The sequence below is a fragment of the Mustelus asterias genome, chromosome 21, assembly GCF_964213995.1.
Source record: "Mustelus asterias chromosome 21, sMusAst1.hap1.1, whole genome shotgun sequence".
Classification (NCBI taxonomy): Eukaryota; Metazoa; Chordata; class Chondrichthyes; order Carcharhiniformes; family Triakidae; genus Mustelus; species Mustelus asterias.
In genome coordinates this window covers 67,777,878-67,922,056 of record NC_135821.1, presented here as the reverse complement: position 1 = coordinate 67,922,056, position 144,179 = coordinate 67,777,878, and the positions used below count along the sequence as shown (strand labels likewise).

The window sequence follows — 144,179 nt, the reverse complement described above, 5'->3', positions numbered from 1 at the left end:
ATAAAAGCAAAATACTGCAGCTGCTGGAATCTAAAATGAAAACAGAAAATGCTGCAAAAATCCCAACAGGTCTGACAGCATCTGTGGAGAAAGAATAGAGACAACGTTTGGAGTCTAACTATTCAGCCCTGACAAAGGGTCATCTAGACTCGAAATGTTGGCTCTATTCTCTCCCTGCGGATGCTGTCAAACCTGATTTTCCAGCATTTTCTGTTTTAGTTACTTTCCCTCAGTATTTACAGTCGGAAAGGAGGAAAGCTTGCCCGAATTCCCGAGGGAATTAATAATGGATCGAAGACAGGGTCTAAATAAAATTAACGTAAGTAAAACATCGATAATGAGGAAATTAATGGAACTAAAGAGTGACAAATTCCCAGGACCTGATGGTTTCCATCCAAAGGTTTAAAGGACATAGGGGAGCACATTGTAGATTCCCTAACAGAGCTCCCTAGATTCAGGAGTCATCCCTCTGGATTGGAAAATTGCTCATAACACTCCGATTTTTAAGAAGTGTGGAAGAGAAAAACCAACAGACCAGTTAGCCAAACATCTGTGGTGGGGGAGTTATCATGGAATAGAAATCATAGAATCCCTACAGTGCAGAAAGAGGCCATTCGGCCCATCGAGTCTGCACCAACCACAATCCCACCCAGGCCCTACCCCCATATCCCCACATATTTACCCACTAATCCCTCTAACCTCCGTATCCCGGGACACGAAGGGCAATTTAGAATGGCCAGTCAACCTAGCCCGCACATCTTTGGACTGTGGGAGGGAACCGGAGCACCCGGAGGAAACCCACGCAGACACAGGGAGAATGTGCAGACTCCACACAGACAGTGACCCGAGCCGGGATTCGAACCCAGGTCCCTGGAGCTGTGAAGCATTTCTACACACAAAGGCTGGTAGAGGTTTGGAACTCTCTTCCACAAACAGCAATTGATGCTGGATTAGTTGCTATCTTTAAATCCGAGACAGAGGGCGGGATTTACCAGCCACGCAAAATTCCCAGACGGTAAACCACTGTGGTTGCACAGACAGTAAAATTCCCCCCAGATAATCTTTTGTTCAGCAAAGGTATTGAGGGATATGGGCCAAAGGCAGGTATACAGAGTTAGGCCACAGATCAGCCTTGATCTCATTAAATGGCGGAGGGGCTGAATGGCCTATTCCTGTACCTATGTTCCTATGTGTCCCTCCTCCCACAGTTCACCAGTTCAGCCTGACGGTAGAGTTCAGAAGCATGCAGGGAAAATCCTGGCCCATGTGGAAAGGGGGGCGGGGATAGGAGGGGAAGATGCGGGGTGGGGGCGGGGGGGGGTGGGTGGGGGGCACTTGTCGAAGTTATGGATCTGCTAAAGCTCTGGAGAAATATCTCTCCCAGTCCGTGCACTCAGCCTCATTCCTCCAATGCAGGGAGAGACATTTGCAGAGTAATTAAAGCTTTATAAATGTATTTAATTAATGAAGTCTTTTCCCTCTGCTTTCCCAAACTGTGCAGCAATCCAGCAGTGCAAAGTGAATAACTGCGTTCGGCATTGTCTCTCCCTCTGCCTATCACTGACAAGACATAAACACACATTTACATGTACCTGAACATACAGGATGGCAAGCATCCAAGATGTGTTCCTGATTAAATGTCAAGACTGTCAAACTCGCATCCCTGTGTGTCAGCTCAGTAATCAGTCGAAGCTCCGCTGGATGCGAACACCACAATGCACTCCTCGTGTTTTCTGTGCGGTCATATTTATTCAGGGATCAGCAATGCTTTGTACGGATCTGGAACAAGCATATGGAGCTTTGCTCAGTCGATGTTCCAACATTAGAAAAGATTAGAATAAACCTGTCCATTCTGTGCCGCTACTGAGAGAAGGAAATCATAGAATTCCTACAAGGCAGGAGAAGCCATTCGGCCCATCGAGTCTGCACCGACTCATCAACAGAGCATCTTACCCTGGCCCTCTCCCCCACCTGTAACCCTACACATTTCTCATGGCTACCGCTCCGCCCCACTTACATCACTTTGGACACCAAGGGCACGTCCGCCCGAGGCCAACGGAGAATGCCGTACCGTCCTCCGAACCTCACCCGCCCCCAGAATTGGGGCAGGCGTGCCAGTAAAATTCCGGCCTGAGGGGCAATTTAGCATGGCCAACCCGCCTCACCTGCACATCTTTGGAACATGGGAGCAAACCCACGCAGACACGGGGAGAACGTGCAGACTCCACACGGACAGTGACCCGAGGCCGGGAATCGAACCCGGGTCCCTGGCGCTGTGAGGTAGCAGTGCTAACCCACTGTGCCACCCTGAGATGTGGGATCTCTTTTCTCTCCCACATGTGCGCTGGCTGTCTGTTCACCTGTGAATCGTCATCATTCTTTTTATATTTGTAAAACTACCGAAAATAGCAAGCGAGGTTGTGTGTTAAATACGACGTCTCTCCAGTCATCAGATGCCTCCTGATGGGAGAAATTCTCGGAGAGCAGCTCATCGGAGCAAACTGGATCATCTCTGGCATAGCCGGTGTCTGAGACAGACAACTAAATATAAACATCTGACCAGCTGCGGCTGTTTCTGAGGAAAAGCTAAATAGCTGCACAATTATAATTCTTCCGCCATTGCTACACAGAAGGTGACCTGATACCTTCAGGATTGTCAGAGAAGCTAAACCAAGCAGTATTGTTCTTATTGTGCGCTCAATCTTGGTTACAGTTGAACCCAGCACCCCCTGCTCACTAACCCAACATTGGCTCCTGGACTGGCAATGTCTAGAGTTAAAGATTCTCGTCTTCGTTTCAGATACTTCCATGATCTCGCCCCTCCCTACCTCTGTAAACCTTCTCCAGTCCGAGGATCTCCCAAGACCTCTGTGTCCTTCCAATAAAGTTAAAAGTTATTTATTAGTCACGAGGAGGCTTACATTAACACTGCAATGAAGTTACTGTGAAAATCCCCATGTCGCCTGTTCGGGTACACTGAGGGAGAATTTAGCACGGCCAATGCACCCTAACCAGCACGTCTTTCAGGCTGTTGGGAGGAAATCGGAGCACCCGGAGGAAACCCACGCAGACGTGGGGAGAATGTGCAGACTCCGCACAGACAGTGACCCAAGCCGGGAATCGAAGCCGGGTCCCTGGCGCTGTGAAGCAACAATGCTAACCACTGTGCCATCATGCCGCCCTACTTGTCCTCCACCAATTTTCTTTGCTGAAACATTGGCGTCCATTCCTTCAGCTGCCAGGGCCCTAAGGCCTGGCCATTCCCTCCCTAAACCTCTCCTTCTCGCTACCTCTTTTGCATCCTTTAGGACACCCTTTAAAACTTATCTCTTTGACCAAGCTTGTCACCTGTCCTAGCATCACCATATGCTTCTGTGAAGCACCTCAACATGTGTTATTCTGTTAAAGGCGCTATATCAATGCAAAAGTTTTTACAAAGGATACAAATGAGGTAAGATGCTATATTTTGAATTCATTTACATACCTTGAAACTTTATAACTTAAGACAGTGTATATTAATTGAGTATTAATCACATTTAATTTTATGCCAGTGGTGGACATTAACTTTCATTGGGATTCAATTAAGCTCCTACAAGGTGGCACGGTGGCACAGTGGTTAGCACTGCTGCCTCACAACACTAGGGACCCGGGTTCGATTCCCAACTTGGGTGACTGTCTGTGCGGAGTCTGCATGTTCTCCCTGTGTCTACCACACCCCGGCGCCTGTTCGGGTACACTGAGGGAGAATGTAGCATGGCAAATGCACCTAACCAGCATGTCTTTCGGACTGTGGGAGGAAACCCACACAGACACGGGGAGAACGTGCAGATGCTGCACAGACAGTGACCCAAGCTGGGAATCGAACCCGGGTCCATGGCGCTGTGAGGCAGCAGTGCTAACCCACTGTGCCGCCGTGCTGCCCCAAAAGCCAAAAATTAGCATTTTAAAATTGACTGCAAGAAACAGTATTTAGAAGTGGAAAAGCGATTAGCCCAGCGCCAAGAAAACTTAGAGATGCAAGAATGTCAAAGGTTGCAATGAGGAATTAGGATCTTCCAAAGAAAGACTGCTCACTGCAGAGAACAAAAGATGAGTTAGATAATGAAAAATGAAAAATGGTGAGGATACTTCAGTGTCGGTTAAGAGAATTGGAACACTTGAATGAGGGTTTGAAATGTCTAAATGGTCAACTTAAAGGAGCAAATTCAACGAAGATAGATCTTTAGCTAAAATCCATTTTGGGATACCATGTCTTTGTCTTGTCAGCCTGGACCGGGATTGTCCCTCATGTGGGAACCATGACTGGACTTAATTTGAAATGGCTTTTTTGATGAGAAATAAAGTACCGAAAGGTACCAATAAATAAAAAGGCAGGTTGCATTGCGAAAATAAAGAACCATCGTGTGCTGCAGCTGGCAAGGGGCAACGTACTCTAACCACAGAGCATAACTAACTAGAATTCGATTGTGGTAAGAAAATGCCCCTCTTGCGACATTTCAGAGTAAGTAGTCTCACAACACCAGGTTAAAGTCCAACAGGTTTATTTGGTAGCACGAGCTTTTGGAGCATTGCCCCGGTGATGAGGTTCACTCACCTGATGAAGGGGCAACGCTCCGAAAGCTCGCGCTACCAAATAAACCTGTTGGACTTTAACCTGGTGTTCTGAGGCGACTTACTGTGCCCACCCCAATCCTACACCGGCAACTCCACATCATGGCAACATTTGAGAACAGAGTGATCCCTCATCAGATACTGACTACTAAGCTCACTTGGGGGAACAAAATGTTGGTTTTTGCAACCGTAATTCTGACAAACTGAATACCAACAAATTTGATTTAATGACCTCTTTTGGCTGATATGGGGATGGCCGGCATGTTACTGGAAAAGCCTTTGGACTAACCTTGCGGAGCCTCTGGCATCCTGTACAATGCCGTTTGGAGATTAGACTCGGCAAGTATCTCTGAGGTTCTTAGCAACTTTTTCAAAATAAGATTATTTGAAATCACATAAGCTTGTGGGAAATGTTGTTGTACCATCTCAGCGAGCAGATTTCGCTTCCCCAGACGATTACGGGGCCGGATTACAAAAGTATTATCTTCCAAATGCCCATTAAGGAATATAATAAAACAGCCGATACTCTCCTGAAGAGGTCCGTGATCCAGTTTGACGGCAGACGTGAGGAATGAGGGGACAGCCCAGAGCTGAGAAGTTTTCTCGTCCCCTTTGTGGCCTCTGAGAACCAAAATGTTCGCGTGCCTTCTGTGAAATAAATGGACAGTGGCTTCAAGAAGATTGTAGGAAAAAATAACTTTCAGTAACACACAAAAAAAGATCCATGAAGAAAAATGAGGAACAATGTAGGGAATTTTGTCTTTAAATAAGAAACAAAGGTAGGAATTTTCCCATCCCACCCACCATGAGAATCCTAGTGGACGGGGGCGCAGGGAGGGAGGTTGGGGGGCGGGGGGGGGGGGGGGGGTGTGGGGGGACCATGCAAAGGTCTATCAACCTCAGGCAGGATTTTCCGGTTTTGGGGTGAGCGCTGCTGGAAAACCCAGTCCATAGAGCAGGATTTCCGTTCCTCCCCTCCCCCCGCCCCCTTATTCCCGCCCCCCCCCTCCCCCCCCCCCCCCGGACACACGGCGTGTTTTGCCGCGCTAGAGCTCGCCTGCCATTGGCCAACAGTGGGGTCAACTGGGTTTCCTGTCGTTCGCACCCTCCGTCGCCGGGGAACCCACGGCGGGGGCTCGCCGTCAGCGGGAATGGCCGGAAAATCCCGCCCAAAGAATATTGATGGAAAGGGAGACATGTTGCCGAAGCTTTTCAACTGATCAGGACAAGTGGAAGAATACCAAATTTCAAACCGTCACAACAATATATCCTCGAAGAGAGAAAAGGGACTGATTGGCAAGTCGACTCTGAATGGATGGAATGTTGCCATGGAGATAGCAACGGTGCACGCTAGGCCCAAGCTCTAGGGTAATTCAAGAAGCTTTTTGCCTTGCACTTACTTAAAACAAAGATCTTATATTATGCCTTTCATGGCCTGGAAATATTCTGAAGTCACTGAGGTACTTTTGAAGCATTGACTCTGTTATGTAAGGAATGCAAAATCCCATTTGTAAAAATCAAACACCACTAATATCCCCCCACCTCCCACCCACCTCGTCCCCCCCAAAGGAAACCACGAGATAAATAATAAAGACAATAAAGTTATCTGTTTCAGCGATGATGGTTGAGGGGTAAATATTGGGCAGGACACTGGGGAAAACATCAATTACTATTCACCTAACAGATAGAACTTTTTAACATTTTAAAGTGATTTTATCTTTTTTCGTTTTGGGAAAAAAATTCCAGTTTAAGATAATTCAACCTGTATTCGACTGAATTCAAAGGGGAAGATCAGAGCTGGTAGCCTAGAGTTATCTGTGGCTTGAACTCATTGATCTTGATGCTGTATCTCTTACCAGTCAATCACAGAACATCATTCATCGCAATTGAGAATGTGAGAAAAATAGAAATGAGGAAAGGCTTGTCAGTCTCTCCAGTTTCCAACGGTTTGAAGGCTGATTTTCTTTGGACCAAGATATATATAAATGTGATACCCAGCTTCAACGCCAAGCTTAAGTCTGTGTCTCCCAGACAATTCCAGTCTGCTGTTTGAAGGAAACTGCTTGGCAAATAGTCTGAAAAAATTAAACATTGTCAAATAGCTCATGTTTCTAACGATGCTGAACTCAATTTACAGAAGCATTTCTTCCACATATTAGGAAGCCAGTCAGGGAAAGAGTACATCAATGTTGGATAGTTCCTTTGGACATTTTTTCTATGTTTAAATGTACTGTACAAATACATATTTTTGGGGAGGAGGTGGAAAGTTTGGAGATTGGGAGGGCAGCGAGAGGACTTAATTTACCCTCTTTCAGACTATTTGCAGAGCGGCTTCCTTCAAACAGCAGACTGGAACTGTCTGGGAGACACAGACCTAAGCTTGGTGTTGAAGCTATATATATTATATATATATATGTATGTAAAAGCTTGGCATTGTCAAATCTGGAGTGAGAAAGGTATGGAGGTGAGTTTCAGCAGTGGGTGGCTGTATCGGGGCAAAGGTGGGTCATATCATGGAGGTGGGTGTTGGATGTCTTAGTGATGGAGGGGATAGGTCAGTTCAGGGGTTGAATAGGTGCTGAAGCTATGAACAGTCTGGTCCAATGATAACTGGGAGGGAGAATGCAACGGGGACAATGATGCAGGGTTTGTGATGAGAGCTGAGGAGATGGCTGCCGTCTTCCCAGTGCTTACTTGACCAGAAGTTTGATGTGGATTATTCAAGACTCAAAAGCAGGACGAACAGTCTGACAGCACAGAGACAGTTCATGGGTCAGGATGGTTGATGAAAGGGAAGAGTTGTGTATCATCCACGTGGAATGGATGCCATGATTTGGGATAATGTCACCAAGAGGTAAAATGTCAATGGGGAAGATGACAGGACCAAGATTTTGGGGATCTCCAGTGGTAAAATTAGAGGGCAGAAAGACAAACAAAAACTGGAGATGCTTTAGTTACAACTTGATGGGTAAGAATGGAACCAAGCGAGAGCAGTGAGGGGGATATGGTAAAGTAGTGATAATGTCACTGGACTAATAAACTGGAGACCCAGTCTCTGGAGACAGAGGTTCAAAACCCACTAGGGCAGCTGATGGAATTCAAATTCACTAAATAAAATCTGGAATTTAAAACTAGTCCCAGTAATGCTATCATGAAGCTATCATTGATTGTTGTAAAAACCCGCCTGGTTCACTAGGAAATCTGCCGTCCTTACCCGGTCTGACCTACATGTGACTCCAGACCCACAGCAATGTTGTTGACTCTTAACTATCCTCTAAAATGGCCCCAGCAAACGACTCAAGGGTAGTTAGGGATGGGCAACAAATGGCGGCCTTGCCAGCAATGTCCACATCCCATAAAAGAATAAATAGAAGTTCCACTGAATGGTACCAGTCAAACCCAAACTACTCCTTGTCCCCATCAAGGTGGCAAAATGATCAATAGATCCTATTGTGAATAATGCAAGCATTCAGGGTGAATAATACAAGTGTTTACAGGGACAGAAATTTGATCTTTTTTATTGGTATGTAGTCAAGCAACTTATCCATCAAATATTTGTAACGCATCTTAAAAAAGGAGACCATTCTCTCCTTATCCTCACCCAGGGTACCCCCGCAATAGATTGTCATCTTGATAGTTTCCTCATAACCATGCTGTATTGATCATTGTAACATCAGACTTGCCACATTTGTAAGTAGCTCGGGATTGCCAGTTTGTGGTGAATCTTAGCACCTGGGCACCAAAAGTTGCTCTGGAAGGCGATTTCATATTCCAGTAGGGCAGTCAATGGAGACAAATGGGAGACAATTGGTCACAGTATAAATAGCCCAAGGCTCAGGGAATCAGCGCAGATTCACGGAAGTATGGGCTTATCAATGTTCCACTCGAATGAGGAAACCAGTTGCATGAAAGCGAGTCAGTCTTCTGCATTTCCACTGACTCAGTAGTAAAGTGTCACGTCCCACTGCATCCAGCTGCAAGTGTTACACTGCGAGATTGTTCTGCAAGCATTGACGATTGGTCACGTAAAATTCTTTGCATTCTTCAACGGGATGTTTAGCTTTCGTTAATCTGGGCGCGGTGTCTTCAGTTTGTTAAATTTTCACTTTGAGACAGAATAGGAATTACATCACTGCAGCCAGACTGTCCACAGCACATTGTTGTCCTGCTCAGGACAGTGACTCAGTGTACATTTAATGTACCGAGAAACTTCTCAAAAGTTCAAAGTGGGCGGGGAGTAATTAATCTCGGACAATGGCTAAAGTCAGGCGCCGCACTGGAATTCCACACAGCGCATACTGTATAAAGTATTTCTAATTCCATTTGGGAAGATGTCATGATCTTTCCTGCCCCCACACCGTCCCCCCCCCCCCCCCCTCCTCTCTTTCCCTCCCCCATGCCACAGGCTGTATGGTTTTGCAGGCCTTTGTGACCTGCTGCTTCCTCAGTTCTGCTCCATCAGTGGGCGAACAGCAGCCCCATTCCTGCATGAGCTCACACGGCAGCCCATGCTGTGCGAACAATGGAGACTTGTGCACTGACAGATCTTCATTATCAGCCTGCAAACAAACCGCTACTGTTTCCCGTGGATGTTTCTACCACCATTCTGCAGCAAATATTTCCATTTCCCAAAAGTTTAATCTTCGGTGCGGAATGCCCATTGTAAATTTCACATTTCTGCATTGCCGTTGATATTTCTGTCGAAGAGGGATTTGTTGCTGGAATTTCCTGTTATCAGAGTCAGACACTTCTTGTAACATTTCTTGTTTTTTTTTCTGACATGGGAAGAATTGTCTTGCTGATTTGTGCAGACTAACCAATGCAGACACACTGTGATTTGCCACCCAGCGATGTATTGTTTTGTCTAGTTATTCGACAGAACACATTGTTTGTCACGAACCCAACTATTAGTTATCTCATTTTCATCTTTCTGAGGGTTTATAAGAATCTGTGTGTGTGTGTGTTAAGCATCAGGTGTTGGGGAAAGGCAATTTTTTTAACACAAAGGAATTGATGCTATTGCTTTATTTTGGCCTTAACTGTGGAGTCAGCACAGAAAGAAGCCCTTCGGCCCATCATGTCTGCACTGGCCATCAAGTACCTACCTATTCTAACCCCATTTTCCAGCACTTGGTCCATAGATTTGTACGTTTCAAGTGCTCATCTAAATGCTTTAATGTTGTGAGGGTTCCCGCCTCTACCACCCTTTCAGACAGTGAGCTCCAGATTCCCACCACCCTCTGGGTGAAAAGGTTTTTCCTCACATCTCCTATAAATCTCCTGCCCTTTAGCTTAAATTTATGCCCCTGGTTATTGAGCATTCTGCTAAGGAGAAAGGTTCCTTCCTATCCACCCTATCTCTGCCCCTCAGTCTCTCTGCTCCAAGGAAAACAACCCCAGCCTATCCAATCTCTCTTGATAGTTAAAACTCTCCAGTCCAAGCAATATTCAGGTGAATCTCCTCTGCACCTTCTCGATTGCAATCACACCTCCGTTTCACCCCAATGCCTCACCGAAAGGTTCTATACCCCAGAATATTGAGCTGTCAGTGCTGCCTCTTCCTCAACCATCTCTGTGATAGCAATAATATCATATTACCATGTATTAATCAACAGCCTCAATTCATCTGCCTTACTCATAAGCCTCCTTGCATTCAATTAAATGCCACCCAGCCTTGCCATACTACTCCCCTTGTGCCTGAACTTGTCTATAATCACTCTGTCTTTCAGACTGATGAGTTTTATCTTCTATATTTGGCTGAGCATCACTCCCTACTCTACCTCCACGCCATTTCCCATCCCCCTGCCAAATTAGTTTAAATCTCCTCCCTCAGTTGCAGTAGCAAAGGATGTTTGTCCCATTCCGATTAGGTGCAATCCGTCCAACTTGTGCAGGTCCCACTTTCCCCGAAGATGGACCCAGTGATCCAGGAATCTAAAACCCTCCTTCCTGCACCATCTCTTCAGCAATGCATTGGTCTGATCTATCCTCCTATTCCTATACTCTCTGGTACGTGGCACTGGGAGTAATCCAGAGATTTCAGTCTGCCTCCTTGCTCCCTAAACACCTGTTGCGGGACCTCATCCCTCTTTCTACCTGTGTCGTTGGTATCAAAGTGAACCACGACCTCTGTCTGTTCGTGGTCCCCCAGAATGCCCTGCAGCCGTTTGGTGACATCCCTGTCCCTGGCATCAGGGAGGCAACGCACCATCCTGGAGTCACGTCTGCGGCTGCAGAAATGCCTGAATGCACCCCTCACTAATGCTATTGCTCTTCCACTCTTATTCCTCCCCCCTTGTGCAGCTGAGCCACCCACAATGCCTTGAATCTGGATCTGCTGCACTCCCCAGAGGAATCACCATCGCTCTCACTGTTTTCCAACACAGAAAAATGGTTCTTGAGTGAGAAGCACTCCGGGGCCTTCCTAACTACCTGCCTGCTTCCTTTCTTCTGACTGGTGGTCACCCATTCCCTCTCTGACTACTCTTCCTTAAGCTGCGGGGTGACCATGTCTAAGAACCTGCTGTCCACGTTATTCTCAGCCTCGCGGACGCACCTCAGTGCCTCGAGCCGATGCTTAAGCTCCAAACCCGGGGCTCAAGTTGGTCAAACCTGCGGCATTTCCCGCACAGGCGGACATCCAGACTGCAAGGAGCATCAATGAATTCCCACATGCTGCAGGCTGTAAAACACAGGACTGACCTCCCCTGCCATAACCTGGAGGTTACAAGCGGAGTGGAACTTGAGTTGAAATCCACGTGGGGTAAGTCAGAGATGAAGACAATCGCTGAGGAAGGAAATGTGGCTGTGGGAGCGATATGCTGCTTTCCATTTCTCTTAGTGTTAAAGAACAAAGAACAATACAGCACAGGAACAGGCCCTTCGGCCCTCCAAGCCCGCGCCGCTCCCTGGTCCAAACTAGACCATTCTTTTCTATCCCTCCATTCCCACTCCATTCATGTGGCTATCTGGATAAGTCTTAAACGTTCCCAGTGTGTCCGCCTCCACCACCTTGCCCGGCAGCGCATTCCAGGTCCCCACCACCCTCTGTGTAAAATACGTCCTTCTGATATCTGTGTTAAACCTCCCCCCCCCCCCTCACCTTGAACCTATGAGCCCTCGTGAACGTCACCACCGACCTGGGAAAAAGCTTCCCACCGTTCACTCTATCTATGCCTTTCATAATTTTATACACCTCTATTAGGTCACCCCTCATCCTCCGTCTTTCCAGTGAGAACAACCCCAGTTTACCCAATCTCTCCTCATAACTAAGCCCTTCCATACCAGGCAACATCCTGGTAAACCTCCTCTGCACTCTCTCTAAAGCCTGTTGAACAAGATGTTTACCAACACCCTCTTCCACAGCCACGTTTCCTTCCTCAGTGACTGTCTTCATCTCCAACTTACCCCACATGGATTTCAACCCAAATTCCACGCCGCATGTGACCTCCGGTTTAACTCCCCTGCCATAGCTTTAGCTTAAAGATCCTTGCATTAAGTTTATGCCCAACAGAAATTTATTTAAGCTTCTTTTTTGTAATGGAAAGCTGGAACTCTTACCTAAATGTAGCTTTAATGTGGAGTTGTGATGAACCATGATGAAACTTTCTGGGAGAATTTACTGACCTTGGGCACAATCTTTCCTGCTCCTGTTAGTCATTGCCGACTCTCTCGGATTGCTGGGGTATCTCCCGGATTGGCTTTTAAGCGCTGCTGTTGTCAACTTGGGAGAAGTTACAGCGTTTGACGTGACTGAATGTCGTGTGGCCAAATGTCATGTGATCGAGTGTCACATGATCAGGTGTCATGTGATTGGACCTCGCTGCAGGCCCAATGGGATGAACGGTCTCCTTCTGCACTGTAGGGATTCCATGATTCTATGAATGCAACAAGTCAGAGCTGACAATTCTACTCTGGCTGGTCCCACTCTACTGCCTTTGGAGTTAGTGAACCAGGAAGTGATTGTAATAAGTGTGTGGAGGCAGAAGTCCCTCCCCCAAAATCCCTTTATTTACAAACTCTAACAGCAGTACACAGAGTGCTAATAGTCAGCAGTCTACCTCCGGGAGCGCCAGAGGAACTGACACTCACGGTTAAGTACAAGGAAAAGACTCCCTGATTGGTCCATCAATTGACTCCTGAATCAGGGAGCTCATATTCCAATAGGCCGACCTCACTGGCCTGATTGAAGTCATTGCAGTGACGTCAGGGATAGGGTCAACGTGGTGGCCAGAAAGCAAGGATGAGAGGGAAAAAAAATGAATGTATTTATCATTAAAAGAAGACGTTAGCCTCCTCCATGCAATGTCTTCCTTAATGGCTGTCCTAACTTGGCAAGGTTAACACCTTGTAACAGTGATGGAATAATCCGTCACAAGCTCTTATTAAGTATCCAGTCTGTCTCCTTAATTGATGCTCTCACTATCCATTGTTGCCCTTCAGCAATTTGGTTGCTGTTGGGACATGTGCAGTACTCTGCACTGTGCTATATTCCCCACATTTCCACCCCCTGTCAATCAACCACCTGCGGGTAATGTCTCACACTAAAATCTCTGGGCAGATGTTTTAAATCACTTCTCGGCCTTTTGGCTAAGATCAAGGGTCAGACCAAGCTCAAGGTCAGGTTCAATCCCTTTTCATGTCTGCCTGGATCTTGTATGTGTCTTTTGTGGGACCGTGAATTGGATTTAATCTGAATTTGAATTGGTTTTTGACGCATGCAAGGAGCAGGATTACTGCCCACTCTGTACATTGGCTTTGTAACACTAAGAAAGGATTTTTTTTTTAAAATCACTTCTTGGCCTTTTGGCTAAAATCAAATACAGGATCAAGCATGAGATCAGGTATAATGCCTGTTCTTGTTAGTTTGGATCTAGTGGGTGGAGTTTTACCGGCATGTCCGTCCCAGGTTCGTACAATCCCGCCTGAGGCTAATGGAGAATGCCGTTTTCCGAGCCTCACCTGCCCCCGGAATCGGGGCGAATGTGCCGGTAAAATTCCAGCCTGTATGTCTCTCTTGTGGGGTCCATGAATTGGATTGAAGTAGAATTGGTTTTTGGAGCAAACCAGAGGATGGATTAAGGGCGTGTCCTGTCCATTCTGCACATTGTAACTCTGAGAAGGGAACTACATTTTTTAAACCTGAAATTAGTGCCACCAGCACGCAACCTCTTTGTGGAATATTGTGCAGAAGATTCACCATCTTAAGATGAGCAGAATACTGCTTCCCATTCTCTGTTGTCCTCCTGGGTAGAGCCTGATCTAGCATTTGGACTATACCAACCAAGGTGTCTTGCATTTGATTCTAGATATGTTTTGAGATAGATTATCTCATGTGGGACAACATTTCAGACACTATTGACCACCATATACAAGGACTATCAAGTGTTTCCTTGCGTGATTGCTATCCAGTGACTATATTTGGAAGACCCTTTTTGCTGGGTGAGTTTAGGATTGGGTTTTGCTGTGTGATGTTCTCCATACTAAGTAACCTACCAATATCTGGCGCTCGATTCCCACATGAAGACTGGCCATGTGGACAAGGAATGGAAGGCTCAGGAGGCACTCGTGGAACTGTATTCCAGCAAGGGGAGGTGATAGCCTAGCGGTATTATTGCTAGATTATCAGTAACTCAGCTAGTGTGCTGGGGACCTGGGTTCGAATCCCGCCATGGCAGGTGATGGAATTTGAATTCAATAAAAAATATCTGGAATTAAGAATCTACTGATGACTATGAAACCATTGTCGATTGTCAGAAAAACCCATCTGGTCCTTTAGGGAAGGAAGTCTGCCTCCGGTCTGGCCTACATGTGACTCCAGAACCACAGCAATCTGGTTGTCTCTCAACTGCCCTCGGGCAACTAGGGATGGGCAATAAATGCTGGCCAGCCAGAGACACCTATGTCCCACGAATAATGAATTTTAAAAAGGTATCAGTATCTCCAGGAGAAGATGGGGAAATATTGAAAGAAAACTACCCAATAATGCACATTTTCAATGAATGAGAAGAAGATATTGTGGCAAACACCCAACATCTGTTTCTTGGTTTTAACCTCATGTTCATATCCTGCACATGGTAATTAAAATAAGATGAGTTTACATACATTGTTACAGCTGATGCCAAACTGAATGAATGTGGCTGGATTCTGCACAGACGTACATCAGTGTGAAACATGCAAAGAAATTGATAGAGAAACCAAACTACAAAATGTTTCACTGTCTTTAATCACTGATTTTAACAGAGAAGTTTACTTATTCCATGATAAGGCGGGCCAGCCTCTGGTAATTATTTTGGTCTCAGGGAACTTAAAAGTTAACGCACTGGTTTTGCCTCTTAAAAAATGGAATGAAGTTCGATTTGTTTTCCGAGATTAAGGACTCTTATTATGTTTTGGGGGTATTGCCGTTCTACAGATGAAATCAGACATAAGCCAGTGCTTAAATGGTACAACTGAGAGCATTTGTTTTACAGTATGGAGCTCGGCAATGTTGCATGTTTGTACACAGAAACGGACAAGGTAAAAATTGACTCCACTCAAGTCAATATTAAGACAAAATATGATGGCAATGTTGTTTTTGGTTTCGAGCATTGCCCTTTACTAAACTACTTTAAATTGAATTAATAATGCTTTTATTACTGTTAATTTCTGAGGTCTGGAACCTTGCCTCTGCTGTAATTGAAATATAGATTTTGTCGTAACCACAATATGAATTTATTTGAAGGAAATAGGTTTACAGCTGCAGTACCTACACTAAATTCCACATATTATAATGTCCAATTTGACAGTCAAACTTACGATGCCAAAAGGACATAATAAAACTCAACAGTGTAGAAAAACAGTGAATAAAATGACAACTAAATCCACAAATGCTGTAATTAAGAGGAAGATTGGACACAAGTGGCATCAGGCTTGCACAAGTGAAAAGCAATTAAAATATTTCTGACAAACAAAGTACGTAACTTTCCTCACTTGCTGCATGGGCAATTAATATTCTGTCTTTTGTGCAATGGTGCAGATGGATGTTAGACAACTAACGTTCTAAAATAAAGACACATGGAACATGATGCTGCGGCTAACAATAGCGCAATGATCCTTGAGTACATTCCTTAGCCCAATTCAACTTGTTCCAAACCCAACAACTGGCAAGAATTTTTTTTTTCCATTGGGATATGGGCATCACTGACATGGGCAGCGTTTGTTACCTGCCCCTGAACTGAGTGGCTTGCTGGGCCATTTCCAGAGGGCACTTAAGAGTCAGCCTCATAGCAGTGGGTCAGCGTCTGGACTCACAGGGTGGCACGGTGGCACAGTGGTTAGCACTGCAGCCTCACAGCGCCAGGGACCTGGGTTCGTTCCCGGTTTGGGTCACTGTTTGTGTGGAGTTAGCACATTCTCCTTATGTCTGCGTGGGTTTCCTCTGGGTGCTCTGGTTTTCTCCCACAGTCCAAAGATGTGCGTGTTAGATGGTTTGACCATACTAAATTGCCCCTTAGTATTAGGGGGACTAGCTAGAATAAATGCATGAGGTTATGGGGATAGGGCCTGGGTGGGATTGTGGTTGGTGCAGGCTCAATGGGCCAAATGGCCTCCTTCTGCACTGTAGGATCCTATGATTCTATGTGAACCAAGGCAGCATTAGTGAACCAGATGGGCGTTTGATGGTCACCATTACTCAGACTAGCTTTAAATTCCATTTAACTTCAATTCCACCTGCTGCAGTGGGGGAATTTAAATCCAAGATCATTAGGTCGATTGGCCATGCTAAATTGCCCCTTCGTGTCAGGGGGATTAACTGGATAAATAACGGGTCACATGACCTCCTTCTGCACTGTAGGAATTCTATAATTCTATGATTCCATGTCCCCAGAATATTAGCCTGAGCCTTAGCAACTTACAAGTCCTGTAAGATTACCACCAAACCACCAGCTCCTAACCATAAGTTCATAAGATATAGGAGCAGAATTAGGCCATTCGGCCCATCGAGTCTGCTCTGCCATTCAATCGTAACCAGAATTAGAGATTTAGTTAACAGCACCAATGACAAGCTCTGAGGCATGGGGAAGCTTTATACATAAAACAATCTTCACTTTGATGAAAGAGACGCCACTGTCCCGGCAGGAAGGGTAGGGAGAGTTGTTAGTGAGATTTAAAAATAGTGGGATGGATAAAGTGTTCAGAATAAGCATAATGATTTTTTAAAATTTGATTAAGATGGTAAACCCAAGGCATTGTGGAGTCATGTACCCTAGGGTTGCTGGGTGATACATTAATTTGTAAATTCCTTCTTAGGATGTAGTCATCCTTACTTACCCTGAAATGTTAATGGTGGATGCTCTCACTAAGCCACTGAAAGACCTCCAGTACTCTTGAATGTCTTACTGGACCACTGCAGAGAATGGTTAAAAGTCAGCCATATTGATGTGGGACGGGTAATACCTATAGTTCAGACCAGACTGTACATTTCCTTCCCTAAAGTACACTCAGGGTTTTATGACAAATGACAGTTTCACTTTTACTGGAACCCGCTTTTAACATTTTTAAACTGCAATCAAATTCTCAAAATACCACAGTGGGATACATAGAACATAGAACAGTACAGCACAGAACAGGCCCTTCGGCCCACGATGTTGTGCCGAGCTTTATCTGAAACCAAGATCAAGCTATCCCACTCCCTATCATCCTGGTGTGCTCCATGTGCCTATCCAATAACCGCTTAAATGTTCCTAAAGTGTCTGACTCCACTATCACTGCAGGCAGTCCATTCCACACCCCAACCACTCTCTGCGTAAAGAACCTACCTCTGATATCCTTCCTGTATCTCCCACCACGAACCCTATAGTTATGCCCCCTTGTAATAGTCTTTGAATTTCTCTGAATTTTTAGTCCAGGTCTCCAGATTACTAGTTCAGTAACATAATCAATACACAACTGCACCCGCTTTTATACAATATAAGCAGCGATTTACCAATGCAAGCCGGGGGTACATGGTCACAAAAAGTACTCCAATGACAGAAGTGCGATAGAGAGGAGCTTAGGTTAGGTAAAGTAAAAAAGTAAAGTTTATTTATTAGTCACAAGTAAGGCTTACACTAACACTGCAATGAAGTTACCATGAAATCCCCTAGTCACCACACTCCGGTGCCTGTTCAGGTCAATGCACCTAACCAGCACGTCTTTCGGACTGTGGGGGGAAACCGGAGCACCCGGAGGAAACCCACGTAGACACAGGGAGAACGTGCAAACTCCACACAGACAGTGACCCAAGCCGAGAATCAAACCCAAGTTCCTGGCACTGTGAGGCAACGGTGCTAACCACTGTGCCACCGTGCCGCCCTTTCCTCCTCAAAGCCTCAAACGTCATCCCAAATTGTGATGATAGAGTAATTTGCATTGTTAGGATGGCCACAACAGTGCCCATTTATTTTACTGGTCCTGAGCCTCTGGTACAACTGTGATTGGTCAATAGCAGTGATTCTCAAACTTGTTTGGCTGAAGGACACATTTTCAAATGGATTAGTAACAGCAGATCACCCTATTATAGAAATGATATTATTAAACTGGAAAGAGTGCAGAAGAGATTTACTAGGATGCTACTGGGACTTGATGGTTTGAGAGGTTGGATAGACTGGGACTTTTTTCCCTGAAGCGTAGGAGGTTTAGGGGTGATCTTATAGAGGTCTATAAAATAATGAGGGGCATAGATCAGTGAGATAGTCAATATCTTTTCCCAATTGTAGGGGAGTCTAAAACTAGAGGGCATAGGTGAGAGGGGAGAGATCCAAAAGGGTCCAGAGGGGGCAATTTTTTCACACAGAGGGTGGTGAGTGTCTGGAACAAGCTGCCAGACGTAGTAGTAGAGGCGGGTACAATTTTGTATTATAAAAAGCGCTTAGACAGTTACATGAGTAAAATGGCTGTAGAGGGATATGGGCCAAACGCAGGCAATTGGGACCAGCTTAGTCCAAAGATGTGCGGGTTAGGTTGATTGGCCAGGTTAAAAAAATTGCCCCTTAGAGTCCTGGGATGTGTAGGTTAGAGGGATTAGCAGGTAAAATATGTGGGGGTAGGGCCTGGGTGGGATTGTGGTCGGTGCAGACTCGATGGGCCGAATGGCCTCCTCCTGCACTGTAGGGTTTCTATGATTCTATGATTCTATGATTGCTTTTAACTTTTCCAAGTGCGCTATAAAATCTTTAATTATGACTTTTAACATTTTCCCAATGACAGATATTAGACTAACTGGCCAGTAGTTTCCTGCTTTCTGTCTCCCTCACTTTTTGCATAAAGGAGTTACATTTGCTATCCTGGAAATTTTGGAAAATTATAAACTAGATTTCTCTCGTACTCAAGTTTTTTCTCTCCTTATCAATGTGTTAGTCATTCTTTGATGTTCTTAATAATTCTTCCCAATTTTCTGACCTGCCACTTAACTTTGTGAAAATATATACTTTTTCTTTAAATTTAATACTTTATTTAACTTTTTTAGTAAACCAAAAATGATGGGCCCTCCCCTTGGAATTTTTCTTCCCCATTGGAATGTGTCTATTTTGTGTATTCTGAAATATCCCCTTAAATGACTGCCTCTGAACTTCTACTGATCTATCCCTTAAACATATTTAGCAGTTCACGTTAGCTGGCTCCGCTTTCATGCCCTCATAATTGCCCTTATTTAAGTTTAAAATACTAGTCTTGGATGCGCTCTTCTCTCCCTCAAACCAAATATAAAATTCAATCATATTATTTCCTGTCTCCAACTTGGTTTTGCTGCAAGCAATTATTCCTGTAGGTTTTTCCACAAAACTTTATGCAGAGTATTCTTCTAGCAGGGAATTTAATTAAATGCAGTACATTCTGTTAATCTCTGGACTGATTTTCCTTTTTTTTTTAACTCCCCAGTAAATTCTGGCGATGGAATCGACTACAGTCAGCAGAAACGAGAAAATATTGGGGACCTTGTAAATGAAACCCTGGAGGTGTTTGAGCGCTTTGGAGGGGAAGATTCGTTCATTAACATAAAATACATGGTCCCCACATATGAGTCCTGCATACTAAACTAGAGAACAACAACAGCATGGATGGAAAAGAGTACACGGTGAAGAATTGAAATGATTCATGGGCGAATACATTCTTCTGCTTCCAAATCATCCTCTTCTTGAGAATTAGAATTTTGTTTGAAACAGAACATCAGCAGCAGCAAAGGACGAGTTAGAAAAATATCAGATTTGGTTTCACACTGCATTTCTGCTTTCAATGTCAAATTGATTTTATGCGTTACCTTTATGACTATATCCAACCTTCATATTTCCTTGATAATAAATGGCTTTTATTAAATAACTTTTGTAACTTAGGTGAGAGTGAAGTTTATTTATTAGGGTCACAAGTAGGCTTACATTAACACTGCAATGAAGTTACTGTGAAAATCCCCTAGTCGCCACACTCCGGTGCCTGTTTGGGTACACTGAGGGAGAATTTAGCATGGCCAATGCACCTTATAGAGTTTTAAAGTTTATTTAGTAGGGAGTGGGATAGCTTGATCTTGGTTTCAGATGAAGGTCGGCACAACATCGTGGGCCGAAGGGCCTGTTCTGTGCTGTAATGTTCTATGTTCTATGTTCTATTTATTAGTAAGTAAGCTAACATCAACATTGCAATGAAGTTACTGTGAAAATCCCCTAGTCGCCACACTCCGGCACCTGCCCGGGTACACTGAGGGAGAATTTAGCGTGGACAATGCACCTAACCAGCACGTCTTTTGGACTGTGGGAGGAAAACGGAGCACCCGGAGGAAACCCACGCAGACACGGGGAGAATGTGCAGACTCCACGCAGACAGTGACCCAAGTCGGGAATTGAACCCAAGTCCTTGGCATGTGAGGCAGCAATGCTAGCCACTGTGCCACCCCTAACTAGACATCTTTCGGACTGTGGGAGGAACCCGGAGCACCCAGAGGAAACCCACGCAGACAGCATTGCCAACCATTGTATCATGTACACAAGGAGCAACTTTGCCTACTAACATTAAATTGTTTGTATAATAAAAACATTCAATATTCATCTGAGACTTGGTATTCCCCAGCTTCCCCGTGCAAAGTTTGAGAGGCTGATTTTCCAGATGCTGCCTGTCTAATGGTCTAATGTAACACAGTGATCCAATGCTCGAATGATGAACACATCAAGTTCAGTTTTTCCTTGCGTGGGAAGTTGACATAAACATGACAATGGGTTTAACACCCATCCATAAAAATGATTAAACCCTGTAACCTGAAGGCAGATATCCAACTAAAACATTCCACATTCTGGTTTCCAATCGCTTAAATTGGCTGCGTACATGTGGCCTCCAAACTGCTATTGTATTCACTACCAAAACCCAACTATCGCGACTGCTGAAATCCTTAAAGATAAGAGATCAAACACGGTAGTCCAGACACAAAGATTTGGGACTCTGAAGAGAATGCAATATAAAGGAGGCATAATCTATAGATCAACACATTGCTGATGGCACTAATGGAATAACAGTGTCCATAGATTGAAGCTCACCAGAGACGCAATTACTGAACATATCAGATAGCAGTAGATTAATGATTAGAATTAATCTGCCTGTTGCACTGAAGGTTTTATTTTGGTCACAGTTTGATCCAATCACCCAGTGGTGCTTTTAATATGCAACATCCAGAGAACAGTGTCCATTCATATTCAGAAGGTGGCTATTACTTCGGGGTGGCCCAGAGCTATGGAACAACAGAAAAGGAGACAGGAACAGTATTATATATTGACTGGCTCCTTCAGCCAGTTGCTTCTGGCTGCATTACTTAACAAGATTTGGGCGGCACAGTAGTTAGCACTGCTGCCTCACAGCGCCAAGGACCCGGGTTCAATTCCGACCCGGGTCACTATCTGTGTGGAGTTTGCACATTCTCCCCGTGTCTGCATGGGTTTCTTCTGGGTGCTCCCGTTTCCTCTCACAGTCCAGAGATGTGCGGGTTAGGTGGATTGGCCATGCTAAATTGCCCCTAGGGTCAGGAGGATTAGCAGGGTAAATATGTGGGGTTACAAGAATAAGGCCTGAGTGGGATTGTGGTCGGCGCAGACTCAATGGGCCAAATGGCCTCCTTCTGCACTGTGGGGATTCTATGATACTAAGATGAGCAACCACGAGGCTGAGTTGTGGGAGTTCGGAGATGTGGCTTGAGTTTGTCCAGGCTCCACTGCATAACCCATAGCGGAGTGAAGCACACACATTCACAATCAAGTGGGGAAAGCACTATTTTTGATGAAACATTTGGTGCCCTTAAGGGAAAATTGCGCTGCTTGGACTGCTGGCAAAGGTTTAAACAGTACAATCCAGCCAGACTATTCATAATGGATGCTGCCCACTCTCACCATCAAAGAGGCTTCACTTGGGATTTTATAGGAAATGAGGCCAGAGTGGAGGAGCTCCAACAGACCGTATCAAAGAATATTCTGAAGGGGGAGTAGAGACGACAACAATTTAGGAAGGGCGCGTCAGTAGGGTGGTGAAAAAGGCATATGGGACACTTGCCTTTATCAACCGAGGCATAGATTACAAAAGCAGGGAAGTCATGTTGGAGTTTAGAACTTTGGTGAGGCCACAGCTGGAGTACTGTGTGCAGTTCTGGTCGCCATATTGTAGGAAGGATGTGATTGCAATGGAGGGGGTGCAGAGGAGATTCACCAGGGTGCTGCCTGGGATGGAACATTTAAATTATGAAGAGAGGTTGGATAGGCTTGGGTTGTTTTCATTGGAGCAGAGAAGACTGAGGGGTGGCCTGATCGAGATGTACAAGATTATGAGAGACATGGACAGAGTGGATAAGGAGCAGCTGTTCCCCTTAGTTGAAGAGTCAGTCATGAGGGGACATAGGTTCAAGGTGAGGGGCAGGAGGTTCAGGAGGAATGTGAGGAAGAACTTTTTTTACCCAGAGGGTGGTGACGGTCTGGAATGCGCTGCCTGGGAGGGTGGTGTAGGCGGGATGCCTCACATCCTTTAAAGAGTATCTGGATGAACACTTGGCACATCATGACTGTCAGGGCTATAGGCCAAGCGCTAGCAGATGGGGTTAGGTGGGAGTTCAGGTGTTTCTAATGTGTCAGTGCGAACCCGATGGGCCGAAGGACCTCTTTGGTGCTGTATGATTCTATGAACAATTTATACATCTGTGTTGGCATCCAAATATATTTCTCTACCACAGCACGGAACTGCCAATGAATCTCTAACTGAGAACGCACCTTTTGAGATCTCCCCTGCCAGCAGCATGGGGTTAATTGAGCGAAAGGCAGCCTTTCGGGAATGCTAATTAACAACAATACAGCAACCTGTGTTTACCCTGTGGATTCGGGAAATCTGAAATAAAAACAGGAAATGCTGGAAACACTCAGCAGGTGTGGCAGCACCTGTGGAGAGAGAAACAGAGTTAGCATTTCATTCTGTTACAAATTCTGTCGAAAGGTCATCAAGGTGAAGCATTAACCCTGCTTGTCTCTCCACCAATACTGTCAGCCCTGCTGAACATTTCCAGCATTCTCTGCTTCTAGTTCAGATTTCTAGCGTCCTCGGGATTTTTCCTTCGTATCAGATGAGCTGATGGTTTAAAGTCATCCACACGAGAAAAGGCAGGCCCAAAGCCGCTGCCATCTGCAACCAGATGTGAGAAATGCCAATTCCTTTGCAAATCAGATAGGCAAAAAATTCCACATCTGGAGATATCCAAAATGTACTGACTCTAATTTTAACTCAAGGCAGGAATTGGGCCTGGCAGGTCTGTGTCGGCTGACAAATCCAAGACAAAGAAGAGCACAGGGACCGGCCCTTTGGCCAATCTAAACTTTCTGAACTTTCTAAACTCTAATACCCTTTGCCTCTACATGGTCCATAAAAGTAAAGTAAAAGTAAAGTTTATTTATTAGTCACAAGTCGGCTTACATTAACACTGCAATGAGGTTACTGTGAAAATCCCCTAGTCGCCACACTCCGGCGCCTGTTCGGGTACACTGAGGGTCAATTTAGCATGGCCAATGCACCTAACCTGCACATCTTTGGACTGTGGAAGGAAATCGGGGCACCCGGAGAAAACCCACACAGACACGGGGAGAACGTGCAAACTCCACACAGACAGTGACCCAAGCTGGGAATCGAATCCGGGTCCCTGGCGCTGTGAGGCAGCAGTGCTAACCACTGTGCCAACGTGTCGCTCCCTCTGTTCCCTGCATATTCATGTATCCGTCAAGATGCCTCTTAAACGTTGCTGTTGTATCTGCTTCTATCACCTCCTCTGGCAGCGCATTCCATGCACTTACCACCCTCTGTGCAAAAAACTTGCCCCTCACATCTCCTTTAAACTTTCTGCGTTTTACCTTAAATCTATGTCCCCTAGTAATTGACATTTCTACCCTGGGAAAAGACTCCGACTATCCATTCATAGAATCACAGAATCATAGAATCCCTAAAGTGCAGAAGGAGGCCATTCGCTCATCGAGTCTGCACCGATCCCACCCAGGCCTTCTATCCATGCTTCTCATAATTTTGTAAACTTCTTTCAGGTCGCCCCCTCAGCCTCTGATGGTTAAGATCCTGACCTTCAGAGCGTGAATCCCAGCAAATCCCAACTCTTGGTCCTCCTCTGCAGGCTCCCTCTGCATTTCCCATTAAAAATAATAGGAAGCAACAGGCAGCTGGAGGGTACCAACGAGGGCAGAAGGAACTGGCCCTGGCATTCTAGAACGACGATGCTGCAGGTGGAAGACACGGAGAAATAATCCTGTCCTTCCTGGCTCCATAAGGAAATGATGTGGAGATGCCGGCGTTGGACTGGGGTAAACACAGTAAGAAGTTTAACAACACCAGGTTAAAGTCCAACAGGTTTATTTGGTAGCAAAAGCCACACAAGCTTTCGGACAAGTTGGGCCTGTTTGTGAACAGAATTCCCACTCACCTGAAGAAGGGGCTTGGAGCTCCGAAAGCTTGTGTGGCTTTTGCTACCAAATAAACCTGTTGGACTTTAACCTGGTGTTGTTAAACTTCTTACCATCCATAAGGAAAGTCAGAAAACTAAAAAGGCCTTCTTTGGATGTGGCCTGGCCCCTCCCCTCTTTTCACTTGGTGGACTTGGAGGGAAAACCATAACACACCCTTGGTGAGAGTCACATCCTGGCTCTATAGGATAGAGCCAGGATGTGACTCTTTCTAGTTAATAATATCCTCTATAGGATATTATTAAACTAGAAAGAGCGCAGAAAAGATTTACTAGGATGCTACCTGGACTTGATGATTTGAGTTATAAGGAGAGGCTGGATAGACTGGGACTTTTTTCTCTGGAGCGTAGAAGACTGAGGGGTGATCTTATAGAGGTCTATAAAATAATCAGGGGCATAGATCAGCTAGATAGTCAATATCTTTTCCCAAAGGTAGGGGAGTCTAAAACTAGAGGGCATAGGTTTAAGGTGAGGGGGGAGAGATACAAAAGTGTCCAGAGAGGCAATTTTTTCACACAAAGGGTGGTGAGTGTCTGGAACAAGCTGCCAGAGGTAGTAGTAGAGGCGGGTACAATTTTGTCTTTTAAAAAGCATTTAGACAGTTACATGGGTAAGATGGGTATAGAGGGATATGGGCCAAATGCGGGCAATTGGGATTAGCTTAGGGGTTAAAAAAAAAGGCGGCATGGACAAGTTGGGCCAAAGGGCCTGTTTCCATGCTGTAAACCTCTATGACTCTATGACTATCCCTATCATTGTGGTGGTGCCAGAAAGGTCTTCTGCAGTGTCTTATTCTCCCTGTCCCTCACAGTCATTTACAAAAGGGAGGTAGAGGTAGACCAGGAAGTTATAGGCCAATCAACCTAACCTCAGTGGTGAGAAAGTTACTAGAAAGAGTTCTGAAGGATAGAATATATCTGCACTTGGATAGACATGGGTTAATCAGGGATAGTCAGCATGGAGTTGTTAAGGGAAGGTCGGGTTTGAAAAATGTAATCAAATTTTTTGAGGAGATAAGCGTTGATGAAGATAATGCATTTGATGTGATCTATATGGACTTTAGCAAGTCCTTTGATAAGGTCCCTCATGGCAGACTGATCAAGAAAGTAAGGGCCCATGGGATCCAAGGCAAAGTGGCACCTTGGATTCCAAAACTGGCTGGGAGACAAGAAGCAGAGTGTTAGTGGAGGGATGTTTCTGTGACTGGAACTCTGTTTCCAATGAGATTCCGCAGGACCCAGTGCTGAAGTCTTTGCTATTTGTGGTGTACATTAATGATTTGTACTTAAAGGTAGGAGTTGTGATCAAGAAGTTCGTGGATGACACAAAAATTGATAGGGTGGTAAATATTGAGGAGGATAGCTGTTGGCTGCAGGAGAATATCAAAGGACTGGTCAGGTGGGCAGAGCAGTGGCAAATGGAGTTCAACCCGGAAAGGTATGAGGTAATGCACTTGGGGAGGGCTAACAAGGCAAAAGATTTCATAATGAATGGTAGGAGCCTGGATAGTACTGAATATCAGAGGGGCCTTGGAGTGCATATCCACAAATTCCAGAAGATGTCAGGGCAGGTAGGTGAGGTGGTTAAGAAGGCGTATGGAATAATTGCCTTTATTAGCCAAGGCATAGAATACAAAGTAAGAAGTCTCACAACACCAGGTTAAAGTCCAACAGGTTTATTTGGTCGCAAATACCATAAATACCACAATGGTATTTGCTACCAAATAAACCTGTTGGACTTTAACCTGGTGCTGTGAGACTTCTTACTGTGCTTACCCCAGTCCAACGCCGGCATCTCCACATCATAGAATACAAAAGCAGGGAGATCATGCTGGAACTGTATCAAATGCTTGTTAGGCCACAACTAGAGTACTGTGTGCAGTTCTGGTCACCACATTATAAGAAAGATGTGATTGCACTGAAGGCGGTGCAGAGGAAATTCACCAGGATGCTGCAGGGGCTGGAGGGTCTGAACTATGAGGAAAGGTTGGATAGGCTGGGGCAGTTTTCATTAGAGCAGTGAAGGGAACCTGTTAAGAGGTGTATAAGATTATGAGGGGCTGAGATAGGGTGGATAGGAAGGCATTTTTTCCACTAGTAAAGGGGTCAATAAGGGGTCAGTAGATTTAAGGTCAGAGATAGAAGATTAAGAGGGGAGTTGAGGAGAACATTTTTCACCCAAAGGGTGGTGGGAGTCTGGAATTCACTGTCTGAAAAGATAGTTGAATCAGAATTTCTCATAACATTTGAGAAGTATTTAGATATTCACTTGTGCTGCCATAACCTCCAGGGCTATGGGCCAAGCACTGGGCAAATGGATTACTGTAATCAGATTTTTGTTAACTGGCTTGACCTCGATGGGCTGAATGGCCTCATTCTAAAATCTACTGACTGTGGGGTTCCCGTGATGCTCTTATTTTCCTTTTCAACATGCCCTCGTTAGGGGAAATCATGTTTTAGGCACGTCATCAGGTTTTACATTGAGAACGCCCACACATATTTATCTGCCAACATCTAACTCTATAACCACACCTGCTTCAGTAGTGGCCAGGTCTTTTGTTTAAAGCACGGGTCACAGTCAGAGGACATAATGTCTGTGCACACTTTTGAATTCCACCAGAGTGAGCGGTCAGGGACAGACATTTCTGACTGCTTGGCTGACGCCACACATCCTGGCAAGAATGGCAAGACTAAAGTAGGTAGGTGAGTTGGTTAAGAAGGCATATGGGATACTTGCTTTTATTAGCCAAGGCGCAGAATACAAGAGCAGGAAGGTCATGCTGGAACTGTATTAAGTGCTTGTTAGGCCACAACTAGAGTACTGCGTGCAGTTCTGGTCACCACATTATAAGAAAGATGTGATTGCAGAGTGCAGAGGAAATTCACCAGGATGCTGCCTGGGCTGGAAGGTCTGAACGATGAGGAAAGATTGGATAGGCTGGGGCTGTTTTCATTAGAGCAGTGAAGGGAACCTGTTAAGAAGTGTATAAGATTATGAGGGGCTGAGATAGGGTGGACAGGAAGACACCTTTTCCATTAATAGAGAGGTCAATAACTAGAGGGTATAGATTATGAAGAAAGGAGTAAGGAGGGCTAAAAGGGGTCATGAAAAAGCATTGGCCAGCAGGATTAAGGAAAATCCCAAGGCTTATTATACATATATAAAGAGCAAGAAGGTAGCCAAGGAAAGAGTTGATCCACTCAAGGACAGGGAATGGAATCTATGCGTGGAGCCAGAGGAAATGGGTAAAGTACTAAATGAGTACCTTGCGTCAGTATTCACCAAAGAGAAGGACTTGGTGGACGATGAGTCTGGGAAAGGGTGTATAGATAGTTTGAGTCATGTTGAGATGAAAAAGGAGGAGGTATTGGGGTTCTTGAGAAACATTAAGGTAGACAAGTCCCCAGGGCCTGATGCCAGAATACTGAGAGAGGCAAGGGAAGAAATTGCTAGGCCCTTGAGAGAAATCTTTGTATCCTCACTGGCTACAGGGGAGGTACACACAGTAAGAAGTCTCACAACACCAGGTTAAAGTCCAACAGGTTTATTTGTAGCAAACGCCACTAGCTTTTGGAACTGGCTGTTCCTTTGTCAGGTGGGTGGGAGTACCCACCTGACGAAGGAACAGCCAGTCCTGATAGCTAGTGGCGTTTGCCACAAATAAACCTGTTGGACTTTAACCTGGTGTTGTGAGACTTCTTACTGTGTTTACCCCAGTCCAACGCCGGCATCTCCACATCATGACTACAGGGGAGGTCCCAGAGGATTGGAGAATAGCCTTTGTTGTTCCTTTGTTTAAGAAGTGTAGCAAGAATAACCCAGGTAATTACAGGGCGGTGAGCCTTACATCAGTGGTAGGGAAATTATTGGAGAGGATTCTTCGAGACAGGATGTATTCCCACTTGGAAATAAGTGGGCGTATTAGCGAGAGGCAGCATGGTTTTGTGAAGGGGAGGTCATGTCTCACTAACTTGATCGAGTTTTTCAAGGAAGTGACAAAGATGAATGATGAGGGTAGGGCAGTGGATGTTGTCTACAGTAAGGCCTTTGACAAGGTCTCTCATGGCAGATTGGTGCAGAAGGTGAAGTCGCATGGGATCAGAGGTGAGCTGGCAAGGTGGATACAAAACTGGCTCGGTCAAAGAAGACAGGTTAGCAGTGGAAGGGTACGTTTCTAAATGGAGGGCTGTGACAAGTGGCATTCCTCAGGGATCAGTTCTGGGACCTTTGCTGTTTGTAATATATATAAATGATTTGGAGGAAAATATAATTGGTTTGATTAGTAAGTTTGCGGACGACACAAAGGTTGGTGGAATTGCGGATAGTGATGAGGACCATCAGAGGATACAGCAGGATATAGATCGGTTGGAGACTTGGGCGGAGAGATGGCAGATGGAGTTTAATCTGGACAAATGGGAGGTAATGCATTTTGGAAGGTCTAATACAGATAGGAAATATACAGTAAATGGCAGAACCCTTAAGAGTATTGATAGGCAGAGGGATCTGGGTGTACAGGTACACAGGTCACTGAAAGTGGCAACTTAGATGGAGAAGGTAGTCAAGAAGGCATACGGCATGCTTGCCTTCATTGGCCGGGGTATTGAGTTTAAAAATTGGCAAGTCATGTTGCAGATTTATAGAACCTTAGTTAGGCCGCACTTGGAATATAGTGTTCAATTCTGGTCACCACACTACCAGAAGGATGTGGAGGCTTTGGAGAGGGTACAGAAAAGATTTACCAGGATGTTTTGCCTGGTATGGAGAGCATTTGCTATGAGGAGAGGTTGGAGAAACTTGGTTTGTTCTCACTGGAATGACGGAGGTTCAGGGGCGACCTGATAGAAGTCTACAAGATAATGAGAGGCATGGACAGAATGGATAGTCAGAAGCTTTTTCCCAGGTTGGAAGAGTCAATTACCAAGGGACATAGGTTTAAGGTGCGAGGGGCAAGGTTTAAGATGTACGAGGCAGGTTTCTTTCACAGAGGGTGGTGGGTGCCTGGAACTCGCTGCCAGTGGAGGTAGTGGAAGCGGATACGATAGTGACTTTAAGGGGCGTCTTGACGAATACATGAAGAGGATGGGAATGGAGGGATATGGTCCCCGCAAGGGTAGAGGTTTTTTAGTTAAGTCGGGCAGCATGGTCAGTGCAGGTTTGGAGGGCCGAAGGGCCTGTTCCTGTGCTGTAATTTTCTTTGTTCTTTGTTCTTTGTAAAGTTGATATTCCAAAGAAACAAATCATTCCTGACTCTATCCCCTCAACAGCTCACTCAGGCTGAGTCTAATAATATCCATTTGATCCTGCATGAACTTCAGACTTGATGTCCTAACCGCCATGCATACTGGGAAGGTGATGGCCTAATGGTATTATTGCTTGACTATTAATCCAGAAACTCAGCTAATGTTCTGCGGACCCAGGTTCGAATCCCACCATGGCTGATGGTGGAATTTGAATTCAATAAAAAATAATTAAGAATCTACTGATGACCATGAAACCATTGTCAATTGTCGGAAAAACACATCTGGTTCACTAGAATCATAGAGGTTTACAGCATGGAAACAGGCCCTTCAGCCCAACTTGTCCATGCCGCCAAGTTTTTACCACTAAGCTAGTCCCAGTTGCCCGCATTTGGCCTATATCCCGCTATACCTATCTTACCCACGCCACTGTCCAAAAGACAAAATTGCACCTGCTTCTACTACCGCCTCTGGCAACTCGTTCCAGACACTCATCACCCTCTGAGTGAAACATACAACAGATGCTGGAGATGTGAAGTTAAGAAATGTCGGTAACAAGTCAGTAGATCTGGCTGCAGACGCCGGGAGAGAAATATAGAGTTAACACTTCAGGCTGATGACCTGGAACACTAATGTTCTTTAGGGAAAGAATTCTACTGTCCTTACCTGGTCTGGTCTACATGTGAGTCCAGATCCACAGCAATGCGATTGACTTTTAAATGCCCTCTGAAAAAGGGCAACTCGAGTTGGGCAATAAATGCTGGCCAGCCAGTGACGCCCAGGTCCCATGAATGAATAAAGAAAAAATATACTCCATCTCCGTAATATCACACAGCCTAACGCATTTCAACTACCACTGAAATCCTTATCCATGCTTTGGTCATCTTCAGACTCAATCTCCAATTCTGCATTCACTAAGCTCCCAATTTCCATCTTTCACAAATTGCAATATGATTAAAACCTGCTGTTTGCATCTTATCTCACACCATCTCTCACTCCCCATGACTGCAAAAACTCTTGAGGCTCCCCAGTTCCAAAACATAAACTTCAAAACACCTTTTCTCAATGAAAGTGCTTTCATGATCCAGCCGCCCACTACCTTGGATCCTCCTTCATATTCTCTCACCTCCCAATTTTGCATTCTCCCTCTCCTTGCTCTCCATTTTCAACAGCAGAGCCTTGGCCTGACCCTCTGGAATACGCTCCCAAAATCCTCCATCTTCAGGATGGAAAATGCACCTTCACAGCTCTTTGGTTTTCATAGAATTCAGGTGGGAGCTATAAAATAAATGGCAAAACCATCAGAGTAGATGCACAGAGAGATCTGGGCGTGCAGGTCCACAAACCCTTACAAGTGGCAGCACAGGTGGAAAAGGTTGTGAAGAAAGCATACGGCATGCTTGCCTTCATCGGATGGGGCATCGAGTGGAAAAGTTGGCAAATTATGTTACAGTTATATAAAATGTTGGTTAGGCCACATTTGGAAAACTGTGTCCAATTCTGGTCACCACCCTACCAGAAGGACGTGGAGGATTTACAGAGAGTACAGAAGAGGTTTACCAGGATGTTGCCTGGTATGGAGGGTATTAGCTATGAGGAGAGATTGAATAAACTGGGATTGTTCTCCCTGGAGGCTGAGGGGCGACCTGATAGAAGTTAATAAAATTATGAGGGGTATAGATAGGGTGAACAGTTGGAAGCTTTTTCCCAGAAAAATGACAATTACAAGGGGGCACAAATTCAAGAAAAGGGGGGGGAAAGGTTCAGTGGAGATGTGCGGGGGAAGTTTTGTTACACAGAGGGTGGTGGTGGCCTGAAATGCACTGCCAAGTGAGGTGGTTGAGGCAGTTACATTCGCGACATTTAAGACTTATCTGGATAGACACATGAACAGAGGGGGAATAGAGGGATATAAATGATTGGTTGAGATAGGACAACATGATTGGCACAAGCTTGGAGGGCCGTAGGGCCTGTCCCTGTGCTGTACTGTTCTTTGTTCTTTGAATCTCTACAGTGCAGAAGGAGGTCATTCGGCCCATCGAGCCTGCGCCAACAACAATCCCAACCATGCCCTATCCCTGCAACTCCACGTATTTACCCTACTAATCTACCTGATACTAAAGGGCAATTTATCATTGCCAATCAACCTAAGCTGCACATCTTTGGACTGTGGGAGAAAACTGGAACAGAGGAAACCCACGCAGATATGGGGAGAATGAACAAACTCCACACCGACTGTCACCCAAGGCCAGAATTGGACCCGGGTCCATGGCGTTGTGAGGCAGCAGTGCTAACCCACTGTGCCACTCTGCCACCCTAAATTCAAGTGGGCTGAAAATGAGGGGATGCAGACCACAATTTCCTCATCAAAATTTCCTCTGGACACCTCACCTCACTATATTTGGATGATGTTGAACTTACTTGAATGTACAATTAATCAGAGCTGGTTTGACCTTGGCTGTAGCTCTGAGCTAGAGAGCTGGATTTTCTCTTGTTCTGATTTGGGAGTCTGAAATTTTTCAAGTACTGGACATTTAAAGACTTTCTTCCATGGGTCACAGTGGCCTCATGCCTTGAATATGCATTGGAGATTCTTAATCTAAAAGAACACTAGGATCATAAATTGGTTGCAGTACAGAAGGGGGCCATTCAGCCCATTGAGTTCATGCCTGCTCTTTGCAAGGATAATTTAGCTAATCCCACTGCGCTGCAGCCCTGCAGAACAGAACTGTCAACTATGTTCACCCCAATTTGGACTTGAACCCACAATCGCTTGTTCCAAAAACCAATGCATTACTCTTGAGGTCACTGGTGCTCTATATAATATTATCAATTATAACCATACAATTTGTGTGCAGTTTTTGGTCTCCTTTTCTGAGGAAGGATGTTCTTGCTCTCGAGGGAGTGCAACGAAGATTTACCAGGCTGATTCCAGGGATGGCGGGACTGGTGTATGAGGAGAGATTGACTAGGTTAGTATTGCTTTCGCTGGAGTTCATACGAATGAGGGGGGAATCTCATAGAGACTTATAAAATTCTAACAGGACTAGACAGGATAGATGCAGGGAGGATATTCCCGATGGTGGGGGAGTCCAGAACCAGGGGTCACACTCTGAGGATTCAGGGTAGACCATTTAGGACGGAGGTGAGGAGACATTTCTTCACCCAGAGTGGTGAGCCTGTGGAATTCATTGCCACAGGAAGTAATTGATGCCAAAACAGTGAATGTATTCAAGAGGCGGCTGGATATAGCACTTGGGGCAAATAGGATCAAAGATTATGAGGAAAAAGCAGGATTAGGCTATTGAGTTGGATGATCAGCCATGATTGTAATGAATGATGGAGCAGACTCGAAGGGCCAAATGGCCTCCTCCTGCTCCTAACCTCTATGTTTCTATGATTTACAGTATTTCCAAACTCAAGGTTGACACCAACAAAACTGTACTTCCTGTTTTTCTGTTAATTCCACATGATTTATGACACTGATTGTTAGAGGCAGGCAGGCGATTTGCATTGGTGCGTGACAAGATGTGATGGTGATACCAGGTACAGAAGAGGGACTGAACAGAATCTTTGAAAGGGTTAAGATGCATCTTTGAATTGCAAGATACACATGGAAGACTTGTCTTCCCATCTTCCTGCAATCTTCAGGTTCTTAAGCTTCACGATTTGCCCTGGTCTTTACTTTCCAGCTTGTCTTTTTATGTTTTTCAACCTTGACGATGTCTTGCACTATGACCTTTGACTGTTCACCCAGGCTTCGCTCTATCAAAGCGCATAGCCTTTTTTACAGGAAAGAAAAATCTTAGCATCCATCATTTTGTTTTTTGTCAACAAAATGCTGCGATCAAGCCTTCAACTGAAGAAAATAACTAAGGAACAGATGGTATGGGAGCACTGCATAAGGGGCGCAGGAAAGAAAAATCATGCAATGAATCACACGTCCAAAAGATTTCTTCTGTTATACTGGTTTCAGTGAATATCAATGATATGTGAAGGAGAACTTAATTCAAAGAGTAAGGAGTACATTATCTCTGCTGGCTAATCTCAGTTCTAGTTACCAGAGCTCTTACAGTTGAATGACACATTCAAATGTGATTAAATTTGTCACATAAGGAAATTTGAATTTGTTGAAACTAGTCTCAGCATCATTTTCATTATCACCATTCAACCAGGCAAATGAGGTTCAAGTGGTCAGCCTGCTATTTATGTGCGTGTGTAATATGTGTGGTATGCTCATACCAACATATTGTGCATGTAGATTCATGCAGTAAGACATATGGCGGCATGTAGGTGGCACGGTGACACAGTGGTTAGCACTGCTGCCTCACAGCGCCAGGGACCCGGGTTCGATTCCCGGCTCGGGTCACCATCTGTGTGGAGTCTGCACGTCCTCCCCGTGTCTGCGTGGGTTTCCTCCGGGTGCTCCGGTTTCCTCCCACAGTCTGAAAGACGTGCTGGTTAGGGTGCATTGGCCATGCTAAATTCTGTCTCCGTGTACCCGAACAGGCGCCGGAGTGTGGCGACTAGGGGACTTTCACAGTAACTTCATTGCAGTGTTAATGTAAGCCTACTTTTATTTATTAGTGACACTAATAAATAAAATATTTTAAAAATTAAATCTAACTGTGCAGAATTTGAATCCCAATAATTACGTAGCCACTTTATTAACAGGTCTGTGGGAGGGATTGCAAGTTACTCTTTTATTGTACCATTATATGGTGTACGAGTTTACATTATAGCTGCAATTTTATGAATCCAGTAAAAATGGATTGAACTGGCCCAGTGATGCAAATGTGCCTGTGTTGGCAGATCCCGGGGCAGGCTGAGTCAAATTTCATGACAGAAGAGCTTGCATTGTACAGGCAACTGTCAGATTGAAAAGTTGCCCAGAAATCATTGCCTTCAGCACATTCAATTGGCGAGCAAAAAAATAAAATCCAGCAAGGCAGCAATCTCTAAAGAACTGGAGCTGACCAGGAAAGAGGAAGTGATGGCAAGAGGAAAGTGGGCTGATTGCAATGGTGTGGCAAAGAGATGCGGGCAGCTTGATGCAGAAAGGTTGAAAGTCGTGCCGTAGGTGGCACATCAAAGGGAGCTAGTTATGCTTCAGGCTGATGGCCCACTCCTGTAGCAAAGCTTCAAGAGGGCTGATGGGATGTTGGCCTATATCACAAGGGGGATAGAATATAAAAGCAGAGATGTCTTGCTGCATCTGTACAGGGCATTGGTGAGGCCGCAGCTGGAATACTGTGTGCAGTATTGGTCCCCTTATTTGCGGAAGGATATATTGGCCTTGGAGGGAGTGCAGAGAAGGTTCACCAGGTTGATACCGGAGATGAGGGGTGTTGATTATGAGGAGAGACTGAGCAGATTGGGTTTGTACTCGTTGGAGTTTAGAAGGCTGAGGGGGGATCTTATAGAGACCTATAAGATAATGAAGGGGCTGGATAGGGTAGAGGTGGAGAGATTCTTTCCACTTAGAAAGGAAACCAGAACTAGAGGGCACAGCCTCAAAATAAAGGGGGGTCAGTTTAGGACAGAGTTGAGGAGGAACTTCTTCTCTCAGAGGGTGGTGAATCTCTGGAATTCTCTGCCCACTGAAGTGGTGGAGGCTACCTCGTTGAATATGTTTAAATCATGGATAGATGGATTCCTGATCGGTAAGAGAATTAGGGGTTATAGGGATCAGGCGGGTATGTGGAACTGATCCACTTCAGATCAGCCATGATCTTATTGAATGGCGGAGCAGGCTCGAGGGGCTAGATGGCCTACTCCTGCTCCTATTTCTTATGTTCTTATTTCTCTTGCATCTGCCCAGATTTTTCTTTACTCTGTCATGGGATGTGGGCATCATTGGCAAGGCCAGCTGTTGCCCATCTCTAATTGCCCTTGAACCGAATGGCTTCCTGGGTCATTTCAGAGGGCACTTAAGAGCCACCCACAGCGCTGTGTGTCTGGAGTCACATCATAGCATCCCTACAGTGCAGAAGGAGGCCATTCAGCCCATCGTGTCTGCACCGACCACAATCCCACCCAGGCCCTTTCCCCATAACCCTACTTATTTACATTACTGACTCCCTGACACTGAGGGGCAATTTAGCATGGCCAATCAAACTAACCCGCACACCTTTGAAGTGTGGGAGTGTGGGGCACCCAGAGGAGACCCATGCAGACACAGGGAGAATGTGTAAACTCCACACAGCGACCCAAGCTGGGAATCGAACCTGAGTTCCTGGCAGTGTGAGGCAGCAGTGCCAACCACTGTGCCACCATGCCGCCCATGTAGACCAGACCGATAAGGAACACCTCCTCCCTAAAATACACTCGTGAACCAGATGAGTCTTTGTACAACAATCGGTGATATTCATGGTCACCATTACTGAAATTAGCTTTCAATTCGGATTTACTAGTTGAATTTGAATTCCACCAGCTGCTGTGGCAGTATTTGAAGCTGTGTCCCCCAGAGCATTAGCCTGGACCTCTGGATTACTAGTCCAGTGACAATGCCACTATGCCACCATCTTCCCAATTGTGTGTTTTGTTGATGGAGGCCACATGCTTGATTTTACGAATCACACAGGCACAGCGCGAAGCTCCGTCAGTTGTGTTAAAACCTTGTCGGATTGGTCTCTGTTATTCCGCACACTGTGGTACAATGGATAGCACTGCTGCCTCACAGCGCAAGGGACCCGGGTTCCTCTCATAAATCTTCTCATTTTTTGATCATTTTACGAGTGGGAACAGTTTCTCCCTATCTACTCTGTCCAGCCCCCTCATGATTTTGAACATCTCTATTAAATCTCCTCTTAGCCTTCTACCTTCCAAGGAAAACCGTCCTAACTTCCCCAATCCATCCACATAACTGAAGTTTCTCGTCCCTAGAACTACTCTTGTAAACCTCTTCTGCACTCTCTCCAATGCATTCACACCCTTCCTCCTTCTTGTTGTGTGGTGATCAGAATTTACTTACTTAGTGAATGCAAAGGCTCTGAACCAAGCAGTTTCTTTTGGTCCTGCTGTGTTGAGTGTGGATAGACCTCCACTGAGTCTATAAATTGGATACTCTTCTATGATGTGGTGTGTAGTTTTCTCTCTCCCACAGGCACCAAAGGCAGTCTATAAGGTTAATGGAATGAACTCAGGGGTATGGTACCAACGTGGTTATGTTACTGGATTAGTAATCCAGAGGCTCGGATTAATGATCTGGAGACATGAGATAACATCACCATATCAATTGAATTAAATAAATCAAGGATTAAAAATTCTGTATCAGTAATTGTGACCATCAAAGAACCGGATTGTTGTAAAACACATCTGGTTCACTAATGTTCGTGGAAGGACATTTGCCATCATCACCCTGGTGTAGCCTATATGTCAGATCAGACCCACGATAAACGTTATTGAGCATTAAATGCGCTCGAAATGTCCCAGAAAGTCACTCAAGTTGCATTCAAGAAGGCAGCTTAGCAACACTGGGTGGCACAGTGGTTAGCACTGCTGCCTCGCAGTGCCAGGGTCACGGGTTTGATTCCCAGCTTAGGTCACTGTCTGTGTGGCATTTGCACGTTCTCCCCTTGTCTGTGTGGGTTTCCTGTGGGTGCTCTAGTTTTCTCCCACTGTCTGAAGGATGTGCTGGTTAGGTGCATTGGCTATGCTAAATTCTCCCTCAGTGTACCTGAACAGGCGCCGGAGTGTGGCGACTAGGGGATTTTCACAGCAACTTCATTGCAGTGTTAATGTAAGCCTGCTTGTGACAAATAAATAAACTTTAACACCCCTTCAAGCACACCGGAAGATGAATAATATAAATGCTGGTCTTACAAGCAATTTCTACATTGTTTGATTGAATAAAGAAAATGTTGACCTTTATACCAAGAGGGTTTTGAAAACTAAAGTGAGAAAATTATGCTTGACTTTTACAGAAACTTGCTCAAACTCCATCTGGAGTACAGCATTTATATTTTCATAGAATCCCTAAAGTGCAGAAGGAGACCATTCAGCCCATTGAGCCTGCATCAACAACAATCCCTGGCCTGGCCCTATCCCCGCTTACTTACCCTGCTCATCCCCCTGACACTAAGGGGCATTTAGCATGGCCAATCCACCTAATCTGCATATCTTTCAATTGTGGGAGGAAACCGGAGCACCCGGAGGAAACTCACGCAGGTGGGGAGAACATGCAGACTCCACACAGTCACCCGAGGTCGGAATTGAACCCGGGTCCCTGGCGCTGTCAGGCAGCTGTGCTGACCACTGCGCCACCATGCCACCCAACTGAATCACAGGAAATGTCATAGTTTTTAGTCATAAAGCTCATTTGGAGAGCCAGTGAAGACATGATGGGTTGAATGGCCCCCTTTTGTACCCTAACAATTCTGTGGTTCTGGGTAATATTGACTTTGAAGAGTGTATGACACAGATTCCCCAGAATGATATTTGAGCTTTAAAAGCAAATAATCCTTTTCATCATACTTACTGGAGTCATTAGTACTAGTCACAATCACTCTTGAATATCTTCTGCATCCAATCATTGAGTATCTTCTATATATTCACAGCCCAAAATATAACACGATTCAGCAGCGAACAGCGTTGCTACTATCCAGTGACTTGGTACAACTATCAAACATTAAAATATAAATTTAAAATTACCCAACTTAACCCTATAAAATAAAGCACACATTTGTGAATTAAATTCTCTGCAACAGGTTCATCGTAGTGGCCCATTTAAAGTGATAAAATAATATGGTTATGTGCAGCCAGGAAAATAAACATGCACTTTTGAATTGTGTTTAGAAGTAAAATTGTAAACTCAGATAACACCAGTCAAAATTAGATTCAGGCCAGTATGTTATTCACACTAGGATTCATAATGTATGGCATGCACTGATGGCGAGAAACAGAAGTGACATGTTATAGCATGCACTGCACAAAAGCACCAATCAATTTTGTCAAAAATCCAACACAGTCACTTAATTTCTGACTGGACTGCAATGATAAATGCTATCTTGTTCAACAGCTGTAAACATTTAGACACAAGTGCACGTCCCTCCAAATGTTGCTGCAGGAAAGATACATGCACAGAACAAATGTTTGCCAGTTGTACATGCATGTGAACAGCTCCAGATTATGAAAATGGAGAGAGAGAGAATGAAAACAAAACAATCCACAGGGAACAATTTGTCTCTGCTTGTGTGTCAGGTTGGAAAAGTAGCAGTGTAAGGGAGGCGCATGCGCAGTGGAGTGGTGGTAGCAGGAGGCGCAAGGGAGGCGAAGGCGCATGCGCACTGGAAGGAAGGCGTCGGGGGGAGAAAGCGCATGCGTCGTGGAGCCGGGGACTAGAGGGGGGGGGGGAAGGAGGAGGAGGAGGTGGGCGGAGCCTCCCGCCTCAACCAAACTTGTCGAGAGCGAGGTACGTCCCGCCCCTAGAGCCGGCGCTGATTGGAGAGAGGGGAGCCAGGCCTCAGGCGGCGGCGGGGTCCGATTGGCGGAGAGGGCGCGTCAATCAGCCAGACGCGGGCAGCAGGTTGGGTGGAACGGGCTAGTTAAGGGCGGCGAAGGTGTCGCCGCCGCGCTGAGGGGGGAGACAACTCGATAAGAAGCACTGGAGCCGGAGTGGCGGCAAAGAGCGGTACGGGGCGGCTTCAACTCCAGGACAACAAGAGCCCCCAAACTCCTAGTCTCTCCACAGAAAAAAAAATAATACTGGCCGATAAATATATAACAAATACACACACTCTCTTATATATATAAAAAAAATATATAATAATTAGAGCTGGAACAAAGACAGTCGAGAACTATGGTGGGGGAAATGGAAACGAAGGAGAAGCCCAGACCCACTCCCGACTATTTAATGCAGCTGATGAACGACAAGAAATTGATGTCGAGTCTGCCCAACTTTTGTGGGATATTCACGCATTTGGAGCGGCTGCTGGATGAAGGTATGTGAGTGTGAGGGGAATATCCCTCAGAGAGAAGGGCCATCGATTAACTAACCATCCCTCCCCCATATTAAATAGTTACCCTTCCCCCATCGTTTTTGACAAAAAAAAAAGTTGGCCTCGGATTTAAAGTTGTTTTTCTTCACGCCTCTCTTTCCCCCCCCCCCGCCCGTGTGTATGTAATTATTTTTTTTTAGCCCGACCGCTTCTTGTCGGCGCTGCCCGCACTCTTTCTATCCCACCCCGCCCCCCCCCCCCCTTTGCTCAGCCTGCACTCATGTCCCTCACTCTTCAAGAGGGGAGGAGGGCAAGGCAAACCTTCCTCTCTTTCTGCCCCCACACACACAAACAAAAACTTCTTTCTCTCCTTTCTTGCAACTTTAAAGAAATCTACCATGATTCTTTTTTAAAAAAAGTTTAAATTTGATTTTTTACGTTTTGTTTTTTTTCATAAGTCTAAATTTGAATTTTTTCGGTCTAAATGTGTTTTTTTTTAAAAAAAAGTCTTAAGTTTGATATTTTTAAATCTAAATGGTTTTTTTTAAAGGTCTAATTTTTAATTGCTTTTTCCCAAAAGTCTTTTAAGTCAAAATGTTGTTCATTTAATTGTTGTTCTCTCTCCCCCCCCCCCCAAGTCTTTAAATGTGATGCTAAAAACAATCTGGAATAATAGAGGATTTCCCTGTAGTTGTGTATATTTTATAAGTTTGCTACTCGTTTTAATGTTTCCTTCCTTCCCCAGTTTGCAATTTCGTGCCTACATTTTTTTGAAACTTCTTAAAAACTTTTTAAAAAAAGTTTAAGGAGCTTGTGTTTTTTTTTCCCCCTGCTCTTTTTTTCTTGAGTTACTGGAGCCGGGGAGCCAGTCATCTTCGTCACCAACCCTCTTTCCCCCGTTCTTTTCTCTTTCTCCCCCCTCTCAAATTGGAGAGGTTCTCTTTTGGTTGGGGTCGTTGTGCTGCAGAGTTTGCGTGAAACTTTTTAACAAAAAAACGTGCGCAGTTGCCTGGAATTTTTCCAGAGGAAGTCTGGTCTTTTTCCTCCTGGGGCGGGGAACAAATCTATTCTTTGTGTTAGTTCTTGCTGAATTCTGGTCCTTTTTATTTATTTTCATGTTGTTGGAGGCTACCAAGTTTTGTTTCAGCTTACTGCATTATTTCTGGTAAAAGACAAAAGGTCACACGTTAGTTTGCTCTCACTATTCCTCTCCCCCCCCCCCCTCCCCCCCTTAAAGCCCCACAAGACACATCGGAAAGTGTGATCCCTCAATGCAACTTGAACGCTAGGCTGCGCTAAACCATGTAAAAAAAAAACAAGTTTCAGATTAGTCTTTGACCGATGCTTCCAGGGCGATGCTGAATGGATTTCCTAAATCACTGTTCTTACAGTGAAAAAGAGCGAATTAAATTAATCAGCAAAAGGCTGCTTTCTATTATAACAATTGCATCAACTGATCTGCTAACATTGAGTCGCTTGAATCTTCCATACTGCGTCCTCCAATATTGCCTGTGGTGCATTGGGAGTGCAACTCCAATGTTAAATGGTAATCTTTTCTTTGTTTGCAGTAGCTACTGAATTGTTGCTTTTCTTAACGTGCTCTTAACACGTGCTTCGAATTACAGGATCACAGTAGCCAAATTCAGAGTATTAATCCAGCGAAACTTCCTGCTAGTCAGGTTCTGATGGTTTCGCTAACCTTTTGTCTAAGTATTATCACTTCCCTTTTTGCTAAAAAAAAATTAGAAAATAACAAAACCCCCCTCCCATCTAGTTCCTGTTTACGTGCAAGTGAGCCTAGTCAGGACTGGCATTTCACTGATTTTAAACTGCAGTGCGTTGGGGGAAACATACATTTTGTACACTCAGCTGCTATTTTGGACTCTCTTGGTTTTTTTTGTATTTGCTCCTTTATTTTGCCAGCTCTTTATAAAGAGGCACAGCTTAGAAAAAGCATTTTCGCCCATTTAATGTTTGTGTCTCGTATCAGTGCCCTGATTTCCCCCCCAAGTGTTTGCCTTGACTACCGGACAGATTTGTCCAAGAATATATTGAGGTGTTTTTTTCCGGATGTAAATATTGTTGGCCTTCTAGCCATTCCAATATCCTTGTTTTAGTTCTGGTCGTCGGTGCAAAACATATGTAATCTGACTAGAGCACTGTAAAGCTTTAAAACAGAACTGTTCATGATTTGTACATGTTAGTTGTGCATCCTGATTTTTTTTGTGTTTTATAGTCTGCCGTGTGTTAATTTGGTCTGATGATTCCATCCTTGCAATGCACATTTCCTAAAAAACACAGCCTATTACATGGCGTTTGTCTTATTTGCTCTCTTTCCCATTACTCAAATCTTTTTTTTTTGTTGAAGTCTCTGATTTTGCTGCTTTCCATATGAATCCAAGGCCTATGTTTCATTTAAATGCAGGGAAAACCTGTTTTCCAAGCAGCAACACCTCCTGTCCACCCCTTAATACTGCAGCTCTTGAGATGTTAACCAGTTTATCTCTAGGTTCTAGCTGCATTTAGTTCATTTGGATATCTTAAACTTTGGAACTTTCAGACAGCTTTTAACAAACTGATGTCAGCAGTGCCAAGGTTTGTTGTAAATACTGCTCCATGCAAATCCATGTGGCTGTCTTAAGTTGCAGTTATCCGTTCGAACGTAACTTGGAATAGTTTCAATAATATAATGCCTTTATTGACATGCTAATGGATCTGCAGTTATCTGGATACAGTTTTTCCTCCAGGTATAGCTACTGTATTACAAAGACTTCCTTTGAGTAAACTTCAGTGAACAAATGTTTTTGTTGCGTAGTCTGATGTTGCCGATTTCCGATCCATTCTCAATCTTTTGTTCTACTTGCTCTTGCGCCATATATTGCCTGTAGCATATTTGGTCATCCTGCTTAATAGATTAAAGGTGGTTTACCCCCACTCCTATTTTGCTTAGTGTTGCATTGTGTCCATTTCCCATTCTTGAAAAGCTGACAGTGGATATCAACTAGTGTTGTAGGTCATTGGACAATGAAAAATCTTTTGGGGGTAAAGAACAAAAATTGCCAAATCATGCACAAAAAAAATTGACATGTCTGCACCCTGAAAAGACACAATACAAATGCTCAGCAGAACTTTGTGTACACCCAAAATGGCAAAGGATTTATCATCCTCCTCCAACTCCTGTGCCTCCCCATCGTAACCAGGACAGTTACCACCTTGCAACCTGCATAATTACTGAACAGGTTCAATTTGAGGATAGCAGTAAAAGATCCTGATTTTTATTAATCTTTAGCGACTTCACACTTTTGATTATTACCCCTTGCAGGCACGCCTTTTCAGAATTGTTTAAATAGGTAGTATTCCCCTCATTGTTGAGGATCCAAGCTAAAGCTTGGCGTGCCAAACCAGCAAATGGTACCCTTGCTTCCTCCCTCTGACGGGGCATTTGTTTCCAGTTTGCTAAAGTCCCGTCAGTCCAGAAGGGCTGCAAAATGCTAGACCGAAAGATGAGATTATTCATGACATAGATACAATTTTTGCAGTTTGTTTTGACTAACACGTGATCTGTTCCCTATCTGCTTGCCTTTCTAGTTGTCAGGGGTGAGGTACAGTGGCAATGTTTGGCCTGTAACTTATAATTTATTGTTGGTTGAAGGACAAGTCCTTGACCTGATAGCTCCTACAGTTCTGCTTTTTTTAAAAAGCTGGATAATGCATCACATGTTTGACATGGCACTGTAGCTGAGGAAGGTCATTCAACCCATCTTAACTTGTCCATCCAGAATAGCTTTACTGCCCCCCCCCCCCCCCAAATGTAGCACACAGCTGTTTCGGAATTCCAGGATTTCACTTCAACCTATCTGGAAGTTAATATTACTTCATCCGTGAAATAGTCAGGCCTTCAGACTAAGTCCACTTCAGCTGCAGCTTTCCTAGCATTGTCTCTGCCTGTTTATATGCTCATCTGAAGACCTCAGTGTCTGGAATCTTAATCTGTCATTTGAGTTTTCATGGTGTTGGACAACCTAGATGGATGTGAATCACGTTTTCTGACGACAACTGCGAGTGATTCAGCTGTTGCACATTACAGTACAATCTTAACTAAAGCTTTCTAGATGCAACTCTGGACAGTACAGGGCATCTTGTCCCATAACTGCATACAAGCCTTCCAAAGTCTGGCTTCTGACAATTGAGTTCACTATATCTTGGAGTTCAACTAAATTACTGAAGATTTTCTGTAATATTTTAATTCTTTCATGGAATGAGTGTGCTGCTGGCAGGGGCAATATTTGCCCTTGAGATAATGGATGTCAGAATCCTGCATAAGCTGACCAGCTGCTTGTGTATTCTGGCCAATTATGCTATTATAGATGTTGGTAATAGGGCAAAGATCATAGTGAAATTGAGATATGAAATCTTCAAGGGAAGATAGCTTGGCATTGAACACAGCAAGTAATAGCTGGAGTCTCCCCTGCAGTGATAAATTTCGGTAAGAAGTCTCACAACACCAGGTTAAAGTCCAACCTGGTGTTGTGAGACTTCTTACTGTGCTTACCCCAGTCCAACGCCGGCATCTCCACATCGTGATAAATTTCAGCATACTTTTCAGACAGTAGAAATGTTCATTGACCGTCTGGTTTAGATAAACCTGCAAGTATGTGATTTTATTTTTTGATGGTGGTGTTAAATTGTTTTTTTGGTACATCACATGTTACTAATTGTTCAGTTGCGAAAGTTCTGATTACCACTTGCTTGCTTCATTTCTCATTGACATTCTAATTAATGTGAAAGTGACAAAGTGCTGTAACTTCAAGCTCAGATTCTTGGCTTGCGCATTTTTCAAGAAGTACGTGTTTGTTGAATTTGGATGACGATTAACCAAAATGCTGCCAGCAATTCTATCTAAGTCAATGTGTTTGTTGCTTCTGGAAAAATGTAGCATGCTATTAAACATCAATTCTGAACTTTGTTAGCGATATTTTATTTTAACTGCAAAAGCACCGTGGAATCAATTTAAAGCCTTTTCTCATTTATTCTAATGTGGTTTTGAGCCTTTGCTTTTATACACTTGGAGGAGGATGTTAGATCACAAAGGTAATATAGAGTAGGATGGTATGTTTCCTCCTTTTTGAATGTTGCTAGTGAAGTCGGTTAGGTTTCCACGATAGTCCAGCAGCACGATTTATTGTATTCAGCTTCACAACTCCCTATGACTGGAGCACACATACATGAGCCTGGACTGCTAACCAACATTACCATCACTACTATACTGTTTTTCTCACTGAAGTTTGACATTTTTATCTCCTACCTGATAGTAGCTAGAATATTGTTTTTGCCAAGACAAAATGTTTATTAATCTTAATTTACCCAATGGTCTTTTTCCTCGATTTTTGGATTACAATTGTGCTGATGCAATAATAAAAAGACAACTAACAGCAACTTTTAAAGCCGTGCTAAATTTTAGAAGTTCGGCTGACGGGAATGCTGCAAAGATTATGGTTCCTGACCACATTCCTCCAGTAGTATGGAAGTCCTGTACTCCAGATTCAGCCATCAATTGCCAAGCTACAACACAAGTATCTATCTACCTGACAATATGGAAAATGTCCTGGTATGTCACATCCACAGAAGCAGGAAAAACCCAATTACTATGCCAACAGTCAACTCTCAATCATCAGGAAAGTAATGGATGGTGTCATTGACAGTGCTATCAAACAGCATGTGCACAGCACCTCGGTTTGACTTTGGCAGCGCATATAGCATAAAGGAAGATATCTGGTTATTGGAGGTCAGTCATCTCTGTCCTGGGACATTGCTGCAGGAGTTCCTCAGTGCAGTGGCTCGTGTCCTAGACCCAGCAGCTTCATCAATGACCTTCCCTCCAGATATCAAAAGTGGAGATGTTAATGTTCACCATTCGTGGTGACTCATCCTGAAGCAGTCCATGTACATATGCAGTAGGACTTGAGCAATATTTGGGCTTGGGCTGTTAAGTGGCAAGTAACATTTGCACTGAAGTGCCAGGCAATGAGCAACCCCAACAAGAGAATCTAATTATTTATGGCATTGCAATTGTTGAATCCCCCACTATTGGCTTTCTGGTGGGGGTTTGCATTGACCAGAAACTGAACTAAATACTGTGGCTACAGGACCAGGTCAGAGACTGGGAATTTTGTGGTGGGTAACACACCACCTTGCTTTCCAAAGCCTATCAACCATCTACAGGATCAGGAGCGTAATGGAATATTCTCCACTGGCCTTGAGTGCAGCTCCCAACATCACTCGCAGCTCGATATCATCCAGGAAAAAACAAACTGTTTGGCACACCTTCTGTTGCTTCCACCAGCAACAGTGGCAGCTGTGTATACCATCTACAAGATGCACTGCAGCAACTCACCAAGGCTCCTTTAACAGCATCTTCCTAAACCATGACCGCTACCATGAAGAAGGGCCAGGGCAGCAGACACACATGGGGGGAACACCACCTGCAAGTTCCCCAAGGAATATTTCCCTTGGAATTATATTGCTATTTCTTCATTGCTGCTGGGTTAAAATCCTGGAGCTCCCTTCCTAACAGCACTGTGGGTGTACCTGCACTACTTGGACTGCAATGTTTCAAGAAGGCAGCAGCACCACCTCCACCTTTTGGGGGGAAATTATTGATGGGCAATAAATGCTTGAGTAGCCAGTGACATCCACGTCCTGTGAAAGAATTAAAGCTTGCAAATAACTTTTTTCTTTTATTTTAACTTCAGTCATGCTGCTCTGCTCGCCTGAATTAGTTCTGACTCGTGCAATCTAAAAGACTGTTCTCTTTTTGATAACATGTTGCTGTCTTTCAACTTTTTTCCTTTTCATTTGTCAGTTGCGGCAGTGGATTCGGATTTTCTTTTCTCTGCTCGTGCCCCCACCACACGTGCACCCAAAGCAGCAATGTGATTAGCACCTTTGCCTATATCATGTTTAAAAATGCATTTCAATTTGGTACAAAATGATTTAAGAATAATGCCTCCCATTGTTCCGTTGTCCTATATTCAGAAGCAGCAACTAGGAAATGGGGGGGGGGGGGAAGAAATGACTGCCATTTCAAAGCAAGAGATGAGTAAATGACGCTGGTTTTTTAAAGTTCTGTTTTGACATTCCAAACAATCTTATTAAATGGACTATTAGAATTAACATTATCATAAAGGTTGCTGCTTAAATCTCCTGCCAAATAACTGGTAAATTTGCATAGTCCAGATGGAAGCTCTGAATATCTGCTGATTTAGACACCATTCCTTTGCAACCAGTGTTTTAAATCTGTTGCTTTACAGTAGGTAGCTTATTTTCAACATTATTGCAGTACCTGACATCAGTTAATCATAATATTAGTTCTCATTGTGCAGCTAGCCTTTATGTGGACTTGCATAAGTCTACATTTAATTACACTCGGAAATTCGAACAAATGTTGACCAATTGCTTCTGCCACCTTTTTGTGCTCTGATTCCTTTTATCTGCAGTCCACTTCAAGTGCCTTTGTCGCCGTTCCACCACCCTGCCAATAGTTTCTCTTGGCCCATATTCTGGTTCGCCCCTTCTCCAACCTTGTTCCCTCCTTTCTCTTATTTTGCATGTTCTTGTCTTGGTGACTTCCAAGGCATTGAGACAGTATCCTCTTATTGGTTGATATCTTTTTGCACCCGCTTTTGTTATAGTTTGACAATGAGCCCTGGTAGGTTGTAAATCTGTGTCCTGATGTTGTTAAAACTTGTTTTAAGGTTGTAGCTCACTGCTACAACCTTTAACCACTTTCTTTTGGCCGTCATCTGAGTATTAGCCAGCAGCTGAAAAGCCTGTCATCTTGGCCCTGAACTGTGTCTATCTGATAACCTGATCAATCCTGACAAAATTCCCACTTAAATGCTTTTTACATGGGTGCTGTTGGTTATGCCAGCATATATTATCCACCCTTAACTCCTCTTGAGAAGGTGTTGCTGAGCCGCTGCATGGTGTAGTAGGTACTCCAGTGCTGTTGGAGTGTTCCAAGATTTTGATTTACTGATTAATGGTGATGTGGCTCCAAGTCTGATCCGGTGAATGAATGGTGTTGTAGTTCCAAGTCAGAATGTTGTGGGGATTGGAGGGGAATTTGCAGGTGGTTGTGTTTTTGTGCATCTGCTGCCCTTGTCCTTCTAGGTGGAGAGGTTGTGGGTTTGGAAGGTGCTGTTGAAGGAGCCTTGGTGAGTTATTACAGTGCATCTGGTAAGTGTGCTGATACAATTTGCCAACACATTGGTACAGAGAATGAATGAAGGTGGTGCTTGGGGTGCCAGTCAATTGGGCTGCTGTGTCCTGGATGGCGTTGTGCTGCTTGTGTTGCTGGAACTGCACTCTTTCCATCACACTTTTGACTTGTGCCTTGTAGATGCTGAACAGGAATTGAGGAGTCAGGAGGCGAGTTACTCGCCACAGGATTCCCAGCCTTTGGATCGGATACGGACAGACTGAGGGCGGAAGGTTTTATCTTTCGAGTATCATGATTGGTGCAGGGTTGGAGGGCTGAAGGGCCTGTTCCTGTGCTGTACTATTTTGATTTGCACCTATGCCTCTAGCACATTAGCTTCAGCCTCTGGATGGCTAGTGACATTGTCGCAATGTTGATTTACATTGCATAAGTTAATGGGCACTAGTTAATCTGGTCTTTGTTTCCATGCTGTATTTTCTATGTATTTCTGTTCGTTGGAAAATTTGAATAAAACACGAAATGACTGAATTGTGAAGATTGGACCGTAAGAGATCCTTGTTCTCTTGTTCTAGTCCGAACACTATCAACTTCATTCACATCTCACCAGTGTTTGTCTTCCTATCTATTTTTAAAATAAATGCTGCAATTTTCACTCTGCTTCTTTTGCTTGGCTGTTCCCAATTAATTTGTCAGCTGTTTTTCAGCTGTTATGCTCTCAGCAACTGGAATCTTCTAACTTAAAAGGCTTTAAAAGCCACCTTTAACACTTTTCTGTGTTTCCCCTTCCTAACTGGCCTTTTGCCTTTTCGCTAGTTTTCTGAAAACTAGTAAATGTTTTCTTTGTTTGAGTGCTATACCAGCATATGTTGTATCATCTTGTAGTTGAGCAACAGACCAAAAGTATATTTTATTTAACCAAGATACCTGCAAATCTACCATGTTTTCAGCCGCCTTTCAGGTGAGTGGCAAGTAAATGGAGCAGTGTCGATGGAGAGGTTAATTCCTGGCTTTCTCACAGCTCTGCTTTCCCAGCACAAGTGATAGATAGTGATTGAGTATTGTCCTTTTTACCCCAATTCCTAATTCCTCAAAATGCATGCCTGGGAGACACAAACGGATATCCTTGCCCTCTGACAGATAAACAGAAACCAGCAGTGGATCCACGTCATGGATTGGATGCATCGGTATCAGTCAATGCCGTGCATTTGCTTATTGAACCATAGGGACAGAGAGCTTTTTTGTGACCGTCACTAAAATAGCTTGTAACGCACAGATAAACACTTTGATTATTGAGCAACAATATAGCTACATGACTGCAGTAATTTGCCATTGTTTTCTACTGCATATCATTCCAAAATGAGCTACAAAAGTAGATTAATTTTGCTATCAAATTGTTTTTGTCAAATAAGCATTAATTAACAAGATTCAGCATATGAACCTTTCCCTGCGCACTAAGTGTCGCTGTATTTGTACAGTTCAGAGGAGCTGGTTAATGTTTCCTGAACATGTTCCTTATTGTATTGCTTAAATATACACCTGTGAATTTAAAGCTACATATGTGATCATTTTTATTGCCCACCAAACAGCAGGACAGCCGAGAGTGATTGGGTCTATAATATAGATCAGAGCATTGCAAGCAGAGTAATATTTGGAGTGACTTTGGGAAATATGTCAAGTGACTGTGGAAACTAGATTTAGTACAAGGACACCTTTTTTCAATAGTTTAAACTATTTTTCTGAATCACAAACAAAATTTCAGCTTCTGCTCCAATAAGTGTCTGTAATGTAGCTCAGGATTATTTATGGCTTAACTTGCACCTCCACCCATGATCCTTGGCAGATTTGCTACTTGGTGCACTCCTGTTCTATCTTCCTGGGATGTTGACAACTATCATCTCTGGAAAAGTTTTTTTTTTGTTCTCTCCACTTTAGGAATTAGGAGAAATATGCAGCCTTCTTTTGGACGCTACCCAAAGTAGCCTGATTGAAATTGCTTGAACAGATCAGAGGCATACCAGTATCCACGATGGCACAGTGGTTGGCACCGTTGCCTCAGCGCCAGGGACCCGAGTTCAGTTCCTGGCTTGAGTCACTGTGGAGTTTGCACATTCTCCCTGTGTCTGTGTGGGTTTCCTCCCACTGTCTGAAAGATGTGCTGGTTTGGTGTATTAGCCATGCTAAATTCTCCCTCTGTGTACCTGAACAGGTGCCGGAGTGTGGCAATTAGGGGATTTTCACAGTAACTTCATTGTAGTGTTAATTAAGCCTACTTGTGACACAAACTTCAAAGAAAAAGTCTCCCACAATGTCCTCAGGCTGGCATGGATAAGATGGGCTGAATGGCCTCCTTCTGTGCTGTAACTTCTCACACACTGGTTCTAATGTAGAGTCATTTCTGAAAGATGCCGGTTGTTGTTGTGATCCCCGTTGATCCTTGAAGTGGAATAATAGTATTCCTCTACCTGATGGTAATAGTAACTGAAGAATTACAAATAGCAATTAGCTAGTTAACCAGCTTTTAATGGTGGTGTGAAAGAACAACTTCACTCCTATGCAGATTAGTCTTCGATGTACCTCGTTATAAATTGTAGGTCGCTGGAGTATAGATATTAGTTCTGATTTATTATGCATGTGGTTATGGCCATTTGTCAGGTTTTTGCGCCGGTTACCGAGTCCTAGTGATCGAAAGGATGAGCTTTCATTTGGTGTTCATGGATTCAATAGAAATTTGGGTTGTTTCTGTAATTTATTGCCAAACTGTGACATAAATGAGTCTTTCCCTACCGTAAACATTTCAACGATGGAGTATCCGCAACACTTTGGGGTAGAGGATTTGCAACTCTTAGATTGAAAAATATCTCCTTGATCTCAGTCCTAAATGATTGGCCCCTTATCCAGAGATCATGTATCTGTGTTTTTGACTCCCTGACCGATGGAAGCAATTTCTCAGTGTCACCCTTAGAACATAGAACATTACAGCGCAGTACAGGCCCTTCGGCCCTCTATGTTGCGCCGACCAGTGAAACCATTCTAAAGCCCCTCTAATCTACACTATTCCAATATCATTGTTCATCCATAGCGAGGCAAAGAGGATTTGTTGCAGGAGTCTGGGGTAAGAGATCGACTTTTTAACATTATTTTATTTGTGGGCTTTATTTTTTAAAAACTTTAAATTACAAACGGGAACTAGCCGCAGGGTATTGTGGGAAGGGTATAGGTTTTTTTTCAGCGCGTGAGGTTTAAAAAGCAGGCAGCACTGCCCAGCGGGCAGCGGAGTGAGCAGGTAGTAGAGAGGGCTGAAGGGCTTTGGCTCAACGGGCTGAGGAGGAAATGGGCGAGGCATGTTGGGTTCATCTCGTAGTTTTACCAGTGTACTTGAAGAAACTGGAATTGAGTGAAAGTCCAGTTTGTTGTTCTCTGTGTCGGATGTGGGAGTTCCTGGAGTCAGCTAGCCTCCTGGATGTCCATACCTGCGCCGGTTGCATCAAACTGCAGCTCCTAAGGGACCGCGTTATGGTACTGGAGCTGTGGCTCGATGACCTTCGTCTGGTCAGGGAAAATGAGCAGCTGATAGGAGTTACAGGCAGGTGGTCAAACCAGGGCCACGGGAGGAAGACACATGGGTCACAGTTAGGAAGGGGAAAGGTCAGGTACTAGAGTACCCCGGTGGCTGTGCCCCTTAAAAATAAGTACTCCTGTTTCAGTGCTGTTGGGGGCGCAGCCTACCTGAGGGAAGCAACAGTGGCCGTGCCTCTGGCACAGAGTCCAGCCCTGTAGCTCAGAAGGGTAGGGAAAGGGAGGATGAGGGAAAGGGAGGATGAGCAAACTGGCCACAGCATCAGGGTACAGGGAGCCATTCAAGTGGGGGGGGGGGGGAAAAAAGAAATGTAGTCGAAATTGGGGATAGTACACTTTTGGATGCTGTTGGGGGGGATGACTTGACAGGGGTAAGCCATGGGGTACAGGTCACTGACCCAGAGTCTGTCCTTGTTGCTCAGAAGGGAAGGGGGGGAGAGGAGTATAGGCTTAGTCATTGGGGACTCCATTGTTAAAGGAACGGATAGGAGATTCTGCACGAGCGAGAGGGACTCGTGGTTGGTGTGTTGCCTCCCAGGAGCCAGAGTCCATGATGTCTCGGATCGTGCTTTCGAAATCCTTAAGGGAGGGGGGGGGGGGGGACCAGCCCCAAGTTGTGGTTCACATAGGCACTCAAGACATAGGTAGGAAAAGGGATGGGGATGAAAGGCAGAAATTCGGAGTTGGGGTGGCAGCTTAGGGCTAGAACAAACAGAGTTGTTATCTCTGGTTTGTTACCCATGCCACGTGATAGTGAGGAGAGGAATAGGGAGAGAGAGCAGATGAACATGTGATTACAGGGATGTTGCAGGAGGGAGGGTTTCAGATACCTGGACAATTGGGGCTCTTTCTGGGGTAGGTGGGACCTCTACAAACAGAATGGTCTGTCCCTGAACCAGAGGGGTACCAATATCTTTTTGGGGGGGTGGGGGGGTGGAATTTGCTAATGCTCTTCGGGAGGGTTTAAACTAATTCAGCAGGGGGGGTGGGTACCTGAATTGTAGCTCCGGTGTACAGGAGGTTGAGAGTAGTGAGGTCATGGATGAGATTTCAGGGTCGCCAGGAGTGTACTGGCAGGCAGGAAGGTGGTTTGAAGTGTGTATACTTCAACGCCAGGAGCATCCAGAATAAGGTGGGTGAGCTTGCAGCATGGGTTGGTACCTGGGATTTCGATGTTGTGGCCATCTCGGAGACATGGATAGGCAGGGACAGGAATGGTTGTTGCAGGTTCCAGGGTTTAGATGTTTCAGTTAGTGCAGGGGAGGTGTGGCATTGTTAGTCAAGGACAGTTCCGTGGCAGAAAGGAATTTAATGAGGACTCGTCTACTGAGGTAGTTAGGGCTGAGGTTAGAAACAGGAAAGGAGAGGTCACCCTGTTGGGAGTTTTTTACAGACCTCCGAAAAGTTCCAGAGATGTAGAGGAAAGGATTGCAAAGATGATTCTGGATAGGAGCGAAAGTAACAGGGTAGTTGTTATGGGGGACTTTAACCGTACAAATATTGACTGGAAAAGCTATAGTTTGAGTACTTTAGAGGGGTCAGTTTTTGTCCAATGTGTGCTGGAAGGCTTCCTGACACAGAATGTAGATAGACCAACAAGAGGCGAGGCCACATTGGATTTGGTACTGAGTAATGAACCAGGCCAGGTGTTAGATTTGGAGGTAGGTGAGCACTTTGGTGACAGTGACCACAATTCGATTGCGTTTACCTTTTAGCAGTGGAAAGGGATAGGTATATACCGAAGGGCAAGAGTTATAGCTGGGGGAAAGGAAATTATGATGCGATTAGGCGAGATTTAGGTGGCATAGGTTGGGAAGGAATCTGCAGGGGATTGCATGGTACTTATCAAGCCCCTTGAGCATTTTGTAGGTTACAATGAGATTTTCATTTATTTAAATATCCAGAGAAATGTTTACAGAACAAAGAGAATTACAGCACAGGAACAGGCCCTTCTGCCCTCGATGGCCCTGCACTGACCATGCTGCCCGACTGAACTAAAACCTCCTACCCTTCCAGGGACCATATCCCTCTCTCCCCATCCGATTCATGTAAAAGTCAAGACTCCCCTTAAAACTCACTACCGTATCCGCTTCCACCACCTCCCCTGGAAACGAGTTCCAGGCACCCACTACTGTTTTTTTAAAAAAAAATCTGCCTCGTACATCTCCTTTAAACCTTGCCCCTTGCACCTTAAACCTGTGCCCCCTGGTAATTGACTCTTCCACCCTGGGGGAGAAAGCTTCTGACTATCCACTCTGTCCATGCCCCTCATAATCTTGTAGACTTCTATCAGGTCCCCCCCCCCCCCCTCAACCTCTGTCGCTCCAGTGAGAACAAACCAAGTTTCTCCAACTTTTCCTCATAGCTAATGCCCTCCATACCAGGCAATATCCTGGTAAATCTTTTCTGTACCCTCTCCAAAGCCTCCACATCCTTCTGGTAGTGTGGCGACCAGAATTGAACACTATATCCCAAGTGCGGCCTAACTAAGGTTCTATAAAGCTGCAACATGACTTGCCAATTTTTGAACTCAATACCCTGGCCGATGAAGGCAAGCATGCCATATGCCGCCTTGACTACCTCCTCCACCTGCATTGCCACTTTCAGTGACCTGTGTACCTGTACACCCAGATCCCTTTGCCTATCAATACTCTTAAGGGTTCTGCCATTTACTGTATATTTCCTATGTGTATTAGACCTTCCAAAATGCATCACCTCACATTTGTCCGGATTAAACTCCATCTGCTATTTCTCCACCCAAGTCTCCAACTGATCTATATCCTGCCGTATCCTCTGATGGCCCTCATTGCTATCCGCAAATCCACCAACCTTTGTGTCGTTCGCAAACTTACTAATCAATCCAGTTATATTTTCCTCCAAATCATTTACATATATTAGAAACAGCGAAGGTCCCAGCACTGATCCCTGAGGAACGCCACTTGTCACAGCCCTCCATTCAGAAATGCACCCTTCCACTGCTACCCTCTGTCTTCTTTGACCAAGATGTGGAGATGCCGGCGTTGGACTGGGGTAAACACAGTAAGAAGTTTAACAACACCAGGTTAAAGTCCAACAGGTTTATTTGGTAGCAAAAGCCACACAAGCTTTCGAGGCTCTGAGCCCCTTCTTCAGGTGAGTGGGAATTCTGTTCACAAACAGAACTTATAAGACACAGACTCAATTTACATGAATAATGGTTGGAATGCGAATACTTACAACTAATCCAGTCTTTAAGAAACAAAACAATGGGAGTGGAGAGAGCATCAAGACAGGCTAAAAAGATGTGTATTGTCTCCAGACAAGACAGCCAGTGAAACTCTGCAGGTCCACGCAACTGTGGGAGTTACAAATAGTGTGACATAAATTCTGATTCTAGGATCGCATGATAAAGACTCAGGAGGAAAAAAGCAGAAATATTTATGTGAAATAGTGTGACATAAACCCAATATCCCGGTTGAGGCCGTCCTTGTGTGTGCGGAACCTGGCTATCAGTTTCTGCTCCGCGACTCTGCGCTGTCGTGTGTCGCGAAGGCCGCCTTGGAGAACGCTTACCCGAATATCAGAGGCCGAATGCCCGTGACCGCTGAAGTGCTCCCCAACAGGAAGAGAACAGTCTTGCCTGGTGATTGTCGAGCGGTGTTCATTCATCCGTTGTCGCAGCGTCTGCATAGTTTCCCCAATGTACCATGCCTCGGGACATCCTTTCTTGCAGCGTATCAGGTAGACAACGTTGGCCGAGTTGCAAGAGTATGTACCGTGTACCTGGTGGATGGTGTTCTCACGTGAGATGATGGCATCTGTGTCGATGATCCGGCACGACACGACAGCGCAGAGTCGCGGAGCAGAAACTGATAGCCAGGTTCCGCACACACAAGGACGGCCTCAACCGGGATATTGGGTTTATGTCACACTATTTCACATAAATATTTCTGCTTTTTTCCTCCTGAGTCTTTATCATGCGATCCTAGAATCAGAATTTATGTCACACTATTTGTAACTCCCACAGTTGCGTGGACCTGCAGAGTTTCACTGGCTGTCTTGTCTGGAGACAATACACATCTTTTTAGCCTGTCTTGATGCTCTCTCCACTCCCATTGTTTTGTTTCTTAAAGACTGGATTAGTTGTAAGTATTCGCATTCCAACCATTATTCATGTAAATTGAGTCTGTGTCTTATAAGTTCTGTTTGTGAACAGAATTCCCACTCACCTGAAGAAGGGGCTCAGAGCCTCGAAAGCTTGTGTGGCTTTTGCTACCAAATAAACCTGTTGGACTTTAACCTGGTGGTGTTAAACTTTCTTTGACCAAGCCAGTTTTGTATCCACCTTGCCAGCTCACCTCCGATCCCATGCGACTTCAACTTCTGCACCAGTCTGCCATGAGGGACCTTGTCAAAGGCCTTACTGAAGTCCATATGGACAACATCCACTGCCCTACTCTCATCAATCATCTTCGTCACTTTCTCGAAAAACTCGATCAAGTTCGTGAGGCACGACCTCCCCTTCACAAAACCATGTTGCCAGTCACTAATACGTCCACTTCCAAGTGGGAATAAATCCTATCTCTAAGAATCCTCTCCAATAATTTCCCTATCACTGATGTAGGGCTCACTGGCCTGTAATTACCTGTATTATTCTTGCTACCCTTAAACAAAGAAACAACATTGGCTATTCTCCAATCCTCTTGGGACCTCCCCGGGCCAATGAGGATACAAAGATTTCTAATTTACTATCCATCTTTATATTTCTAGCTGCCTTTCTCTCGTACTCCAATTCGTCTCCTTATTTAATCTTTTTATCATTCTTTGCTGTTTATATTCTGTCTAGTTTTCTGACCTGCCACCCATCTTTGTGCAATTGTTTACTTTTTAAAGTTTTATACTATCTTTAACTTTTTTTCGTGAACCACGGATGGTGGGTTGTCCCCATGGAATTTTTCTTCCTCATTGGAATGTATCTGTTCTGGGTTTTCTAAAATAACCCTTTCACCTCATTGTTCTAGACTCCAAAGAATACAAGCCCCTCATCATAGGATAACCCCCTCATAGAACCTTGCAGTGCAAAAAGAGGCCATTTGGCCCATCGAGTCTACACTGACCACAATCCCACCCAGGCCCTATTCCCATCTTTGGACTGTGGGAGGAAACAGGAGCACCCAGAGGAAACCCATGCAGACATGGGGAGAATGTGCAAACTCCACACAGTGACCCAAGCTGGGAATTGAACTCTGGTGCTGAGGCAGCAGTGCAAACCACTCGGCCGCTGTGCCGTAGTCCAATTTAGTGAACCTTTGCTGCACCACCTCCAATGCAAGTATATGCTTTCTTAAATCTGGCAACCAAAACTGCATATTGTACTCCAGATGCAGTCTTAACCAAAGCCCTGTACAATTGTCACAAGACTTGTTGTTCTATGCAGTCCTCTTGCAATAAAGGCCAACATGCTTTCCTTAACTTGATCTTAACTTTTTTGGTTGAACACTTCTGTTATTTAGTGTGGAGGCCTTTGCTTGGAACTTTTTCACCTTGAACAAAAAGCCTCTGGCATCAGTTTAACCTGTGTCATGTTTGACCTATGTCATGAACTATATTTTGTAAGTAACTATAACCATCTCTGGTTGAATTAGCTACTATAATTGAAACAAGCATTTTCAGTGATAAATACTATTGAAGCTTTTGAAACTTGCCTAATGGAAGGAAACTGGTTATAGGTTGCAAGTAAACTAAGATTTTCTTCCCTGCGTTGGTGTCTTTGACATCCTCAGTATGATTTTTCAAATTGTGTGGGCTTCAGATCCAGAATTTGATCATGTAGATGCTAACAATATATGGGAATTTTTTAAGGAAATATTCTGGTCAGGCAACATCTGTCTGGAGACATGGATAAAATTTGAGTTGACCTTTTACCCAAAGTGTTTCTTGCCCTACAGATGATGCCTGACCTGTATATTTCCAGCATTTTCTGTTTATATCAGGTTTTCAGCATCCAGATGCTTCTGTATGGAATTTTTATGTTTTTTGCCATGCTTGTGTAAAAGCTGAATTTTGAGATCAGTCTTTTAGAACAAGGTCATTTGTTTTGACTTTTACATGGGTTATTTTCAAGGGGTTGGTGTGCATGTTTCTGGAATAAAATACAAACCAACACCACCAGAGGAATCCTATTCTTCAATTGTTTGTATTTATACAGTTACAATGAAATTAAATGATTAGTATCTCTAGGATTACACTTTGGTTCTGAAAGCTTTGGGCTCTGACCCCTGAAGGACAAATGTTGACTTTTATAGGAGATGTATGAAAAGTTGCACTTTTTTTAAAACTCAAAATCATGGGGTTAACTTTTATATCTGTATATGTGGTAGTTATGAGCTTCCCTTCTGAAGAAACTTTTCCACTTCTAAGAGAGTGGCTAGTGTTCCTGCTTTCATTCAATCAAGTTCTGTATTCAAGAATTCGGGGCAGTTTGTGACTGCAGTAGTACAGTTGAACAGGCTTTTTATCAATTCGAAAATGGTTTCAGGGAGTATCATAGGCTATAGTAGAAATGTTGTATAGAAGACTGCACTTTACACAGGTGCAGATAAAAGTTGTACAGATATGCACATTATGCATTTCTTTTTGCTAGCAAGAAAGCAAGCCAGTAAATTGAGTTTTTTCTTTTAAGCACATTCTTCATCATTATTGGCACCTAATCTTTGGAAACTTTGCCTTGCAGAAGCTGGAAAATTATCTTTTGACTGATTGCAGAATCGTTTACATCATTGGAATATGTAAAACATTTCCTTGCATTTAAGAGGGATATGGTTAGTATAGATGTGTGTGTGTAATCCTCAATGGATGATGCTGGGAACGGGCATGTGGATAGTGATTGTACATGGTCCGACTGGTGCTTCCTTATCCAAACTTCCAAGCCAGAGTAATCTTCTACTTGAAATGTTGCCTGTGGAAGTAGTGATCTGATTTTTTTTTTGTTGCAAAGATCTTTATTGCACTTTCTGATCAACCAACTTAACTTTTGCATTGTGCTGTTTTCTGTTTTCTCTTGTGCTCGAGCACCTGTAACATTGTGTCACGGATCTCCTGAGTTTGAGGTTTTGCTACATTCTTGATTATTTCTGTACAGAATTAATTGCTTGCTTGACTCCAGCGTACATCTTCCTTGGAGGTCCACATTGGATGACGACAGATTGTGTTGCTAAACTATTTGAGCTGGTGGTAGCAGAATTACTAGCACAGGCAGAGAACGGCCCAGCTGAAAATAGAGGACCTGACTTTTAAAGTTGCCTCTAAGTCAGCAGCCTGTTGACGAAATCAGTCCTGCATTGCCAAAGACTATTATGACCCAAGAAGCATTGGTTTAAGCCACCTTTTCACATTGAGTTTTTGGAGGTGTCAATGCATGAAAAGTCCTCATCTAGACATTGTGCAACAGAATTTAACTTCTCTGTTCATATATACACTACTTCATTGAGATTTCCTGCAGCTAACACAACATATGACATGCTGAAATGTCTTTGGTTCACCAACCTTGTCACATTTCTTTTCCATTCTTGGAAAATAAATCTGTGCCGTGGCTGTTAATGCCGACAGCTTTTTGACTAAGATTGTAAGTTTGTTTCCAGTGAGATTTAAAAAAAAATTTGCAAGGGGTGTTGACTGAGTGTGATGCAGCCATTACGAATGGAGCATGTTTATTTAAAGGTGGCTGTGTGCAACTTTAGTCCAGTAGGTGTAGGTATGACTAAGACACATGGAACAGGAAGTTTCATATTCTGTTCTCTTTCCTGAGTTGGTTCATCTTGGGTGAATAGCTATTGAGTACTTCAATTAGTTCAGCTTTCCAGAGTTAGTGAGAGGGGGAGAAATAGGTATTTAAGTGATGTATTTAATCAAAGCTTGTCTCTGGCATTGACAGATCAAAAAATATAGAAAGGAACATAGGAGTGAATTATTTAACCCCTTGAGCCTGCTTCACCATTTAATTATATCATGGCTGATCTTGCTCTACGACATTTTTCTGCACTATCCCCATATCCCTTGATGTCTTCACTATATAGAAATCTATCAATCTCTATCTTCAATATACTCGACTGAACCTCCATAGTCCCCTGGTAGAGAATCTAAAGGTTCAGTCCTCAACGGCCTACCTTTTTATTCTGAGACATGGCCCCTGATTCTGGACCCACATCTCCCAATCGAGGAAAGCCTCTTTTCTACCCTGTAAGAATTTGATTTCAATTAAGTCACCTCTCATTCATCTAAACTCCAGAGAATGCAGGCCCAGTCTCTTTAATCTCCTTAAATGAAAGTGATCACATTGCTTCAAAAATGAAAATATGCAGAATTAATATTACTTGGCTCCAAATATTTGTTTCCTAGCTCTCCTCCAATGCCCAAGATGTGGGAAAACAGTAAAGGATTATTGTTAAGACTCTAGGGACAAGACTGAGGATGTTGCTCCTCCTAAAATCTTCTGTGTAGGATTGGGAAAAGCAGCTATTTAAATAGTGAAGGGATAGTGTTACATCCCAAGTGTGCAACACAACACCATTTTCACTCTGCTGGATTATGCCAACATTTCTGCTTCACATGAGCCTGCTACCTAACCCTCTTCTAACCTTGTCAGCATACCCTTCTGTTCCTATCACCCTCCTACAATTTTCCAGCTTCTCCTTGAATGCATCTATACTCAATTACTCTTCGTACTGTATTTCACATTCTTGTCACTTTTTTGAGTCTTGGATTTGAAGACAGTGGTTTACTTGTAGCTCCTATATTCTATATAACAGCTACCACAAAACACTGGACAAGTGTCATCAGTAGTGCCCTTGTAATGTTCACTAAATCCAGTGGCAAGTAATGTGACCCAGTTTCAATGTCTTCTCCCATGTCAACATGCCCAGCACTAATCACTCAAAGCCAGCTTCACTGGGTAGGGTGTGTTGTTTGCATGTCTGATACCAGACCCCTGAAGCAACTGCTCTACTTTGAATTCAGTCACAGCAGGATACTCCCAGGAAGTCAAGAGATATTTTGGGCATGTCTTCAAAGCTTCTCTGAAGAGACCAAACATTTCCACTGACATGCAAGAGACCCTGACCGACCAAAATAGAGAAGGTTTATTTGGGAAGGCACTGAGCACATTGAGACAAAAATGAGATGTCAGAAGGTGCACAAATATCCCATGATCCTTCAAGCACCACCTGTCCTGCATGTGACAGTTTGCAGATCACCCATTAGACTCCCCAAGTGAAAGTATTTTCTGTCTGCCCCATTAAAAATATTTCCATTACCTTGGCTGCCTCTCTCTGTTGTTTTTCCTGATGCTTTCTCAGTTGTGGTGTCGCCCTTGTGAATCTTCTTTGCAACTTCTCCCAACTATTCAATATCCTTTTTTTAATATGTAGACCAGACAATTATGGTCTCAAAGCTTCAGTGCATAATTGCTCTGCTTTTCAGTTCTATTAATGAACCTCTGTGCTTGGTTTCGTTTTTCTTGGCCCTGTTGACCTGTGTCGCTATTTCTGGGAATTTGTTTCTCTGTGCACCTAGATTCCTTTGCTCTGCTATCCTATTCAGAATCTTATTCAAGGTGTGGTCGTCTTCCCACCAAGGTGCACTACCTCGCACTTATCTACGTTGAAGTTCATTTGCCAATTGCACGTCTATTTGACACATTTTCCTTGTGTCCTCCTGTGTTGTGTTGGTGCCCTGAAAGCTTTCTCAAGTGCTTCACCTTGATTTTTCCTTCTCTAAAATGGAAATTTCCTGCTGATGTGGGTGTGTCCTCTAGGTAACTGAACCACTATGGTTTATTAAACCTTACAAAAAATGAACTAATTTTCCTACATTTAATCAGTGATACAATCCATTCAGAGGCACTTAAGAAATGTATAAATGCTATATTACAAGTTTTCTAAGATTTAATTGTGGCAGCTCTTTGCTGATATTTTAGAAAAGCTATTCAATTATTTTTACAATACACATTTCAAAATAAGATGCGACTAAAAATAGAATGCCTCCTACATTCCGATCTGTCTTTTCAATTTGCTGGGGTAATATAAGAACTGGGCAGATAACAGGGCTTATAAATGTGTCCAAACAGAAGTAAAGACTTTTGAGTCATTTGGGTACATGGGTTTGTTTGGATTCTTTGAGAAAAAAACTTAAGGGAGAGAGTGGGCTCCATGAGCTATTCTTGTTTCTATTAATAGTAATCTGGTATCTTGCTTTATGGTCTATCATTATGCATTTTGAAGTTAATAACTGATTTAGCTGTGTTTCAATGCTCTAGGTACATTTTACATTTTCAGTAATATGCCATTTTAATTTTGAGCAGTCGTTACTGAAATATTTTTTGTGTATTAATGGCTGTACTTGGCTTCAGCTCTTGACTTTGTCCTCTGAACCTCGCATTTTGTGATGAAATAACTTTTTGTGGCATTTTCTCTGTTGGTTATAAAGTGCTCAAATCACTGATAGTTGCTATTCTTGAATATAGTGCATTGTTTTCCTGCAACTATCAGCTCAAAAGCTGTTTCTACAATACCAGGAAGTGGGCTGCCATAAACTCCAGGGCTGTGGGCCAAGTGCTGAAAAATGAGATTAGTGTAATCAGATCTTTGTCCAACGTGGACACGAATAGCCAAATGGTTGTCTCCTGTGCTTTAACTGTCAACGAATCTATGGGCATTGTAAGGAATAGGGTCAACAAATGCAATATCTAAAATGTGTGGAGTAACTTAATTTTAGTTGTATTGCAAGTGTAGCAAAGCTGAAACTCTAGTTGATCTGATGTTTAAGTTTCAACTATTACAAACGGTGATTTAATATAGTTTATAATTTTCTTATTTGTCAACACCATGGTTCCAGAAGTAATCGGGCGTAGTGAAATTTGCTTCTGTGCTTGCAGGAAGTGAGTGAGATGATATTGTCTTTTAAATCCTGTTAAATTAAATTTAGATTTCTCGTGTTAAAAGGCAATCTGAACATCAGCTGGAGTGTTGGTAGTAATACACTCATTGTACTGTCAGCTGTATAGTGTGTGCCATGTTGGTACCTGAAGAATTAACTATTTTGAACATGGTTCTGCAGCTAATGGCATTTGATATGATCATGCTTTTCACTTGTACATTCTTGAAACCCATAAATTAAAGCAATCAATGATTAATAAAATGTTTGCCATGTAACACCAATCACTAACCTCAACAATGTTTAACTTGCATTAAAGTGTAGCAGTCCTTTGCATTATACTGCAGAGGTTAGACCCAATCTTGGTCTAGTCATTGAATGAAAATTTGTGGTAGATAGATTGATAGGTCCAAGCTGTGCTCACATATCCTAATGACGCGATTGCAACATGACACATGGGCAAGGAAGGCTGTCAGCAGCCAGGATACAAACTATAAAAACAATGCTGGAATACTCCACAGGTCAGACAGCATCTATGGAGAGAGAAATTTTGGAAGTCAAAGACCGTGGGCAGCACTGTGGCACAGTGGTTAGAACTGCTGCCTCAGTGCCAGGGACCCAGGTTCAATTCTGGCCTCGGGTGACTATCTGCGTGGAGTTTGCACGTTCTCCATGTCTACATGGGTTTCTTCCAGGTACTCCGGTTTCCTCCCACAGTCCAAAGCTGTGCAGGTTAGGCCATGCTAATTGACCCTAATATCAGACAGAGTAAATGTGTGGGGTTACAGGAATAGTGCCTGGGTGGGATTGTGGTCGGTACAGACTCGATGGGCCGAATGGTGGCCTCCTGTGCTGTAGGGACTATATGATGCCTATCTTCAGAACTAGGAAAAGTTAGATGTATTAGGATTTGAGCAAGGAGTGTATGAGAAAAAGGAAGCTCTGTAATAGTGTGGAAGTCAGAAGAGAATGAATTACAGGGCCTAAGGGAATGGTGAAGGAGCAGGAAAAGAAATAAGATGGGAGGGGTGAGGTGGAGAACAGTTTCCAGTCTGCAATTAGTGAAAGCTGAGTATGGGAGGCTGCCAAATCTCAAGTTTGATAATCAGCATCTCATCTTTTGAGTTGTTTCACCGAACAGTGCAGAAGACTAATGACAGATGTCAGTGTGAGAGTAAGGTAAGGGATTAAAGTGACAGGCCACTGTAAACTTTCAGTCATGCTTGTGGACCTTACTGCCGGTGTTCTGCAAACAATGACCAATTTCTTTTTGATCTCCCCAGTGTAGAAACCACAGCGTAAGCGGCAGATACAGTAAGCTAGATTGAAAGAAGTGCAGACAAATCACTGCTTTGCCTAGTAGGAGTGTTTGGGGCTTTAGACAATGAGGAAATAAAAGGGAAGGGTGGCAGTGGTTGGCACTGCTGCCTTGCAGCACCAGGGACCCTGGTTCAATTCTGGCCTTGAGTCACTGTGTGGAGTTTGTACATTCTCCCCGTGTCTGTGTGGGTTTCCTCTGGTTTCCTCCCACAGTCCAAAGATGAGCGGGTTGGGTGGATTGGCCATGATAGATAGTGTCAAGGGGACTAGCAGGGTAAATACGTAGGGTTGAGAGGATAGGACCTGGGTGGGATTGTTGGCGGTGCAGGCTTGGTTGGCTGGCCTCCTGTGTTGTAGGGATTCTATGAAATCTGCATTTGCTTGAAAAATTATGTAATATAGAGAACAACATAGAGATCAGGAACAAAGAATTTGAACCCATTGCTTCAAAAAAAGGTGCTTCAATGTCTCTTGATGGACTGCTGTTCCAAGAAGCAACAAATGCTGACCTTGCCAGTGATCATTTGTTGAAAGAAAAATGAAATTCTGAGTTGAAACGAGCCTTTTCTAATCCTAGTTGAGTACTTGTACTATTTTTTTTAACTCAAAGGGGCAGAAAAATCTTCAAGCTTCACCAAAGACCGCTGTCCCTTTTCTCTACATTACAGTCTTGAGGATTCAGGGTTGACCATTTAGAACAGAGGTGAGGAGACCTTTCTTCACCCAAAGAGTGGTGAGCCTGTGGAATTCATTACCGCAGGAAGTAGTTGATGCCAAAACATTGAATGTATTCAAGAGGCGGTTAGATATAGCACTCGAGGTGAATGGGATCAAAGTTTATGGGGAGAAAGCAGGATTTGACTCTTGAGTTGGGTGATCAGTCATGATCGCGATGAATGGCGGAGCAGGCTTAAATGGCCGCCTCCTCTTTTATGTTTCTATTCTGACCATGTAATATGCATACTGAAATTTCTAGTCTTTTTTTAGGTTTGCAGAATCTGAAGTGTTCCATTGTCAGATCACTTCTGTGGATTGTTGAAGCTGCTTTGCAATCAATCCTGTTGGGGTATTTGCTTCACTGATTCCTGGTGTTCTTGCACCCTATCGGATGGTCCTGAAAAATATGTCAGTATTATGTCTAGTTGTGTAATCCATGCCTCAGGAACTGGTAAGACAGACATCTCCAAGCAAAGGTATCTCGAGTGGGAAATTTGGTGGATCTACTTTTCTCTTCCGACCGCACTGGTGTGCGGTAGGATATAATGGTCCATTTACATTACAGCATCGTTTCTTTACAGAATATGATGTGGTTTCTGTTCCATTGAATGTTTCATTTTATGCTCCAGGGTAACCACAGCAAAGCTTAGTTATGTGACTTTTGGAACAGTGCGTAGACCATCTTTGTGCACATGTAATTCCTAAAGTGTCAGTGCGCATACTGATTTTGTGCCTCGTGCTGGTTTCTGCAATAATTTGGTTTTATTTAGTAGCTACTTTATCCAATTCTGACTGTGTGGTGCGACCTTTTTAATGTCTTCTCCCTTGATTGTGCTGTTTTGCTGATTGTACCTCTGGACTCCCAGATTAATTTATTTGGGCAGGTTCGGTTTCTGTTCTTTAGTACTTTAGATGTCCTAGGGGATGCAATCCTTTGATTAAAATAGCTTTATATTTGTGTTTACTTAATGAGATTCTTGTGGCTGTTCAGTTTCTCATTAAATTATTGCTTGAAGCAGAGAAACCTGAAAAGGCTGATGAAGAGGGAATGGTTTTACTTTTGTATAGAAATTGACCAATTTTTTCTCCACTGACCTTTTCAGTTACTAGCATTATGCATGATTTCCATAAGACCAGCCATCTGCATACCTTCTGATGCAATTAATCTAAGGCACATGATGTGCAGTAGAAATGCAAGCTCGCTCTTTTACTTGTACCAGATAAACAGCTGACCTAGCTAATCTTGGACCTTGTTGGTCAGTGGTGTCCAAAATTAGTTATGGTCATGTAGATGTGTATGTGGAATTTTAGGACCCATGTGTAAACCTTAAATTCCAGGTTTTATTAATCTGGGTATGTCTACTTGCTAATCATATCAATCTTGTGGTTTTCTATAACCACTGACGCAATGGTGCCTTTTTCAGAACTCCATCCCCATAAAATTGAAAAGACAGAAGTGTTGGATTGAAACTGCAAGGGCTGGGACATGAAATTCTCTTAACACCTTTCGCGGTACACTTAACGTTGCTTGTGCCTTTTGTATTCAAAGTAAAAATATATGCTCCACGTCCAAGTCATGGCAATGACAGATGTGGTAGAGGTCCTTTGAGGCACAATTAAGAGTTGGGAGAATTAATGAATTATAAGGATAAAGCAGTTACATTGGTCTGCAGCGTACAACGATATATTTACAAAAATGAGTTTGTTCTCACAGCAATAGTAATGATTTTTTTTTTGAGGGCTCCGGCAGTTTGTTCAGTGTTGGGGCCTTCATTGATCTTAGATTGTTGGGAACTGGGGTTGAGAGTCAACATCTCATCTTGTTTCAATTAGCATGCTGCTGCTGATTCATTTCTTCTATGTTCTGACTTCCCCATGTAATATTTTTTTAAAACTATGGGGTGGGGGGGGGGAGGTGGAAGCTTGACAAAGCTAGTATATCCAGTGCCACATGTCTCTACTGCAGAGACTAAAAAATGCTACGACTGAAAAAAATGTTTTTAATTTGGTTATATCAGGTTATTTGCCCTGTGCACTGCAGCATAACTGAATTTGCTACCATTGAGTCCTGCTCTTGGGTTGAAACTCGTATGCAAAACCTTTACGTTTTCAGCGGGGTTCATTTTTCTTGCACATAGGAGCCTTTTATTTGCAATTCTTTTGAGTTGCTTTTATAAATGCAGTATAGTGCTGCTAGTGTTGAATTAGATTAAATGTAACTTGTACCCTATCGTTCACATTCCTCCAGTGCCATTAGTAAGATAAGCACGTGCCGCTCTTATTTTCCCACAGGAAGATTGGGATGCCATGCAGAGTAGGTTTCAAATTCTGTAGATTAGAGTTTTTAAATGAATGTTAACTATTTTGCCTTTTCGATAAGGCTTGACATTATCTCTTGATGCTGCACATGCTGGTTTATTTTGGGAGTTGTCAAATTGAATCAGGAGATAAGCTTACTGAAATGGATGTTGTGGGAGCTGTTAACCTTAATGTTTAAAGTTCTAGGTGTAGACATATTGATCAATTGCATTTCTTCCACAAGTGATGCACTGTCTGAAAATAAGTGCAGCCTTTTGCCTTAAATTAACATGGATTTTGTTTACACTTGCCTTCAAATTAGGGCACACCTCCAGTCTCATAAATAATTCTTATTACTTCAGTATGTAACAATACATTTAATTAGATTTGGAGGCATTCTTCTTGAACCAGGGTGTTGAAGGCTTAACACTTCCAAAAGCAATTCTGCCAAACCTGTTGTGATTTTCGATATACCTTTGCACCCTTAATGAAGCAGAATTTCCTAAAAGGTTGCTGGAAATGTGGAGAATCCAAAACATTTTAAAGTTCTTGATCAGCTTAGACTGCAACATATATCCGCTTGACTCAGTAGGATTTAAGCTTTCATCTCCACCTGTTATAAACCATTTTTTGGCATTTGCTGTGAGATACATTTCTTAAAAGGGAAAATTCCATGTTTTCACCTAGCTATATAATAGCGTTTTACCACCATGCAATAAATGTTGGCCCAGCCAACAACACCTACATCCTGTAAATGAATAAAAAATGTTGGGTAGCATTACTCTTGTGTGTTAGTGGTGTGCACATTTTTCCTGTTGTCCCAGCAGCATTGTGGACCTGCAGCTTTGATCCTTTTCCATTTCCTGCTGAAGATAAAATTAGAATTTCCCCGTTTTGGAAACCTCTTCCTTCCAGACAAACTTTTATTAAATGAGAGGTTTCTCTTTTACATAGCCAGTTCTTTACTTGGCCATTCTGACCACAAACGGGGGTGATGTGGTATCACTAGAGTTGATTTACTGAGCTTTGTGCTTTTTGAAGCCAGAACCAAACCAGCTGTGGTACATGCTATCTTTCTGGGGTCACTTTTTTGGGGTCACTTACCTGATCATCTCCTCCAGGTATTTTTGGTACAGCCATATTAGCATTCCACGTAAAATATAGTTGGATTTGTGAGGTAGATATTACTCTGTATTGAAGGTCTTTGTAAACTTCTGATTACCAATATAAACTGGTGAGGTGGATAATCCTCGTACTACCTTTTTAAAATTTTCTAGTTCAGTTTTTTGTGTTGACTATCCAGGTGCCAGGCTCACCATCTAAGATTAAATAAACCTTTGAGTTCAGTATTTAGACTAGCCCCTTTTAACATTATTTGTACCTTTTTAAGGGTAGCATACTTATAATCTGGGAGGATTTTCATTCTTTACAATTTGGTCTGCATGGACTGCCAAACAACTGTTGCAGGTTGTTCTTAAGAACCAGCTCTTTTACAAAAAAATGTCCATGTTGTAGATCTGTCTGAAGGCTCAGACAGCAGCTTTGATGCATCCCTTTTCCTAAATGCAGAAGCTAACTTGCATCCCAGTCAGTTTTGTTATGGCTAACTTCACCTTTTGAAGGTACTATTAGGAGGTAGCATCTTGTCCACAGTGCAGTTTGTTCCAGCATAAGTAACTTGCCCAACAATAGGCCAGAAGGGGAACAAACAGAGTATTTGCAGAGCCATTTCTTAATGTTGCATTATTTGAATGACATTTCACTGAATTCCAGTGGCTCAAGTTAGCACAATTCTAAGCAAGTGTCATTGCAGATTAATCCTGGTTACAGATTTGGTCGCTTCTCTCGAGTGGATTGTTGCAGCCTTTGCTACTACTGACTGTTAATTGACTTATTTTTCACCAACACTGCATTAGCCTCATAAATTGGGTGTTTGTTTTAACACCAGTGGAAAATCTATCACACCTGATGTTGGCATTTTTTTCCCCAAAGAGCCAAGTTTTCTCCTGTGATCTTGCTCCAGGCCACTACCACCACACTGCTTCTCTGGAGATTTGGTCCTGGGATTATTGACCAAGAAGCTATTGGGAGTATAAATAATTCCATCATCCACTATTTTTGTGCATAGGCTAACTGAAAACTGAATTCAGTTTTGTAAAGGCCTGAGATTTGTGGCTTCTGAGCACTTGTATTCAAAACTGTTTCTGAACTTTTCCTTTTGAATAGTTGAAATTTCTTTTTTCTTTTGCAGAAATAAGCAGAGTGCGAAAGGACATGTATACTGATACAATGAATGGCCTTGTAGACAAGCTGCCAATGGACCTACCAGACCCCATAGGACCTATTATGCAGTTACAAGAAAAACTATTTGTGCCTGTGAAAGAATATCCAGATGTAAGTATCCCTTTTAATTTTTTTTTGGGAAGCTTCATAGAATTTGTAACAGGTTTTCAAATGACCAACCTGCCTTCATAAACAGGGCATAAACTGAAGCAGAAGTTGCATTTTTCTAAATTTAATACACAAATTTATAAAACAAATTGCTGTGAAATTCGTACCATAAAATTTTAATTGGTGATGTATTGCTTTTTATAAATTTCAATCCACTTTGCACATTGTAAACAGTCAAATGAAAATGTGCCAGATCTTATGGCTCTTTAACTCGCATTCAGCTACATCTAATGATGGCTATGATTTGCATACTTTGGATGCTTTGTTCATGGTGAGCAGGATTTCCCCATACATCCAATCCCTGCATGTACATCCCCGTGTAAGATACTGGCATCCTGTTTGTCTTGCAATGATTTTGATTGTGTGATTGTAACCATAAGTTAAAATGCTGTGGGTGGACATTTTGACTCGATATAGATTTGTATGCAATAGAAGGAAAAGAGTCATGAGAACCTGGTGTTTAAATAGAGAAGCAATGAAATGAATTAAAAGATGGCTAGAGAAGTAATCTTCAGAGGGATGCAACATTTGCTGAAAGGATAATAGTGGCAGAGGGGAAAATGACTTTTGGAATCTCAGAAAATTGGAGTCCATAGATCTAACTGCTATTTTTTTATTAAAAAATCATTCATTAATGGATTGTAGGTGTCACAAACACAGCCAAAATTTATTGTTCTGGAGAAAATGGTGGTGAACTGCCATCTTGAATGCAAATGAGTGCTATTTTGGAGAGCTGCTAAGCTTCACTTTCATTGTTGTGGTTTCGAGTTGCATAGAATAGACCAAGAAAGAAAGACAGATTTCTCAATTCCTGGTGCTGGTTTTTATTCCCATTTGATTTAATTGAATTGAATTCCCCAGTCAATATGGTCTCTGGATCATTAGTCAATGCCTCTGGGTTACTAGTCCAGTAGCGCAAACATTATGGTTGGTTCCAGACACCCACTTGGACTATTTCTGTCCACAAATGAGAAGTGTAGGAAGATCCTTCCCAATGTGGGTTTTATAGAAAAGTGGGTTATTGAAGCGGAGAGAAGCAAAAGGATGCCAAGCTTTGAGGTAGATTAGCAATGGAGCAGATGAGAGTTCTACTTTGAGATGAGCACTAATGTCTATGGAATGGAGGACTAAAATTAGAGCCATCAAAGGCAAGACGTAGGAAATGGTAACTACTGGTTGGAATTGTGCACTGACTCTCTGCCCTTCAGCAATCAAGATGCAGTGATTCAACACTCTGCCTCGTACCCTATACACTCCAGTCCAATCATTAGTGATCAGTGGGAGGGCATAATACTTTGCATAGTGAATAGAGAAACTCCCATATGAACATTGAGAGGAGAATAGCCCTCTAGAAACACTGAAATTTGAAATTATGGTTTCTCAATGAACTGCTGCAAAAAACAAATAACTCAAAATTAATTTGGAGATCCATGCAGATACCTTTTGGGAGTGCCACACAACGGTGATACCTTTATCTGTGTTGATTTGTAGACAATTTTTGTTCTTGAAATTAAATGCACAGCAAGAAGTATCAGACTTATTGGTCATTGTTTCCCCACAGAACTGATTTCCTATCTCAACTTTTTTTTCTCCCTTGTCCAGTCTCCCCTTTGTGATTCTTCTGACGCCCTCTGGCACTTGTAACAGTTTCCAGTAAACTGGCTCTAACTCTATTCTTTTCATCGTGGCATCCAATCTCTCTTCTCCAACATTCTCCACCAAGACATCCTGAGGGCTCTCTGCTTTTCCCTTGATCAGACCCAGTGTCTGGCTGAGTTTGTTCTCGCATTGAGCAATTTACCTTTTGACTACTCACTTTTTCTTTTTATTTGTCATGACATACCTTTTGTACTGTAAAAACTTTGAGGCACTCCTCTGATATTCTCCAACTGAGTGACCCTCAAGCAAAAATCTCATTTTTCTGCCACCACCTTTCTCTAAAACCTCAACAGCAAGTCGTCATGATTTAATACAATTTTGCATATGAAATACTATTTTTATTCAAAATATATATGGTTTGCGTTTTCCATTCAAGATTTCATAGTTTTTGGTTTTGGCTTGAATTCCTCAATGAAGGAAATACTGAGCAGCATCTTATGAATAACGGTGATGTTGCACCTAGAGTCAGATTTACAGCATGGAAACAGGTCCTTCGGCCCAACTTGTCCATGCCACCCTTATTATTATTTTTTAAAAACCCCTAAGCTAATTCCAATTGCCTGCATTTGGTCCATATCCCTCTCTACCCATTGTATCCATGTAACTATCTAAATGCTTTTTAAAAGATAAAATTGTACCCGCCTCTACTACTACCTCTGGCAGCTTGTTCCAGACACTCACCACCCTCTGAAAAAACTACATGCATAGATACAGAATTTTCTCGTCTGAGGAAAAAGTGTAATCCAATGCAGCTCTGAAAGCAAGATCAACCAATGCTGCAAATACTCGAGCATCATTTGTGGATGGAGAAACAGAGTAAATGTTTCAAGTGTTATCCTTTCAGCAGAACTGGACATTGAAAGTGCTAAACGAATTATCGAACCAGAGAGAAGTGGGATATAGGGGACAGAACAATTGATGAACTAACAGATTGGAAGGGTCAAAGAACAAAGAAAATTACAGCACAGGAGCAGGCCCTCCAAGCCTGCACTGACCAAGCTGCCCGAGTTAACTAAAACCCCCCTCCCCTTCCGGGGACCCTATCCCTCTATTCCTATCCTATTCATGTATTTGTCAAGATGCCCCTTAAAAGTCACTACCGTATCCGCTTCCACTATCCCCCCTGGCAATGAGTTCCAGGCACCCACTACTCCGTTTAAAAAAAAAAAATCTGCCTCATAAATCTCCTTTAAACCTTGCCCCTCACACCTTAAACCTGTGCCCCTTAGTAATTGACTTTTCCACCCTGGGGGAGAAAGCTTCTGACTATCCACTCTGTCCATGCCTCTCATAACCTTGTAAACCTCTATCAGGTCACCCCTCAACCTCCGTCATTCCAGTGAGAACAAACCAAGTTTCTCCAACCTCTCCTCCTAGCTAATGCTCGCCATACCAGGCAACATCCTGGTAAATCTTTTCTGTACCTTCTCCAAAGCCTCCACATCCTTCTGGTAGTGTGGCGACCAGAATTGAACACTATAGTCCAAGTGTGGCCTAACTAAGGTTCTATAAAGCTCATTGGGAAATCTTGATAAAGGAATGCTTCAGTTGTCCAGTAATGTAACAGACAAAGGTGTGTAATCCCTGGGTGTATTCAGCAACCCTTCGACAGTGCATAAGAAGGAAAATCACCAAAACCCACTTGTGCTTTGCTCCTAGTGGCTCTGGTTTACCCACAATCATTTGCCAAGCATTCCTGTGAGGAATTCATGTTACATCTTTGAAGTTGCAAAACACTAATCAAAAACCTGTTGTTTCTCATCTCACTTAAAAGTGGAATAGTCAATATGGAAGTAGGAAACCCATGTTTGGCTTGCCTGACGAGCAACTGCAGTTGGTCTGGGCCATTTCCCTCCAGGTCTCACTAATAAATTTGGAAGAACATCTTTTGGAGTTCCTGCGATTCACCATCACTTTGTGAACTCCCCTTCCTTTCACCAGTGTTGGGCTGTGAAAGAAAACTGGCAAGTTTCTGGTTCCAATACCTGTGCAGTGCTGCTTCTGCAAGTAATAAGTGTGAACTTTTGAGTGAACATTGATGCATTCTGACGCTAAAATGATGACACTGGAACCCTGACCAGGTTACTACTTTCCTGCACTTTTTAGGTTATGGGTTCTTCCAATCCTGTCCAGGTTAAAGTGCATAACCTCACACCTTGTATTCCATCTGCCACTTTGCCCACTTTCCTCAACTGTCCAGGTCCTTCTGCAGCCTCCCTGCCTCCTCAATACTATTGTCCCTCCACCTATCTTTGTATCATCTGCAAACTTAATCACAGTGCCCTCAGTTCCTTCATCTAGATCATGGATGTATAAAGTGAAAAATCATGGTCCCAACACTGACCCCTGTGGAACTCCAAGTCACTGGCTGCCATCCTGAAAAGGACCCCTTTAGCCCCACTCTTTGCCCTGTGCCAGTCAGCCAATCTTCTATCCATACTAATACCTTGCCTTGAAAACCATGGGCTCTTATTCAGCAGCCATCTTGTCAAAGGCCTTCTGGAAATCCAAGTATGTAACATCCACTGGCTCTCCTATGTAATCAACTGTTACCACCTCAAAAGAATTCAACATATTTGTACGGCATGATCTCCCCTAGATGAAACCCTGCTGACTTTGCCCTATTTTACCATGAACTTCCAAGTACTCTGAAATCTCATCCTTAATAATGGACTCTCAAATCTTACCAACAACCAAGGTCAGACTAACCGACCTCCAATTTCCCTTTTCTTGCCTTCCTTCCTCAAACAGGGGTGTTACATTAACAATTCTCCTGTCTTCTGGCACCCTCCCTCCCTTAATTTTGTTCTATTCCATGGAAAGTTGGAGCCCTTTCTGAATTTTATCTGGCACTAGAGAATTTTACCAAACTCATTAATTTACATGCCTGCTTTGTTTTCAAGTAGCCCACTGCTGGTATTTTACTTTCCGTATATTTGATTCCCCTCCGTGGCTGAAAGGACCCTCAGTCATTGTACTCTCATCCCCTTCCCCCTCTGTCCTAGAACCATGACAGTGTTCCACTTATCCTCATTTTCCACCAGCCTCCACATTCAAAGAATTAGTTTCCGTCACCTCCAGCATGATGACACCACCAAGTACACCTTCATCTCACCATTTAATATTCCACAGGGACCATTGCCCCACCCCATCCCCTTCCCATGGTAACTTCCCAGGTAAGCACAGGTGATGCAATACCTGTCTTCAAACGCTCCTTCCAGGTGATCTAGTGCATAACTTGCGCACTCTAGTTTACAGTGCTGTACCATGCAAAGGAACTTTGGCACCACACTCCACTCCCATGCAGGTAAATGCTGCATTTCCATTAAAGTAGGATCAATATATCGCAAGCAAACACAGCAGAGTTTTTTTTCACGCAATCTTGCACACAGCAAATGAAATGTTACTATATTATTTTGTTGATGCTGGTTGAGAATAATTGAGAAAGTTTTAACAACAGGTTAAAGTCCAACAGGTTTATTTGGTAGCAAATGCTATTGGAGCACTGCTCCATCGTCAGATGGAGTGGAAATCTGCTCTCCCTGTTTGCTACCAAATAAACCTGTTGGACGTTAACCTGGTGTTGTTAAAACTCTTCCTGAGTTTACCCCAGTCCAACTCCGGCATCTCCACATCGAGAATAATTGACCCAGAGAACTTGGGATGTTTTATGCCCACCTGAGCCAACAGGATCTGTAGTTGTTTCACCTGAAATACAGCATCTCTCTGACAATCAGCATACTCAGTACTGAAATGTTGGCTTGCATATTTGCTGAAGTCTTACAGTAATGTTTGTCCCCAGAACTGTTAAACTGAGATTGAAGCTGCTGCTACCTCCGCCCTTAAAGATGTTCTCACGTTCTGCAGGGTGCTCGAGCAAGAAGGATGGTTGCAAGTTGACATTGGTGGTGTAAATTTGGAAAATAAATTGCTGTGGTGGGGGTTGAAAGTGAGAGTTTCAGAGCAGATGGGCATATTTTCAGAAAAATTTGTGAATGAATTTGGTAACTGTTTGGGAAACTGCATAAATCTACTTGGCGCATGTCGTGAAACTGTCTGACTCCCCAATGTTTTGAGGTGAATATACATTGTTTTATGCTATGAACACTACAGATCAGGAATCAAAGGCTCAATCTTGATGTGCTGAGTTAACTGTTCTCGGCTGGGGTCTGCAAAAGGGCACTACAGTTAATAGTATAACCATTTGACAGGGGTTATAATCAGCTACGATTAGTTCTCCTGATCATTGAGCTCCCGTTCCTAATTTTGTGTTTAGATGTCTTGAGGACAAAATTTCTTTCAGCTGTGATGACTCAGATGGTTGAGTAGCACTTGGGCAAGGTGCCACTTGATTACTCATGACTCTAAAGCTTGACCTCGTTAAATGGCTTCAAAGAGAGAGCTCCAAACTTGGTTGGAAATGGTTGAATTTCCGGTTGCTGTTTCGAGCTATAATAACACATGAATGTTCCTTATGAATCAAACTTGGCTGAAGCAAATAGTGTTTGAACTGCTTTGGTTGGTTGAATTTGCAATTCAGCTCATGCACTTGAGCAGAACCTCTTTCCTAGCACTCCATAGTTCCCTCACCTATCTCGCCGCACTTTTGCATTTTAGTTGCTGGAGCTTGACTTAAAATTTTAGCCGACATAGTGTGAAGATTGCAACCTGACACACAATTTGCTGTAAAAAGGATTAATTTTCTGCTGTAGTTTCCGATGGTTGGCATTCCCCAACCTCCTGAATGTAAAACATTGGCTAAATGTCCAGAGCAGCATTACTGCACTTTAACGTAGTTCTGAGAGTGCTGATTTAAGGGAGTGGCTTCCAAAAGACTTGATAAATAATTTCAGGGAAATTAATGTTTGATTTTAAACATTTGCGCTTTGTTTTTTTAAATGCTGATGACATTAAACTGAACAGCCTGTTTGTACGTTTGTTGTGGAATGGAACCTGACAAATCTTAATGGAGTGGAAGGACTAACCATATAAATCTTTTTGCATCAGGAATGGATGGTTTGGGTTTGCTACCTTTTGTATGGAGGACAGTTGTAGATTTGTAGAATTCAGATTTTGTCTTTCAGAAGCAATTGTATTTTACGGAAAAATGTTAATATGCTCAAGAAAATGGGACAAATTGATCGTAAATCGTGAAATTGCATTCAGCTAATATGGGATGATTTGTTGATGAGGATCTGTTTTGACAGCAATTATTTTGAAGGCCACAAGAACAGATCTGAAGGGCACTGAGAAGATCAGCTTTTGAAGCAAAGCTTTTCCTTTTTTTAAATCTAGGATCAATAACCTTGCGTCAACTTGCGATCAACAGATCAATTTTTTAATTGAAGATGTGTGGAAATGTAATATTTTAGTCCTCTCCCTTGGATTGCAAACACTTTCTGTATTGCAAAATGACTGACACACAACAAGCTTGCCTTGCTAAACTTAATTATTGAGTATTGTTAATTTTGGGACATATGGGAAGCATTTTGTGTATCATAGTATAAGCTTTTTTGCAAGAGACAATGTGCAGATTATATTTGGTGTGCTGTGAAATATTCCAAGTTGCGTTTAGGGAGTAAAGCCGCAGGGTGTTGTATACACTGCAGACATTGCGAGATTATTTTGAACCATTTTGTCATCCCTGGGGAAAGCAGTGGTTTTCCAAATTTGATGTCCAAAGTAATTTATTTCTTGCAGATGTTTCTATTATTGACTACTATTTTGATCACCATGTGGATCTGCTGAAATTGGGCATTCCCATCACTAGGGGCTCAAATTCCTGCACAAGTAATGTAATTTTGACGCATTTGCCTTTAACTTGTCATTAAATGCTTAGGAATTACCTTTTACAAGATACTAGATTCAATCAATTCTGCAGAAATTAAGTTCTTAGCCTATAAACTTTAAATTGAAATTAATCCACTTTATTTTTGGTAGAGGGAGCATTCAGAGCAGTGTTTGGCGTGGTATAGCAAGCTAACTGCAGCTGTTTCAAACCATTTGTTTGCAACTTGCATTAAAAATGTTAGTTCACTTTTCTCATTAAAAATGAACAACAGTATGGTATGATTTAAAAAAAATTGATGTGAAAATGTAATATTTTGGCCCTCTCCCTCAGATGAAAACACTATCTGTATTGCAAAATGACCATGACGCAAAACACTCCTGCCTTGCTAAATGTAATTGAGTATTCTGTAGTGTTAATTCTAGTGCTATCTCAATCTCTGCAAATTAAAGATACTTTGTGATTCTTTGCTTTCCCACATTTTTATGAGAAGGTATTCTTGAACTGATTAGTGTATTACCAAAGGCACTAGTTTTTAAGATCAACCAATAGTGAGGGCTCAAATTGTACCCTTTGTCATGAGTCATTTGTGATTAGGCCCAAAAATCAAGTTTGTTCCTGATGAGCTGGAGTCACGCACCAAACTCTCACCTTTGGGTGAATCGCCGGTAATTTCATTTGCTCTGAATTTTATTTTCCTGAGGATATTGGGCATTCAAACTTTGTAACAGCAAATGGCAGAAGAGTAAAATAATAAGGTAAAAAGATTGAAGCAAGATGGAGATAAGGGACTTGGGGGAACATGAAGTGGGATAAAGAATTTGATTATCTCGAGACTGATCTAATTGTACCGTGATTTTCATAACTTTTGACTTTTTAAAAAAACAAGACTTGACTTAATTGAATTTTTTCCCCTGGATAATTAATGTGGCATTTTTCTTTTGTCTTGTTAACCTGCTTTACTCGTTAATTTGAAGTTCATAACGACTAGTTTTAGCTTTAGCTGCATAAAGAAGTTCCAAGTACTGCTGGACATGTTGAGCTACGTACTAAAAGGGTTAGCTGTGAAGTGATGAGTGAATTTAAATTTGCTGTGGCTACATTATTAATGAGACCCAAATAGTCATTTGGGAGATTGGATGTAAGGTCAAGGAAGGAGTAGCTGGTTGACTGGCCTCAAACCAGTAATTCATTAATTCAGCAGAGTGAACTGCAGGGAGTCCAGCACGTTGAGGGGAATGGTGATAATATTTCAGGTTTTTTTAAAAACTGAATTTTCTCCCTCCAGGTGTTTTGATTTGTAGCTAATAGTGGTTCTGGTGTATAACTATGGGATGTAATGCACCTCATCCTTGAAAGCATACTTGACGTTTCTAACCTGACAGAAATTCATGCAGACTGTAATGTTACTGTCCAAAACTCCAGTATAGGGTTTCTGTCCATCTGTGCAACCCTGTGTGAAAAATGTTTGTCGTTTGTGGGGAGGCGACGGCCTAGTGGTATTATCGCTAGACAATTAATCCAGAAACTCAACTAATGTTCTTGGGGCATGGGTTCGAATCCCATCATGACAGCTGGTGAAATTTGAATTCAATAAAAAATATCTGGAATTAAGAATCTACTGATGACCATGAAATCATTGTCGACTGTTGGAAAAACCCACCTGGTTCACTAATGTCCTTTTTAGGGAAGGAAATCTAGCCTGGCCTATATGTGATTCCAAAGTCTCAGCAATGTGGTTGACTCTCTGAAATGGCCTAGCAAGCCCCTCGAGGGGAACTAGGATGGGCAATAAATGTTGGCCGGCCAGTGATGCCCATGTCCCATGAATGAGTTTTTAAAAAAAACTCCTGTTTAAAGCAGTGATATCAGTCTGACCTCTTACAATTTTGCAGTAACTCATTTCAGATTTTCAGCATTTGTGGCACTTTGCTTCTGTCTCTGCACTGTTCAGCAGATACTTGATTGACCGATTCCTTTTTTTTGTGGTTTGCATTTTTACTCATCAAAGATTATGATTTGTGTCTTGGCCCGGGGCTTTTTCTTAAGTCTAGAATTCAACTATTGAAAGCCCAGCTTGTTCTTGGAACTTATTTCAAATGCTGTGAAAGCTTGTGGGCAAAAATAAGGTGGGCATGCAGTTTTGAATTTATGAAAAGTTAAGTTGTACTGGGGAATCTTTGTCCCTATTCTGCTTCTAGTGTTGGGGTTAATAGTCATTTGAGGTAAGGGGCATGTCTGTCTCTTGCTCAGTTCAAAAGATGAACATATTTGGATGGGTGAAAGTCTTTCTGCTTATCTCCTGAAGTTTTATCAGAGCGGAGTTGGAATTATCATGTCAGCATGGGGGCTAAAGTTGTTGTATACAGTATATCTATTTGGGTTTTGTACCCTAAAGCACTCTTACCTTTTCAATATATAGTTAATCTGTAAAATGTTACTCAAAACCCAATCTACAAAGCCTTTCATTTCTTTATAATTGGTAAAATGTCAATGGTTCATTGAATGAAATGCATTGGGTATTCTTGTCCCTGCTTGCATTGACTTGATGCTGATGCAATACTCTTCTCCCATGAATGTAGTACTTGTTGTCTCTGAATTCCTATTTTGGTGTTGCTGAATTGGTGGCACATTGATTTCCATTTCAAAATGGTGGCAGTGGTTAACATTGCTGCCTTAGTGCCAGGGACCTGAGTTCAATTCTGGCCTTGGGTGACTGGTTTTCCCTGCATGTTTTCCCCTTGCGTAGGTTTTCTCCGGATGCTCTGGTTTCCACCCACACTCCAAAGATGCACGCGTTGGGTGTATTGGCCATGCTAAATGGTCATTTAATGCCCCAAGATATGTAGGTTAGTGGGGTAAATATGTGGGGTTACCAGGGTGGGGTGGTGTGGACCTGGGTAAAATGCTCATTCAGCAAGTCGGTGCAGACTCAATGGGCTGAATGGTCATCTTCTGCGATGTAGGGATTCTATGAAAAGTGAGGGGGGCGGGGTGGCAAATATACAATTCACCAAATTTCCAGGGGTGGTCTCCATATTTTAGTTGGCAGTATTGGGAATGGCATGATAGTATTGTAAAGGTATACCGTTCCTCTGACCATGGTATCACTGGCATAAACCTTATTGAGCATCTTGCTTGAGGTTTCAATACTGTAGCTGATGCTGAGGAAGTGGTAGGAAGAGTCTGGAGTTGTGCATCTGCAGTTTGAGTGGTTGGAGGAGAGCTTCATGTCAATGCATAAGACTTGGCTATTAGATTTTCATAGACCATGCTAGAAATACTCAGCAGGTCGAGCAGCATCTGAGAGGACAGAAACCATTAACGTTTCAGGTCTATGACTTATCAGAACTGGAAAAAGTTAGATTTTTTTATTAGTGTCACAAGTAGGCTTACATTAACACTGCAATGAAGTTGCTGTGAAAATCCCCAAGTCGCCACACCCTGGTGCCTGTTTGGGTACGCTGAAGGAGAATTTAGCATGGCCAAATGTATCAGGATTTGGACAAATATGTGGCCTGGCGTCAGTATTTCCATCCTTTTCTGTTCTACACTATTGTTGGATTTTGTGTGATTATAATTGTGATTCTGTGCCTGCAGGATTTGTGTATTCTGTTGCGAACATACCCTTGAACAAAGCATCATATGGGAAATTGTATAAACTTGTTGCAAACATTTTTTACAAAATCAATCAAGAAGTTATTAACTGCAAGTGAAATAGTTGGTTGCTGCAAGTCCTACATAAAACCACTTTCTACTAATCATTGGCAACAAGTATGGAAAATTGGCACCAGGTTGTTCTAAGTGGAGTAAAGTATTATCTTTCCGTACCCTGCAGCCACCAGTGTTGCACAATAGATATATGAAGTGTTGCATTTCAGATGCTGTTGCCATTCCACAGAATCATAGAATCCCTCGTGCAGAAGGAGGCCATTCGGCACATGTCTGCACCAGCTCTCACAAAAGAGTATCCTCCCCAGGCCCATTCACCCCACCCTGTCCCCTTTAATCCCCTACCCTGTACATTTACCATGGTGAATCCACATTTTTGGATTGTGGGAGGCAATTGGAACACTCTGAGGACACCCGCGCACTGGGATAACATGCAAACTCCATGTGGACCCACCGTAGGCTGGAATCGAACCCAGGTCCCTGGTGCTGTGAAGCAGCAGTGCTAACCATTGTGCCACCGTGCCCCCTATATATTAAAAGCTAAAGAATTGTGATCAGTGGTTGCTTCACAATTAAGCATTTCCCCCCTGATTAACTAAAAGAGAACTTTGAGATTTATTTTCCTCATCAACAAGATTAGAATTGATTCTGATGGCATCAGTTCCCTATTTAAACACTAATACAATTAAAACATGCTGCAGATGTTCAACTTTAAATTCCCTATCTTCCCCTCACTTCTGTTCTCCCCGCTGCCCCCATCAGCTGCAAGGATGGCAAACTGATGTCATTTTTCATGCATTTCAAATGCAGTTTGTTTTTGCCCATGTATAACAGGCTAGCTAAATTAACTTGCTAGTTTTGGTATAGTTTACTGTTTTTAGAGGGGGCGGGGGGAGTTGTAATGACAATGAGCAGACAGTATTATTCACTTTTTATATTTCAGGGCAAGTGCATTTACTTAGTTGTACACATGTAATCGAAATGAGGGAGAATGTTAGTCACAGTCTTGCAGGCTGGCTCTCAGGAGAGTACCTTGACAGAGTTCTTTCCTTGAATCAACCACCCAGTTGTATGCCTGATTGTAAATGGGAATTGGAAGCCGCCTATAACACAGTCCAAAGATGTGCGGGTTAGGTTGATTGGCCAGGTTAAAAAAAAAAAAATTGCCCCTTAGAGTCCTAAGATGCGTAGGTTAGAGGGATTAGCGGGTAAATATGTGGGGGTAGGGCCTGGGTGGGATTGTGGTCGGTGCAGACTCGATGGGCCGAATGGCTTCCTTCTGCACTGTAGGGTTTCTATTCTATGATCTATTTTGGCTGTTAAATGTATGAGTGTTTGCCTAACTATGCTGTCAGGACCTCGGTATGCAGGTATCTATCTTACTACAATGCAACATATCTCAGACGCCTGCTATAAGAGGCACCAACGTAGTACGTCGGTTTTACAAAGGCAGTGGCAGCAAAACCAGTGTGGAAAACTGGTGTTTCATTTCTGATTTGAGAAACAATTGCAGGTTTTTTTGTGTTGCTGGCTGAGAACATCATTACAGCTTTCTTATTATAATGGGGGATGGACAAGTGAAGTCCAATTTAAACACACGAAAAGGGATTTGGTAAAATGTTAATTGAGCTCTGAATTGGTAAAGACTGACCTAGAATTCTGATTTTGAAATTGGTTTCTACATGCAATTTAGCTGCTTACCATACAGAAAATTGCATTTTGGTATTGATGTGCTACTGCACATTAGTGAGGCTTGAGTTTAGATTTAGCTTTGCAAGCTTCCCCAGAGTTAAAAGATCTGATGCATTACTCGGGTGGGTTTTGGGATGGGGATTGGGGAGGGGGGAAACTTCCTCATGAATAGTGTCTCGGCTGCTCTTTTCTGACTTTTGACATGGAGTTTGTAAGTGATTGGCTGGTATTTTGTGACCTTGAGTGGGCGTGGTGGTAAAACTCTGGCCGCTGAATCTAAAACCCAATCTGGACTCAGCTAATCAGACTGAATCAACATGGTTTTACAGAAAGGAAAGTGTGCTTAATTAATTTTGTCTGGGTTTTTCGGGCTGGAAGTAGTAGGGTAGATAAATGGGTGCCAGTAGATGATGTATACCTGGATTTCCAAGCGGCATTTGATAGCACTGTAAGCATTTTGTGCTATGAGGCTCATGGATTTGAAGTATTATTAGTGTTATGGAGTCTTGGTTAACAGAATGAAAAGAGTAGGGATAACTGGGGCATCTTTCCAGGTGGCAGGCTATAAGTAGTAAGAGGGCCACAAGGGTCAATGCTATTTACTTTATGTATGGTATGCTTTCTGTATAGTGCAAGAAACAATACTTTTCACTATATTAATACATGTGGCAATAAATCAAATCCGTTTACTGTCAATGACTTGGAGGAAAGGGACAGAATGTAATGTTAAATTTGCTGATATAAAGCTAAATAGGAACACCAGCTCTGAGGAGGCCACAGGCTACAAAAAGGCAAGTTAATGACTGGGCAACAAGTGACCAAGTGCAAATGGGGAATTGTGAAGTTATTTACTTTAGTTAAGCAGAATACTTTTAAAAACTTGCAAATTTAGCTGTTCAAAGAGACTATGATGTACTCTTACCAGGAACATTAGCACACCAATCAATTTTGAAGGCAAATGACGTGTTGGCCTTTGAGTACAATTTATACCACAGGAGAAAAGGCTGCATGGTTGATAAGTCAACTGATTCGTCAAGGCATTTCCATGGAAAGCAAAGTCAGCATACAGGTACGCCAAGCAGACAGCTGGCATTTTGGCCTTTGTTGCAAAATATTTGGAGTACTGGAATAAAGAAGCCTTGCTACAGTTGTTTAGGGTTTTGGTGAGACCACATTTGGAACACTCTTGGTCTAGTATGAAAAGAAGGATGTACTTGCAATGGAAGTGGTACAATGAAGGTTCACTAAATTGGTCTCTGGGGTGAGGGGTTGCCCTATGATAAGAGGTTGAGTAAATGGGGCTTGTGTTCTCTGGACTTTAAAAGAATGATAGGCAAATTCATTGATGCTTTCAAGATTCTGAAGGTGTTTGATAGGTAGATGCTGAGATATTGTTTCTACAGGTCAGGGAATCCTGGGTAAGAACCCTGGGCACAGTCTCAGGATAATGAGCTGATTATTTAGGACTGAGATTAGATGAAATTACTTCACTCAAAAGGGTTGTGAATCTTCTGGAATTCTCCACCCCAGAAGATTGTGAATACTCAATTGAGTGCATTTAAGGCTGGGATAAACAGATTTTCAGTGTCTCGGGGAATTGGGATGTGGGCAGTGTGTGGGAAATGGGAGTTAAAGTCCATGATATTGAATGGCAGAGATGACTCCACCTGCTGTATGGTCCACTTCTATTTCCAGTGGAGAAAGACCGGGCAATTTTGGCTCCCTAAGCTCCTGGTAATTCAAAGGTACAAGGCATAAACATATTCCTTTTCTTTGCAAAAAGAGTCCCTGCATATGAATGTGTTGCTTCTCGCAAATGTAAATGAGCCACGTTACGCGCTCAACTGATCTTAAATTGGCTGTTAGTGTCGCTATTGGCGCACTCAGGATGTTCAAGTGTTGTCCAACTGCTGAATCATAGCCAACAGAGCCATGAGAGGTGGTGGTGTTATCACTGGACTAGTAATCCAGAGATCCGGAGTTTGAATACCACCTTGGCTGGTGAAATTCAAGTTCAATAAAAATTTGGAATTAGAAGTCTAATGTTGACAATGGGACCGTTACTGATTGTTGTAAAAACTAATTTGCTTCACTGATGTCCTTCAAAGGAGGGAATATGCTGTCCTTCCCTGGTCTGGTTCACTACTGTCATTTAGGGAAGGGGTTCTGCCGTCTTTACCTAGTCTAGCCTACAAGTGACTGCAGATCTACAGCAATGTGGTTGATTCTTAAAAGACCCTCTGAAATGATGTAACAAGCCACTCTGTTCAAGGACAGTTGGGGATGGGCAATTAATGCTGGCCCGGTCAGTGATGCCCAAATCCCATGAATGAATCAAAAAAAAAAATTGGTTTTGGGTTTTGTAAACATGGGCTGGTTGAGGCGTGGTCTGTGTTCTGCCTATTAGAGCAACCAAACAAAATGTTCAGGCAGCTGATTGTTGGGACATGTGGCCTATGTACCCAGCACTGATGCATGTTGGAACTGAAACTCATGATTCTCAATTGTGTGGAGGCAAAACCTCTTATGACTGTAGGTGCTGACCCACCACGGTCCATCTGCATCAATGGGTACTTGGAGCTTAGGGTATCTACTCAACAAGTGGAAGGGCTGCAACAAATTTGGCAGAAACCACCACGTCAGAGCAGGGCTCCTGATTCACACCAGATGGTGCAGAGTTGTCTACCACAGTGCAGACCATGGTCTTGAGACACAAAGCTGCCTTTAACTGTTTTTAAGATGTGCAGACCTGCAGTGAAAGGCAAAGAAACGGAGGACAAATGTATTTCCTGTGCACGTGAGCGAATAGAAACCGAGAGTGTTTCACTGAACGTTTATTTAATCTTGGAAAGCTAGTATTCTGATGTGATAAATTAATGTATGTAAAATATCTGGGGAATTGATAATTCAGAATATTCAGGAATAAATGAATATCAGAAGAGGGAGGAAATGTCATGGTAGTATAAATATGAATTTTGTGCAGTTGGAGTCTGAAGACTTGGGCGAGTGGCTAAATTGCAATTGTCAAAGGATTTTACACAAGCATGATTCAACTTGAAGGGTTGACAGAATTTCCATAGCACTGTAATCTTGTCATTGTTGCTCTGGCTGTGCCCTGCATTGCCTCGGTGAGACCTCCTCTTCACACAAGTGGAAAAAGACATTTAAATTGATCTGATCTTGGGAATTGTTGGATTTTAATACATAGCAAATGCTCAGTGGCATCTTGTGCTTTAGTTTCATATGTATATTTACTGTGAACAGGTGCAGCTTCTATTTTGCACAGAACATTATTTGTAGAAGGTGTTTTGAGTTCATCCATTTCAAGTGGGTCACTGAATTTATAAGTAGCGGATAAACAAATGCATTACAATCTCCACATTCGTGCTGAGAGCTTGCCATTAAATTGTACTTCAGAATGAACTAAAATATTTTCTAAAAAAGGTTTTCATCATTTAAGCTAATCCTTCAGTTAGTGCAGGTCTGAATTCCAACATCTGTTGGTTGTTTCAGATACTACTAGTTCAGTGTGACAAAATAGGCCTTTTCTGTACTTCTCCTCCACTCGTGTTCATTTCTCATCTTCATGTTTATTTCCAAAGGTTAATTTAAAATTTGTTTGTTTTTTGCTAGTTGAAACTGTAGCATGTAATTGGGCACTGGTTCCCAATGGTTTGATGTTGATTTGTGCTGGTGATGCTAAACATCTGGAAGCGTACTTGCAAAATTGTTCATATTTGTACAATAATTTGAGGTGCATTCTGGTCAGGAACAGAACAGCTGGACTTCCAGGATGTACATGGTCTCTCTCCCCATTGTTTTTGGGTTCGCTTGCTTGTCATCTCTGCACAACTAGATTCCAATGTCACCAGTTTGTTGCACTTTTTTTTTCCCCTAGCCCCATAACTCTGCTTTCAGATATTACTTGATGCCATTGCCGAGTGGTAACCAACAGGCTAATTGACCACATGACCGGGTTGGTTGGTCTAGAAATTGGGCTACAGAGTGCCGTCTTAATCATGTTATGACTGCTAACAAATGAGTATGAGATGCCTGGGTGATGTGTTAACATTTGCTTATTTACATGGCATACTGCATGTCTAACATGGGCAGAATTTTCCCAGCCAGGTGGAGGTAGGTTTTGGAGCATGCAGGGAGTTGAATCCCCTCAAATTGACAGTCAGAATTCCAACATTATCCTACCATCTGCAGCTTCTGTGGGTTTTGTCCCAAGTCCAATGGGGAACCCCCTTGTATCTAGTAAGAAAGTCCTGGATTCCTTTTCCCCAACAGTGTGCGTGCAATACCAGGATCAATTGATGAAAGACACTTTTTTGCACATCACCTGCACTTCCCTGCTGCCAGCCTTCATCAATGTCTGAGAGCAGCTCGTGGATCTCCACCTTTCATTGCCACACCACCACTAACTGCTCCAGCAGCAGCACTTGCTGTTTTGTCAGCTGCATGCTTCACAGGGCAGGGAGGATGATTCAGCTGGGAGGTGTGATCCATGACGAGTTCTTGCAGGCACAGGACTGCTCTTTACATGTCTGAACACCAATACCTCAGGAGACATGAGCTTTGACAGGTCACTAACGTCAGCAGCCACATGGAGATCTTTCGAATGCAGTTGGTGAGCATGTATTGCCAATGGCCACCAAAGAGCCTGCCATTGGAAGGTCACAGCCCCTCCCTTCTGCCAGGGTCTCTGCCTTTCACCAAATTGTGTTCTATCTTCTCCTTTTGAGTGGAAAGGTGAGAAGGACAGCATGTTTTTGTTGGAGTGACTGAGGCGTGGGTGCAATAGCGACACCAGGGAGTGTTGGCTACTTGGATGGGTATGTAAAGTGATGCAGAGAGGGGAGTGACTGGAGCTTCAAGGTGTGTTGACCTGAAGAGTACTATAAAGGGAATGCTGAACAAGTCAGTGTGGGTCTTGGTATCTAACAATGTTATGCCACGTGCCTGTTATGCCCTCCTGACCTGTCTCCAGCTTGGAGGGAGTGCACTTCTATTGCTCACTTAGCCACTTCATGAATTTGGCTTGCTTGAAGAGGTTATCAGCCTCTTGTTCTCGGGAGAGCTCATCTTGCAGATCCCGGTAAGCTTTAGCAGCTGGTGAGCATCCTTCTCTCTCTTATGGTTGCAACAACCTCAAATCAAATGTCAGCGAGTCTTTGTCGTCCATGCTGTGACCAAATTAATTAAAATCTTTTGAAAGAGGTGCATCATTCCTCCCACTCTTAGTCTGGGATCCTGGAGGTGAGATGTTGATGTCATTGTCCGAGGAAATCCTTGCTAACTTTGCCAAAGCTCCAAGTCCACAAGATTTCACCCATTGTATTAAGTAAGGCCTGACTTGAGATTGTTGACCTGGAGATTACAATAGCGAATTGAGTCCAAACAAAGTTATCCAAAGAATGGTGAGAATGTGGAACTGGACAACTATATAAGCATTTGAGACAGAATTATGAGGAAAGGTGGGAGGAGGTTCAAGTGAAGCACAGACTTCTGGAGCTGAATGGTCTTGTTTCAGTGCTGTACATCCTATGTCGTGTGTGGGAGCTTAAAACCACTTGATCCACAATGTTGTCTGGGGGGCAATGTTTGTTCAAGTCCCATTATTTCGCTGGTACTTTAGAAAATTCCTTAGATCTCCTCTTCCACTGGATCAATTCTCCTTAGCAATTGAAAGAATGCACAATAATTATGTATTTTGCATCTCAGAAATAAATCTTCAGTTTACTTTGTGTTGCCGTCTGTTGTGTTTACAATATTCTGCCTTTACAAAGAGTTAGGTTACATTAGTGTCCCATGTGATCCACAGTGTTTGCTGTAAATAGGGGGTGGATAAATGGTAAGCCAGGATACATGAATAGCACAAATAGGGGCATTGGCTTTCATTCACGTGACTTAGTCTGCTTATAGCAGTAGCAGTGTTCTTGCTATGAGCGTAAGACAAACATGGTGTGTGCAAATTCAAACTGTAATGGGCAACTTGAGTCTGAAATGGTAGTACAGGATTCTGAAGAATGAAAGCAAAGAACTGAAAACCCTGCTGTCTTATATTGTTAGAACTACTTGTCCCTATTTGCAGATTTCTTGATTGTCACCGAGTTAGAACTCCAACATATCCAGAAAGTTGGCCATTTAGAAATTATTTTGTTTACTGAGTTGTACAGTTAAAGAATTTGGACTCTATGTTGCTGTCTGTCTTTTTTCACTTCAGGTTATTTCTTCTTGCCGTGCTTTACTCCCTACCTGGCTTTCCTTTTCAGATAGTCATCAATTGATGACTGTATATGGGACTGAGGTTGTAGAGAAAATGTGACTTGTAGCTGCTTGTCCCCTCCCTATAATGGGTGCTCCATCCCTTCCTCTGAACCCTTGTTTTACTGTCGCTTGTCTTGGCCTTAACAAACCTATGTCTCTCTTTTTCCTTTCCCTTAACTCCTTTACCATCTTGTCCTGCTCTTGCCCTCCCTAAAAGGTTCCTCCGAGATTCAATTATTTCCAAAATTCAGCTTGAATTTTAGAGAAGAATGTGGAAATACACTCTCAGCTCAAATGATACGATTGACAATTATAGCATGTGTATTTACTAGCTTAAAATAGCAGGTGAGATAGCTAATTAACTTTAAAATTAAAATTATTTGTGAATTTAGCAATGTATTGTGTGCATATTTTTGTTCTATTTTTTCCTACTGTCTCCCAGTTACAGGTAATTGCAATATGTGGAAATTTATTTTCGAGGAGATTTTCCAGGAGACTTAATTTAGATTTAATTTTCAGTGAAACATTGAATCAGATCTACTAAATTATACATAATTGTCATGGTAAAAGTACTTTGGCATTTTGTGTAACTTGTTTAATGCTTATCTGCATTGAAAACGTGGGGGGAGAAATGTCTCGCAGAACCTTGTTTGCATCAAGCTGGCAGTCTAAATTGAAAACTATTGTGTACTTAAGCCTTAAAACTCTGTCCAAATGTTGAAGGGTTGATTCAGTACTATAAATATACTATCCAGTAGAATGATGAAAATTAATTATATTCCTCGTGTTCTGACAGCAGCCTTTTGTTTTCTTCCTCCAGTTTAACTTTGTTGGCAGAATCCTTGGCCCAAGAGGGCTCACAGCAAAACAGCTGGAAGCAGAGACTGGTTGCAAGATCATGGTCAGAGGAAAAAGTTCGATGCGGGACAAAAAGAAGGTAAGACCACTAAACAGCATGTCTAGATCTGGCTTACTGAGTGGATGACTACAGAAGGTTTTCATGCTGCTGAAATTGTTTAGATTGGGAGGATAAAAGTTTAAAAATAGAAACTCTGACTGACAAGGATTTCCATGTACTTGAGAAATTCTAACCAAGGAGACTGGCATTTCTCCTATTGCATATAAAAGCTTTTTGGTAGAGAAAATTGATGCAACCTAGCTTGCAAACCCCTCCACCAGAGGAACCTCCAGTTGTTGTGTGGGTAGGTTATCCTTAACTTCTCCCATCAGCTGTGTCTGCAAATGTTACACAAATGACAGACATTATTTGTGCCATGCAGATGGAATGAGGTAACTTATCTACACTTGATATTCCTGATGAGTGTAACTTTAGCTAAATATGCTTCCTTCATTGTTGCAACAACATGAGAAAAACACCAGACCAGTGGAGTCTGTTTTTCTTCGACTAGCCTTTTGGTTCCTGAAGTGTCTATATGACTTTATTGTCAAAATGATACTCTTAGAGATGTTTATTTTCTGCCTTGATCTGGACCGACACAAGCACTTTCCCTATTTTTAATAATCAAATTGAGCACTTGGACAGTGGTCATGACCTCCTTGTTCTGAAACTATTTCTTGAAACTTTTGAGGTGAAGTGTGAGCAAAACCCATATCGCAAAGTTTTAGTAATCATACAGTGCGGAAGGAGGTCATTTGGCCCATTCTGTCTGCACAGACCACAATTCCACCCAGACCCTATCTCCATAATCATGTGTTTACCCTAGCTAATCCCCCTGACACTAGGGAGCAATTTTAGCATGGTCAATCCACCTAACCCGCATATTTTTGGAGTGTGGGAGGAAACCAGAGCACCTGGAAGAAACCCATGCAGACATGGGGAGAATGTGCAAACTCCACACACACTGACCCAAGCCAGGAATCAAACATGGGTCTCTGGCGCTGGGTGGCACAGTCCTAACCACTGCCACAGTGCCCACCCTTGTTCATTCATTTGAGAATGACCAACACTGTAAGCTACACCCTCAGACATACTCCTCAATCTGGGGGTCTCAAATGAAACAAATATTTCAGAAGGCTAACCCTGATATTCTTGTGCATAAACAACCAAACAATATTGTACGTGCTGTGGGGATGCAAGGATATGGAGGCAACCATGATGGTGAAGAAAATGAACCAGCCAACTACATGGAAACTGTAGCACAATTGGGAAACCTTGGACATGTTTCTGGTAGTCGTGCTGAAAATGGTTATCTGCTTCCAGTATTTGTGCTGAGTCTAAGCTACTGAGAAATATTGCAAATATTAAGTTTACTTGCTGGCTAGGCTAGTGTTTTTTGCCCATCCCTATAATATTTAGAGCCTTTCACATCCTTGATGTTTCAAGGCAGTTTACAGCAAATTAGTACTTTTGAAATGTAGTCACAGTTGTAATACAGAAGGGTGCATTCTCTCATTTGCATGAAACCTCTTGCATTTATTTAAATCCCAGGACTGTCTCTCCAGATGCTTAAAGTGGCAATCTCTTTTTAAAAAAAAAAATCAGACTTTTGGGGGGAAAATGCATTGACATTTGTGAAGTGGCCAAAAAAAAATCCAGTTCTGCAGGGCAGGCTTGCTGGTTGATACCAGTCCTGTCAGGATAGAAGTCAAGAAGTATAGGTTCTTGAAAATTTCAACATTTTGAGATATATAACAGGAGTGGGTCTACTGCCTGTTAAATGATCTGCCTGATTTCTCTGCCCTTTGACTTGAGAAGAAAATTGGGCAAGGTGTGTAACTGGCCTGATTTGTGCCTTGTTTTATATCTGCACAAATGTAGGCTTCTCTCAGTCCATCCTTTATTTTAAATACTGTGAAATCTAAACGTGGCCAGCTTCTGTCTCTGCTGGTCTATTTCAAAATCACGCTCTCCTCGGCCCTAAGTGCATCTGTAATACATGTGATCTATTCCCTGTAGCTCCCAAATTACATTACCCATCATCCATAGCATCTAATACAATTTTTGATTGGCTCCCTTCCCTTTGTGAAATAAATGCTGCATACTGAAAACCAATTAAATGCATCAATAAACAGAAGATCAATGACTGGCCTTCTGAATTTATTATTCCAACAAGGTGCTGTTCAAACTCTGTGCCAGGTGCATCTTCCATTTCCTGTTGGTGGGTTTGTCTATTATTGATGTGCTGAAACTGGTGTTTCCCCAGAGATTGACATGAAGTGAAGAATTTAGCATGAGTTGCAGCTGGGGGTGACTGATTAAAGCAGAAATGAAGAAGCAGGTGATCAAAAGACGCTTGATATCGACATACACCAAGCTGTTTCCATTCCCTTAATGGACTAATTCAGTGTCACCTTAAATCCTAACTGGACTTGAGAGGCCAGAGATTTTTTTTCTTGAAGCATTTCTTTGAAGTTTTTTTTTTTGCTTAAACCATTGCTGGGAAGCCTGCAGGAATGTACTGCATTGTGAATGCTGAAACTAAATAGTCAAAAATAAGCAGTGCACATGGTCAAATTAGGTGAACTGAGAAGCTAGAGCTGGCTGATCTACAAGTTATTTCAGATCTTCGGTTATTTCATAATGGAACAGGCATATTTCTTATTTGTAAATGTACATTATTTAGGGTATGAAGTACATTTTCGGATGCCCTGACAAGTATGGCTCCACTATGCTTTGTTAAACTAGTGAAGATTTCCTATAGTCAACTGTGGCAAGACTTGTGTAAGGCATTGTGAATGCAAGTTTTTAAGATCAATATCTTCTCGTGTTTACAAGAGAGTATAGAAATCTTGATGCAGTTGATGACACAGTCACAACTGGATACTATTGGAATGCAACTCCTTGTTAACGAAAACTGCTGGCGGCACAGTGGTTAGCATTGCTGCCCCACAGCTCCAAGGACCCGGATTTGATTCCGGCCTCGGGTGACTGTCTGTGGAGTTTGCACTTCTCCCCATGTCTGCGTGGGTTTCCTCCTGCACTTCAAAGATGTGCGGGTTAGGTCGACTGGCCATGCTAAATTGACCCTTGATGTCATGGGGATTATCAACATAAATTTATGGAGTTACAGGGATAGGGCCTGGATGGAACTGTTGCCGAAGCAACCTTGATGGGCCAAATGGTGGCCTTCTGTACTGTAGAGATTTTATGGCTACTCTTCAGGTGACTTGATGGCTACATGGGTGCAGTCTGTAACCCTGTGAAGTTGAGGGAAGCCAGCCATTGCAGCAAATTCCAGAGCATGCTCATTTTAACTGACATTTGTAGGAACGGTGTTGTACATCATTTGGTCCTTGCAAGTAAGGCATTGGTGGCCTTGATAAATGTTTGCACTGCTGACTTGTGGTGAACACTGATGTTTCCCTGTATGGAGTTTAAAGACCAAAAAAAGTTGAAGACGGTGGTGACTTTGACAAGTGACTTCAGCAATAATCTGCTTGAAGTGTGAGCATTTCATGCACTGTTCCCTGGATGTCCAAGAAACCTTGGCTTGGCTTGTCAGCACAATATTCTGGGTGTAAGTAGTTGACCTTGCCGCCTGTTTAGTAGGCTCTTCCTAGTTGAGGAGGCTATTGCTGCTCCTTTTCGAAGAGACAATGGGATGCCCATGTTAACTGAATGTTTATCCGTGGTGAGATAAGATGAGAGAAATCTAGAACATTCAATCTGTGCTCAAAAGCGTGTCCAAGAAATGCAGACCCTTTTGACCACGTTGCCTGCGGTCTAGTGCCCTCAACAGTGCTTCCATTTGCCCACAAAGCAATTGTATTGAGCAGAACTTCCATCAAGGTGAATGAATGGAGATTCTAAAAAGATCCAAAAGAGCATTTGAGCTTTAAGGAGAGACTGAATAGGCTTGGAATATTTTTTTAGTGCAGAGAAGGCTGAGGGGGACCTGATTGAAGGGTATGGACAGGGTGAATAGGAAGCAGCTGTTCCCCTTGGTTGAGAGGCCAATCACAAGGGGGGATAGTTTTAGGATAAGGGGCAGGAATTTGAGGAAAAAAATTCAGGGGATGGGAATCTGGAATGCACTGCCTGGGAAGATAGTGGAGGCTGGAAACCTTATCTTTCAAAAGTATTTGGATGAGCACTTGTAACCCATCATTCAAGGTTATGGGACAAATGTTGGAAAATGGGATTAGCGTGACTTTAGTGGTAGTTATTGTCGGTTTAAACTCGAGGGCCTTTTCTGTGCTATATGACTTTATGACTATGACCTTGATTTGCTAGTGTTCAATAAATTGGTCAGCAACAATAAAGCAGAAATGGTGGTTTTAATTTCTCAGCTGCCCTGTTCTCGCTGGGTGGAGTGGCTTAGAGTCTCACCAGGTGGGAGAGACCATGTTGAAGGAAGTATAACATGCAGCCTTGGGGGGGGGGGGGAAAGTCCAAATCCACTTATTTAAAAAGTGTCTTGTAATGCATTTTTCTGATTTCTTTTGTTTTTGATGACAGGTCTGTTTTGACAGAATTTGCTAACAAATGGCCAGTTCTGTCATCTTGCATCTTCCCTTAATAAATCACTTGCAGCCAATAGAAAAGTGTTGATAAGAGATTTCAGTATTTTGAGCAACTGGCAAACATTGCTAGATTGATTTGAAAGAAGTTAAATTATTTGTGTTGTAAGGGCTGATTACATGGGCCAGAAAATAAATTAGAACTTTTTACCCAGACATTTGCACTTCAATTTTGCTGAGTTAGTGGGTTTTGCTCTAGTCTGAGAAATGTGCTCTGCAAATCAAATCTTCCTGCCATTAATTAGTTTTGAAGGTGACAGATGAAGTGTAAAATTTCAATGCTTAGTCATTTTAACCTGCAGGCTCATTAAACCTGGGTGAGTGGCACACAGTGAGTATACACTTCATCTGTGCAATTTTTTTCTCCCAAGACTCATTTCGTGAAGCTTGTTTTTTTTTTGTGCAGTCTACATATATGCATTTCAAACTTTTTCAGCTTATAAGCATATGGCAAGTACATACAGAATAGGCTATTAGGCCCCTCGAGCCTGCCTGATCTTCAATAGGATCATGGCTGATCTGTACACATGCGTGCGTGCACCATCTTCTGAGGCAGGAAGTACCAAAGGAAAAAAAAATCTTATCTTTGTCCTAAAGGGAGACCTTAACTTTAAAACAATGCCCCCTAGGTCTCGAGACGCGCACAAGAGAAAACATATTTTCTGCGTCCACCTTATCGAGACCATTCAGGATCATGTATCTTGGATCTTAATCAAGTCACCCTCCCTCTTAACTCCAGTAGAAACAAGCCCAGTCTGTCCAACCTTTCCTCCTAGGATAATCTGCTCACTCCAGGTATCAATCTATTAAATCTCTGAACTGCCTCCAATGTATTTACATCCTTCCTTAAATAAGGAGACTAAACTGCACACAGTATTCAAGATGTGCTCGCCAATGCCCTGTATAACTAAAGCATAATATCCTTTTATGTTCAATCCATCTTAATAAAGAATAGAATTCCATTAGCTTTAATTACTTTATCTACCTGCATGCTGACCTTTTGTGACTCGTGCACAAGAACACCTAGGTTCTTCTGCAGCTTGCAATTCTGCAGCCATTCTGTTTAATACTCTACATTTTCTCACAATACTCTGCCAAATTTCTGCCCACTCATTCAACAAATCTGCACCCTCTATCTCCTCTTCACAACATACCTTTGTGCTTTATTTCCTCTTAACATACTTTCCTTACCTATCTTTGTGTAATTTGAGAATTTAGCTGCTGTGCCTTTGCTTGCCCCCCCCCCCCCCCCCATTGAAGTCATTGATATAAATTGTAAAAGGTGGAGCCCCAGTTAGACCCTGCGGGACTCCACTTGTCACATCCTGTCAATCAGAAAAAGACCCATTTATGCATACTGTTTTCTGCCAGCTAACCAATCTTCTCTCTGTTAATGTGTTACCCCCACACCAAGTTTTTATTTTCCACAATAGCCTCACCTTAGGAAATACCTTCTGGAAATCCAAGTGTAGTGTGTCTACAGGCTCTCCCTTATTCACAGCCCATGTTACTACGAACTCGAATAAATTGGTTTGTCACTATTTTCCTTTCTCAAAACCATGCAGACCCTTCCCAATTACCTTGAGGCTTTTCTAAGTGCCCAGCTATAGCCTCCTTAGTGATCGATTCTAACACCTTCCTCAGAGATGCAAAGCTAACTGGCCTATAGTTTCCTGTTTACTGCCTCCCTTCATGAATAGAGGTCACATTTTCTACTTTCCAGACTCAAGCAAATTTTGGAAAATTAACACCCAGCACATCTACCTCATTAGCCATGTCTTTGTACCCTAGGATGAGGTCCATCAGGATCTGGAGACTTGTCAGCCCGCAGCTCCACCTGTTTGCTCAGTCTATTTTCAGTGATTGTAATTTCACTAGGTTCCCCTCTCCCTTCCACCTCTTGATTTATGGTTACTGAAGTTTTTTTACCCTCTATAGTGAAGACAAGCAAAATATTTGTTCACTTTCTCTGCCATTTCCTTGCTATCATTTATCCAGTTGTGACTCTCGAAGGCCAACACTCACTTTACTTAATATTTTCCCCTTTTTAAATGTGTAGAGATATTACCACTTTTACATTTCTCGCTGGCTTTCTCTTGTACTCAGCTTCTTTCTCCGATAACCTTTTAGTCATTCACCGCTGTTATATTCTGACCAATCACCTGACCTAGCACTCATCTTTTAAGTTTGTTACTTTCCTTTTAGTTAACCATGGATGTTGGGTCTGCCCCTTGAGATTTTTCTTTATAGTGGGAACTTAATGAGTATTCTAAAATGTCCCCTTCATATCCCCTCAGGTCTGCCAATGCTTCTCTATTGATCTAACCTCTAGCCTTTTGTCCCACTTCAGCTAGCTCAGCTTTCTTGTCCTCATAGTTGGGCATGTTTAAGGTGTTAGTCTTAGACCCACTCTTCTTCCCTTCAAACTGGATGTAAAATTCGATCATATTGCAGTCTCTGCTACCCAGGGCTGCCTTTACTCTGAGATCATTCATTAATCCTGTCACATTACCAAGTCTAATATAACCTGCTCTCTGGTTTGTTCCAGAACCTACTGCTCTAAGAAACTGATTTCTTTCAGATTATATTTAGATTCAAATCTCCCATGATTATTACTGTCCCTTTATCACAAGCCCCCACTATTTCTTATTGTGTACATTGTGGTTACTGTTGGGGCCGGGGGGGGGGGGGGGGGGGATCTATAGACCACTCCCACAATAACGTCTTTCCTTGACTATTCCCCATCTCCACCCAAACCTGATTCTATACCCTGATTTCCTGAACCAAGGTCATCTTTAACTATTGCACCAATGCCATCCTTAATTAACAGTGCTACCTTTACCTAGTTTCGTATTCCTGAATGTGACAACCCTCAACATTCAGGATCCAATCATCCTGCAGCTTTGTCTCTGTAATGACTCAGATCATATTTATTTATTTTGATATGCACTGTCAATTAATTTACTTTATAAACACTGTTCAGATTTGTCTTTTTGTTACCTTTGTACCATCAAATCTTGACTGTTGGCATATTCTTGGGGGTTTTTTTTGCAGTTCCTGCCACACTCTGACCTTCATTTCCCATGTTACTATTTTGCTCACCTGCCTTGACTTTACTCCTTGATTTGCTACACCTACCCCCTTGTTTAGTTTAAAGCCCTTTCTTTCTTCCCTAGTTGCTAGGACACTGGCCCCAGTACAGTTTGGGTGTGGATCATCCCAACAGTACAGCCCCCATTTTTCCAAGTACTGATGAGTGACCCATGAACCAGAGCCACTTCTCCCACACCAGCCTTTGAGCCATGCATCCACTTCCCTCATCTTATTTGCCTTCTGCCATTTGCATACAACTCAAGTAATCATCCAGAGATTATTACCTTTTTGAGGTTCTGCTTAATTTGGTGCCTGCCTCTTCATATTGACTATGTAGAACCCCTTTCTTTGTCCTGCCAGTGTCATTGGTACCTACATAAACCATGACGACTGGAACCTCCCCGTCCAGTCCTGAGCAAATGTCTTGAAGTTGGGCAGGCATCAGAGCTGTCTCTTGCTCTTTGCTGCAAAGAACAGATCAATCCCCTCTGGCTGTACTATCTCCTATTACCACTACATTCCTTTTGGTTCTCTCCCCTTGGGTGATTTCCTATACCAAGGTGCTGTGCCTAGCTTGCTCATCCACCCTGCAGACTTCACTTTTGTCCACACGTGTTATGAGCACTCATGCCAGTTTGCCAATTGCAAAGTCTGAGATTCCTTTTTTTGCTTGGTCCTTTTATTTGCTTCATTCATGGCCAAATCTTCTATCCCTTCTCTACAAAACCGATGGTCATTCTCCGAGGGATGACCATCTGGGACAAAGTGTCTTGGTATTTCTCCCCCTCCCTTATGTTGCGCAGTGTCTATAGTTTGGCTATCAGATCAAGAAGCCTGAGATGGACTTTCTCTAGCTGCTTATACTTTCTGGAGATGTTTGTTCTGGATTGCCTTGGTGTCTAGAAACTCCCACATTCCACAGTTGCAACCTAAAACCTGTTCGGCCTTTGTTGCATTCGTTTAATTATTTAATTAACTTAGTCAATTTACTGTGCTTATTAAAGCTAGTACCACCTACAACTTGTACATTTTAAATTGTTTTTTGGTATTCATTTTAGTTTTATTTTGATTAAAAACCCAAGCTTTACTACTGCTATTACCAAAAATGTATAAAGAAGAAAACCTTAGTTACCAATAAATTGTACCAATATCTAAAGATAAATGAACAAAACAAGTAAAATACTCAACAGAAAATGCTGGAAAATCTCAGCAGGTCTGACAGCATCTGTGCAGAGAGAATAGAGCCAACATTTTGAGTCTGGATGACCCCACGTCAGAGCTGAAAGCAAAGAAAATCAGAAGATTTATACTGAGGGGAGGGGGGGGGGGTGTTTAATGAGACATGGGAAATGTAAATGGTGACGATGAAGGTTAAGAAAGGTGCTAAAAGGGTCCATAAGTGATAGGAAAGTGTGAATGGCAGAACAGAGGTACAGATTAAGGGGCTACCTGAGGAATGTGGCAGTTGCCCTGAAGAGTATAAATCTCTAGTATTAATCCTGTCTGATTTTCTTTGCTTTCAGCTCTGACGAAGGGTCACCCAAACTCAACATTGATCTGCTGAGCTTCTCCAGCACTTTTTGTTTTTTCTTTAAGATTCCAGCATCTGCAATATTTTGCCTTTAAAATACTCATCAATCAATTCCTAGTTCTTTATAACCTCCCACTTGACTTTCTCCAAATCTGGTCATCCAGAGAGACTCAATACCACCAGCAACTAATTCTTTTATCTCCCTGGCTCAGCACTCAGCCTCATTCTTTTTGTCTCCGTGCCTTTAGAAACAAAGCGTGGCTGGAGGGAAATACCTTAACATTTTCCAGTGGCTTGAAGGTTCATGTGATGCACATTTTGTCAGCTATTAAAACCTTTAAGATGTCCACTTTAAAAAAAAAGACTATAATAGAGCTTGTGGTTCACGTGAATTGTTCTCGATTGTTCAGGAGTCTGAAGAAAAACAGCAAATGGGTTGTTGTTGGCTAAGGATACCTTTTAAAGTCAAGCTCACTGGGTTCTTATTTTAAGCTGAGCTGGTTCTAATCATACTGGTGCATTGCCTCCAACGTCTTGCCCCTCCACACCTAGGCAGCCACTTTTGATGTACACTTGGGTTCCATCCATGGCTGCGTCCATGTCAATTTCATCCACCTTATTAGCATTTTCCAGTAGCTTGTCCACTGATCCAACAACTGCTGCTACCTCTATTCAATAAAACTTGTAGGTGCCAAAACCTCATTTAATTTTGGCAGAGACTAGAACTTTCCTCTCTGGCTCTGATTTTAGCTTCAGCTAATCTGTCTACCTTCCTGACTGCCACGTCAAGCTCAGATGTGGAAAATGATGCACCGTTCGACCCAAAGTTAATTCCTTTTCTTTCTTTTACCACACCTCAGTCCGCCTGCAGGATTGATTGTCTCTGCTGCCAAACTCCAATCTTTTAATCATTCAAATGGATATTAATTTATAAACTAGCTGTTGGGCTGATGCACTACTTTAGTGTTGGGTTAGATCCAAGAATATGGATCCTTTCACTGCAATGTGTAATTTTAAGATTAATTTATGGAAACTGATATTGATACTGTGTGACTTGGGGATCAGGTTGCCAGTTTTTCCATATTGGATAATTTGATCATGCAGTAATGGGGATTCAATGCAAATATCTCAAACTACAGTTCTCTTGGAGATGAGGGTGTGTGATGTAGGTTTGGCTTTTTGTTAGTGATTTTGCAGGTTAACAAAATGACGAGTTCTAAAGCTGCAGTTGTCTCAGTTGCTCACCCTTTTGGGGCATGGTCAACTTTTGTCAGTTGCGGCACGGTAGCACAGTGGTTAGCACTGCTGCTTCACAGCTCCAGGGACCTGGGTTCGATTCCCGGCTTGGGTCACTGTCTGTGTGGAGTTTGCACATTCTCCTCGTGTCGGCGTGGGTTTCCTCCGGGTGCTCCAGCTTCCCCTCTCAGTCCAAAGATGTGCGGGTTAGGTTGATTGGCCATGCTAAAATTGCCCCTTAGTGTCCTGGGATGCGTAGATTAGAGGGATTAGTGGGTAAAATATGTAAGGATATGGGGGTAGGGCCTGGGTGGGATTGTGGTCGGTGCAGACTCGATGGGCCGAATGGCCTCTTTCTGTACTGTAGGGTTTCTATGATTTCTATGAATAAAGGAAGAATGCAAAGCCTTTTTATATGTTAAGGATTGAAGTGTGATGGTCAATGTAAGTACCGACCAATATATAAATTGGTTAACTTTGGAAAGGGCTTTTAAACATTGTCAGCGCCTGAGTTTTTTTGGCATATGTAGAGTGCCAAAGTTGATGAGTCTTAAGTTGAGGTGAGGGGTGGGAGGGTGATTGGTGGAAGACGTTGGTCAATTGTTATAGATCATTTTCTAAGATGTAAAAGTTTATTTATCACAAGTAAGTCTTACATTAACACTGCAATGAAGTTACTGTGAAATTCCCCTAGTCGCCACACTGACGCCTGTTTGGGTCAATGCACCCTAACCAGCACGTCTTTCAGACTGTGGGAGGAAACCCACGCAGACACGAGGAGAGTGTGCAGACTCCACAACAGACAGTGACCCAAGCCGGGAATCGCACCCGGGTCCCTGACGCTGAGGCGGCAGTGCTAACCACTGTGCTGCCCCATATTGTGTAATTAATGGATAAATGCAGTAGTTGTGGGTACTGATGCAGGGGTATACCTGTGCTGTTAACTTCAGATGGTGCCTAAAAGTTGAAACTTCAAGCTGTAAATTTGCCTTTTTCCAACAAGCTGGTCTTTAAGATTCCATCAACAGCCTGAAATCCTCTTATCCAGCAGTGTAAAAATTGCTGGCAGTAGGTGACATCATGCGCTGCAGAGATGGGAAGGTGAACAGGAAAAGCAAATGATTGAAATAAAGCAAGAGTGAATGCACCAAAAATGAGAACAGGATCATGAGCTTTTCTGAAAACAAAATACTGCGGATGCTGGAATCTGAAACAAAAACAGAAAATGCTGATAAAACTCAGCATCAGTGGGGTGAGAATAGAGCCAACGTTTCGTGTCTAGATGACCCTTCGTCAGAGCTAAGAACAAAGAGAATCAGATTTATACTGAGGGTGGGGGGAGGTGAGGGGAAGGTGGAATGGGACAAAGGGAATGTAAATACAGAAGTGTCCCATCAAATGATCAGGATGTGTGAATGGCAGAGCAGTGGTACAGATGGTATAGGGACTGCCTGGGGATTATAGAATAGAATCCCGACAGTACAGAAAGAGGCCATTCGGCCCATCGAGTCTGCACTGACCACAATTCCACCCAGGCCCTACCCCCATATCCCTACACATTTTACCCGCCAATCCCTCTAATCTACGCATCTCCGGACACTAAGGGGCAATTTTAGCATGGCCAATCAACCTAACCTGCACATCTTTGGACTGTGGGAGGAAACCGGAGCACCCGGAGGAAACCCACGCAGACACGAGGAGAATGTGCAAACTCCACGCACTGACCCAAGCCGGGAATCGAACCCAGGTCCCTGGAGCTGTGAAGCAGTAGTGCTAACCACTGTGCTACCATGCCGCCCGATTATGGCAGTTACCCTGAAAGGGGTGGGGGGAAGGAGGAGAGCCAGAATGGAGAAGTGGAAAAATAGAAGTGAGAAAGGAGGATGATAAAATGGATAAATGAAATAAAATAAAATGGAAATGGGGGTGAAGGTGGAGGAGAGAGTTCATGCTCTGCAGTTGTTGAACTCAATGTTCAGTCCAGAAGGCTGTGAAGTGCCCAATCGGAAGATGAGATGCTGTTCCTCCAATTTGCACTGGGATTGGCTAGCACGATGCAAAAGGCCAAGGAAGGACATGTGGACAGGAGAGGAGGGTCTGTTGAAGTGGCAAGCGACAGGAAGGTCTGGGTCCTGCAAAGTGGTCACCCAGCCTGTGTTTGGTCTCTGTTGTAGAGTAGACTGCACTGGGAGCAGTGAATGCAATGGGCCAAATTAAAGGAGGTGCATATGAAGCGCTGCTTCACATGAAAGGAGTGTTTAGGACCTGGAGCGGTGAACAGGGAGGAGGTAAAAGGGCAGGTGTTGCATTTTTCTGCGGTTGCATGGGAAGGTACCGTGGGCAGGGGGTGAGGTGTTGGGTGTGATTGAGAAGTGGGCCAGGGTATCCCGGAAAGAACGGTCTCTGCAGAATGCTGACGGGGAGTGAGGGGAAGATGTTGAGTAATGGCATCATGCTGAAAATAGCAGAGGATGATCCTTTGAATGCGGAGACTGGTGGGCTAAAAAGTGAGGACAAGGGGGACCCTATCCTGGTTCTGAGGGGAAAGGGAGGGGTGAGAGCAGTGGCCCGGAGGATGGGTTGGATGCGGTTGAGAGCCCTGTCAACCACAAGTGAGGAAGGAGGAAGACACATCTGCAGTGCTGTGGTGGAAGCTAATCACCAGATTTCCAAATGGAGTTAGACGGGTACTTTGAGGATGAGCAGGGTCACAGATATGGGACTAAGCATGACTGTTCTTTCAAAGAGTCAGCACTGGCATGCTGGACCAAATGGCCTCCTCTGCACTTGTTTTACAGTGTAATTAAATTTAAACCCATGGATTCATGAGATGCAAGGAATTCTGTGATGGTTAGATCAATACACTTGTTTTGTGGGGATGGGGGCAGGTGGGGTTTGCTGTGAAGTTTTAACACTTTTTTAATGGTTGGTTGGAAAACAGTATGTTTTCTTGTTTTGGGTTCCAGAACTTATGAACTTGAGAATAGGAGGGGAAATTAAGTTATGTTGGTAAATTCTATATTGTCAATTGAATAAATGTAGAACAGGTGGAATGTGTTGAGAAGTCCAATGGATTTATAGGAATTCGTGATCAGATGTTACTTGATGTTTGCTCCAATCTACCAAAATGTTTTGGAATTGCTTTGCTGCAAGCAGTTATAGGTTTGAAAAACATACCGCAGGAATAGAATACACTTCATGTGCATTAGAAACGGTAGGCATCCCACAATTATTGCAACAAGTATTTCTGTATCGCCACCAGTTTCTTCTAATTTAACAATAATTTTTTTTGCCTCCTCCAACCCTCTAATGTTGGCACCCTGCTAAGTTCCTGAGCAGATGTACCTCGATGTTTAGTGCAATGCTCTTATAAAGAATTGAATTAGCTATTGATGTGGAGGATTATAAGCCTGAGGCTAGTGATGCTCAAGATTACTTGTCTACTAGAAACTTGTGTCAGAATGTTTGAAGCATATTGGCTGCTTCATTGTGCTACAAACATTTCTAGCTTTTTAAAAAATGCAGGAATTTGTTTGTGCTCGTTCCTCAGTTGTACTGATAGCTTAGCTTCAAAGTTTTAAATAAAGACAAGTTGTATTTTTCATTGCATCAAACTTTGGATTTCAATAAGTTGAGAGATTTGAGCTTGCCTATACAAATTCAGAGCAAGGAGTCAAAATTCACACTCCGCAACTTTAGTGTTGTAAATGCCTTTACTTTTACCTTAGGAAAGGAGGAAAAGAAGGCTAGATGTTTTACTATTCATCTACACCACTTGCATCCTTGATGCTTAATATCTTTTGTGCAGGAGTCATTTTTATTAAGATGAGAGCTGCAGTGTTCAGTGCTTGAAGGTCAGATATGTTAAACTTTCAACCATGGCCTCAGTTTCTGTATCTTGGGTAGATTTCCCATTTCCTGTTCTGTTCACTGTGTTCCTTTGCTCAGTTCTCGTGGCTCCAAATGCAGAACGTACAATGCCACGTGCAAACACACTTCAGTTCCCTCAATATATATGTAAATATTTGACTTCTAACCTAAATGTGACACGAGATGAGCACAAGAATTTCTTGAACATTTAAAGCTCTTCTAAGTTTACCCAACTTCATAGCCCAAGAATCTTGAAAGTCACTTTTTATTACCAATTTTAAAATATTCACCAAAAGGTAAATTTCAGATGTTCATCAAATTGCCTTTACTGATTCACAAGCCAAAAGAATTCTGGATTCTATCAGTGGGAATTGGTTATCATTTTAAAACATGACTTAATGATTTCTGATAGTGAAATTCTAAGCCAGTCATGAACAATAATCCATTTTAAATGTTTTTGTCTGAGGCTATCTGTACAGTTAATGAGCTTAAGGGAGCTAAATGTTGTGGGTGGTTAATGTTTCAGTTCATCTGTTATATCCACCTACGTTGTCTTAATCTAAAGAGTACATTCACATTGAGTGCAGCGTTGATGTGAAGTGATTTTCGTTTGTACAAGCAGGTATTGCCGAAGGCCAGTATGTATCCAAGAAGGAGTACAACCGATCATCAAACTCTCTTTGCTTAGAAGTCAGTTTAGGTCTCGAGATCAAAATTCATACACTAAGTTTAGTGTTTAGAAATACTGTTATCTTCTGCTTTACTTGCCTTGGAAAAAGGGAAAAGTTGAGATGTTTGTGTGTTTTATGATATTTAGTCAGTGTCACTTGCACCCTTAATAGTTAAAATTTCTAGTGTCATGCAATACCTTTTCAGCTCCACTGAATCACAATGGATAGACCACAAAAGAGGGCCATTCAGCCCGCTGTCTGTGCCATCTCACTGCAAGAGCAACTTGGCCAGTCCCACTGTTTGCCTTTATCCTGTAGTCCAACACATTTTCTCTTCAGTTAATTATCCAGTTCCCTTTTGAAAGCCATGAATGAGCCTGTCTCCACCTTGGCAGTGCATTCAAAATTAACCTGATTCTGAGTTTTCGTAGAGATTTACAGCATGCAAGAGACTATTTAACCCATCATCTCTGTGCCAGTTGACGAGGAACTTTCCAGCCTAATTCCACTTTCTGGCTCTTGGACCATAGTAGATTCCAACATGACTAAGTGCATATCTAAGCACTTTTTTAACGTTATGTAGGTTCTTGATCCTTCAGCCATTTCTCCATCTATTCTGTATGGCCCCTCATGGTTTAGAATACTCTCAAGTCTCCTCTCAACTGCTTTGTCTTTAAAGAGAACTGCCCCAGGTTCTGAAATTTATACAAGTAACTAAAGTCCGTCATCGCAAGAAACTATTTCTATTCCGTGTCTCAACTTCACGTCATGCCTGAAATGGGCACATTACTCTGCCAAACCATCTTTAATGGTGGCTCACCATAACTTCCTTGCTTTGCACTCTTTTTTTTTAAAGCCCAGAATTCTGTTTGTCTTTTGCTTTCTCAACCTGTCATGCCACCTTCAATCATTTATCCATAGCTCCAAATCCTGCACACCCTTCAGAAAAGTACCTCTAGTTTATATTGCCTCTCCTTGTTGTTTTGTACCGAAATGTATCATTTCATGCTTCCATGCATCAAATTTCATCTGCCACATGTCCACCCGTTCCTTCCTGTCATCATGAAGTCTTATCACCTTATCACCACCACCCTTGTATAATACTTCCAAGTTTTTTCATATGAAATCGTCTGCGTGTGTTTCTTCCGGGTGCTCCGGTTTCCTCCCACAGTCCAAAGATGTGTGGGTTAGGTTGATTGGCCATGCTAAAAATTGCCCCTTAGTGTCCTGAGATGCATAGGTTAGAGGGATTAGTGGGTAAATATGTAGGGATATGGGGGTAGGGCCTGGGTGGGATTGTGGTCGGTGCAGACTCGATGGGCAAAATGGCCTCTTTCTGTACTGTAGGGTTTCTATGATTTCTATGATGAAATTGTCCTGCTAGTCTAGATTATTAATAATCAAAAACAGTAGTTCCAATACAAATGCCTGAGGAACCCCACTATAAACCGTCTGCCAGTTTGAAAAACAACCATTCACTGTTACACTTGTTTCCACTGCCCATTTTACTCCATGGACTTCAACTTTGCTGGCACTTTCAAACATGGCCCATGTACACCACATCAGCCACATTACCTTCATAAATCCTCTGTTAGCTCATCAAAAAAAGCTCAAATCAAGTTTGTTAAATGTGATTTGCTAATTTAGTACCAGATTAGTTTCTAAAAGCTTTCCCCCATGAGATTAAATTGACTGCTGAATTGTAGTTGCTAGGTTTATCCTTAGGTTTTGAGCAAGGACTTAACATTTTGTTTTCTCTAGTTCTTTGCCACCACCTCTGTACCAAAGGTGGATTGAAAGATTACGACTACTGTCTTTGCAATTTCTATCTCGCTTTCCTCCACATCCTTGGATGCATCAGTCCAGTATCGATGATTTACTGATTTAAATACAGCCTGCCTTTCTAATACCTCTAGCAATTTTTAGCTCATTCAGTGTTTCAGCTACCTCTTTCACAATGACTTTGGCATCTTCCTTGGCAATGACAGATGCAAAGTATTCATTCAGCCCCTCCGTCATCTCTCGTGCCTCCTTGTGTAAATTTCTTTGTTTCCCCAATTGGCTTGACTCCTTTTACCATTCATTTAATATTTATATGCCTGTAGAAAATTTCTGGGTTCGTTTTTATCTTTTGTCTTTTCTCATGCACTTCTTTTCCACCATTTTTCACTTGCCTTTCAAATCTCCTCCAGCTTGCTTCTCACTTATTTATTAACCTAGCATCTGACATGTACACTCTTTTCCCGCTTTTACCTTGTTCTTGTAAGAAGTGTGACCTTTGTATACTACTTCTATTCGAAACAATCCATATTTAGCAAGCTGGTGTACTTGTTACAGAAACTTTTAAATGCCACACTCAATTTAACCCTCTTTTTGTGTGCTTTACAAAAAAAATCATATCCGAACAAATGTGATAAGTCATCAAATCTGAGGTTTATTGCATGGAGAGAAGTCATTTGGCCTGCTGGCTGACCAGTAGCCGTCCAGCCTCATCCCACTTGCCAACTACTTGGCCCCTAGCCTTGTTTAAGGCACTTGAGGTGCATATCCATGAGCAAGTTAGTTACAGCAGGAGATTAACATCTAGGAGTACCCCAACTTTTGCATTTGAGGTGCAAGTCCTTCACTGGTTCAGAACGACAGCCTGCTGTTTGCACAGCCTCCCTTAGTTTTTCCATGGTACAAATGGAATCTAGCAACTATGTGAAAGGGCAGCTTTTTAAACATGTATGATCTTCACTTTGAAGCATGATCTTTTGAAACTGATATTTTTAAACTTATTCTATTGAGAATGTTGGAGTGAAAAAGCTTTGTAATTGCACCAGCATCAGTGTTCATCCAGTTCCTGTAAAATTAATCCACTGATACCGTAAGAATGAATGTTTTTGCGTCATTAACTATTAAAGAGGGTTGCATATTTCATTACCAGGGTGATTTCACTTGTGCTTGTTGACAAATACATTAAGAAATTGCAAAGTTTCATTCGGCTTGGTGACCAAACCTCAGAAATTCCAGGCACTTGGGATAACTCTCTACCTTTTTCAGCAGTTTTATTCGGTGATGTCAAGGTGTTTGTTCCGATTGATCAGGTAGAATCAATGGGTGCCCTGGTTGCACAGTGGTTAGCAATGCTGCCTCTGTGCCAGGGACCTGGGTTCGATTCCCGGCTTGGGTCACTGTCACTGCAGAGTCTGCACATTCTCCCCGTGTCTCTATGGGTTTCCTCTGGGTGCTTCGGTTTCCTCCCACAGTCCAAAAGACGTGCTGGTTAGGTGCCTTGGCCGTACTAAATTCTCCCTTGATGTACCCGAACAGGTGCTGGAGTGTGACGGAGGGGATTTTCAAAATAACTTCATTGCAGTGTTATATAAGCCTACTTGTGCCACTTGCTAGACATAAATAAACTTAAACTAGAATCATTACAAAGTCAGTTGCATTGTAGGTTAACATTTTTAATGTGTTTTTATTTGTCTCTGCTATTCTTAGTTATGATAGGTGAATGCTGCCATCTTGTCCTGTTGTTTCAGCAGTGATTTACCTCACACTGAAAGGTGGATGCAGAATCACCCATTTTTTTTTGTTTGTTCAGGTTTATCTTGTCTCGAAGTAAAATTTCCTTGTATTTCTAGCAAGTGAACATTAAGTCACAAGTAATATTTACTCCACTGATTTTAATTTCATTGTTGGGTCCTAGTCAGTTGCAACATATGAAAAACTACTATGGAATAAGTGCCATCAATTTGGTTCCCAATAAAAATTTTAAACGTAACTTTTTAATTGCCTGCCAAAAACTCTGCTTAATAGCAAGGGCCAAAATCATGGATTTTATTTTGTGCAACCTCCTTGCGCTTGCTTCCTTTCTCTATGTATACACCAGGCAGAAGGGGAATGGGGATCAAGTATGACGGGGCCATTTGGGATGAGGGCCTCTGCGGTGCATGAACACTGGCATAGACCAACTGGGCCAAATGGCCTGTTTCTGGTGTAGATTCTATGTAATTCTATGTAGGTTTTCCTGTCTTTACAGGAAGAACAGAACCGAGGCAAACCGAACTGGGAACATCTGAATGAAGAGCTCCATGTATTAATAACTGTTGAAGACACGCAAGACAGAGCAGAATTGAAATTGAGAAGAGCAGTAGAAGAGGTCAAGAAACTACTGGTGCCTGCTGTAAGTTATTTCAAGCTTTAAACTGATGCTATCAATGATGCTTAATGCATTCTGTAAATATTTTAAAATGTGATTAATTAAATCATTGCCCTTCCGTTTAGGGGTTTAATATATATTTTGAAGTAATTCTATTTAAAGAAAATACTTCATAATGGGTGATGTGAATCTTCAACATTATCTACCATAAGTAGAGTCCTCCACAACTATTACTACTGCTATGGTGTACTCGAACCTTTGCATTGTTAAAAGTTGAACTCTTGTGAAGCTGCTTCTAAAAGCATATCAATTATTTCTAAAGACTTGGATTGCTTTCACAAATAGAAGTTCAACTGTCTAGTAATTCTGGAAGCGCAAAGGATAAAAATGAGAGAATTGCTGATGTAGACTTTCTAGTCTTCCATGCCTAGATGCTTGTACAGACGCTCCTTCATACACTGACACCAGATTTGAGCAATTATGCTTCCATGTTGCTTTGTACCAAAACTTCAACAATCTCTGTTCCTCCCTAAATCAGTTGGCAATCTGATCAAGATGTTAAATCTGTTGTGTTTTCAGCTTGATGTTTTCTAGGCTTACTGCATCTCCTCGATGTGAATTTCCCATCTAGCCTGACAAAGGAATCTCTGTGCCAAGTATAAGCTATATCATATTTAACTCTTGGCCTCTTGTGTTCAATTGACCTTTGGAGCCAGTAGACTGTGATCCTCCTTTAAACCCCACCCTAGACTTGCCCCCCACAATTTACAACTGTGCCATTTTATCAAGCTTTGTATTTTTTATTCTGCAAAATACCCCTCTATACTTGAGTGACCCTAAATTGTGACAAACCATAATGAAGTCAATTTCCCCTGTTGTGAAATGTTGTGGAAAAGGGTAAAATGAGTTACATCATTTGAAGTGTAAATAGTTAACTTTTCAAAGACTATCCTGGTTTTGAACCAGTACGTTTGCCCAGAGAATAGCCTGTGCACTAAATAACACAATATTTTCATGGTGATGCTGTCTTCAGTTTTCTGGATCTGAATAACCACATTTTGATGCATGTATTCCACTTGCTTATTAGTGCAGGCTGACTTCAAGGGAAAAGGACTCTTCATTATCCACAAAAATAGTGGTGGCCCTCTTGTATGATGCAAACTGACAGATAGGCGATGGTTGCTGAATTTAGGTGTTGCATGTTTGGTGCTTAGTTATCAATTTAAGAATAATGCAAAATAAATATTAAAGATGAAGCGCATACATAAACCATACTGTGCAGCAATGTTTTCTGTAAATCCTGTGGAAAATTGTGAATATATAGTGATATTTTTGAAATTATTTTGGGAAATTTGCGAACATACGAAATAGGAGCAGAAATAAGCTATTTGTCCCTCGAGCCTGTCCAGCCATTCAGTAAAATCGCGGGTGATCTGTTACAGTTTGAGCTCCATGTTCCCCATCTACTGAATGTGCAGCTTTCAAAAACCGGTTGGGTTTCAAGCTGGGTAAACCGATTTCCACCCCCCCCCCCCCAACCCTGTAGAACGTTTAAAAAGTTACTTCTGTAAGGGAACTGAATATCAAGTCACTAGGAAGGGGTGTCACTGTTTAATCTGTTACCACAGTAAGAAGCCTCGCAACACCAGGTTAAAGTAGCACAAGCCACAAGCTTTCGGAGCACTGCCCTTTCATCAGGTGAGTGGGAGTGTTCTGTTCACAAATCTGTTACCAGCCATGGAGTCGGGTGGAAGAAAAACCAGTGACAATCTGCATCTATCTTTGATGCTAAGGAAATCGCTGCAGAGATTTGCAAAATCCAAGCTGCCTGCTCTCTCTCTCTACCACATTAACTATTTTTCTTTCACCCTAATTAATTCATTATGAATGGAGAACCAGATTTAGGCCCTCCTGTATTTTCAGTAAAGGAAACTGCAGTATCCATTTGTTTCCTATTATTGTTTCTTTATCAACTGACCTTTTATCATAAAGTGGTTATAGTTCAAAATTTAATTTACCCTCAAAATAACACTACCTTTTTTGAAATGGCAATGGTTAGCCAAAGCTTGGTTTAATATTTGAAAGCTATTGACATTGGTTAATACAAATTAACTTTTCATTATGGATAAAGTGATTCAAGAAACCCAGATTTCTAATGGGAGTTGTTTAGTCTGAAAAGAACAGAGCTCATGTGCTACCTGACTTTTTCCCTCAAGTTAGTTAGGCTTGCATTAACATTCGTGTAACATTCAGTGAGCAAAATGCCTATCTATATTCACTAGCATGAAATGGTCTATTGAATTTTTCAGTATAATTAAGCTATTCTATTCATAAGCTTCCTTTTGTTTTGGCTTGTATTGTATTGGAATCCTACAATAGCCTGCTTCTCTTGAGCTGATCATTAAAATTTAATGGCTGCCATGGGTCTGTCCTGCAATGTGTTCGCTAATTTAAGATTTTTCAAAGCAATTTTACATGTATTGTAGTGATGACCGGTATGCATTTATTTGCTTGTTGGTTAACTTTGTGAAAAGAACACTCAAGGTTGCAGACTGTTAAGAATGATGGAGTGTAACGTCAGTTGAAATCAATATTTTATGGAGTCCTCATGTCCTCTAAATAGCAAAACATATTTCAGTGGTTAATGCAAATGGTTAGTGAATGTGGCATGTATTGGAGTTTCATTTGCTGGATTTTGCATTAAACCAGCATGTAAATGGCCAGCCCCTTCTACATTTGGATTGAGATAATAGTGAATGCTCTTTGTTCGTTCAACCTTCATGAACAAGGAGAAAATTATCATCCCATGAGATTTAACTTTTTAGCAAGGCCATTCTTACAATAGATAATTTGATATTTTTGGCCTTTGAAATTCTTGATGAAAACTGCTGATGGCTAAAGTAACATTCTGAAAGTTATCATTTCATGCATGCTTTGTTATTGCAACATTCGCGATAGTTCATTTTATTGGAATTAATGAAACTGGTGAAATTCTGCCTTTTCTGGGTGTGCACTTTACGTAACTCTTCACATGTTATCTTATAAAACAACAGAATACAAAATCATAAGAGTTCAAAATATTTTGAGGGTGACCTTAACTTTATAAATCAAGAGCATAAAATTGTGTTACTAAGCAATCTAAGTTTAAATTTGAATTCAAAGCAGTCACCAGGAACAAATGGCAGAAATTTCATTATAAGCTCTCCTTTGATTGGCAGAAGCTCTTAAATAGATTATATTTTGCCTCCTTACCAATACCATTCTGTAAATGAGTTAGAGATCAGAAATGTCAACAAAAACAATGCCCTGAAAATCTGTGTTTTTGACAGGTGATCAGTCTGAATATTCCTGTGATTTAACTCTGCGTGTTTTAATCAATTGAAAACTGACAAATTGGTTTTAAGGTGAAAGGTTCGGCTCGTGACTGCATCAGATTGGATTTATGGTTATGTAAATTTATGGCAAAGTCGGTGTCAGTGTAATATATTCATTTAGTACGTTCTCCTTTAGTGAGATGCACCTGCTCTGGTTGATATTCTGCCTTTCAGATCTGTTCATAGATGATGAATCTGATGCCCCAGTGAAGTTTCTCAGAATTTGGTGAAGGTTTATTGCCTGCGGTCCTAAATAATCAAAAGGTTTTTACATGAGTACAACTGGGTGAAGAGCTAATGCCAAAAATTTGCCATTGTGTGGTTTACTTCAGTGTTTTGCTTTACGCTAAAGGCATCTTTTGGCTTCTTTGGTAGGCCATATCACACACCTAATGTGTGTATTAAAAGTAGTTGATGGCAGATTTGCATGGGTGCTTAGTTTGAGCTGTTTTATTAAGGGAATCCTCAAATGTAGTTGCAGATGTAATGGGTAAGAATTTTTGAGATGCCATTAGAGATACCCATGTTGTCTTGTGACTGAAGGAGCAAAGCAGTAACATGCAGGCACTGAATCAGTCTAAAAGTTGATGTAAATGTCCTTAAAGTAAGGTTTTTTGCCCCCTTTGCTACTAATAGTCAAATTTGATAAGTCTTCCTAAATTCCTACCTGTTGAGTTGAGTCAGGTGGGACAAAAGGAGAAGGCTGGTGGTGCCATTGGCACTCTTTAATCTGTTTAGAATTTTTTTCATTGTACAATTGTTGTATGAGAAGCCGAATTCAACTGTAGAAGAGGATTTGAACACAAACTGGTGGTTGCTTTGAGTTTGACAGTTGCCTGGAGTAGATTGGAAGAGTGCAATACTAATGAGTAAAGTGAATTGGAGCAGTTAGTGAGTGCTGAATAAATTGGGGGACATTGTGAAACAGTTCAGCAAAGGATGATCATTAAGCAGTGGCTGCCTTTTGATTGCTGGTTGTTGCAACTGCTCTGCATGTAATTAGCTTTCGTTGTGATACATTAGTTTTTTTAAAAATTAGATTTGTATGAAGTGCAGAATGTAAGTTCGATTCATCTTGAAACCAGACGTAACTGCACAAAGTTAGATCTATTGCAAATAAATGGTCCTGTCTAATTCTGGTAAAAGAGACTAAATATGATCTGATATTAAGTGACAGTGGTTCACATGTTTGTGTGAGCAAAAGTGCTGGTAGTGCTCATTGGCACTTTGTAAAGGCCATTTCCAAAAGCACATCATTTTGCCTTCATTTAGTGAAGAAGTGCCTCTGGACTTGACATTGCCTTGTACCCCATCACAGATCTACCCTTCACAACTTCCCAGGCTGAAAGATAGCTGTTGGTAATGACTTTGCTATTCCCATTTACACTAGCTATTGACAATCTTGACATATTGCTCTTTTCCACCTTTCATCGCCATGTCTTTTGCCTTCTGTTTTTATCTCTAACTTTCCCTTTATTGTTTGTTTCCTCCCTTCCCTGCATTGTACTGCTCCCCCCTTCTCTCCCTCCCTCTGCTCTCCCCCCTCCACGCACGCACGCAGGCTATTTGAGTATTTTCAATTATTTTAAATTTCCTGCATCTAACGTATTTTGCTTTTTGTGTAATGGAGTACACCATCTTTTCGGGGGGAAATGCTTTTTAGAAAAATATTATTGCTTTATATTTTCCAAAATGCAGGTCAGAACTAATGAATTTTCACAGCCAAAAGGAATAAACTTGATAAACATTATAAACCTTAATGTCTGTCTCAATGTTGATTGGGTCAATTTATTTTTTACCAACCTTGCCCCTTACTCCTTTCAGTAGTTCTTTGACCATTTCATTTACTTCTATTAGAATAAACTTTGCTTTAGTTTGATTATACATCAGATAGGATCTCTACGTTTTGCTTTTAAGTTTCATTTGAAGCACATTGGACCACTTGCTGTTTGTTTCACTTATTATTTCTGGCCTGATGCCCTTAATTGCCTGGTGACACTCCTATCTTTGATTTGTACTTGATTCAAAGCCGCTTTTACAGAATCCATGAGATGGGAACAGATTTGCTTCATCTGATTTTGTTCTTGATGTAGAACCACCTTCCCTATCAATTGAACAATGTCCCATTTGATTCTTGAAGCCTCCAAGTATTGGAATTGGCATACACTTTTAAAAATTCAATTGTGGGACATGGCGTTGCTGGCTGGCCATCATTTATTGCCCGTACCTAGTTGTCTGAGGGCAGTTGAGAGCCAACCTCATTGCTGTGGCTCTGGAGTCACATGTAGGCCAGACCAGGTAAGGTCAACAGGTTTCCTTCCCTAAAGGACATTAGTGAACCAGATGGGTTTTTCTGACAATCGACAATGGTTTGTTTCATGGTCATCAGTAGATTCTTAATTCCAGATATTTTTCATTGAATTCAAATTCCACCATCTGTTGTGGCAGGATTCAAACCCAGGTCCCCAGAACATTAGCTGACTTTCTGGATTGATAGTCTAGTGATAATATCACCAGGCCATCAGCTCCCCCAATATACCCAATTGGCAGAGTATGATGGTACACAAGCTCAATATGCAATTGGACATCCCTTCTGTTTAACAGAAACCTAAGTTCTTGTTTTCTTGTCAATACTTTTGTGGTGCTCTTTTAAATTTATTGTGCAATGGGTTGCTATATTTCATGTTTTTAAAAAAAAGTGTATTGTAAAAAGACCAGTAATGCTATCAGGGATGTTTTTCCATGTTGTAACAGAATTGAACTAGCTTCAGTGTTTGGTCTATGGAATGTTTAAGTTGATACAAATGGCATGTAAATTTTACATTGAACCATGCGGAACTTTAAGCAATTTTAATACATAGCTAGGTTGTGGGAAATACAAATTTGTTAATCCTAGTAGGGTAGTAATTCTGTACAAGAGATTGAAACTAGGGAAAGTTTCTCTTGTGTAAAGTGGATTATTAACACTGTGGCAATTGACTCCTAATTTGGAAACATCGGTTATTTAAAACCCTGAAACAGATTTTTGTTGAGGAAAGAGGCTTGTTATAATTGTTAATCTGGCAGTATTATTTTTGAAAAGCATTGTGTATTGTTGTAACATAAGCTGGAAATACAAGGGATGAAAATTCTAAATTCTTTACTTCTGGGTCCTTTGGCAATTGAGTCAAAATATTGACGTTCAATTAGTTCCTGATCTGCAGGGATTGTAGAATTGCCAGTCTGCAAAAATGGCTTTTACCCAGCTGTAATTCTTGAATTCTCCATTCTCCCGCCTTTATTTCCTGGATGGGAAGAGAAACGCCTATTTCTATAGGTTCTTTCTTTACCTTTTATTTATTAATTTCACATGTAGGCTTGCATTAGCACTGCAATGAAGTTACTGTGGAAAATCCCTGAGTCACCACACTCCAGTGCCTGTTTGGGTTCACTGAGGGAGAACTTGGCATGGTCAATGCACCTAACCAGCATGTCTTTTGGACTGTGGGAGGAAACCCACGCAGGCACAGGGAGAACGTGCAAACTCCACACACAGTGACCCGAGGCTGAAATCGAACCCAGGTCCCTGGCACTGGGTCAGCAGTGCTAACCACCATGCCACTAGTGTTGGGGCAGCTAGAGCATTTTCCAGCAAATAAAGTACTTTGGAAATGTCACGGATGTTGTAAACGCGACAGCCAATTAACATCCAAATGAGACAAGTTAAAAATAAGTCTGATTTAATTAAAGGATTGGCTTACTAGCCAAATGCATATTACAGTCTTGCCAGTTCTCCACTTAGCCCACATTTGACATTTTGAACTTCTGTAGTTTGTCCATTATGCTGATTGCAATAATTGCTTTTTCTAGTCTTTAAAGGGACTGACACTTGCAACCCTGTAATATGGTGAGAGTTAATCTAATTGTGGGTTAATATTGGTATCAAGTAATAGTTAAAGAAGTTCAAACTCCTGCTCCACATTTACTACATCCCTGGCTATTTGTCTAAAAAATATAGCCCCCTTTTCAGTTTAATTTGACTTGTACACTTAAAATCCTGAGATTTCTAATTGAGGATTTCACTTGTGTACAGATAACCTGTGCAATAATTTATAAATGTTGGATGGAGTGAATTTCTTGAAAGGTGTACAGGAGAACATTTGAGGCCTATGTAGAGGGCCCAACAAGGGACGTAGCTTTGCTAAATGTAATTCTGGGGAATGAAGCTGGACAGGTGGTTGAGGTAGTGGTGAGGGAGCATTTTAGTGATAGCGACCACAACATGGTACAATTTAAGCTTGTGGACAAAAATAGACAAGTTGCAAAAAAAGAAAGTTTAGTAAAATAGGACTAGGTCAACCTACTAGTGGGAAAATCGACAGAAGAGCAGTGTGGGGGGAGGGGACAGGGTGTTCAAAAAGGAAATAGGAAGGGTACATATCTAGCATGTTCACTCTAGGGTATATGGAAGGAGTAGCAAACCCACAGAACCATAGATGACCAAAGATATTCGGGCTACGATGAAAAGGAAAAGGCTTTTTAGTAGGTACAAGGGGAGCAAATCAGTGGAGGCATTAATGAGGTATAGAAAGTGTAGGGTGGAAAGAAAGCAATTAGGAATGCAAAGAAGGGGATATGAGAAAGCTCTGGCTGATAAAAGTAGGGAAAATCCCAAGATATTCTATAAACATATCAATGGGAAGAGAACCAGAGAGAGTAGGACCCATTAGGGACCAAGGGGGCAATCAGTGGGTGGAGCCAGAGGACATTGGTAGAGTTTTGAATGAATACTTCACATCCGTCTTCACCCAAGAGAATCAGGATGAAGTTACGGAATTCGGGGTGAGACTGCAAGGTCTGTCAGCAAATTTGACATGGGGAAGGACAAGATATTGGAGGTGTTGGCAAGCTCAAAAGTGGGCAGATCTCTAGATCCAGATGTATTGTGAGCCAGGCTGCTGTGGGAGGCAAGGGAGGAGATTGCAGGGCTCTGACACCCAAAATTTTTAATTTCTCTCTGGCCATATGTGAGGTGATGTGGAGATGCCGGCGTTGGACTGGGGTAAGCACAGTAAGAAGTCTCTCAACACCAAGTTTATTTGGCAGCACAAGCTTTCAGAGCACTGCCCCTTCATCAGGTGAGTGCACACACCTAATGAAGGGGCAGTGCTCCGAAAGCTTGTGCTGCCAAATAAACCTGTTGGACTTTAACCTGGTGTTGTGAGACTTCTTACCATGGGTGAGGTGCCAGAGGATTGGAGAACAGCTCATGGGGTTCCTATTTAAGGGTTGCAGATAAGCCAGGGAACTACAGACAAGTGAGTTAGTGGTAGGGAAACTATTGGAGAAAATTCTGAAGGAGAGTGTCTACCTACTTTTGGCGAGGCAAGGTTTGATCAAGGATAGTCAGCATGACTTTGTCAGAGGGAGAAATGTCTTGTTGCACAGTAACCATTGCAAAACTTGAGGTACTTTGAACCCTTTGCAGAGATCGAGATGCTCACTGATGTAAAATGTGGACGTATCACATTTACGAAGTGGCACATTCTCAACTTGTAACCCCTATCATCTAATGTTTCCCTCAAATCGCACACCATCCTGACTTGGAAATATAGTGCTGTATATTAAACATCACTGGATAGCCTTCCTGGAATTGTTTTCTTTACGGCTTTGGTGATACCCATGCTCTGCAGCAGTTCAAATTGGCTCTCAATCTTCCTCATGGTATTTAGGATGGCCAACAAGTGCTGACATTAGCAGAAATGCCAATATCCTATGAATAATGTTTTGTATAAAAGCTGGGTGTATGTATAATATAATGATTTGGAGGAAAATGTAACTGGTTTGATTAGTAAGTTTACAGACGCCACAAGGTTGGTGGAATTGTGGATAGCAATGAGGACCATCCAGAGGATACAGCAGGATATAGATCGGTTGGAGTCTTGGGCAGAGAGAAGGCAGATGGAGTTTAATCCGGACAAATGGGAGTCAAGCATTTTTGAAAGTCTAAAACAGATGGGAAATATACAGTAAATGGCAGAACCCTGAAGAGTATTGATAGGCAAAGGGATCTGGGTATACAGGTCACTGAAAGTGGCAACACAGGTGGAGAAGGTAGTCAAGAAGGCATACAGCATGCTTGTCTTCATCACCTGGGGCATTGAGTTTAAAAATTGGCAAGTCATGTTGCAGCCTTATAGAATCTTAGTTATGCCGCACTTGGAATATAGTGTTCAATTCTGGTCATCACACTAGCAGAAGGATGTGGAGGCTTTGGAGAGGGTACAGAAAAGATTTACCAGGATGTTGCCTGGTATGAGGGCATAGCTTTGAGGAAAGGTTGGAGAAACTTGGTTTGGAAGGTTATGGGGCAACCTGATAGAAGCCTACGAGATTGAGGGGCATGGACAGAGTGGATAGTCAGAAGCTTTTTCCCTGGGTGGAAGAGTTAATTACTAGGGGGCATAGGTTTAAGGTGCGTGGGGCAAGATTTAAAGGTGATGTATGAGGCAAGTTTTTTTTTTAAAAAGAGGATGGTGGGTGCCTGGAACTCTCTGCCGGAGGAGGTAGTGGAAGCCAATAAGATGGTGACTTTTAAGGGACGTCTTGACAAATCCATGAATAGGATGGGAATAGAGGGATATGGCCCCTGTGAGAGTAGGGGGTTCAATCGAGTAGCATGGTCGGTGCAGGTTTGGAGGGCTGAATGGCCTGTTCCTGTGCTGTGCAAATTTTCTGTGTGGTTTTGATGTGCTACTCAGGTCCTTGCTATTCCCTTTTTACACACACATTCTTTCTACTCTTCCGTCTCCCTTAAATTTTGAAGCATTTTGACCTTTTACGTGGTCTCCATTCCTTGAGCTTTGGACACCCTTCAGTGCCTCTCCTCTGGCCTTACGGAGTAGGCTTGAAGGGCTGAATTTGTCTACTTGTGCGTGGGATTAATTTCTGCGTGAGCTAATGCTTGCAACCATGCACACTTGCAGCAGGCATTAGAGCATAGAACTGGAGAGTATATCACTGTTCTCTTTTACATAAGTGATTTGGAAATTGACTGCAGACTTAGCTTGAATTCCAATCGAGGATTGGGCTTTGGTTAAAGACTAAGCTTTTCACTACTGGATAATGGCTGCTGAATTCTGGATTCCAAAAGGCTTGTAACCTTCTCTTCGGTCTTTGGTCTCAGCTTGTGTACACAGCCATGAAAATCTATAATTCCGTTTCTCTCTTTAATATCGGATGATGCAACTTGTACTGTTGCAAATAAAATGATCATTAAGTGTTTTTTTTAAACAATGTTTAAACATTAGTGAACAGAATCTGAAAGATTCAAATATTAAAGCTATTTTTTTTTGCGTAGTTCTATGAATGACAACCAATGGGGACCTTCTTTCGAAACCCAATGATGAATTGATCACGTCTGAGCTTTCCTTGATGACCTATCTATTCAAAAAGAAGTAATAAAGATATGCTGTTTGAAGAAACTAGGAAGGAGATTGGTCTCCACTTTAACCATAAAAGATTGATTCTCCATCCTTGTCAGCCGTGTGTGTGTTAGGCTAAATGGGGCAATATAATAAATCATGATAGAGATGCAAGCCAGATTTAATTAGGGATTTTATTGCTTCCTTGTTGATTCAATCTCTGTGCACAACTAGGAAGTTTGCATTCTCTCCACATACGATGAGGGCATTCGCCCATTCTAAAAAGGAACCAGGAACGCTGGTGAATCTGCCTGGTAAGCACTGCATGTTATGTTTGTCAGGGACTCTATCCAAAGCATTGTTAGTAGTGCACAAGAAGAAAAATTGCAGCCAAGTTAATGTGCATTCAGAATCCAGTACTTCAGGTCATGTTTTTAGATTAGTTGCGTATCTTTTCCAGCGCTAGTCATCCTCTGCATTGACATTTCTCATCTATATACTGCCCCTCGGCAACATAATCCAACGGCACAGAATTAGTTTTCACAAGTATACTGATGCCCCAGCTCTACCTCCCCATCACTTTTGACTCTCCGTTGTTGCCAAAATCATCAGACTGCTTACGTGGCATCCTGTACTGGATGAGCAGAAATTTCTTCCAGTTTGATATTGGGAAGATGAAGCCTTTGTTTTCAGTCCACCGTTCCAAGCTTTGTTCCTTGGAAGTATTATGCTGAATCTTTTCAACTGAACCACGCAGGCTGAAAGTTGCAGACTTGATTCCCGCTCCATACTCCTGTTGTACCCCATGTACAAATTGACAATTTTGGGGAGAAGGGGTGAGAAACTCCTTGAATGCCAAAGATGCAAAGTTGTATTTGGGCTGTAAAATACTAAGATGCTTGACTAGTTCATCCCCTTATTAAAGGGTTGATCACCTCGAGGACCTAGAGTATTGGACTATGCTGCATAATTGGATGCGGGGGAGCTTCCTTGCAATAAAAACTAATTTTCAAGATTCACAGTGCTGAAAATACCAATAGACTGGTTTGGATTACTTTGAAACTTAATTGTTGTAGCAAAATTAATCTACAGTTTGACCTAGATATTGCAGAAGAATGCTGGAATTAAATTGAGTGCTGACTGAATTACTTGCGGCTATTCTGATTTGATGAGGGGTTTTGAGACTTGTACCTGGGAGAACTAAAAATAAATAGTGCAATGTGGTTCTTTAACCCCCAGTTACGAAGCAATTGTACTGTAATGCACCGTTCAGAGAAAGGCTAAGTGTTGAAATGAAACTAATAAAATAAACAAGTCTTTCTTCCCATCGTCTGTATCTATCAGTTTAGGGCCAGCATTCATTCATTAAGTCACCTTTGGCCTTGAACTGAATAGAGATGTTACCACAGATGGCCCAGATCTTCGAGCAGCAGCACTGATTGCTTGCTGCTGCGCTCTCAAATTCCCTGACTCTGTACTGTTGCACATTTCTACAGGGGGGTCTTCTAAGCCCAGCTTTTCCAGTGCAGCAATCCATCCAGGAACTCCCTTGAGAATGGAGTTGGGGGACACCCCTTTTTACAGAAATGGCTGCTATATGGTAAGTTCTTAAAGATCCAGTTTGAATATTTGTGAATGGGTGATTTGGATGGATCACTACCCAGGTAATGAACTAGGTTTTAATGTCTAACATTTCCTGTGTAATTATCCAGGTAGGTCAGACAGATCTGTTCAAAGTTTTCAACTCTTGATGTATTCAAGAGGCGGCTGGATATAGCACTTGGGGCAAATGGATCAAAAGTTATGGGTAAAAACTAGAATTAGGCTGTTGAGTTGGATGATCAGTCATGATTGTAATGAATGGCGGAGCAGGCTCGAAGGGCCAAATGGCCTCCTCCTGCTCCTATCTCCTATGTTTCTATGTAACTCTTTCATGGAGAACCCTGGGAACAGAGAAATTGCCCATTGGAAGTTGAAATTCCCACTTGGGGCTTTGTGTCAAAACTTCCACAAGGTCCTGATGCACGTCTTTGGTCTGGGTTGTGATGATTTGGAAACCGGAAGATTTGGTTTTCCTTTAGGATTACAATTACTTGATTTAATTTTGTAGCTTCACTTAAAATTAGTCCAGTAATTGACTTCACCTAAATCTCTGCTTCTCGCTCCTCCTTTAAGCTATTCAGCAGCTACCCCTCCACTCAAACTTAATATTTATTTGCGGCTTGATGCCGGACTTTGTCTATTTCTGTGAAGTGCCTTCAGATATCTTGAATGAGCTACATTAATGAAATGTGGTGTTGCTTCTGCAGTAGTACACTCAGCCCCCTGAGTGAGTGAGCACTGCACCTAGGCGGTCACTAGCTTGGCCTCGGGTTTGTGCGCTTTTTTTAAAGCAGTTATTGCTGTACATCAGTCTCTGAATTATAGTCTCCCAGTTTTGTATGTGCAAAGTGAGATTATAATTAGGCTGCTTCATTCATATCCCAACCGTTTCCCATCTCTCCTCTTTCCCATTTCCCCTCTCCTCTTCCACTTTATAGAATGCTTCATAGAATCCTTACAGTGCAGGAGGCCATTCAGCCCATCAAGCCTGCACCAACAGCAATCCCAGCCAGGTATTTTACACAGGGTGGTGGGGGCCTGGAATGCGCTGCTGAGCAAGGTGGTGGAGGCGGACACATTGGGAACGTTTAAGACTTATCTAGATAGCCACATGAACGGAGTGGGAATGGAGGGATACAAAAGAATGGTCTAGTTTGGACCAGGGAGCGGCGCGGGCTTGGAGGGCCGAAGGGCCTGTTCCTGTGCTGTATTGTTCTTTGTTCTTGGGTGCTAGCCCTGTAACCCCATATTTGCTGTTAATTCTGCCCCCGCCCGCCCCCAATTGAACCTGGCTCCCTGGCACTGAGGCAGCAGTGCTAGCTGCTGTGCCACTGTGCTTCCTCTCCCTCTTAATCTTTCTTCCCCTCTTTTCTCACCCACACTTAAACAGTACTTGGGAGCTGGTACCAATGCGAGTTGCTGTTTTCCAGAGAGAAGGAATGAACGGAGATGGTCGTTCTTGCTAAATGTTAGTGCTGCAGTTCAAGTTTCAGTACTGGTTGTTGGAAGCTGGAGAGGGAGTAAGTTTGGCACGTGATTCTGTGTTGTTAGTGGTGGTTTTATTGGTGGTTAATTGCTTTTGAATGTTTGCCTGTAACACATGCAAGCTAAATTTGTAATCTTTTATGATCCCATGAATTGTAATGGGCAGAGTAATGTTAGATGTTTCCTTCAGCCAGTATGAAAATATGTTCCATTGTTGCATAAACAATTTGTGTTGCAATGTAGCCTTTGCAATACATTATGCTTTTTGAATCCTTAATTGAAAACAAAGGAGTGGCAAAACATTCATTTGCTTAGTTGGTCTAAATATTTAGTTCAGGCTTCCACAGAGATTCGGTTGGAATGATAAGAGTTTTTCATTTTCCTTTCTACCTTACGGGATATAATATGAACATTTAGGAGGTGGGGTGTGGTAATGGCAAGAGGTGATCTGTGTATTCTGCTTGGATGTTTGCAAATCTCAATATTCAGGAAATTCTTTTTCTTGTCCATGGGATGTGAGTATCACTGGCAAGGCATCATTTGATGCCCTTGAAGGTGCTGGTGACTTGCCTTTTGAACCACAGCAGACAGCGTGGCATATCTTACAGTATTAAGGGGGAATTCAAGAATTTTAACCCAGTGACAATGGAGGAATAGCAACATAATTCCAAGTCATGATGGTGTGCGGCTTGAGGGGAATTTGCAGATAATGCTGCTCCCATGTACCTTTGTCCTTTGTGATGTTGGTCATGCATTGGTAGGTGATGTCAAATGAGCCTTGGCCTGTTGCTGCAATGCATCTTGTAGAGACCTGCTAGTTATCAGAGCTTGGTGGTCTTTATGGCTTGACTGGCTCACTTTTGCATGCAGTGTAGGATTTGAAACTTGGGTCCCAGGCTTGCGGGACTGCTGCCAGGGATGAGGGACTTCAGTTATGTGGAGAAACCAGAAACAGATATATTTGCGAGTGGTGCTCCAAATTGTAGCCTATTTGAGAGTAAATGAAAAAACTGTATCCTGTGGCAGAAGGATTGGTAATTGGAGGACACATTTTTAGGTGATTGGCTAAAGAATTGATGGCAGCATGAAGTTTGTTTTAATAGATCAGTTGTCTGGATTACACTACCTGAAAGGGTGGTGGAAATCGACTTGGGTGAGGGGGGAATTGGAAAACTACTTGAAGGGAGCCATTTACAGGCCAACGGGGAAAGAGCAAGGGAATGGGATTAACTGGAAAACTCGATGGGGGGTGGCATGGCTTCTCGTCTATGTCATGCCCTTTCTGAATTGCATCATCCCTATAGTGGCCTTACCTGACATCAATTGTGCAGACTTGAACACACTAACCCAGTGTTGTGTAATTTTTAACAGCTGGTCCATTTGGAAACCTGTTCTACATCACTAATATGTCTTGTACAGTGTTATAATTGTGGGCTCAAAGTGTCCTGGGCACTCGCTGATCACATTTCTTTCTTTTTCCTGTGAGCTCTTGAGAACTTTTAATTTTGCGCTCATTGGTTGAACCAGCCAATAAAACTGTCTTGTACCATTTGAATGGTGCAGCTGACTTCGCTGTCATACATACTGTGAATGTTCAGTGACGACTTGGAGTATTTAAGGTAGGTTTAGTGTCTTTTTATGGGAGAAGACGCCAGATGTTTTGGTTGGAACAGCTGTTATATTTTACCCATCTGTCTTAATCTGCTCTATCAGAAGAATGGACAGTGTTAACTGTGGTAAATGCACATTGCAAATGTTGACTGCAGTTCCTGCGATTCTTCTGTATATTGTAAGCCCAAGATCTGCATATTTGTGCACATGTATGTTTATGTCGTCCTCTGTAACCAAGGATGCATTCTATGAAAGGAATGCATAATCCAGAACAAAATATTGATGAAACCAGGGCCAAACACCAATCTTATAACGTCCTTCATGTGAATATATTCTAATTAAATGTATTGGCTATTGAGTTCTAGTATGTTTGCCTTTGAGGGAAGGAGGATGAGTACAGGCGAGAGCTTGCTTTGTAGAAAATTTGTCCATCACTTCCAGTTTACAGCACAGCTGCCACAAGTTAGCAAAATGCAGTATAGAGGCTGAATGGCATCCATTTCCCTGGAGTCTATTTAACTTTATAACCTGCAAATTTATCAAGTAGTGTAAAGCAGTGCCACTTGTCTATGCACAGCATCTGAACCGTGGGCTTTCTTTCGAAGATTAGCTGGCCTTGTCTCCAGGCAGAAGCAGCAGTAATTCATCTCTGACTGCCACCGTTGCCTGGATGAGACGCATGCTGCATATGTGAGATTGTCTGCGACATGTAGGCAAACCTGATTTTATTTTAAGCTGATGGAGCCTCCGAACGCATCAGAGAATAGAAAAGAGAATTTTGACCCTTGGGAGTATATTAAAGGCTGAGTTAGTTGGATTTTTGATCAACCAAGTCTAGGGTGATTTTTGGGGGGGGGTAGACGCAATCAGATCAACCATGATCATGGCAGACCAGGCTCGAGGATCCAAATGGCCAACTTGTGCTCCCAATTCCTATGCTCTTGTGGGACAGGTGGCAAGCTCCAACTCCGACTGTTGGATATTCATTTTTCAAGTTACTGTCTGCAAGTTGCAATTCAGTCAGCATTATAAACGGCAGCACTCTTGTCTGGTTTGAAATCTAAAACCTTACTAATTTCATAATGCAGTGGACCAGTGAAATACAGTTTCCCCCTCCTGGCCATCCACATTTTAGTCTTTTTTCATGGCTGCAATTGGGAAGTAGGAGAAGAGTTGGTCTAATACTCAAAATCAGATGAGTTCAAGTCGGCTTTTGTTTCTCTTCTGGGAACAATTCCTTTGGGGAGGGACTTGGAAAGCATTGAAGTCTTGGGTTGTACATTTTCATTTCCTGAAGTGTTAACCAATCCTTTTAACTTGAAGCTGCCAGGAGATGAGTAACGCCCAGCTCGGGTCCAGAACTTGTAATTGCATTTGTTTCCTGTTTTGCTTCCTCTGGAAGCCCATCCAAATGGCTACCTGGGTTCCTCTACCCCTCAAAAGCTAGCATTTCTTCCCCTCCACAGTGCGGTATGATTTTGGTTTATTTCTGATTCTACTGACTATAGAAATTTTCTGGGATCATACATAGCATTTTTAAAAATTGCTTGCCTCACATCGATGGGAGCGATTATACTAAGCATTTTGCTCTTGCTGCCTCAGAATGAAACCCATCGGTGAGGGGGATAGTGGGGGAAAAAAATCAAATCTGAAGTTTCTGAAGACTTGATGTTTGCAATGAACCTTTTTTAAACAAAACAAATTACCCCTACAGGTGATGGGCAAGTCCGTATAAATGTAAATAGTTTGCAGTCTGGGGTCTGGTCCCTGTCAACCTTGCCTATTCTACTGGTTTTCCCACCCTGTCGGTGTTCTTTGTAATATAACCATTGAGTCCTTTGTATTGGTTTCTGCAAACTTAATTGAAATTTCCTGGTGCGGTTGAATTTTACATTCCCGGTTAAATGTTTTCCACTTTTTGCATAACATTTCTCTCTTCCTCCAATCCATCTGGATCCTTCTATCCTCTTACTAGTAGTAGGAAATACTGTTGAAAATTGTCTCAATGTTTGCATGCACCCACAGTATTGTAATTCATTTTGCTGGCCAACTTTATGAAACCTTTGAATACATTTGAGCTCCAAGATCCTAATTTGGAATAAAGACCAGGTTTCTGATGCAGTTTCTTGCCAATCATTGACACCACAACCATGGAGTTGATGGTAATGCATGTTACTTGACTAGGAACAGCATTAAAAATAACCCTTCAATTGTATAATTAACAATGGTGGTTGTTCTTGCAGGCAGAGGGTGAAGACAATTTGAAGAAGATGCAACTAATGGAATTAGCTATTCTTAATGGTACCTACAGAGATGCCAATATCAAAGCACGTAAGGAAACTGCATTTATTTGTAATTGTTTTTAATATGATGCACTTAATAGCTCAGGATACTAGGTGATGCAGTGGGTTGCAATATATTCATCTGTCAACATCAGGAGCTTGCACTTGCATAGTGCCGTAACATCAAATGCTCCACAAGAGGGACACAGCCACTTAAGGGATGTTAAAACAGATGCCCAAAAGCTTGGTAAAAATTTTAAAGAGCATCCTGAAGGAGTGAGGAAGAGGTATGGGGAGGGAAATCCAAAGCTTGGGGCCCACACACCTGAAATGGGTGATTTTTAAAATTGGGTGCTCAAAGAGCCAGAATTGGAGGAATGCAGAGATTTGGAAGTGGAGGAATTGGAAAACCATGATTTTAGAATTGTGTTGCTTAACAAGGAGCCAGTGTAGACCAGTGAATAGAGGAGATGGATGAACTTACTGTGCATTATCAGCTGGGAGGGCGGCTAGGAGTGTTGGAATAATCAAGTCTAGAAGTAACAGTCTCAGCTCCCAAAATCTTCATGACTAAGATGGTGTCTACATAATCAGCAGCTCATCCCCAGGTTGCATGTGACAACTCTGATTTCTCTGTTCCAGAGGGGGAGGGTTGGAACCATTGACTGGATGCAAATCTAGACTGATAGGAAAGAAAGTTTCCTCTTGTGTGAAGTAATAAGTACTCAATCCCTGCACTTCCCAGTTGGGCTCCAGTTATCCTGGTGGGATGACTGCCGTACATTGAAAACCCTTAACTGTGCATGTGAGGTGTCAACAGCTCTCATCATAGAATCCCTACAGTGCAGAAGGAGGCCATTCAGCCCATCGAGTCTGCACCGACCACAATCCCACCCAGACCCTATCCCCATTACCCCATGTATTTACCACAGCTAGTCGCCCTGACATTGGCAATTTAGCATGACCAATCCACCTAACCCACACATCTTTGGACTGTGGGAGGAACCCAGGAATCAAACCCGGATCCCTGGTGCTGTGAGGCAGCAGTGCTAACCAGGCTACGTCACCTTGTCTGGCAGTAAATGTTGACTTGCAGCAAGTAGTGCTGGGACATTACACTTCCAAACAATTGGAGTGCATGTGAGCCACTGCTAGGTGTCTTAAACTTGTAACTTTTCAAGTATCTTTGGAGTTGCTGTCTATATGGGCTATATTCCTTCAGTGTTCTGCCTGTTTAGCTATAAACTTCATGCTTTCAAGAGAAAAGGTGGGGTGAGGTGGGTGGGTGTAACTGAAAGCTGCTGTAGCTATGCATCCATTTTTAATTTAGAAGATATGCTGACAATTTTCTAATGAAAATGATAATGAACTTGGCATCTTTAACTTTCATATAGTTTGAATAAGATTACCGGTATGTACTGTATATAAAAGCATTCTATAATTACAGGATGGCAACAAACTGGCTTGTTTAAAATTGTTCATGTCTCAAAATTCTGAAACTTTTTTTGGATAAGCACCAGAGGAACTGGATGATTTGGACTATTGAGGATTTTATTTGATTAACACCTTTCAAATGCATGCTAAACTTAATTGAGAGAGACCAGTTTTGTTGGCACCCTAAATATTTAATGTGTTGTAATCAGTTTTGATTTCGGTTTAATCTTTGAACTGTGAAGGGATAGATAAGAATTTTCTTCTGAGTGGAGTATTGTCTTAATTCAATTTTGTTTAACCCTCTAAGATATCTTTTCTTGTCTTAAATAATCAGTTTTCTGAGCAATAACTTCATGGGTTTTTCTTCCAAAATATTCACTTGCATGGTTGGTGTGCATAAGTATGTAGCTGTGCATACTGAATACATGGATGAGGTGATGCCAATTGATGTTTTTGACCGTACAAGAATTTGGCTGGTACAACTGGAATATCAAAAGTGTAGTCTATCTGGCTATTCCTCCACTTTTGAGGGATGGTTCAGAATTAATTCTTTAGTTAAAAGTGACGGAAATTGGTTAATTACAATATTTGATTCTACCTGCCACAGCCTACACTGGTGAAATGTAGCAGCAGTATGTCAGACAAACTTACTGGTTACACAATCCAATCACATGGGCTCTTGTACTAAAAGCCAAATACTGCCCATACAGGAAATCTGAAATAAAAGCAGAGCATCCTGAAAATATTCATTGGCTCGGGCAGCATGTGGGGTGAGAGAAACAAAGTTTTAAAACTTTTTCAAGTCTCGTGATGGTAACTCTTGTTTTTCTCTCTCCACATGTGCTGCCTAATCTGCTGAATATTTCCAGATTATATTTCAGCGTTGCTCTAATGCTAGACTTAAATTTCTGTTGGGAAACTTGGCTGTGAACAAGTGGCATCACCTCGCATGTACGCAACATAACTGCGTTTTTGGTCAGATTTTGTATAAATTTTGCACTTATTTGAATGCAGCTGAAAATAAGAATTCAATACTGCAGAATATAAAAATGCTGGTGCCACTGTCTGTACTGAGAATAATTGGGGCATGTAGCTATGTTCATTTTACAGTTTATCTGAGATCTGTGCATTATAACATTTGAAACTCAAGAATGGGATCAATTCAACAAAAGAAATCCATTTTAAGAATTGAGTGACGTATATCTAGCAGTGATGCGCATGTGCTTTTGATTGAAAAATCTGAAGGAAATTTACACATTGCCTTCATATTTTTCCCTTTCAACGTTATGGGTAGATGCTATTTTAAAAATGATAAGCAAGGGAGTTAGGTACACACTTGATCTCAGATGACTGGTGTTAAATGTTGCTTATATGGCTTATTTGAACTACAGATTCGTTTACTTGTGAGATTTGCTGTCTATATCACTAGTTTGCACTGTCTGTTTTCTTTTTTTTAAAATTGCTTGATGAATATTGGGAATGGGAAATCGGCTTGCAATGGGGCTGCTTGTGTTGGGTACATGTGATCATTGCATGGACTAATTTCCTGTTTTCCTTCCCTATCATACTTTTTCTTTAATTCTTTCCCTCCTGTTTCCTGCTCACCATCCTTTCCCCTCCTCTCAATCCCCGTTGCTTACTGCAGCTACCCTTGCCTTTTCTTTTGCAGCAACGTCACAGGGTCCACGACTGATAACTGGACCAGCTGCACCCATGCTTCCACCAGCTGCCTTGCGTGCCTCTACGCCAGCTGGTCCTGCCATAATGAATATAATTAGGCCAATTCAGACAACTGCAGTTATGCCTAATGGAACCCCTCATCCAACTGCCTTAGTACCATCTTCGCCAGAAGCTGGTATAATCTATACAACACCCTACGACTATCCATATGCTCTGGCACCAGCTGCGTCGCTATTGGAATATCCAATGGAGCCAAGTGGGGTTCTAGGTAAGTAAAGTCATAAGTAAGATTTTAAGTGTTAACATTATTTTAGAATTTGTGGTTTGGGATCTTAAAATGAATAAAAATATTTAACTTGAAATTTTGCAGCTTAGTCCCCCTTTTAAAAGATTGCAGTACATTTCATGCTGAGGCGTGCAAGCAGGTTCAGGTAGCCAGATAGCAATGAAAATTATTACCATTAACTCGGTCACAATTTGTCCATTGTCACAAATATGATTCTAAGTGCTTTCACTCTGGTTAATATCACTTAAGTTATTTAGCGACTGCAAATCCCTGAAGCCAAGTGATCGCCATCCCATTTGCTGAACTTGAGGTGATTAGTCTGCCAATTAAGTCTCCTCCAGTAATGTGCAGCACTGTTTGCCTTTCCACATAAGCATAAGGGGTTTGTGCAGAGCCACAGGGGTGGAGCTTGGCTACAGAGAGGCCTTGGCTGGTCCTGGACCTGTTCAGCAAGGACTACACTTTGTGGTAGCTCAAAGCCTGCCATTCCACAGAGTGGATTTGTCACAAGGAAATTGTCAGTGACTTCCCATTCCTTGACCCCAAAGGATGTCTGCCAGTGGATCTTGCACAGGAAGATTACTCCTATGAGCTGCAGGATGGAAAGCGGGCGGTGGGGCAGTTGAACAGGTCATCGTTGAGTGATAGGTGAGGTGCAGCACAGATGGTTTCAACCAGCTTATGGGTTTTTGCCAGGCAGGATGTGTGGGGGAGTATGTTTGTGTGGACAGGAAGCCAGGTGAGGGGTGTTGAGCAGAGGATTCCAGTTAACGATGCACATTTGATTGAGTGTCAGCAAGATGTGTGTGCGTGTGATGACCTTTTCCAGACAGGTGCACAGTATTCAGGACCTCAGCTCTTGCCTTATTACTCTGCAACTGAGTATTTTGGCAGCAGTACCCCATCCCAATTCTGAAAGTTTTTTGTTAGGTTGTCTGTTACTGGTTTTGACCTTTGCTGCTGTTTCCTTCAGATGTTTCCTGAAGGACAAAGTCCTGCTTGGAGTTGTTCCCAAGTATGAGGTTGGGATCATGTTAGTCACAGCCTTCCATGTAGAATGTAATTCTTTTTTGGCATTGACAAAGTGGGTCTCACCAGTTCACGGGCTCCCAAGAAGCGTGCCCTTTTTGCAATCGTGGGAGTGTGTGGACCATGTCTACGTTAATTGTTATAGACTGCACCCCCTTTTTAGTTATCTCAAGCCTTTTATTGATGTTTTGTTTGCACTTCAGTCCCATGCTCCTGATCTACGGACACGGAAAGGCGGCAGATTTCCTCGTAAACCTGGGCCTGGCCAAACTTGCCATAAACTGGTCCAAACAGCAGGCGACCGAGGGGGTCGTCTGACCCGACTGTCTGCCCCTCTACATTTCCGGCCGGGTGTCCCTGGGGAAGGAGCATGCTGTGGCCGAGGGCACTGTTGAAGCCTTCCATGCCTGTTGGGCACCGCAGGGGTGTATTATCGACCCTGTAATCACGTTTTAGTTTAAGTTTCCTTTCTACTTTGTCTTTTGTTTTGGGTGGCTGGCTCCCTTTTTTTTTGAGGGGGCTGCCCCTTTTAATTTGTCCCTCAGTTAATTTGATTTAGTTTAATTGTTTTGTTAAAAAGATTGACACTGGGTCTGGTATTTATTGGATAGGGCTTTAGAGGGGTTCAATGTGAGACTGTGTATCTCAATGAATTGGCATTCATGTCTCCCCCCCCCCCCCCCTCCCCCCCCCCCCCCAGGTACAATGGGGAAGCTAATGATCCTACCAGCAGACTGAATTCCAAGACAGACAGAATTAAAGCACTCCAAAAGAGCTTCCAGTGGAATCTCTGTTCCCTCCAGATATATTGTTCTACTTGTCAATTAAAATTAACTGACCTTTTAATTGGTTATTTATCAAATCACTTATGATTCCATTTGATACATTCAGTGAGTGGAATAACTAATTTCTTTAAAACCGATATGTTGGAGAGAACTTCCTACTGCAAGGCAATCTAGTAGTTGCAAGGAGTTATTCGTGGTGGTGGGTGCAGCAGTGAAATAGGAAGCCAAGAGTGATGTGGTTTATGAAACAATGCCCTTTTCTTTTTGATAAAATCTTTTAAAAAGCTGAAGACAAACTATAAAATATTTTAAAATACTAATTTTACTATGCTTGGGCAGATTCCCCATAGAAATTAGTTCATTTTGTGCCGTAATAGTGACTGGGAACGTAAAGAAAATCAAGATATGGTTTGCAGCATTTGGATATGAAAATGGCAGTCTTGACTGTGAAACTGCAAGCTATATCCCTTCGGGCAAAAAGTGAGGCAGCGGAGAGGAAATGTGTAATTTATGAAATTTTGTTTGTTTATTCATGAGGTGTGGGCATCATTGGAAAGGCCAGCATTTCTTGCCAATTCCTTTACAACTGAAGGGCTTCCCAGGCCATTTCAGAATGCTGGCAAAAGTCAACTAGGTTGTAGCCAGTCTGAATTCACACGTTGGCCAGACTGGCTAAAAGCAGCTGGTTTCCTTCCTTAAAAGACATTTGTAAACCCGATGGGTTTTAACAGAAATTTTGTAGTTTCATGGTCACTGTTACTGATTTTAGCATTAATTCTAGATTTTATTTAATGGTAGTTAAATTCCCAGCTGCAATGGTGGGATTTAAATTCTTCATAGAATCATAGAGTCCCTACAGAGCAGAAGGAGGCCTTTCGACCCATTGAGCCTGCGCCAACGACCATCCCACCCATGCCCTATCCCTGTAACTACAAGTACTTACCCTGCTAGTTTCCCTGACACTTAAGAGGCAATTTATCATGGCCAGTCAACCTAACCTGCACATCTTTGGATTGTGGGAGGAAGCTGGAGCACCCAGAGGAAACCCACGCAGACACCGGGAGTTCGTGCAAACTGCACACAGTCAACCGAGGCCGGAATTGAACCTGGGTCCCTGATGGCAGTGCTAACCACTGTGCCACCGTCTCTCCTCAAGCCTCTGGATTGCTAGTCCAGTGATATGATATAATCTGCCATACCCACAATGCCAGCTCATTATGAAAACATTCTATTTGCTCAGTAGTAGATTTGGGTATTTGAAGACCTTTGCTTGAGAAAGTGGTGCTTGTTATTTCAGCCAATGTTATTAAAACCTATCTCACTTTGCACATTTTCTAACTATTTGTTCAACATGGGACTGCATCCCGTTGCTTAATAAAGTGAGAACACAATTTTAAAATTCTGATCTAACTTTGCCAAAATGTTAAATTACTCACTTTATAGGGACAGGAAATTCCATTTCTCGAGCCTGCCCGGCCAATCAGTTGGATCAGATTCCAGATGCAACTTCCAAACCCACCCTCTGTACCATCTAGAAGGACAAGAGTAGCAAATGCATGGGAATGTCACCACCTGCAAGGTCACCTGCAAGGTCCCCTCCAAGCCACACTCCATCCTGACTTGGAACTATATCACCATTCCTTCACTGTCACTGGGTCAAATCCTGGAACTCCCTTTCATAACAGCACTGTGTGTGTTGCTACATTGCATGGACTGCAGTGGTTGAAGAAGGAGGCTTAACGCCACCTTTTCTCAGACAGTTGGGGGCAGGCAGTAAATGCTGGCCTAGCCAGCGAGACCCATACCCTATAAATGAATAATAAAAACATTGCCCAACGCTCCCAGTTCAGCAAGAGTACAGCCAGACTGTTTGAGTGTAGGTAAAGGGGTTTGCAAGACTTACTTGTAATCGGAAGTTCATAAATGTTCCTTGTGCAACTTTTAAGACAAACCGATGACTGTTGTGCAATGTCAATTTCAGATGCTTCTGAGTTAAAATGTTTAACTGTCTTATCTTGCTGATTGTTTGTTCTTAGGTATGGCTTTTCCAACAAAAGGCTAAGAATGCATGGGACATGTGTCTGAATCCTCAGGAAAAATAACTTCCTCAGAAGAAGTGAAGAGTCTGACCAAGCACATTGAAACACGAGCAGTATAGCCATGCTTATTTTGGGTACAGGGTGTTCAGTATTTGGCAGGCTTTACCACATCATACAATATTTCCTAAGACTTAAGGACACGGGCAGTGGTTTAAAGTACCTAAAGCACTTTTTTTTTTGTTGAGACAAGTGTTTCCTTGTAGCGATGTTGAAAAGTGGATACACTGAAGACCTGATTGGAAGAATGCCATATCACATATCCTATCAAACTACTTGGAGCAGCAAGGAGATATGTACGGTGATAAATCAAACAATACCAGAATTAAAGGGGTTTGTTTGTCAGCTTTCCCACAAAGGATATTAGATTTCAAGAGTGATAAATAACTTAGAAACTTTTAAAAATCTATATCAATGAAAAATTGCAAGAAATATGTCAGGAACTGGGTGATGCAATGGATTAGGACACCTTATTTGTTCTTGTCTGGGGTTAACTCCAACCCAAATTGAAAAAGCACAAGTCTCTATTCTTTTTATATTGCAATGTCTTTAAGTGTGCACAATTTCTGTCTAATTTTCCAGTGGATCTCTGTTCACTATGTAAAAGTGCTGATAATTGGGAAATAAATGGGCATAGTTAAGGATTTTATGTTTGAGTTAAGACCAGCTTTGAGGGAATTCTGAATTGCATCTGGGTTGTTATTTGCTTAACGCATCATGCAAATAAGGCATTGCCTTTTAAAAAGATGCAGCTTCAGTGATTTGAAGGTCAGGTGAAGACTAATATTGGAATTCAAAATTTTTTTTGATTGACCAAACCTAGAGTTTTTTCCCTGAAATAGTGAGTTGGTGCTTTGATCTCAGTAGGAGCATTAATCTGTAAGCATTGGTAAATTAACCCATAACCTGCTAACTGAAGAGAAGTTATAATTTGCGAACAAATGCTGTGGCTAGGGCTTTAAGGGTTAATCATTACAATGGAACCTCTTGTCTTTGTGAATTGGATCCAGATTGGGTGAAGCTTAAAAGAAACGCTTTAATTAATGTCTTGAAGAAAACTCCGCTGCAAAATCTGGAAACGCTGATTCTGACCTCCTTTCCTGTTGGTACCATAAAACAGCAAGTGTTTGAGTTAGTCAAGTTTGTTTCTTTCATTACCTGATAGAGCAAGAGGTATTGGAATCTGATCTTTGTAGCACACATGCACACTAACCACTGATCAACCCTTGTAACACACTGACACTTGCCAAACTGGCACTCATGATCCAAATCTGCAGTGTTTCAATCTCTGCTTGGTGCAAGGCTCATTTATTTTTGTACTCTTTATTTTTTACTAACTGCTTATCAATGGATGCTGATGGGTTTTTTACTGTGGTTCCAGATCTCTCTTCCGCACTAAAGTTACATGTGTAAACTGATGCCCACAGTTTTTCTTGAACATTTACTGGTGCTAACTTAATTAACAACATAGCACAAGAGTATAATTAAGTAGATAACTTATTTGTGTGGTGCTGTTTACCTAACCTCACAAAACTTATAACAAGGCCCACAGTAATCTGTAGGTTTTGCAGAGGATATGGAGCTCATTCTTTCGACATGTTGAAATTGGTTATGCAGAATCTTTCCTTGTTAAGTATCAGCTATATTTATGTTACATGTGATCATTTGTACCAGAATAACAGGCATTTTAGTGAGTTCATATATTTCAATGCTATAAAGCAGCAAAGCCGTCTTCTGAATATAGCTTTCCTTCCTTTGCCATCTGGGATTTAGTAAAAGACTTTTCCTAGATGCTATTGAAACAAAATCCTGTAATTATTTCATTTGACTACATGGTGTATTTTAATCACAGTTTACAGTAATCCTATCAACTTGTGTCCAGTTTTAAGATTTAAAATTTTAAGAATAGAATGAATTAAAGAGAAGCTTAGAGCTCACATGTGGATAGTTAGGAAATTACTGTTGATTCTAGGAAAAAAGGTGGCATTGTAAAACTGTCCATAAACAATTGCAACTAAAAGCAGATAAAATGGACTCTGCAGATTTTTCAGTCAGCTTTTGCGTACTGGAATATTCCAATTGAAGCTGCATTTGAGTAATTTACTTGGATAAAAAGGCGATGCAACAAATAATGCAGAACATCTTTCGGGGTGTTTGCAGATTGACAACAAACAACCTATATCCCTAAATGCTTAAGTGGTGCTGCTTTTGGCCAGATTGGTTAAATGTATGTGAGACTGTAAATACTTGCCTGATATGTAGCTCCTGTATGCAATATCCATTGAAATGAGACCCTTTTACAGCCCCAGCGCACAGTACTTAAGAGATAAGCAGTTAGTAAAGCATTGTTGTCTGGCAAGATTACCTAAATTTACTTTTGCGTAACTTTTTCCAAGTCGTTGTGCTGTTATTGTTGAAATGTGTACTACTTCACCAATTTTTCAGTTCCTCTTTTTTTTAGAAAAATATTCTAACTCTTTTTGGACTTGTTGCAATTTAACTAGGTGCGATGGCAACTAAAGTTCGGAGGCATGATTCGCGTGTCCATCCTTACCAAAGGGTTGTGACCGCAGACAGAGGTTAGTTTAGTTTTGTAGCCAAAATGGCATTTATTCTGATCAATATTCAAACCGTGACTTTCAAGAGCAGGAAGTACTTGGTTTAATGGATTGGGGATCATGAAATGACCAACTGTGACGCCAAAACTGATTTATTCCAGTCGGCAATAAAGAACACTACAAATTTTAAAAACAATTTTTTTTACATTCCTGAATGATGCAATGTAAGCAGTAAATGAGAAGTTGGAAATAAAGAAAATCAGTTTTGTTTGCACTGAATATAATTCACCATTTAAGGTTAATCCATCCTCCCATCTGTGACTTTGCAAAAAAAAATAGTTGGATCATATTAGAAGTATATATACTTGTGCAAGGCAGGGTTAGTGGCTGAGATTTTGGGTTTTTTTTAATCAGGGGAGCTCAAAGTTATGAAACTACTAAAATGTCCACATTTCCTTATTAATCACTTTTCTAATAAATGCTTCAAGCAACCAAGGTGACCTTTTCTTAACATTTGCAAGGCAATGTCAATCTGAGAGCGAGAATGATTTTATAATGGCTGGTTCCAAATTGGTTAGTTGCATTTTGAGTTTAGGACAGTGGTGAAGGCTGGTAACCAATAATTTATATTTGAAATACTTTATTGAAAGCTTTTGTGACCGTAATAGTTTCTTCGTGTTACAGTTTAAGTTTAGAGCCTAGGATAGAAGCTCTTACAGCTGGAATCATTTATAAGTAACTGTCTGGATAAAATTCAACCCTCTTATATGAAGTGGAAATGGGTTTACAGTTAACCTTGGTACCTGAGGATTTACTGTAGGTGTGCTACATATATTCAAGGGCTATATCTACTCTGGTAAAACTGTTAAAATTTGCACTGAGTTTGTATTTCTTTTTTGTTATTTGCAAAACATGTTTTGCTCCTGATTTTAGTCTTAATAAAATATTGGTTGTCTAGCTTTCCTGTGTTGGAATTTTTACCCTGGTAACTACTGTTATTGGAATTTTAATCTTTTTTTTTGTCCAGTGAGGTTTTGCTTTCCTGTGGAGTTTTTTGTGATATTTAATGGTGCTTTTTATCTTCCATGTGAAAATAAAAGGCAACCTGCTCCAAGTAGCACTAGCTAGGTAACGTACTCAAGTTTGTGTGGGGAAGGTGTTTAAAATATTGAATGTATATTTTAGTTCCACCTTTTTCATAAATCTGAAATGTTACGTGTGTGTATATAATGTGCAACCGTGTGTACCTGCGAAATTGTAGCCTCTTCTCTGCCTACCCCCCACTCTGGTTCCAAAATGTGGCTTCTTTATAAGAATCTTAAGAGTGTGCAATGCTATAAACGTTCTGATTTAACTGTACTCCAGTTCAATGCCATTTATATTGTCCAAACACTCTTGTAATATGAAGTGAAACTGCAAGCAGTTATTTGGAACTGATGCAGCAATTTTTGTATAGATTTTTTTGTGCAAGTATTCATTTTCAGGCTTGAAATGCCCATTTATAGTTGGTTCCTGCCACCATTCTGTGAAGTAGCTGGTTAACATTGTATTTTTTTTACATGAAATGTGGCAACAATGCCTTTTTTTTTTTAAAGCTGTATAATTTGAAGTGAATCTTTGAGGACAAAATAGTTTCCAAAAGAAATAAAAGTAAATTTTCACCCAGGCTTAAAAAAAATAACTTTTACCCTTGCATTTTTTTTTTTGCTGTTGTTAAATACTAATGTTTAATAGCAGTCAACTCAACCATCTTTGGAAAGCATTTTGAATTCTTTTGCTGTCTCTTCTTCCCACAATTTTTTTTATAGACCTTCAGGGCTGGATGAATCCAATGGTCCTAGGTCCTGGACCCTACAAAAATCTGGCAGGACCACAATTCAAATTGTACGAGACCAAAGGATCACCATCTCAACAGTACCCAGTATGTAAAGTTACAGGCTTCTAGTTATTAACCAAAAATGAACACATGAACTCATTAGAATTTTGATCTGAAATAATGTTTTGCGCCCCACGAAAGCTGTCACATGCTTGAGGAAGACAAAAGTTTAACAGGATTCTGCGGAATAAGTACAAAAACAAAAGCAGAGAGTTTTTGGCTGTTTAGAACCCTCAACTTGTGTCTCTCTGAGAAGAGGCACTGGTTTTTTTTGAGTCTCTTGATCTTCCCAGCTATTTCTGATACTGGGAAAGAAGGATCTTGTGCCTTGGGCAAGGATGTGGCAGCAGTCCATGGTGGGCGGTAGGCAAAAGCCTTTGGTGCAAGGTCAGGAGTAAATGTGGCATGATGTATCTAAAAAGGCAGTATGGCCTATTTTAATGTGTATTTTGTCCGTTTTAGAATTTCCTTCTATTTATGTATTTAATTACTTGCTCTGTATTTTAGGGAACTAGGATTGTAAGTAATAGACCACTGCTCTAAATTTGTTTGATTTTGGGCAAATATATTGTACAAAAATTCTTCCAGCCTTGAACTTTATGACTGCTACTAACCATTAATTAGTCTTAATATATTCCTGTTACTTTGTTAGAAGTTTGACCATGTTTTCATGCTCAAATCATGATACTTTTACTCATGATTGACTACATGTTTCAGATCTTTGTCAATAAAAATAGTTTTTATTAGTTATATGGTTAGTTTTCATGTCATCAGTCTTCACTAGCTGACACTAATATCTTTTTTCTATCTTTTTGTTTTCTTATGTTCCTAACTACCCAGCTGCCACAGGCAACTAACCCATGACCTTTGACCTCTGAACTCTTCACCCAATGATGACCTGACCATGCCTGCCTGCTGATCAGTTAACTGGTTATCGCCTATGCTTGCCTGTCTTCAATGCAGCGAGCTGTGGCACTGTCTGTTCGTCTCGTTACCTAACAACGTTTATAAAAACAAAGCTCCAGCCACGGCTTTTCTGGTTGGGTGAATGTGTGGTACCAGAACCTGCACTGAATAATACTAAAGCAATAAGTCCAGTTCATCCCTCACCACTGTTTCTCAGTGATCATCTCTTAAAGATTCTCCCTAAAGAATGGTAAGAAAGGTCTCTTAACAGCACTGGCAAGGGATTGAGCGCTGTACAGGCAGTTGCCACGGACAAATGTGATGGAGATCTGATGTAATTTGTTGTAGTTACAAAGTCTTTGAACGCATTTGATTCATTATGGATGGACCTTCGGTCAGGTATATTGGGGAAGAGTTCGACACTGACAGTACTAAGTAATATTGACCTCTACAATTAAGGACAAAGAATTGAAATATCTCATGTACAGTACCTTAGTCTTTTTGCCAAACACTTTTTTTTAAGGCCACTTCTGACTTTTTTGAATCACACCAGAATAAAGATGCCATTTAGTATTGTAAGCTACTAAACAAAGTTTCTAGGTTATTGAAGCTGTTGAGAGAAGCATAATGAAACTAAGATAAATGATCAAAATTAATTAATTCAACCATTAGATCAGTCAACAACGTGAAGGGATAGTTTCTCCTGTTTAGATTTTTATTTTGTAGCCTTACAACCTCCATCTTCTGCCAGATTGATTAAAATAATCTTCTGTGTGAAGCTCTCCACTTTGATGTTCTGTTTAATGACCAGCAAACCTTCAGTTAAACCTTTCCCTGTTTGACCCCCCCCCCCAAAAGGAGTGTTGATATTCAAATCTATTCTAGATTTACATTTGACACACACTTTTATCTAAACCGTGACATCCTACTGCCAGTATTACCAGCTCACCTAGACAATCCAATGTCAGAAAACCCTCAAAATGTAGCTGCTGGGAAGCAGAATACCTTTTTTCATTTGTTAAAGCATCTAGTGTCGGTAATTACTGTTCTGCGCATTAGATGAAAGCTGCCTGGCAAGTTTATTTCCCCCAACTTATTTACCATCTTTGTTTGCTTAGTTTGAGCTTTCTACATTTATCCAATGTATTAGTTTTGTATTTTGAGCTCAGCTTGATTTAAGTACAGCCAATAACATTCTTAATTGTTCACGTATACCTTGACACTGAGGTGCATTCATAATGTGTCACATTTCTGGATGCAAAAAAAAAACTCTTTCTAATTCTCTCCGTAAATAGACACTTCTTTAAGAAGGATGTGAAAGCCATGCTTGCCTATTCTATTTGCTATATACATGTTATTAAAGTGTAGATAAGTACAGTGCATTTAAACCACAGAGGAAAACTAGATACTTTTACAGGGTGCTGGTGAAGAAATATATATTTTTGACAATTTAGCTTTTTATACTTACTTGCAGTAACAAAATACAAAAAAAAATTTTTTTAAAAAGTAAAGTAATGGAAGTGATACTGGATGGTTGTAAACAAAACTGAAGACCAAAACAGTGTATCTAGCGTTTTGCAGGGTTGTGGGTGAGAAGAGCGTTAAGAAAGCAAAATAGTGCCTTATATCTGCCTGGTCAGTTTGTAAGTGTCTAACATACATTGTTTGACTTAAATCTGATGCATGCCAGTCCATCATTGGAGAGGAGGGAAGCAGTCTTTATTGGCAAAAAAAAAGTATTCAAAAAGATGATAGAACAGTATGAGGACAGTTGTGTGAAGCTACTCAAAGTTAAATGAGATTAGGCCTGTCTAAATAATTCAGTTCATTGATTCTATGCAACAAGTGTGAAATAGTTTCTCGACTAGCTTGTATTTTGTGCCATTTTGTGTCTTCCTGAGTTGTTTATACCTTCAATTTTTCTCATTGTGCCATTTTTTTCATAAAGTTGTAGCCTTTTTTGAGTAAACAGTTTAAAAGAATGTTTTCTATTGGTCACTTACAAAATGAGGGCCACCTTGGCTTAGTTTTGCCTAAGTAATTAAAAAGCCAACAAACCAGCTATTACTAAACTATAATGCTGCAGTGTTTGACTTCAGAACAAAGTGCATAAGAACAAATTTGAAACGATCTCCGATGTGTTTGTTACTTGCTGCCCTTCAATGTTTTAATTAATTTTGTCAACTTGCATCGAGTTTATACAACCAATGTAAACTCTCTTTTGTCAGTGTTATTTTTTTGTAACCAAAACATTGAAAGTTTTCTTGACAGTATTATGTATTCCCTCAATAACATTGAGTATAGCTCAAAGACACTGCTGTTACCTGATGGTTGGTTGAATGCAAAGCAATTACATATGCTGTGTACAATATTTAACATATTGCTTACACACATGTATAATATTGTAATTACCACCATTGTTACAAGTTTATAATGTATTTTTCTATCTTCATTTTGTATGTATGTTATATACCATTTACAATTTTTTTTTTTGTTCCCAATTTGAGGCCCTTGTGGTTCTGATAGCCAGAAACCATTGCAGATTCATCGTAATCATAATCTATCATTGGGAGTGTTGCCTTTTCTGACCTGTTAACTCATTATCCATTTAATAAGTTTCTTGTTAAAAATGTTTTTACATGCTTGCATTTTATTTCATGGTGTTTGCTGTTTCTATTAACCCTGGCATTTATTTTAATAAACGTTACAGTACAAATCTACTAACTGCTGAATAGTTTGTTTTTAACACTTGATGAACAGTCTGGTTCACTGGACTAACCTTTCGAAGAGTATGAATTGCTCTCGAGCACACACACACAAAATAACACGCTGAAAATTGCTCCAAGTTTTGTGCTACATTGTCTTGTGACTTACTTGCACTGCACAATAAAATAAACAGCGGCATTGGGAACTGAGTAGAGCCTGGGGAGGGGTGATGTGTACGTCGTCCCTTCAGGGTCGGGAACAAAGTAACATTTCTTTTGAGATCTGTCCAGTCTTGTCTATTGCCTACCAGCTAAAGCACCTTTTCTGTGTACTAATGTTGGACCTGGCCTCTGCTTTCTTCCTCCTTTTTTAACTAATGCAGAAGGTATTTTGTTCATAGAGGCACACGAGCAATGATTGGGCGGGGTTGGGGGTGGGGGGTGGATTGGGGGACGGGGTGGAATAAGGAATCAAAAACGTCTCTTCAGGGTGGGTGGGTAGGAGGGGTGCGGAAGAAGAGTTGGAGGTGATCGAGTAGTAAACTAGTCTGTGGACTACTGAGTCTGAAGTGTAATATGCTGTAAAATGACCTGCTTCCCAGTGTTTTATATTATGTAAATTGAGAAGAAAAGAATAAACACTGAAGATCTAATACAGTACATTAACATTTAGGGAATCACAATGCAGTCAGTCCATGCCTGCAAATTCACTTTAAGATGAGAGTATGCATAAGTAATATTGTTTGAAACTGTATATATATTAAGTAGTATTTATAGTTAAATTTGAAATTCACTTGTATGTAACTTCTACCAAAAGGAGCTCTCTTGTATGTGTGCAATAAAATGACTGTTAAAACTGGGATGTCTGCCTACATCAGTATGAAGCTTAATGTATTTTTTCCAAATGCAAATGAAGTTTCTTGAATCATATTGATGGCTTCATTGTCCTGCATTACTGGACAAGATGCTTACAACCCAGCTGTGTTTTTAAGGCAGTGGATTAAGTGATGTTTAAACCCTCGTAACACTATGCAAGTTTTAAAACATGAATTTGTATTGGCAAAACAATATTAAGCACAAGTGGGTAGAACTTTTCTGGAAAGGATTTGACGAGCATTTATTTCCTGTAATCTAATGGACTGTGGGGTACTGAATGAAAGTTTATTATTGTCACAGGTAGGCTGACATCAACACAGCAATGAAGTTACTGTGAAAATCCCCTTCATGCCACACTTTGGCGTCTGACCGGATACACAGAGAATTTAGCATGGCCTATGCACCCAACTTGTGTGGGAGCTTCCCATTCACTCACCCTGTTAAGTGTTGACAACTGGAATGTACAATCCTTCCACTCCAACATGCATATTGGTGTTCATGTCTGTTTGTTGCTGAGATTTGCTGTCCTTCCACACTTCAGATTCCTTGGGTGTGAATATTCAGTCCAAATCATACTTCCTACAGTGCAGATGGAGGCTATTCAGCCCATCGGGTCTGCACCAACCACAATCCCACCCAGCTCCTATCCCCACAACCCCATGTATTTCGCCCTAGCTAGTTCCCCCTGACACTAAGGCAATTTAGCATGGCCAATCCACCGAACCCGCACATCTTTGGACCTCGAGTGTTGAGGTTCTAAATTGGGCTAACAGCAAGCTTCTGAGGGAGGCTGTGCAATTTGCAGTCTGCTGCTGGTTGAGCTTCAATGGATAAAAACTGATGACTAAATCCAGAATGGCATAACATAATATGCCATGTGAACAGAAAATAGATTGGACAAACGCACAAGGAGTAAAGTGGTGAATAGTAAAAAAAAAACAGAACTGCATCCAACTTCCTGCTGAATAATTTTGTACAGCCAGATGGTTGAATCATGGCATCCATCTGTACATTTTTGGATAATTCATGAATCATCATTTCACATTGCGATGCAAGTTGCAACATTATGCAGGGAATGTCTAATTCCAAAGTAATCATCGGTGAGTGTCCTAGTGTGTAACCTGAATGAACCACAACTAAATGAACAGCCCCAAAATTAGAAGATCTCCAAGCAACTTTGATATCAAGCCTACCTCAACTAATTAGATGTTAGAGCTGAGCTTGCATTCCCACACAAAAAACACATTGAAATTTATTACAAGTGGTCACTTGCTACCTTGGAAATATTAACCTTTTGCAATGCAGTGATACTGCATTGTTTTCCAGAGAATTAAATGCCAGCGAGAGTTGTATTCATAATGTTTTATGTTTCAATGCAAGGAATGTTTTGCCAGTTTGCAAAATTACTTGGCTTACATTGACATGTTTGACTGTATGCGTGTTACAATTTCTTACATCTCTTCAACCAAGGCCTGTGCAAGTGTGAATGTAGGAAACACTTTTGTGCATGGGATTCATGTTTGAGACCTAAGACTCTGGATTCTGGCCTGGGTAACTGACCAATGTTTGTGTTACTGAGCAGAGGCGGATTATCTGTCTTCCCAAGCCACTGAGTGTGGACGACCCAATGCTGTGGATTTGCTTGGAAAATTATCATTCGTTATGTTAACAGCCTGTTCTCCAAAAAGAGAAATGTAAAATAAAATGCTGTCAAAGCATATGTTAAGATATTTTATTGCATGTTATAGCAGTCGCTTAAGAATTTCATCTGTATAAATGAGTAGTTTTTTGTTTGAATTTCAATTTTGAC

The 144,179-nt window shown here is 42.0% G+C and overlaps 2 protein-coding genes across 16 annotated transcripts in view; both read left to right on the top strand.

Moving 5' to 3' along the window:
- Positions 1-20,630, top strand: part of pacrg (PARK2 co-regulated) — a 324,372-nt gene extending 303,742 nt beyond the window's left edge. Inside the window, exon 5 of the mRNA XM_078238143.1 lies at positions 19,510-20,630. Coding sequence (XP_078094269.1) covers positions 19,510-19,670 — 161 coding nt within the window. The 3' untranslated portion in view covers positions 19,671-20,630. The remainder of the gene's footprint in view (positions 1-19,509) is intronic.
- Positions 20,631-39,410: 18,780 nt separating this feature from the next.
- On the top strand, positions 39,411-140,285 carry qkia (QKI, KH domain containing, RNA binding a). Of its 15 annotated transcripts, none has more exons than XM_078238111.1 (9): positions 39,411-39,780; positions 69,069-69,211; positions 89,173-89,289; positions 108,262-108,405; positions 126,100-126,187; positions 129,242-129,520; positions 135,953-136,027; positions 137,815-137,927; positions 138,723-140,285. In XM_078238111.1, the coding sequence occupies exons 1-9, from the start codon at positions 39,639-39,641 to the stop codon at positions 138,744-138,746; spliced, it is 1,125 nt and encodes a 374-aa protein (XP_078094237.1). In that variant the 5' UTR covers positions 39,411-39,638; the 3' UTR covers positions 138,747-140,285. The 15 variants fall into 15 exon arrangements, with proteins under 15 accessions (XP_078094237.1, XP_078094233.1, XP_078094235.1 ...); XM_078238107.1 differs by having other exon boundaries at positions 129,218-129,520; XM_078238109.1 differs by having other exon boundaries at positions 108,244-108,405.
- The last annotated feature ends 3,894 nt before the right edge of the window (positions 140,286-144,179 follow it).

Excerpts from the sequence above, each read along its gene's own strand:
- qkia (XM_078238103.1), top strand. The coding sequence starts at position 39,639 with ATGGTGGGGGAAATGGAAACGAAGGAGAAGCCCAGACCCACTCCCGAC. Across the intron at positions 89,290-108,243 it reads CGATGCGGGACAAAAAGAAG|GTTTTCCTGTCTTTACAGGA; the intron begins GTAAGACCACTA and ends AATTCTATGTAG. Across the intron at positions 136,028-137,814 it reads GGTTGTGACCGCAGACAGAG|ACCTTCAGGGCTGGATGAAT; the intron begins GTTAGTTTAGTT and ends TTTTTTTTATAG.